This window comes from Empidonax traillii, unplaced genomic scaffold (assembly GCF_003031625.1).
Source record: "Empidonax traillii isolate 1590-97213 ecotype Southwest subspecies unplaced genomic scaffold, ASM303162v1 scaffold666:size787383, whole genome shotgun sequence".
Taxonomy (NCBI): Eukaryota; Metazoa; Chordata; class Aves; order Passeriformes; family Tyrannidae; genus Empidonax; species Empidonax traillii.
Window position 1 is genome coordinate 293,892 of NW_020955859.1, and position 135,701 is coordinate 429,592.

Consider the following 135,701-nt stretch of genomic DNA (forward strand, 5'->3'; position numbering starts at 1 on the left):
CCAAGGGCTGTGGGGCCACATGTTGGTTCACTTGGAGGTGGTACTGCAGAGCTCTCCCCTAGATGTTGTCCTTCCAAAGGCAACATTAGAGCCTCAGCAGACCCTCTCATATCACAGAAGAGAGGAGATTCCTGTAATGTGCCAGAAGAACTCTTCAGTCAATGATGCAAATTCTTCACAGATAAAAGCCTACTTTCCTTTCTAAAGACTACCTTGTTGCCTTTAGACATGTTAATAAGTTTACAAATTTTAGGAAGAGATAACTGGTAGGAAAGATAACAGCCTTTTCCAGCTTCAGGCATTTAGTGGGCAGGAAGTGCCAAAAAATACTGATTGTAGCAGAATGAAGGCCTCCCCAGCCCCCTCTTTTTCACAGCCCTTCAAAACTCATTTTAAAAAAATCAAGATCTACAGGTCAATCAAATGATTTTTGTAAACAAGTACTTTGTCACAGATTTTCAAAGATATTTGGGTCCTACATATGCAAAGAGACGCCTTACTCTTTTGTTAGTGTTATGGAAGTTATGAGTACACCCAGGTGCTCTAGCAAACACCAGATGAAGAGTTCACATGCATGCCCTGAGGTGCACAAGGTGAAGGGAGACTGGGTTTATGCTAGTACTCCTTTCCCTTACCTCACCCTCCCTCATGTGTGTGTTTCCACATGAAAAGACAGCAAGCCATGACAGGGGCATGGGGCTGAATCTACAGCTAAAGTTCCCAAATTCTGGAAAAGTCTGGTATTACAATATTTTTCGAGCATTTCCACTTGTCTGCTTCTGAAAGATGTAAAATATTTTGAGACAGGATTTTCCAATAATGGTCATGTAACATCATCCAGAAAAGGAGGTTAGTATTGCATAGAAATTAAAAAAAAAAAAAAAATCCCATTTTTCCAATGATTTGCAAATATCTGCACCTGCATTTATTTACCATCTTGTTGTTTACTGCTTAAGTAGGTACCTATTCAATTAATGCATCAAGTTTAAAGTTTTAGATACATTAATATATGTTGGTATTACATTGCTAGGACTAGCTTACCTAAAATCTCTATTGCTCTTTTCTTGCTGAATGTTTGAATTTGTTCTTCATTTATGTGGTAAGCTTGGAGGCAGGAATATGTATGCTCTGGCAACTATGGTGTCAATACATACTAGGTGCTACATAATTCAAGCAAACTAAGAAATAGTCCTTCTTCCTATTCTTTTGTCCCAGTGTACACTGGCTAAGTTTTTGTGCATTTCTGTATAAACAGATACTCTCTTACAGAGGGTATCAGTCCATTCATATGTGAAATATATAACTTCCCAGAATACTTGAGTATTCCCTCATGACTGAATTGGAATCGATTTATAAACAAAACACGATCAATTTACTAGTCACTCAAGCTGTCTGTGTTCCTATATGTGTTATATGAGTAATGTTACTTTTCCCACTTTTAGCTGTTTCCATGATTAACTCTCATGCACAAGTACACTCTCAACAGTGATTAATGTAACTATTGTAGAAATTGTCAAGCTTGAGAACTTTTACTGACTAAGAGATATGAGAACATGTCAAGATCCTCAGATCTGGACTAGCAAAATACCTGAGTGCAAAGTCTAGCTCCTACTACTTGCTGTCATGTAACCCAAAATCCAAAATTTCAGCAACAAGAAACAAGAGTTCATATCGAGCATATTCAGTTAAAATAATATTTTTATAAATGCATATAGTATGCTTATTAACACTGTACAAGACGTATATTGTTTAGTCCATATACAAACTTTTTACTTCATTCAGATTGGATATATTATACTATAGGTGAACTATTCCTAATTACTAGGGTGGAAGAGGTGGAGCTTGAGATGGAAGGAGGCATGGGGGGGAAGGTATTTTTAATATTTATTTTACTTCTCATTATCCTTCTCTGATTTTAATTGGTAATAAAGGCAAATTATTTCCCCAAGTCAAGTCTGTTTTGCCCATGACAATAATTGATGAGCAGTCTCTCCCTGTTCTTATCTCAATTCATGAGCCTTTTGGTATATTTCCTCTCCCCTGTCCTGTTGTAGATGAGAGTGATGGAGTGGCTTTGCCGGGTACCAGCAAAGGGCCTGGTATCCAGCCAGGGCCAATCCACCACACACCTCTACCTTTTCCTCTCTTCCTGAATATTACTTTATTGCTGGTATTGATGATTAACAGTGGTATTTTCTATTACTTTCAGCTTCACATTTAGAGTCAGAACTTTGCAACTCTCCAATAAGAAATCAGAAACTGAAAAGTTGGTGCTTTAGCCAGATAATCATCAGCCTTTTCAGCGGTTACTCAAGCAAGAAATTCCTCTGCCAGCCTGTATTTTACAGCTTTCCTTTGAATTTCTGCACTTATCCAGAGCTGTAACAAAAGTATGTGTGAAACATGGGAACATAGACCATGAGCATTTATGAGCTTTACTGACTAAAAAAAAAAAGTCAGGCCATAGCTCCTTTTCACAGTGTTCTGCCCAAATTTCCAAGCTAGCTGCAATATCAAGAATCAAGGCTTTCACATTTAACTACTTTTCACAGACTTCAAAAATCATCCATCCTGTCAAAGACAGCAACTTGTATTTTTTCACTGAATTTCATTACACTGAATATATAACTTGAAATAATGCCAATATTCTGCTCAAGTTTGGCTGCAATGCAATGCAATTATTCTTGTAAAGGAAGTACAGACTGAACTCCCTTCATGTTAGTACAAAGATGTGCACATGCTGTACACATGAGGGACAGTCTAATATGTTGGAGCAAATGTGGAAGAACTCATTCAATGTGAAGATGAGTATTAACTTTTTTGTCCCAGACCCTTTAGGATTTTTCCACAAAATGGAACAACTGTTCATGAAGAGAGTATCTTGCAAGAACCTTATTCTCTCATGCTGGTCATGCACATACTTTTTAACTGTCGACTGATACAATAGATGTCTATTTTTACTTATCTGTAAGGATAAAGAGATACTTTCTTGCCTTCTTTTAGCTGTAAAACTTAGACACACAATGCAGCTCTAAACTGCAAGTTTGCTATTGATGATAATTTTAGAATATTTATCCTCCAAGGATCATAAAACAATGCCATTTTTTGAAACCCATTCAACCTGTTCTCCAATATTGATTTTTTTTTTTTTTTAAGGAAAAAAAATTGAATCTGAATGGCAAGATTATAAGTAATGAGAGAAAGAGATTAATGGAGTTAGACAAAATATGAAGACTTTCTTAAAGCAGCAGGAGTACCTGACTATCATGCAGGGTAATGCCTGGGGTAAATTAACAGACTCAGAATGAAATTCAGCAACATAGGTCTCAAGCACATTGCTTTTAATCCTAATCAACATTTCTTCTGCAAACCTAAAATGCTTGTTATGTGAAATGACAAAAACCTGGATGTGTTGTTTGGCAGTGGATATGAAAGACCATTATGCATACACTGGAGCTTGAGTTAACATTCCCTGTGTGCCTCAGTTTCCTTATGAGCCTGAGCACAACAGTTTCTGGATGGCTGCATAGTCAGTGAGCTTGGCATATGATGGATGTGAGAACAAGCTTGTGAAACAGCAGAAATATGCAAGGACCTAACTCCTTAATATATCAAGATTAAAACACCTTTTTGGAGACTGATTGAGTTTTAATTAAAACACATATGCAAACTTAGAGGCATATACTAGATTGGTTCACTTAACTTTGAGAAACAAAAGCTGAGTGCTCTTTATAGATATAATATAATAATAAGCCTGATGTGTCTTATTAAAATTAAAAAAAAGCCAACGCTTGCTCTGCAGAACTTCAGGCTGGAAATCAGAAGGAAGTTTCTTACCATTACAGTAGTAAGGGTATGGAACAGTCCTCCAATAAGAGCTGTGCAAGGCAAAAAACCCCAAACCCTTAATTGGTTTCAAGACTCATAAACTGATCAGCTTCAGAGGAATTACAGAAGTGTGTTGCTTACAATATTGTGGTTCCAGCCTCCTTCTCTTGTTACAGCGCTGGGCTCCTTTGGGAGTGTTTTAGCAAGGATCAGAAGCATTAGAAGTGCCAGTGTGGTGCATGCAGCCAAACCTTCCCCTGGAGAATCAGAGAGGGCTGGCACATATCTCCTCATATCTGATTGTCCACCTCAGAAACCACAGAATAAAATGTGGAGCCTTGAGCCCAGTTCTGTTTGTTTTCAGTGTAATTATCGCTGTTGGCAACTCTGACAGGAGAAGGAATGACTCAGAGTGAATCAATATGTCCACAAGCAGAAGCAGAATGTTCACAGCCTAAACAGGACACAACCATAGTTGCATAAGCACAGCTTACTACAGTCCTAATAGAGAAGCCTTTCAAACATGATACAAATCAAAGATCGAATTTGCCTGCCATTAATATGCACAGTGAACATCAAGCCTGAAATTCTATCACATTAAGAAGTTTAACAAATAACTAGCTATTACTGTGTTTTGAGTGAATGTAGGCTGCAACTGATGTCAACACCAGTTTTGTATTGAGACAAATTAGGATTTGCAAATTTCAAGAATTAAAAAAACACCCCAGGACCCAAAATAAAGTTCATGTAACTGTGGCCATGAGTTGTGGTTATGATACAGCCCAGTCTAAATTATTGGCCCCTGTGCTTGGAGCGTTCCACATTAATCAACTGCTTAATGTAAAACAGCCATCATCTTAGGACTCTCTGATCCAGTGGAGTTTCCTCCACTGTGGCTCAGTTCGACCAAGGGAAAACAACATCTGCCTCAGAATAACATAGGCTATAGCTTGTGGGAATAGTATTCTAAAGTAAAGCGGAACATTTGAATTGGAACTCCTCCAGATTCAGGAAGATCTGACACTAGGTCAACTTTCTGGTCTAATCTCTTGGCTATGAAAAGGAGAGTTATCTTCTGCCACAAGATACATACAAGTAGTGGCTGGAGACAAGGCTAAAAACTGAAACACCTCTTGACTATTGGAGGCTGGCTGTATCTTCAAGGACCTTAATGTCAAAAGTAATGTGCAATGGACTTCAGGGACTGAGCAAGTTGTCTAAAAATTATAGTTAAAGATTTAAATAGACTTTCTGTTCCTAGTTCCACTTCAGATCAACTCTCCTATCTCTGTGTTTTATTACCTAAGTCTTACGAGCTCTATGGTACATATTAAAAATCTAAGATGCCTGGTCTGACCTAGATTTGCTTCAGATCTCTGTTAGGTGCTACTTTCCAGCATGCTCTTTGCCATCCTTGACAAGCTAAGTCTTAAACAAGACTGAGGTAGCAGAGCTATGTTTAAAATTACTGTTAAGGCTATTTAGCCTTATAGCCTGTAGGAAGCAAAGGAAATTTAAGGTAAGCTAGTCCCTCTGAGATGGCACATATCAAATATTTACCAAGCACAATCTTAATAAAAGGCCACTTTCAGAGCTACTGCTAAACATTTAACATGCAGCGGTGGGTGCATAAGATAATGCTACTTTTTTGTTGTTCTGTGGGTTTTTTGTTTTGTTTTGTTTTCATTTTGTTTTGTCAAAAAGATTCTAAGACACTATCTGGCTCCAAAAAAGGACAAAGTCACATGAAATGTGGAATTGATGGTAATCAGGTAGTTGCTCTAAAATATCTACCGATAAGAAAGCTCATATTGCATTACCAAGTGCTATAATTTTTTTTTCCCAAAACCACATATATTTGTAGTGATCCAACAATAAAACTCCCCTTCTATAGTGCTAATACCTGCCTGAAACCTTGTCACGCCACTTTTCACACAGACTCATTTTCTAGAGATGCTATGGAAGACTGGAGAGCAGTGCTGCCATCAAATCAATCCAAAGAATTTATAGCAAGTTCATAAAATAATATGAAGAATCCTTCATACTAAAAGTCAGCATAGGGTACTATCTCCAAGAGGTCATACCACAAACTCCTTCCTGATCCTTTTGAGTGAAGTTTGAGTTTACTGAAATTCTTGCTGGAACATGGAAGAACCGTTTTTACTAAATGCCTGAGACTTTCAAGTGTTAGGATTTTGGACTCAAACTGACAGCTTGTATGCACACCTTTTCCTCATTTACGTCTTTGCATAGGAGGCCAAGTGTACTGCCAGCAGGCTGTTTTGTTGAAATGATATACAAAATAGGTATCTGTAGAACATAAGTATGCTGGTTTTGGATGGATAGAGTTATTTTCTTCACAGTGGCTAGTATGGGGCTGTGTTTTGGATTTGTGCTGAACACAGGGTTGATAATATAGAGATGTTTTTGTTAGTGCTGAGCTGTGTTTACACAGAGCAAAGCCCTTTTCTGTTTTCCATATGGATATGCTGGCAAGGAAATTGGGGGTGCATAGGAGGATGGGAGGAGACACAGCCAGGACCCAAACTGATCAAATTCCATACCATATGACATCATGCTCAGTATATGAGGCATGGGGAAGAAGGAGGAAGGGGGGGACATTTGGAATGATGGCACTTGTCTTCCCAAGTAACCAATAGGCGTGATGGAGCCCTGCTTTCCTGGAGATGGCTGAACACCTGCCCACCCATGGGAAGCTGTGAATTAATTCCTTGGTTTGCTTTCCTTGTGTGTGCAGCTTTTACTTTCCCTATCAAACTATCTTTATCTCCACTCATGTATTCTCTAGCTTTCACCTGTCAGGTTCTCTCCCCAGTCCTGCTGGTGGGGGAGTGAGCAAGCGGCTGCGCAAGGTTTGGTTGATGGCCGGGGTTAAACCATGACAATAAGGAAAAGAGAATGTATATGCAGGCCACCTCAAAACTTCATTTGCTGACCAAAGGAACTGTGCTTAGTTCTTCTCTGGAAATGCTCTTCACGTGAAGAGATGACACTTTGTACCTTCCTCATCTCTGTTCTATGGCTTCATTGTTGTTACCACAAAAAAAATCTGAATGTTTCCAGTGTAGATTAAAACAAACAAGTTCTGAATTCAAGGACTGGACAAGTCCAGTTTCGCTATTTTCTATACAGGAGATTTGTCTCCAAGATGTGTTCTGCAAGACACTCACCATCTCTTTAGCCCTCGGTAATTTTGATTTATAGCTGAACCCTTACATAGAGGAGAATAGTTATTCCTGTTCAGGTTAATGGGGCAGAAACGTCTATTAATAAAGAATTTTTGGTAGAATTTAAGTAAAGTAGCTAATAATTTAAGTAATTTACTGATTTAAATAAATAACGGATAATTTAATTATTAGTGAATTTTGACAGTGGGGAAAATAGTTGTAGAATTAGCAAATGAAAGACATTTCATATATTTGCATTTTTTTACAACTCAGTTTTATTTCCTATAATAGCAGGAAGATGTTCCAGCAGATCACTGAGTCTATTTCTAGATGTCCAGAAAATTCAAATAATTTTTTCAAAATAAAGGTTTTTTGAAAAAAAAAAAAAAAAATGTATGCCAACTGGCCCTATTACAGCAAAAGATTAGCCCATACAAGCATAGCCCAAGTGTATTCCTGTAAGGTTTTGTGAATCCAGACATTAGCCACCAGCACCTGCAGACCCACTGCAGGACATATCCAGGAACAGAACTTCAGGTGCAACAAGAAATTTAGCATCAAAGAATTCAGGTCTCAGAATGTGCAGATTTCTCAGAGGCTTGGCAGCAGCTGAACACTCGACAACACAAACATGAAAAATGTTTTAGGTACTTAAGCCCCAGTACGATCACTAGGATCTCCAGCTGAGAAGGTTAGAGTTGTCTCAGTCTTTCTGTTTTATTTTTATTATTATTGTTATTTTTCATTTTGTTTGTGTGTTTGTTTTGTCTTGTTTTGCTTTGTTTGAGGACCCCTCAGCAATTCTATGTGCACCATAAAAGAAGTCTCAGTATTTAAATAAGAATATTCTTCCTCCTGTAATGAACAAGCACCAAACTGAATTACACAGCTTCATGCTTGGCCTCTAAAAATTCCTCAATGCATGCACGTGTGACCCTGCTACACTGCAAGAAGCTGCTATTTCAGATGTTAGAGGTGTACATTACCACACCACGGTGCCCAGAACAATTGATCCTGCTTCTCAGAGGACTACCCAGCCTAAGTGGCACATCCAACTGATTTAACTTTTTTCCTTCCAGGACTACTGGCTCAGCATCACATTCAGTAACACAGATGCAGCTTCCATACAGCAGGGCTTTGGCTTTATTTGACTGAATGTGGTAACAAAGACTCACTAAAAGGGGAAAAATAAAGCACCTGACCCCATTAAAGATGGGGTCACACCACTTAGTAAAATGTATCACTTAGTAAAAATGTAATTGCACACTGCTCTGCAGACAAGCTCTTCCTAAGTGTATTATTTATATCTGCTTTTTCAGTTCTTTGAAGCAGACCAGCATAATTGAATCACCACAACTCTGTGACAAAAAGTCCAGTTCCACGCAGCAGAAACACTCACAAACAGACAACCATAACTGGCAGCAACTGATCAAGAAAAACTGACCATGCCCATCCACCCCAGAATTCCACAAAGGCACCAGCGGAGGAGAGCCAGACTTCCTTCCAGCCTCTATCAAGTGAACTGACGCTTCTCCTCGGCAGTAATTTTCAAAAGTAAATCAGACAGGGTTATTTTGATCTACAATAGCCTGTTAACAATTCCTTGGCCAGTGTGGAGAATGTATTTCTCATCAGAGAATATTTTCTGCTTGAGGTTCATGCAGTTATTATAATGTTAGTGAATTTTGCTATGTGGTGGACAACCTACTCTGTAACTACAACGTCAATCTGTTACACAGTTGTAGCCTTCTCTGAACACCGACAGTGAATTGAAACCTAGTAAATTCAGACTAAAGGAAATTCTGTACATTTTTGAATCTACTTCCTATATCGGATGACTTCCCATCAAAACCAGTGAATGCTTTCTATTGTCTTTAATGGACTTTTATGAAGATCAGTGAACTGCCATCTTCTTGCTAGACTGTCTCTTTCTTCCCTGTAGAATATAACAGATTTTAAACTTCGAGTGATGTTAATTACTTCAGCCAAAAAAAAAAAAAAAAAAAAAAAAAAAAAAAAAAGGAAAGAATCCCAGCTCTTACTTGTAACTCTGGCAATCTGTCATCAAAATACAAATATGCACCTCTTTTCAGAAATGCAGCTTCCACAGTGACCATGCAATATCACCTTTTCTTTGTCATATGGTGGTGTAAAACACCCACTTTTTCTCTCTAATGTCAAAAACAATAAATGAAAACGGAGAAATCCTGGCATGCATTGCTACATATTCTCAAATACAGGTATGAATGTATATACCTCTCGCAATTTTGTTGAGTATGATGATTTGATCCTCTGACAGAGAAATATCAGATACATATATATAGCCTCAACATCAAAGCTATTTTATATGCCCTCTGTTATGAGCTTCAGTAAGGATGTTTGCGCCGTAATTCTGGCAGTGCCCAGGCGTGTTCCACCCCGTACCAAACAATCACTGATAAGCCCCATCTCCCCAAAGCTACCAAATGTATTTCATTAAGTTTCTTTGTATCTCTAACCTCAACTTCATTTCTGTAAATAAAAATCATATGTCTTGTGTGAGATAAAGGGAAATAAATGGTAGTATGGGATAAATCTGCTTAATTTGTTTCCACACAGGCTGGTAATATTTTATATTCTTAGCCATTCCAACTTAATACATGCCTCTCTCCTATCTCACTGAGAGCTTTTACTTATTGCTTGTATGCCTATGTGCGCATCAGCAACCTTTGCTGATTTGTGTTTTTTGAATTGACCTCCAGCCAGTATCATTAATTTATACATTACATTTATATGTTTATGTATATATACATCTGAATTTGCAGTCCCTGAATAACAGTTTTCCTAGACTGAAGATGTTACATTTTAACTAGCAAATACGCATTGGATTCAAATTTCCAGACATATTTGATTAATAACCGGAAGCATAAAGTAAGTCTCTCATATTTGATCCTTGTTCACAGGAAGCTTATTTACAGAGGAGCAGTCAGTGCCAGTTTTACACGACACAGTTGACAGCCCTTGCTTGGGGGCTGGATTTAGTCTCTACGATCTCTGACCCAGTGCCTTGTACTGTACTTCAAACAGTGCTCCAGGAATGAAGCAGTCTCACAAACTGCCTTTGAAGAGGTATACTGTTTGCTTTTGGATCTGACCATTATCTGCTGGGTTGGGGGGCAGTTAAGTCTAAAAATAACTGTGGGGAAATTAAAATGCTATGTTGCCCTGCCACTTACTTCTATTATTACATCTAATTATTGTGAAAACCTTTCCTCAGGTCTCACTGGTAATTTTTTCACTTAAATAACTTGTAATAATAGCTGCCACCAAAGGCCTTTTCTGATTCAACTACAGCTATTTTAAATTCCCTAAATCACCTTTGGAACTTTCTTGAGACAAGTTTTACAGTGGCATACAGTGACTGCACAACTCTGTCAGAGGCACAGCAAAACCTGACTCTGTGAGTCAATTTTTTTTTTTCTGAAACTGACTGTACTGACTTGCTTTATTCTATAGGTAGGGTAGGAAATTCAAGTTTTAGTGCTAGATTTAGATGTGAAATCAGCTGAGAAAGTGCACTTGTCTTAAAGAGTAAATATCTAATTGCTCTTAGTGTGTTTTCTTGCGTGTTAGCATCACTTACTTTATATACCAGCAGAGTTGTGGAGCTACTCAGCTAGTTATTATTTAGTTTTTTTGATTTCTACTGAGACACAGTAGCCCTAGGAAAGAGAACATTTTCTTGAAAAAATACAAGTTTCAGCAAGAATCAGGAGAAATTTTCAGAAAACTTTCCATCGGATATTCCATGAAGATTGTGAAGAGTTATTTAAATATCTAATATCCTCCAGTGTGACCACCAGGTTTCTCTGCTGATATGATATATCTGGATTTCCCTAAATAGCCCAACGAGTCAACTACATGGCTGGTACTTTTTTTTATCCTGAGCTCTTGCACATAGACTGATCACCCTCTAAAAATACAGTTTCCCAGGAATTTACTCAATAGAATTCAGTACAATTGAGTCTTGATGCTTTACTTGAGAGATGAATAGTCAAAAAGCATCAAAAGAAGTATGTTACAGATGACCTCTAGAAGAAGTTTTGAGCTTTTTTTACTTTAAAAATTGTCTATTTTTTCTTCTGAATGATTAAAATTAAATGTATCAGATTATTGTTTATATTAAAAAAAGATAAATCTGGGTAACAACATATTTTCTATGTTGCAGTACACTGTTCCTGCAGAAGAAAGATTGTCTCAGCTTTACAGTGCTTCCAGGACTGTCCCACTGAGTCCTTGTCTCTATGTCCTGGTCATAGATTCTTGATGTTTTAGTTAATCCTCAAGTTTTGGGATATAATTATCAATTAGCTACAAAACATGCAGACCAGTGATGATAGCTCTTCAGTAGAATTAATAAGATTTTATATTCCCATAGTTGTTTTCCTAGCATGTCTCAAAGAACTGCTTAAGTCTAATACTTCAGAAACAACCTAAAAAGCAGTTCCTGTATCATGCTTCTATGATCAGTTGCGTATTTTTATATTTTCTCACCTTATGGCACCAATAAGGCCTTATGCCCCTTCCTGGCTGTATATTACTACAAAACCTTGAGTGAATTCTTTCTTTGATATCTTGTACTACACAATATCTTAAGAAAGGTTCTGGATAGTCTCACTTGGTCTGTCAAAAGGACTAATAAAGTTTATGAAGCACTTTGTCAGATTATGATTATTTTTATGTGGGTTAAATGCTGCTCATGTTATATATAATCGTGTCATGTTTGAATAGCTGCAAGTGAAAAATCCAGTTGTACTCAAGAAACGTTTGCAAATCTTGAATAAACCATTTATACTATTTAAACAAAAATGGAAATCAGCCCTGGCATTTTAGTGCCTTGCATGGTGATTTTTCTTTATTAAAACAAATTGTACTTTCACAGCTTCTCATAATCCAGAGCATAAGTAGCACGTGAAATTCAAATTATTTTTTAAAAATTATTTTTAGTTTTCTTCCATTGCAGACATCAACAAAAGACCAGAATAATGACACTGGTTTTTAGAAGATGGCAGTGCATGTAGCCATGGCAACAGAGAACTCTTTGTGTACTCGCCTCCCAGGTATTTAGTGAATTTGTCAGGTGATGTCAACATGCAGCAAGTTATTTGGCGCCACAGACACATTTTGTCAGTACCAAAGGTGGCTAGGTTAGTACTGACTCAGCTACAGACCCCTGAGCAGCCAAAGTGTACTAAAAGTGTTCTCTTCTTCCAGGCTTCAGAGTCAGCTGTGCTGACTTTCCTGTGTAGTCTGATGCTTAGGCAGAAAGTAATCTACCTTAGATTTATTGAAAACAATAGCACAATCAGGAATGCCAGTATAGAGGAAAAAAATTAGACATTGCCTTCCATAAGTACTGTGGCACCGTTGCAGACCTCCCCCTCACCCCTAAAGTACTGAAGTGACACAAAGTTAAATATTTGGAGACAGTCAAATGAAATACAGTATACCAATTCAAGTCAAACAACCTGAAAAGAAATGCAGTGTTTTGATATTCCTGATGAAAAATGAAAAAAGACAGAAAAAGCAGTGTTTCTGAGCACAATTTCCATGGGTTTTCTTAAGAAGTATTACTTTTAACTGCTCACATTATTTTAAATTATTTTAAGTTGCACTGTTTATGTAATAGACTGAATAGAAATGTATGCAAACATGCTTAGGCAAATGTTTTTTGCATTTGACCCTTATGCACTTTAATTTGCATTTGTCCCTTATCAGAGAATCACAGAATGGTTGGCATTGGAAAGGATCTCCGGAGATCATCTAGTCCAACCCCCTGCTAAAGTACAGTCACCTGGAGCAGGTCGCACAGGATTGCATCCAGGTGGGTTCTGAGTATCTCCAGGGAAGGAGGCTCTAAAACCTCTCTGGGCAGCCTCTTCCAGTGCTCTGGAAGATGCAGGCAGATGGAACTTCCTGTGTTTTAGTTTGTGCCCATTGCCCCTTATCCAGTCACTGGGCACCATTGAAAAGAATCTGGCTGCATCCTCTGCACACCCACCCTTAAGGTATTTGTACACATCTTCAAATGTCTCTTCTCCAGCTAAACAGGCCCAACTCACTCAGTCGTTCCTTGTAACGGATGTGCTTCAGTCCCCTCATCATCTTTGTAAGATGGTAAAACTCCTCTCCCTTTCCAAGATATGTCTACTTACAACAGCCAAGAGAAGGGGCAGGGAAGAGAAGTGCTGCAAGTCAAGAGGATTGAATTTTTATGTTAATACTTAAAAACTTCCTGCGCTCAAGTAAAGTCTTACACACAAATTCTAAAAACTTGAAAAAAAGGAATGCTGTTTACCTGATACCAGGTGGGTTTCCAGGGGCACTGGGGAGGAGTCACTACAATAATAATGATCTCCGTATTTGAGGAAGATCTTATGGTCAGCCATGTCTGCCAATGAAAATAAAGATCAGTGAGTATTCTGACACAAGCCATATACTGATAGATAAATATGTGATGGAAACATAGAATACCAGGTTGGAAGACACTGAGAGGATCCTCTGGTCCAACATTTCTTGTCAAAGTAATAATAAGGCTTAAGTACTGCCCTTAACCTTGCAACCCTAAATAGATAGTAGCGGATGCAGAATTCCTTGCCCAGCCACATTCTCCTGTTCATAATTAGTATATAAGCAAATTACATTAATCATTGACATCCCATTTCTTACTGCTTATGCATGTTTTCCATTAGCAATATCACCAGAGGATCTGCCAATAATTTTTTTTTATTTTTCTACTACTGAAGCCTGCTATGCAATTAGTTGATGTAAATAAAAGCTGCAAATCAAAAGAAAAATGTTCTAAGTTTACGTAATTCAATATGTCACATTACCACTAATGTGCTACAGTGTTTCTCTAGAGGATTTTTAGCAATCTCAATAAAATTTTCTACTGATTTATTAAGTATGATAGCTTGTCTCAGACCCCTCAACTTGTGCATTCTAGCTAACCTGGGCAATACTTAAGTGACTTAAGGTGGGTTGTTTGTTTGTTTGTTTGTTTGTTTGTTTTTGTGGCTTTTTCTTTTATAATCCTATTATGGACAAGTTATTTATTTTAAACAGTGGCAAATATCCTAATCTGTAGCAGAACTGCCAAAGCTGAAAAAAAATATGGAAGTTTTCAGTTCACTGTTATTTTTAGATATTTGTCAAACAGTGAAGGATTTCAAAATTTGACCCTTTGTAGCCCCTTCCATCTATGCAAACTTGTAACCCAGTTTTTCAGTTCACAGAAAACATTTTTCGCTTCTGTTTTACTTGGCTTGAATTTCAATTGGAACTTCTCTTTCCCACAGTATACTCTGAAATGTCAGAGAGAGAGAGAGAGAGAGAGATCGAGAGATCAAGCATTTTCTAAATGGATGATGGAGTTAGCAGTAAAGGTCTGTGACTTGTTAATTTTCAGTCAGCAACCTCTTCTGTAATGTGTTTGCTAATTCATCACTATGCTTTTCAAATTTGAAAAGGCATTTATAATGTACCCTCAGGAAGTGTGCCTTGGTCAATCTGCCACCCATGTATTAAAGAACGAGTATGCACAGCAACCCTGACCCTTACTGTAGGACATCCAGCCTGCCCTTGAAGGATAGGACAGAAAGGCAACCTGTACTGCAGCAACTCACAATTTCAAAACATACCAATAAAATGTTCTAAATCTTTTCACTGCCAGTTAGAAAAACACCTGATAAAAAAGCAGGCTTTGCTTTTTCATGTCATTGTACATGAAGATTGGGTTGGTTTATAAATAAACTGATGAAAAATAATGTTGTGGTTCATGTTTAAAGCTTGCAATAAGAGCAGCAAGTAATAAGGCAGAGTGAAAGACCTCATGTTGCTTTAGCTTAAAAGTCATGCAAAGTCATGCATCTCCAAAATAAAAAGCAAAACTGAGGAAAGAGAACTTGTAGCTCTGGAAAAGCTCCAAAAATATGCCCTGCATATATACCCCAGAAAAGAGGGATGTGACTGCATCTTCACTGAACAGCAGTCTTCACTCCAACTGAGAGAGAGAATTCAACCACACAGTTTCTAATTTCAAGCATTGCTTTGGATATTATGTACTTCTAGCACCGTAGCTGAAGCACTATTAAAATCAAACTTTGTCTTTCTCATTGTAACTGTAAATGGGCTGGGAGTATCGGCTAGCTGTTAATGTACAGGAAATGCCCTCTGACTGGATCAGAGCTGTATGAATCTACGATACAAACAATTGATTATGCCTGCACATCAGTATCAATTGTGGCTAAGACATTTTTAATTTACTTAGCAAACAGTAATATAAATTCTTGACTGGTATTATAACTCATATTTCCCAAGCTGCTGTCAGCCATTCTGATAAGAGTAAAAGTAGAGTAGCTGACAAGTTGATGCTCATGCATAAGCACATAAGATAGAAAGCGAATCCCGTGGAAAAATATGTGTGTTACTCAGAGAAACATTTTGTTGTGTGTTTTTCTTTGAATACAAGTGCAACCTCATTATTTTTTTGAGCTGACTCAGATGTTTAATATCAAGTGTATGTTGCCCAAGTTGGCAGAACTGAAATCATGAAATACTATGGACTTTGCAAGTCTGAGCCCAAGGGGCCTTTCATCTCAAAAAACAGTGATCACTGATCATACTGCAAGGTCAGCCAGTCATTATTGTTACACTTTCAGTATCAGTCAGCTGCACAAAATGTATCAAAAAGCATTTAGAATAAAGCTTCACATTGACATTATTTAATAGTTTGGTGAAAAATACTAGGCAGAAGTATTAAAAGGTTTGAACCAATTGTAACATTATAAGTTTGCCTACAGCTTTCAATGACTTCATATCTGCTGACTCCAGCGTAGCAACTTGCTTCCCTCTGAAAGCAGAATTTAGTTAGCTCTATGACAACTTAAAAACAAAAAGAAGCTTTTCAGACCAGTTGGTGGACAAATACTTTGTAACAAAGACCTTTTATTTTAACAAAAATGAATCACACCACTTTTTGTTTGGGCAATACCTTTTCGAATCACATCAGCCTTAGGAAAAACACAAAATCACATATTTGTGTTAAAATACTATTTTATTTAAAAATGAGAATAATTCTAAATATCCATGACCTAGATAGTTATTTTAAGCTATTAGTGATATTCACAGGGCACTTTACTAATTCATCTTTACATTATGATAGCAGAAACTCAGTTACTGGAATTGAGACACTATAGCAACTGCTCAGATGGTTTATATATAAAACATATACAGATGGGATGAACTCAGATGATAACTTCTTAGTATAAACTACATTATTTACCCTCACTAGCATGATTATACACAAGCTAATAACTAAAGAGGGAAATCAGACTACAGGGTTAACCAATTGCTGATCCAGTTAACCTCTTCCCAAATAGTTCAGTTGACAGCATGAGCCAGGAACTGGTTCAGTTATCAGTGTGCATGTGATCACCTTCTGAGGGTAAGAGAGTTTAGATGCATGAATATGTATGCATCGGGGGCAGGGGAAATTCCATAGTTCATTAAAAATCACAGAAACACAGAATAATTTCCATTTGAATGGACTCCTGGTGGTTATCTGGTCCAGCCCCTTACTCACAGTAGAGCTAACTCCAATATATGATTGCTGAAGCCCCTGTTCACTTGAGTTTTCAACATCTCCAAAGATGGAGACTCTGCAGCATCTCTGAATCACCTGCTGCAGTGTTTGGCCTCCCTCACTGTGAAGACTTTTTTCCTTTCACTAGTCAGCATTTCCCTTGATGGTATGGTATACCTGTCTGGTATCATGTCACTTTTTTGCAGTGTGCACTGTGAATGTTTTGGCTCTATCCTCTCTATAGACTTTCATGATATAGTCAAGACACCAGTGAGACCCTCCTGAGCCTCCACTTCTCCAGACTGAAAAAAACTAGGTTTGTCAGCTTCTCATACTCTGTGCTCCAGCCTGCCAAACACTGTGGTGTTTGGCATTCCACTTCAGTTTGTTGTTACCTTTGGAAGCACAAAAGTGGACAGGTATGCTCCAGCTTAGTGCCATTTTATAATTTCCTGAGTGTGCTTTCCAGACTTTTTTGTGAGCAGCGATGGTTCCCAAGAGATAGTGCCTTGGCAATTCCTCTGCAACATCCTCAGTCTGTGACAAGCATCAGACTTCTTGAGATTACTGGTGTATAGGTAAATTAACTCATATAAATGGAGTAGCATATACTCAAGATAATGATTTATATTAATTTTGCCTACAAAATCTGGTTCACAATATCCCAGCAGTGTTGCATAGAGTCATGCTGGCACTACACTGGATATTGGAAGCACTACAGCAACATTTCCACTGAAGCTAATCCAATTGGCATTTTAATGAACAAACCCTATAATGAAAAGCAGTATGCATTTATCCAAGCAGAAATCTTCACTAATGTGGTTTTATTCCTCCCAATATTCAAGTTCTTCCTTTTATACATGACTTTGGCAATTCTACGTTGTACTGCGATGTGCAGTTTTCAACAGAGCCTACTGTATTCACTGTGAGGAGAGCCTAAAAACCTTCCTTGTCCTACCAGATGGCATGGTTTTGACTCCTGACACAGAAATTAACTTATAGCTAGTCTTTATATGAAAAAAAAAAAAAAGAAAAAAGAAAAAAGAGAAAAAGTTACTTCTATTTTGAAATCTGTTTGTTATCTGTTTTTTCAGTGTAGATAGTACTTCTGACAGCCCACTTTATAATTAATCCTGACATCTTTGATGGTCTGTTTCAATATGAAGCAATGGTATTTTCTTGCTATACTGACATTTCACATCCCACTGAGTTCAGAACAAAGGTGGTTTTGCTGTGTTGCTTGAATGTTAAGTTTAGAGAAAGAGTTGACAATTCAAGACATGATTGATACACAAAATCTGCATCAGATTCTTAAAAAAAAAAGTCCTATCCTGTTAAAATCCACAGTATTTCCTAGAGTGGTTCATTAAAAGGATAAATATATACTGTTGCTAGTAGGTTAACATTATGTCTAGATTACACTAGTGTTAGCTCTGTTTTAAGAATTTCAAGACTGGTTCTTAGAATTTTCTACCTCTCCCACATCTGAAGCATGTAATTTTTTTGCAAATGGACAAAAATTCAATCTCTGGACCTCTACCACAGGATAGGAGGGAAATACGTGGAACTTGGAAGCTTTTATTTGTGCTCTCTTCTAACTTCACATGCCCTCTACATGATGATGTCAGAAGAGTGTAGGATATGGCTACCTGTACTTTCTTGGGATAAAGGACAAAGAAAGCTGCAAAACCTATTTTCTTGGCTTTATTCCAGCCAAGGGTACTTCAACACTAGCTGAACTGTTAGTTAGGAGCTTTAAAGCTTCTGTGCTCTACTATGTAATACAAAAGAAATATTACATTTTCTGCCTTACAACATATCTCACTGAGCTATTTTATAATCCTTTTTCCCACAGCTTTGCTGGAGTAGTCATAGGGATTTGGTAGGTTTAATTTTATTCCTTTGAAGCTATGCTTATTTGTTGATTTTGTACTGTAATCAGCTAAGGCAGGTGTTAGGATTCAGCTTTAACCACAATTATGGTTCATTTAAACCATACTGAAGCACAACTTATCATCATGTAGCGAATAGGATCAATTTTATTACAGAAACCTAGTGTCTTTACAAAAGTTAGGAAATCTAATAGCTTATGTGAAATGTATAATGTTCCTAAATAGTATTAAAGATCATTCCCAATAGATTTTATATTTTTTTGTGCAAAATTTACACATGTAAATAATGTGTATCTCAACAATAACTGATATCAGTGCATCAGCCTTGAAACTATAATTAAGCTTTTTCATCTATTTAATTACTATTGTGTCACAACATAAACACCAAGTTCATCTATAAATTGCAAATGCAAACAGGACAATCCTAAGTTCAAGCATCTTAAAAAAAATCCTACATATTCTCATTATTACCGTCCTGTCTCTTCCCACTGGGATATATCAGCATATAGTACTTTAAGCAGATCTGCTGAAAGGAACTATAAACAAACAAGACTGGGTATATCTACCCTCACCGTGTTGTACAAATACAGTTTTTATATGGGATTTTTTTTTTTTTAGGTTTTTCAAGGTATTTTCTCATACCAAAGATTTACACCAACAGACTGAAAGAGCTATATAAAGACAAAGATTCCATAAAAATACATGGCTGCAAACATTTTTGTAACCTTCCAAGTGGTATGTCTCATATTGGTGGCCCAAAAATAAATGGCAAGACTACACCACCCACACTTCAGCACTTCTCATGCAGCAGGGTGTGGAATAAGAGAAGAATTATCCTCTAGTCATTCTGCCCATTTTGAGCAATTGATATTTGTGCAGTTGTAAAGAGAGAGAGGTTTCCTCTACTATGGGGTACTGGATTCTTTAATTTGTTGCAGCAGGGTTAATTTATAACCTGGGATAAATGGGCTAGGTAATTTTCTATACATAAACAAATATGCACATATTGTAAACTCTATACGTAAATACAAAAACTTTTTAAGCTTCTTTGTGTCTTCCTTGGTTTGCAAGACAAAAGAATTCATGAAGCAACTGTGAAAATATTGATCCTACAGCGCTCCAAAACACAAGGGAAACAATTCCTGAACTTGTATAATTATTTTGATTTACTGCTGAAAAGTAAAGATGTGAAAAATTTTGCTTGCCTTCTGTTCTCTCAGAAATTGCTGTTAGTTGCCATACAAAAGTAAAGTCTGATTTTGGAAGTACCTTAGGAAAACACATGCCAAATGGATTTGTGTACATAGACTGAGTCATACTATGGATGATCAGTAGTAAAGCTCTTTGTGTCACTGCAACAGATCCTTCCAGTGATATTTACTGAATAATGATTTGAATGCACTGCAGCATAAAAAGGAACACTATATGTGTTCTCCTGCTGCATCAAAGAAGGGATACCAAGGCCCAGCTTTAATATGGTGAAGACAGGAAGCTATGATGGAGTGATTTTCCATCCTCATTACAATAATTGTCATTCATACACTGCCATTTTCCATTCCTGTCAGAACCTTTGCTGGAAAGAAGAGATTTTCTGTTTAAAACCAAGATGTCCAGAGCTCTCCACTCTCTCTAATGTTTGTGTGAGAGATACTTAGCATTTCAGAGAGCCTAGCCCAAAGCTTCCTATAGTCTCTAGAAGACTGCAGAAGGGTGAAGCAAAATGTTCTTTCTGTTCTTCAGCTTTGCTCAGTTGTCTTATCCTGCTTTCTCTTAAGGGCTGAAAAAACTTTCTGACAGGCACATAAAAATCTAGTAATTCAAAATTAGGTTCTTTAAAAAAGTATATATAAAGTATATATATAGATATATGCACCTACTATAATGATATACTGTTTCTGAACACTTGAAAAAAAATTGGTAACTGAATTACATATGTATTTCTAGAGTGTGAAAATCTAAAAAACGTAAGTTATATCTAGCACCATGATGGAAAAAAATTACATATATTATATTCACAAAGCTTTTGATCATTTTGTGCTTTGATAGTAACCCAGACATGACTTATCTTCCAGATGATTTCTGAAATTAGTAAATGAAAAGATTTTGAAGTGCTCAAAGAGGGCTAAAGCAACTGCAGACCACTAAAGAGAGGAAAGGAAAGAAAAGCTCAAAAAGGTACCAAGAGAAATTGAGACTCTGAGAGAAAGATAGAACAGGCTCAAGTCCAGCTAGCAATACACTAATTCCATACACCAGTGGTAGGAAATACTGAGAAATAAGAGTTTAAATGCTCAGTAAACAGTAGATAAAAGCCTTATTCTGATATAACACAACGCAGAAATTTACCCTAATCTCTCTCTTACATTGGAAAATCTCCCCTCTTAAATGAATTACAGTGTACTTTTTGCAAGAAATTTGCGTGCTTAAATTTTAAATGACATGGAGTTTTATTTTCTAAAGCGGATATTTCTTGAGTGGAGACTCCATAGTATTTGCTGATATTTCATGGACTTTTTTTCTCTAGCTTGGTGAAATCTGGTGGAAGTCAGAAGGCCAAAAATAGAATTTTTTAGTAAATCCTTCTATTTCAGTTTTGATCATGGGTTTACTGGTATGCAATTTCTAGCCTTTCTTCCATTGCGTAGCCTAATTCAACAAGGCTTTACTTGTACATATATTATACTTTGTTACAATAATTGCTTCCTATAATTATGGCAAATTACTTCTGCACCATCTTCTGAATCTGTATTAAGTTGCTGAACTTTTGTGTGTTAATCCATAGCAAGAAAGCATGAACATTTTTGACAGGTTTTCAAACTGAAGCAAACATTATCAAAATAAGCAAAACACAATGTGTTCACAATTAATTAGTTTAACTAGGGCACCTTAATTTCTCATGAAAAGAAATTTGAATGAATACAAAGAAAAAATAATTTAATTATAAATATAATGGCAATTGAGGATAATGGTGCCATCAATTTTTTAGCAGACTCCACATTACAGTCCATGGGGGATCTGTTAAAATATTGATAGCAGGATATGGCCCATTATGAGGACACAAAATGTGTTCTATTTTAAACAGAGAATTAATAAACATTTGTTTCAGGAGGATGTAAGAAGGATAAACACTAAGGTTTACTTCAGTATGTCACTGGAGCATGGAAGCAAATCTGAATTATTGCCTTCCACTCCTTACTTTGCCTTGCAGCATGCATGTTATTCATGGGGGGAAAAAAAGAACAGCATGAACTAAAATATTTCTATTATGTTATATATAAATATATTTTTCCTCTCTTCTACATAATAAAAACCTAGAGTCCCCAGATGGATCTGAATACTCAAGGCAGTGGATTTCTTTTCTTTGTTCTCTGCTTTTATCTCATCCAGATTTTTCCATTGTTCTGAAGAAAGGAAATAAAAGCCTCCGTTTTTAACTCAACCTCCTTGAAGCCTTACAGAATGCATAACAGACATAGATACTAATACAGTATTTCATATCTTTTGTCCTTTTCCTTCTTTCTTAGAAATAATTGAGGTACCTTTTATAAGTGCTCTCCAGCTAATACTTTCCAACGCTCAGAAGAGGAGGAGAGTGTAACAGTGGTGGCAACTTAGTCTTTGGAATTTTTATGTGATACTCTATTCTTATTTTTCATTATGTTCCCACATAAGACATTCACTCCTCCCCCTAATTTATTTCCTCTACTGGGGAAAGAGAGAGAAACACAATCTAATGAGGAAGTGGGTAGTAATACAGACTATCCAGCCAACCTAGTTCTTAGGACACAACAGTTCAGACTGACAATCTCCTGTTTGCTGTACACTGGGTTCATCTGCTATTTTTGGGCATCCAAAACTGCCTATTTGGGACACAAGGGCAATTTATCACTTTCTAGATAGTGATCGTGAAAACTCATGAACAAATACTTTATCTTCAGGCTTCATAGCTTAAGTGGAAGCTTATGTAACATACTGTTACGAATTTTAGCTAGCACAGCAATATATGAAGATAAACTATGTGAAGACAGCTAGCTGACAATGACAAGATTTTGGCTGAAGCAAGTGTTCAGCCTTCCCTGTTGGCAGGGCTGGGATATCTCTCAGAGCAGCAATTAGGGGCTCATAGCTTGCCTCGCCCCCCAGAAAAGAGAAATTTGGTGTGTATGTCCCAGCTGCCAAGACTGATTTGAAGCTGGAAACAATTTATGTCAGGTCCAGTATACAAGGGCAATTAGAATTGATAGGTCTTGGAAACACATGTGGCACCTGCACAGATGCCAAATCAGCTCATTAAAATGGTGACATTATGCTGAATAATGATTAAACTAAACTGATTTGACCGAGCTATCACATAAAGGGAGAATAAGTTTCCTGCTTTCTTTTTCTCCATCTTTTACCTTTGTTGTCCAAGTCTATCTAGTATACAGTGGTTTGATCCTGGTCTCACTAACATCAGTTTCAGCTGAGCTGGGGTTAAAACCTTGAACCTATTCAAACATGGCAAATGACTAAGCTCCATCTGACTGCAACTTTGTACAGAACTGAAACCAGCAATCTCAGTGTCATCCAGTAACAGAGTTAAATTTACACCTGGTGCTGGCAGATGTCCCCTCCTGTTACAGAACAGGTCAAGAAGTCAAATAGGAGATCCTGAAGGTTTTTCCCTGGCAGTTGCATCATAGGATGTCTGTGCTTCTGTGGCTTTTTTTTTTTTTTTTTTTTTTAATGCAAACCATAATATAATTATTTAATCCTTGTTTGTATGGCAAGATAATTATTTGGAAGATCTAGAGCTCTGCATCAGTACTGTGAAGACAGTTTTGCACCTCAGTTTCTTACAGTAGTTTCTTTTGGATACAGTGATAATGATAGCTGAGTGTGGAACTACTCCATAAGCAACAGCCTTTTTTAGGTACCAGAAGTTTTGTTTTTTTCTGAAAAGCCAGATGGGAGTAACAAGTGATCTGTTACATACACTGTACTTCATGTGCTTGCAATGCCCAGAACAGCTATCTGAGAGAGGTTAACACAAAGGAATGGTGTCAAACAGTCTTTGTTACTTCCAGTATGTAGTGTAATTACCTGAGCTGAGGCCAGAAAAACGGATGCAAAGTTCATAAGATGTGAAACTATAGAAAAGGAACAACTATTTCTGTTGTGTTGGGTCTGTTTCTTAACAAAAACGCATGAGAAAAACATTGGAAAAAGAAAGTTTAATTCAGACCAAAGCAGTATATCACAAGACAAACTAAATAAATGTCTTTCTTTCTTAAGAGTATCTGGCTTTCAGAGTATGAGGCAGTGATTACAGATGAGACCTATGAGACAATTATGGCAATACAGTTTATGCTGACTGACGAATAGTGCTCAGATGTCCTGCCTGTGAAGAGAAGTGGTGGGAAAGCAGGTGAACAAATCTGAATTGGAGCTGTATAATCTTCCATGATCTAGGACTGACCAGCCAAGGTTAGCATTGTGACATGACTCATCCTGTGCTATAGCTGTAAATATCCACTCCTACACATCACACCAGGAATATTATCATAGCACTTCATGTATACAATCCATTTAACAAAATACTGAGCAATATGAGAATACGTACTTCAAATTTGTTTCAAGTAATTACCGCTTCACATGACAAATTCAGGGGTTTATGTACATTAAGGGCTGCAGAAGTAAAAATATTTCCTTTGCGATAACAAATAAATTAATTGTTCTGATATCATCTAGGGACAGGAAAGTTAAATTGCTTTAGTCAGTGCCTGTCAGCCCCTTTTATAAATTAAGCTACATTAAATCCTGTGAAATATGCATTTACATAGCAAAAAGTCATTACAATGTGCATATTCATTCTCTCATGCATAAAAGAAATGTAAACATTGCTCCAAGTCTGTGCATATGAGAGTAGGACACAGTGAATCACCTTTTGCAAAACAGAATTCATATGAAAATAATTGTTTTACTTGGAACCTGATATACAATATTTTGTATGATGTTGCAATACAATAAAGCGTTGGCATGTTGTATCCTACTTCTTTAGAGGAAACAATGGAGAAGAGCAATAGTCTTTTACCCAAATAAAACAACTAAGTGATCATAGCAAGAAATGTTCTTGGCAGGGCTACTCAGTGTCTAGAGTTTACAGTTTGCACAATCTTCAGCAAGGATTCCTCTAATCGTCACAGTAAGGCATACCCTGTCCCAAACCAAAGGCAGACTCCTAATTGAATGCAAAACTGAAAACAAATATTGCCAAAATATGCAGGCAGAACACAAGGCAGATCATGATTTCACAAACTATAGTCTAGGAACCACTGGGGCTTTACAGGGTGCTTTCTGGTGGCTTGCAGAAATTCAGCTACCTTAATGATGTCGCCCACTTCTATTTTGTAGCAGCTGAGTTGCGTTACAAGATGTCTGAAAATACAGAGAATGCTTTCCTAATGCTGGTCTGCTATGGAAACAACTGCCTGTCTTACAAGAACCTGAAGCAGCTGCAGATGAGAAGAAAGATGTCTGTGCAGATGTGGATTGGAAGAGAAGAATATGCAATTTACTGAGCAAGGTCTGATTTAAACAACTCATCCATGTGACAGGCCAGTTTAGAAGTACCTCTGGTGACTTTTCCTCCTATGCATAGAAGCCTTGAGTTGTCCAAGGCAAGGGAGGGCAGGAGAGGAAGAGAGCAACCAGGAATGAAGCAGTCACTGTCAGATGACCAAACCAATCTGCTGCATTGTAAAAAACTAGGATGTACCCCAGATACACAACTGCATTTCCTAAACTTTTATGACAGAACTGAGCGTATTTCCCTAATCATGTTTTAAAAGTAGTTTTCCTATGTGCTATTCCCTCAGGAGGTTAGAGATGGATCTTCTTTAATAAGCAAGTTCAGTGACCCCTTTTATTTGAAAAATAAGCAGTTATTTTTCAAAAACATTTCAAAATATGTCTATCTATGTGTTTAACTACAGCAGGAAGTAAATAATATGGTAAGTCTGTTTGCTTTCTTCTTTCTGTGAAATTCTATACATAACTTTTCTGCTGGTGATATTTGACAGAGTCAATAGAGGAGATCAAAGAGCAAAACTAAAAATATTCAGAATTATTTTTTCTCCTCCCTGCTGTTCACACTTCCCATTTTCTGTCAGTTATGTTTAATTTCTGCTTGTAGTAAATCTATGTCCTTCTAAATTCAACCAAAGCTTTGACAATTGTACTTTATTTGTTCTGGTATACCGTTGCTAATAAAGATTCCACTGGATAAAAATTTCTATTACTTAACAAAAACATAAGCTATTACTCACATACTTGGTAATTAGTAATTTACATTAAACTTAATATTCTCTCATAGGTAAGAAGTAAAGTTTTTACATTTCAGAGATTAGTAGGCATGTGCCCTCTAACATTTATTGTTAAATTTTCACAGTGTTTCATTATTTGATTGTTTTTCTTTTAGCCAGCAATATGGACAAAATGAATTGCCTGCAAAGAAGGCAATACAAATAATTTCAGAACATTTAACATGGCATCTAAAATAATTTTCTTGTTGAGCTAATATAATAATTATTTGAAACTCAAAGCTCTTGTACTAACCAATGAGATGCTAAAAGATAACAGATTTGATGTTATAACAATTAGCTCTTCTAATTCTACAGAATCTTCAATGAAGAGCTTAAATTTTAACTTTGCATCAATCTGTCTTGGTGAAAAAGACTTATGTTGATCTCCTTTCACTGGCAAACGCTTGAAATACTACATTAAACTCCATGTCTGTGAATAGACCTGGAGGAACCCTTGATAAGTTTTTTAAGCATTGTCTCCTGACTGTCAAGCCATTTTATTACTTCTGCCTCTAAGCATGAATAAGTCAGTGTCATGTTTGGACCCAGAAGAGGATTAGATGCTTTGAGATTCCTCCTGAGGTCAATGAGTCATTTCAGCTCTTGCTTTACAGCTCAAAGACAGGCTGGTACAAAACTGCACACCACAATCTAGTCTAGTAATCTAGAGTTCCTCACATATTTCTGTAGGACACCAACACCTGTTATTCTAGAACAGTTAGATATTAAAAAGAGGTTGTTTTACATCACAAATGACAAAATCACCTGCAGGACAGCAGCAATTTATGCATTGAAGTGATTCATAAACTGATATAGAATTAAAGCAGATGGAGGAAAGTTGATCCCTGCTTAGAATTTCATATGAGCTGTTTAACCTTAAGATCTTTGTGTTATTGTGAGCTCTTTGCTAACATTAGGATTAAAAGAAAAGAAGCAATGCAATAACATCTCAGTTTTGGAAATTCTAAAACTGTGGTTGTTAGGAAAAAAGGATGATTGCAGTAAATTTTCAAATTTTCAGCTCATTCACAAACAGAGCAAGTAGATAATTTTTTTACCCATGACCATTTACAAGCAGTTACAAATAATACACTAACTATGGACTTGGTCAGAAACTGTATTGTTTAACTCTACGGGTGAATAAAGGAAAAAAACCGTGGCTACTGGAAGTGTGCACTATATGAAGAGGAAGAGCAGATTTTGTCAGGTTTTTTCCTGAGTGTAGAAAAGTACTATCAAAATGATGATCCACTTGTAGACATGTTTCCATTACACACAAGCAGGCTGACTTGTAAGATTGCCTAGTTCAATCTGATGGTGACTAGAAAACTCATAGAGTTACAAAGAACATCATAAAAATTAAACCAAATTATACAAATCAAGCACAGAATACCTGGGGGAAAAAAGAGGCAGACAGAAATTCTTGAACCACTCTAGAACATTTTTGGTTTCAGCTATTTCAGTACACAATCTAAACCCATCAATGCAAAAATCTTTTTTTTCAACCGCACCAGCTCCAAACAGTTCAGATCTGAGCATAAGGTTTGGCCATTCTGTATACCAATACAGGCAAATTTTTTGCTCAAAGTCAGTACAGACCAACTGAAAAAATAATTTCAATCTGGCAACTCTGAAACTTCCACTAAATCATGATTCCTATAATTTTTTAATAGGGTGGTTAATATTGAGTATTACCTAAAGCAGCCTGTAGGCTCTACATGTTGACTTTCAGGAACTGACAGTGCTTTGTACTTTGTAAGTTACTATTGCTCTGTGATATAGGAATTTTTATTCATCAAGAAATTACTTGCTTGTGGCTGAGGAGGTATCAGGAGGGGTGAAGAACAGTAGATTTGTAAAGCTGCTGGCTTCCCACTTGAAAAGGTTAGCATCCAGTTTGTTGTATGCTGCCTGCCCATGTCTCTCCGTATATGCTTTCAGCAGCCCACTCTTTATCAAAAGTACAACTTTTAGAAAGTGCAGATTTTTCTTTCTTTTTTTAGAGAAATGGCATTCAAGACATATGCATTCGTAGATTTTAATAAAATGCAACTTATACAGTTTAACTCCATTTGAAGTGACATTACATATTGAGAACTGAACAATTAAAAATCAAATCACTGACAAGGTCATGTTTCTCTTCCTATCTGAAGCTATTCAAACAGATGTACCACCACCTCCAGAACCTCTGAAGTGATTCTTCATTCTAAAGCTTACTAATATTAAGCATTTTTTAGAAAGGATGGCAGGTAAGCAATCTTCTTCATTCTTTTCTTCCTGGTCCTGAAACATTTTCCCTTATTTGGATACAAGTTGGAAAGGTCTATTAACAAAGTCTATTTTAGCCTTTGGACTAAAAAATGAAACTGAAGGAGACCAAGACTATAAAACTGTCTTTACCTTTTTGTCAGTTTGTTTGATTGTTTTTGTTCGTTTGTGTTTTTATTGCTGTTGGTGTCTGGGGGGGAGGGGGGGAGTTGGCTTTGGATTGTTTGTTTTTTGAGGGTATTTGTGCTTTTCCTAATCAGGAAAAATAATGAAATACACTTCTGAGGTTTGGAAAGATTTTATACAGAGACAAGATTTTAACATACCACCTACAAATGATACTAATTAAGCTACAATGATATTTCTAACTGAAAAATCCATAGCTTTGTAAATAAGTTATTCTATAGTGATGCTGCCTGTGATGGCTATGCAGTGGCCTCATTTCCACAGAGGGAACATCAGCTGACTTCCCAGCCTTCTTTACCTATTCAGACACCTAAACCAGCTAGAAACAGAACAAACCCTTCCTGAATACCCAACAGAAGGCCTTTCCATTGTCCACATGTTCAGGTAAAAAACACATTTTAAAGTAAAGATTTTTTTGTTTCTTTTTTTGATTCAGATTTGTGGTAAAGGAGCTGTGGTTCTGTACAAGAAATGTCACAGGTGATCCTGCAGGCAGCATTTGAGTGTGTAGGAGGAAAGTGAACATTGGTGCATGTGTCTGCAAAGCCATGTATGTGCTCAGTAATTTTCTGGTTGTTAATGTAGACTACATAATTTGAAAATCTTAAAGACATATTAAATGTACCCTGCCTTCTTAATAGTTTTCACCTAAGAAGCTACCTCAAGAAAATCGTGGTAAACCTATTGATCCTAAATAAGTACTAGGGGTAGTGATGAGACTAACAACAGGTGCATATGATCTTTAGTATTTGAGGAAGAAAGCTCAGAAGTCTGCTGGCTGAAGGACTTATTTACTTCAGTTTTAAGGATGCATGATCCCATTTTGCAAAACTCCTCTGACACAGTGCTCTAACTTTCAGGACCTTTCTCATAAACTAGTTATTGCAGGACTGGCAATAGCAAAACACACTTTAGAAGCTTTATAATTTCTCCCCATTAACTTTGTGAGTAGTAGTTTCGACTGTACAAGCCTAGGCAGTGCAGGACATATTTACAAATTACTGTCTTGCAGCAAGTGCAGTGGCACTTGGTGTCATTTAGGAAGTGGAAATTTTCATAAAACAGCTAATATGTATGGAATTGGAAATTCAGGAGCAAAAGGATAAAATCCTCAGTGGTGCTGCTCTTTTGTTAGAGCTCACATTTTTTTTTTTTATTCTTACCCATATTTACATTTTTTTTATTCTTACCTTTATTTTTGTATTTTACCAATTTCCTTTTTTGCTGGCTTTTCAGAACTGGCTTCTTTTCTCTTTTTCTTATTCTAGTTCTAGTCATTGTATTAAGTCAATCTCAGATTTCATTCTTTTGTTGTCTTATTATCATATTTAGTTATTCAAAACTGAGAGTGTGGCACTTTGTTCTGAATTTATACAAAGAATCTGCTCATAGACTTATCCATGGAAAGGTCTACAGAACAAAAGGAATGTCAGGCTCATTATAGGACAATATGCTTTGCAAGGAATTAATTCTTTTTGATTAATGCAAGTATGAGGTGAAGGGATAATGACAAATGTTCATGCCTAACATAAAAGAGAATGTTTCTGCCAAGATGCAAGAGATATTAAAAATGACTTTAGGAAGTCAAGAATGAGAGAAAGACATACATACATGGGGAGGGGGTGGGGCGGGGGAAGGAAGTAGGGAGAAATCGACATTTTATTTTGTAGGAAATCAAAGCTTAATGTGCTTGATATGTCAAATTCAGGTGACAATACATTTTTACCTATAGTCAGTCTTGACTTAATCAATTTGTGGTTGTTCTTACTCCATCAGTGCTCATCTGACTCAATGTGTTGGGCTTCAGAAAGATTATTGGAATACCTTTTTTCTGGTGTTACATCACGGGAAATTCTTTGCCTCTCCTGCAGAGATAGGCAGGAGACAGTTCCCTTGTCAGTTGTCTGTAAGCCATTCCTATCTCACCACGATAAATTTGTTATTCCTTACCAGAAAAGTTAAATGGAAATTAAGAAGCAATGAAAGGAGAAGAAAATTACCTGACAGTAGCCTGTGCTATTACTGTGAAGTACAAGAAAAAAAAAAAAAAGGAATGGATGAATTGCAGGGGGGCGAGGAGCAGGGAAGTAAAAAGTGGGGGGAAAAAGAAAGATCTGACAGGCAGTAGGAAGAAAACTATAGGAAACTCCTTGAGAGTGTAGTTTCCATTTGTTTGAGTGCTCCCAGAAAAGAAAATAGGACTGCCTGCATGTGTGTAGTCCACACAGGAAGTCCTGTGAAATAGAGGCTCATTCTTTGGCTTTTTTTTTTTTTTTTCGCAGAAAGAATAACCTGAAAAAGACTGAATTATATTTTTTTCTCCATATGAACTTTGAGCTAGGTTTCCATTATTTAGCCATGATTTCTCTGACTACATGAATTGAGGTTATTGAGGTCACTGTAGTTCAATATTTATTTCCATTTACTAAAATTAAACAACACAGTTTAATGGGGCAGGGTGTGTGTGTGGGGGGGAGTTGCAGGCTTTTTTTTACGATGAATTAGAAAGCCAACTCCAATCAGTTCTTTGCAGTATGATGAGCCTATTCAAAATTTCCAGAATTCAGTAATAGCAGCTGATTCTGCTGATGATTATACCTTTGCTCTGTAAGTAGCGCATTTATTTTAACTCTGTGTGAACTGTGCTAAGAGGTTTCAAACTAAAATGATCTGGTACTGAACACTGAAAAGAAGAAACCTTACCTTGTCTACAGTATAGTCAGTAAGCATTTGCCATTGTAGGTAAGTAGAATAAAAGAGAAATATTTATCTATACAAATCAACATTTGCAAAACTGAGGTCAAACTAATTTTATTTGCAAATTATATTCTTCCTTTCTCAGTGATGATGATTCAGTACTGTGTTCCATTTTCTTCTGATGCAAAAGGATTTCTGGAATAATGTCCCTCTAACTGCTCATGATAGTTTCCTGCAAAATCAAGGGTGGATCCAGATGTTTGCAAAACAGTATCTAAATAGAATCTTCATGAATTTTCTCAAGAATATCTTCATGAGCAATGATTTTCTAGAGAAAATGGAGAGAGAATGACTATAGGAAGTTGGATCTTAGCATATATTTTATTCTCATAGCATCCAAACGTAAAAAAATGACTGGAAAGCATCATACTTGACACAACGCAGACAGAATCTTCTTAAAAAAAAGCAAAGGAGCAATTTTTATAATTATGTAATTATGAAACTTTATCTAATTTAGAAGACCAGAGATTGAAATATTGAATGAGAACTACTTTTATGCACAAGATTAATACCTGATCTTGTTTTCAATATTGCTAAGACAGTAGATAATTTGAACATCTCATTGTGATTGCCATCCTGTGCACAGGTTTTTTTCTTCTTACATCATTTTAACAGCTGAATTAAGCTGATATTCAGAAACTGTGGAGAAAGGGTAACATTACAGCAGTGGACCGCAACATATAAATCAAAACCTTTTCTAAACTCAGCCATTTAGAAATACATATTTTCTTCTGTATAATAACTGACAGTATCAGCAAAAGGCTGATAAATAGGAGGGAAATCAGTTTGGAATGGCTACATTTCCTCAGCACAAGTTTTCCACCACTGTGTCTTTCCAAAGCTGTGTCTTTCCTAGCTGTAAGAAATTAATTTAATAGATGAATAATCTTGTTATGTAAAAAGTTGCTTATCTATCAAGAAATACCAAAACTTTTACTTGACTTGAATTCCTGTGCTGACGGGAATCAATTCACTAATCTGATTATAAAATGTGAAAAAGGCTAAAACTTATGGCAGCATATGTGCAGTTTGTGATGTCTGTTCCCTGCACTCCTAATTCCCTGAGCTCCCTTCTGAAGCACTCTGCAGCTTCTTTCCTGCAGCCAGCCAGCCTGCCTGCCTAGGCTCCCTTTAATGGAAATCAAGGCACAATGGGAAAGAATGCATTTGCAGAGCTCATCCATGACAAAGTCAGGGTGTTGTCAGAGAACACACCTGCAGCAGGGAGCCGAAAATTTATTCCAGATCGCACATCATAGGCATGGCCAATGTTTAGTACAGCACAGGACAAAGATTTCATAACAACTCACCCAGGACAGGAAGGATTCCATAACAATTTAAATTAGAGGAGGATGCAAAGAGTTTTGAACTACCCAAGCTGGAATTTGTATTTAAAGTTGAGAGTTTCCTCAATATGAATATGAATAAATGAAATAAATTTAACCTCTGGCCAAGTATCACTGCTTCCTTGTCTAAGAAGAGGTATTAATAGTTGATCAGTAGAAACAAGCATTACACCCGTCTTTCAACTGTTGAAATGTTGGGCAAGAAACCAAATCCAACTGTCAGGAAGATGTTTCCACAGGAAGTCTGACTGTCTGTGTCTTCCAGCAAAGATGAAAGCTGAGAATCTTATTTATCTGTCACCGTTGTTAGAACTTCTCTAACATTTCTGTGACTCTCCATGGTAATTCACCATGAGATCTTCACAAAATTGTATTTCTCTACAAGATGCAGACATACTGTCAGAGCACACGTAGTAAATCTAGTCTGCCCTCCAGGAAACAGCAGTTTAACAAGAAAACTTGCAAAAGCAACAAAAATCCTTTTGATCCTTTGAAAGCTTGTGTTCCAGGACAGCTTGCTTCAGGGGTGTAAGAGGTGTATGAAAGAATAGGGAACATGTGCTTTTTATTCATTCATTGAAACAAAACCCTTCTTTAAGGCAGACTTGAAACTCTGCACAAAACTTTCTTTGATAAAGTAGACATTACTCCTGATAAATACTCAGATTTGACTGACCATGGCTGAGTAACAGTGAGAATAGGACTCCTTTTGAAAAGGAGTCTTTCAGTGGAAAAGAGTGAAGGTAAAACATTTAGTATTGGTACCCTTTTGAAATGTGACATATTTCCAAACAGCATAAGACATGTTCCTGAGGAAGGTATTTGTAAGACCTAAGGATAAGTGATTTCTAGCTGAGATAATTTAACATTATCCAGAAAGAGACAAATTGAGCTAGATATGAATAAATCACTGAAACCTCTTCTGAATTTGATGTAATTTAGTAGGAAGTCCTTTAGATGCCTTTAGACACATCAGTGATAGTATATTTTCCAGTGTTTTCAACATCCTATTGCAAGAACAAGTGAATCAATAAAAGAATACTAACCACTTGGCAGAGATATTCAAAAGTCACAGTTAATCTCAGTTCAGATATATTTTAGATAGTGCAAAATTAAATTAACTCTTCAGTTGGCATCACACCTTTTGGCACTTAGATTAGTCTCTTAAAAAGATGCATTGTATGAAACAATTTATCCTTAGGTTTTCAAATTTTCGTTTGCATCCAGGAATTACTGTCATTTCTTGTGTAAAACCCAACTTTATTACTAGTGCCATGGGTCAGATGACTGTCACCTTTCTGTGTCTGCACTAGGAGATGCACTAAGATGGAAAGATAATGTGCTTCTCATGCAAGACTCCAACAAAAGTCATTGCACCACAATACTGAAAATATTACTCTATGGAGTAGAGTAGAAACTACAATTACAAACAAGAAATATGGTAAAAAAAAGGAAGAAAGAAACAAACAAAGAAAGAAAGATACAAAGCCAAGTATTATAGTTAAGGCAACAATTAAGTTTTCCCATGCCTTGAAAATAGATGCACAGCATAGCCACATCACTCCTGGGTTCAATAATCTACCAGTTAGAGGTGAACTGAGCCAGGGAATCCATGAGGACTCTGGTTGACCAGACTAATTCAGAAGCGAAAACGCAGCACTACAGCCAAATGGACTAACCAGAGCACTGCACAGTTCAGAAATGCTTTTTCTAGTGTCAGTGACAAATGTAAATATTATCATTTAGGCTACAATAAACATTGTATAGCCTGCGTTAGGAACAGCACAACCAGCAGACAGAGGGAGGTGATGCTTCCTTTTTACTCAGCACTGGTGAAGAACGCCTGAAGTTCTAGAGCCAAGTCTGGGCTCCTCAGTACAAGAGACATGCAGAAAGTTCAGCAAAGGGCTGCTAAAATGATTAAGGGACAGAAGCATCTGACATATAAAGAGAGGTGGACACAGCTGTAACTGTTAAGCCTGAAGAAGAGAAGGCTCCAGAAGGTCTTAAGCCCATGTAAAAATACCTGATGGGAGAGAAAAGATTAGCAAGCTGGACTCTTTTTGGTGGCATCCTGTGAAAAGACAGGAGGATGTATATTACACAAACTGAAATACAGGAAATTCCATTTAAACACTGGAAAAAAAGAACATATTTCTTTTTCTATGAGGGTTGTTAAACACTGCAACATGATGTTTAGAGATATTGTGGAGTCTTCACCCTTCAAGATCCCGGAAACCTGACTGGACATCATTCTGAACAATGTGCTTTTACCTTGCTTTGAGCAGCAGGGTTGAACTAGCTCAAGTCCAGTCATGCCTTTCAACCCCAGTCTTTCTGTCATTCTGTTATCTTCTAGCATCTCCAGTCCCACAGTGCTGATGCCTGAAGCAATCCAGGCTGAGCAATCCACTGCTCAGCACCACAGCTCTGGGCTGCAGGTTTCTGTATTTTCAGAAATTTCAGTTGTCACGGGGGAGATGATAAATTTGAGAGGTTCTTCTTTGAAGACATCTGATTTGAGAACTTGAATTAAATACAGCAGATGCCAGTAAATGGCAGTTTAGGAGTGTTAATTATGCTCTGATTTATGATGCCTTTATATTTGATTACACATATGTCTTAGCATCATTACATATAACATAAACTTTCCATCTTATTTGTCAAAAAACCCCTTTACTTTAAAGAAGAAACTGAAGAAAATGTAGTCTTTTTCAAATGTGACATAAGTGTTTCTCGATGAAAACACGGTATCTTTTTTTGGTATTTGTAGGATCTTATGGAAGAAATTTATCTAATTTTGTCTGGAGAACTAACTTTTCAATGACTAAGTAAAATGAATACTGCCTTATATTAATACTTCAATTAATATAACTTCAAATACTATTTTCTTCTTCCAAATACTGCAAAGATCTTATTCATAAGCACGTTCTTTGTTTTATTGGGTGGAAGTTTGCAAGTCATTACTAGGACACACATAATGATTGATGTGATGAGAGATTAACAGTGGCTTTCTAAGAAGTCCAGGAGACCTTTGGGTGCTGATGATCCAGTTCCTCATCAAATGTTCAAACTCACAGTTCTTGTCCAGCATTCATTTGTCACACTGGGCACAGCAGGTTTTCACTGCAGTGATCACTATATCTAAATTTGCTCAGTGTATCCTGGAATAGGCACTCTCTGTGCAACAGAAGCTCTTACTCCTTTTGGTACAGAAACTTGATAATGGAATTCACTTATATCAGTTGCTCAGATGCCATTTCTAACTTCTTTTTTTTTTTTCTTTTTTTTTTTTTTTTTTTTTCCCCAAGAAATGTCTGGTTCCCTGAGGCAAGAAAAGTGAGAAGGACAAGCAAGAGTTAGGGTAGTTTGCAGATGAGGGCAAACATTAGGAAGACCACAACTTGCCTTGAAACTAATCTTTGTTTTTGCACGTATACATTATCTATTAATACAGTAATTTTATGAGCTATACAATGTCCTGAGCTATTTATCGCTCATTAAGCTCAATATTGCTTGTCAGAAATGGCAACAAAATAGGCTCTCGCAGTTTATTTTCAGCTGACTAACCAATGGTTGAAGGAATTAATCAGCTCTTCAGCTGACAGATTTCTTTTAACACAGCAGGGAGGGAAGCATGGTGTGAAGCAGATACATCTTTCATTTCTGACAGTCAAGGAGGCAACAAAACATTCACACCTTGAGTCTGATACCCTCTCTTCTCTAAAGCTAGTCTGTTCAAAACCATTTGAAAATGTGCTACTTTTGTTTTGGTTGATTTTGACTCTCACTTCTACACAAGCTTGTTCAGGTACAACAGTGAGTGAGGCACAAGAAATGATACCCCTTCTTCTCTTCCTGTGTAGGTGCAGTGTTTCTCCCTCAGTTTACAGCAGCTGCTTGTCCTGGTGAAATATTCCGTTTGCTTCCATGTGACTTGGTAAGACAGCTCAGTCACTGTTAATTGTCCAAGTCTAACAATATTATTTCTGATCCTGGGTTTCCAAAAACCATTCATCGTTTTCACAGTAAAAATACCATAAATTGCTTTGGCAATGATTGTGGAGTTATCGTGCTGCTTCAGTCGTGTCACTCAAGAATTAAGAGTATGATTTCAGACCTGGGCAACTCTATAAAAAGTGTTTTATGAATTCGTATTCTAAATTGAGCTTGACTACCTGACACGCCGAAGTTGTTTAAATGATTCTTGTTTTCTGTGCTTATGTGGAAAGGTGCCGTTTCCCTTCTGTCACTGTTTAGCCACTGGTTTTAACAGTTGCACCCCAAGACTACAGTAAAAATGTATATATCAGCGATTGCACAGAATATCATTGGCGATAAGTAAATCGAAGCCCTGGTACAGAGTGCAAATAAAACAAATATGGCAGCACACGGTCCTCAGATTGAAGAGTGTGTGGAGTGGAAAAGACATCAGCAAGCACAGCGCCTTGCCACCCTGGCGACACTGGTTCCTACTCGTGCGGAAGCCGCTGACTTAAAGCTCCCGACTCTGCACAAAATGACATTTCTCGACATCCAAACCCGCGCGGTGCCGCACGACGGCGGGGCGCTCCCGGGACACCCGCCGGGGGTGTCGGTGCCGTGCCCGCAGCCCCGAGGGAGACCCGCACCCCTGGCCAGCGCTGCGGCGGCGCTCGGCGGGGCGGGCGCGGCTCTGCCCGGCACTGCCCGACCCGGCCCGGCCCGGCCCGGCCCGAGGCCATCGCACCGCCCCCCGGCCGCCGCCCCCGCCCCGCCGCCGCCCTGATTGGGCCCGCGGGGAGGCCCCTCCCGCCGGGCCCCTCCGCGCCGCGCCCGCTCCCCAAATACACCTTGGCGGCGCCGGGGAGCGGCAGCGGCGCCTGCACAGAGCCCTTCGGCGGGGCTGCGCGGCCGCGGCACCCCCGCGACATGGTGAGTGAGGGAGTGAGGGAGGGAGGGAGGGAGCGAGCGAGGGAGCGAGCGAGGGAGCCTCGCCCGGGGCGCGGAGCGCGGCGGAGCGGGGCGGCGGGGACCCTGGACAGCGCTGGGACGGGGCGCCCCCCGTGCCCGCGGGGCGCTCGGGGCCGGCTCTGGATCCGGCTCTGGATCTGAGTCTGCCTCTGAGTCTGGGTCTGAGTCTCTCCCCTGGCCGTGGTCGGGTCTGAGCCCCAGGATCGGGCGGGGAGGGTGGCGGCGGGAAGCCCCCCTGCCCTCTGCATCCCGAGCCCCGCTTGCACCGTGCCCCGAGCCAAATATGGCTGTAGGCGAAATCTGCGTGGATTAGGGGCTGGAAGCGCCCGGGGAGCTCGCTGAGGGCGCCGGCCACGCGGGGTACCCCGGCGGCCTTTGTGCATTGTGAGGCTTTCTAAGAATTCGCAAACTACTGATGCCCGTCAAGCTAATTGAAGCCATTTGGGCTGGTGTTACTGCGTTATGCTTAGGTAAGGTTTCTTTGGTTTTCAGAGTAATTCATCTCATTGGAACTCACGAATTAGACACAAACCTGGTGTTTCATCATATACCTGATGTTCTAACAATAACTTCATTTTTGCGTTTGCTATTCCAATTTTTTTTTTCCCTAGGAAAAATAAAGGATCCTCCAAACTGTATTGCATTCATTATGATTAGCAGTTCTTCACTCAATTCTCTTAGCTCCACTATTATTTCTGTTTTTCAAAATATTAGGCTTGTAATTCTTTTTTCTGAGTGAATAGGACTGTTTCTGTGGCTAAAGTTCAGCGACCATTACTAGCCTAGGCCTCGTAGTCCCTTTATAAAATCATCACTATCTGTAATCATTAGGCACTTGAAAAGTTTTTTCTCTCATGTGTAAAGGAGTGTTTTTATACATCTTATGCCCTCTCTCAAGCTTGGTCTAATGCTGCTTCTAAAATGGCTCTGTTTTCAGAGCTGGCCACTTATTCTGTGAATGTAGTAAGATGGCTTTCTAAATTTGAAGGATGAATTAACAGGGAAAAGTCCTAAGCAAGGATGCAGCATATCTGTAATGCTGCATTTGGGCTACTCACTTTCACTGGACTACAGGTTACACTGTGCTGCATGTGGGTTGACCTGAAAAGAAATGGCAAAACATTTGCTAGTTGGAATACTGGTAGGAAAAAGGAAATTTTATTCACTCAGATTTTCCATTGTGAATACAGAGCTAGAGAAAAATGTAACAGAGGAATTTTTCATAACAAGTGTAAGAGTTTAATTATATTTTTATGAATAGAACAAAGTGTTCTTATTTGGAAATGGTCTAATCTTATGGGTTTTTCTAAGACAAAACTCCCAGTGGTGCCACTCCCTTTTCTTATAGTTAGGATTAAGATGATTTGTTTCCAAGCTACAGAAAGTAGTCACAAGGAATCATACACTTTAAATCATGTAAATGGGTCTACTGTTTTTCTAGGGTCAGGAAGAAAAGGTGCTGACAGCCTGTGCTGGGAAGAGATTCCAGTGACAGACTATTTTGCATAATTAATCAGAGAAAATAAGCAAGTTAAACAACCAGAGAATGTGTGTGAATGTGTTACAAATATTCTCTTAATTGTAGAGAAGTTTCTTGCTTGGACTGTGTTGCTCTGGGGTGCTACATATGGCCATACATTCTGCAGCTCTGGTGACTGTTCTCTTTGCTTTGCCAGTAGCAAGAACCTTAAATGAATTAGATGATTTTAAGGAAGCATGAGGAATACTGTAGCTGTGATATAAAAACTTTATGCTCCCCATTCTCAAAAGAGAAATGCGTTTGCTGAAATCATGCTGCTCTAAGGCAGGCAGGAAAAGTGTGGAGGGAGAAAGAAGGGAAGCGCATAGAGATTTCTTGATTGCATTTTTTTTTTCCCATGGAGTTATGTAGCGTGCAGCTATTTTGAGTCATGACAGTGCAAGATCATGAGGCAAACATTAGAGGAGAAGGTAAGGAACTTAGTTTTACAGTGGGGTTTTTTTACCCTTTTTTGACATCAGTGTCTTACCATCCCTTCTCCCACTGGTTCACTTGCTGAGTACTCACTTAAATTATTCAAGTTTTTAATGAGCCATTAAAAATGAGAAATCAGTGTCCATAAAAGTAAGTACTAAAGTTGTATATATTTCTTTTATTCTGATTAATGCTTTCTTTAAAAAATCTGTCTTTAGCCTTCTATGACAGTCTGTTTCAAAACAGATCCCATAGTGAAATCAAAGCATAAGTAAGAATCGATAATAAAATTTAATATGCCAAATATCAGTAGCAGTCAAAACCTCATTAAGTCATGCCATAAAAGATAAAATATCACAGCTACTATGAATATGAATGCCATCTGTTTGAAATTCTCAAAAGTAAATAGCAAGACTCTAAATAAGCAATCCAAGAAGCCAAGGTAGAGTTTTTAGCAAATTCAGTTATTTTCCCTTTAACTGAAATGAGTTGTTCAACAAAAGATGTTATAAATTGTATCTTACTTAAAAATCCCAGAAACTCAAAATCAAGCACCTCAGTTAAGTAAGGAAGCAGATGCAACATTATAAATTATCAACAAGGAAATGTGTATTAGAAGGTACTGGCTGTGTTTTGTATATACTTTGTAGACAAGCAAGAAGTTTCATTACTCGTTTAAGAAAAGTTCAGTATAGGCAAAAAGAAATTTTTAAAAATATTTATTGGAAACTATAAGACATGCTTTAAGGAATTTTATTGTAATGTTGTTTAGAAATCATTACGTCTCAGTTTGCACATCTTATTAGTATATGAAATTTGAACCATTGGAGAGCTGCCATTAGGGTTTCTTTGTTGGAATTCCTTGCACAATTTTACCATTTGCTTACTGAAGATCTTTACTGTCTATGTGTTTATTAAACTTTACTGCATTTATGTAGATGTTTAGCATTGCAATTAAAATTTTTAGCATTTGAAATTTAAATTAGGCCAAATCTCACATTTGACATTACTTTCAATATTCTTTTTAGCATGTTTTCAGTATCTGAGATATGGTTGTGATATACATGATGTATATTCAGCATGTCTTGCCTGAATATTTGTGCGAGGAGTAGAGATTCAAGTTTATCACTAAACAGCTGGGGTTTTTTTACGTCAGTTCAGGGCATAGGTCTTTTTTCAAGAACGCGCTACTGTTCAGGGCAGAATGTTAGTGTCTATTTAATATTAAAATTACAATAGGATTTAAGCACATGCTTCAATTGACTAAGGCTTCTAGCTATGGTGTAAACAACAAATATACCTTTTGTAATAAAGGCAGCAAAATTTGCTAGAAACAGAAAATTTTTTAAGGTATTTGCTTATAGACTCACCTGCTATAATACAATTGAAAAGACCATATAAATGTCTCTAATGAAGCCTTTTGTAACATAGTTATTAATTGGTGCTCCTTTGGTAATATGCTCTTCTTCCACTATTTTAGTTGTCCTATTGAGGTGATACCAGTCGTAGGTCAGTGCTAGTGTTTCCATGTGATTTTGGCTCCTCATTTATAGCTTGTAGCTCACCACACAGGATAATTACTTATTCTGGGAGATGTGGAGTCTGGAGCAAGCTGACATCTACTCCCTTTTCATAGGAATGCAGGTTTTCTCTGCTCTCCGTTGTTCTGCTGCTTCATGACCTAGGTCAGAGCAAACATGTTCTCTAGGGATTAATTCTGCGTCACCATAGAGAGCCCTCATCATGTCCTGTTCATTGATTCAGAGCTTTAGGGCTTTTCATTGATATGAGCTTTAGGGCTTCCACAGGCCTTCAGTGTTATAGCAAATCTCACCCTACCAGAGCACAGTATTTTGGGATATTAACTTCCACTTATTTTTCATTCATATTTCCTAATACATGATAGTTTTGTTAAGTGGAACCATGCCCTTGCTAAGAGTATTACTGCTTTCAGGTTTAATTGTGATGTATTTTATCTGGCATTCTCATTTGGTTTAAATGCCCACTTCCACGGTTCAGACCCTCACTGCTACTTGAACTTGGCAGTGTTGTGGTAGCCATTATTCTTGATTTTACTGCTCTGACTCTTTAAATTAGTTCCTTTGTATTACTTAAAGTCAATTTGTGAATTGATTTTCTTCTTGCATATTCACACTAGAAGCAGCTGTTGCAAGAGAATGGTGCCCTGCTAGTAGCAGTACTCAAACGAGCCACCTCCTCATGCAAGTCAGCAGCAGTAGGCTAATTTCTTACAGGCAGCACACTAAACCTAGATGATAACCAAGCTGTGAACTTATGTGTAATTTTGAGAGGGTATTTCTTTCATGAGACCCCTTGTCTCTACCTCCTATGTATATTTATCTGCCTGAATGTGAACAGAATGCTGTGCTGTCCCTGCTTGAGTGACAAGGCGGCTTTTTCCCTGCCCTAAGGAAAGGGGAAAAATGCCTGGAGACTTGCACAGAGCTGTCTAAAGCCCTCCCTTGGGACGGTTTGGCTATGCCTTACACTTTATGCATGGCTATGCCCATTGATTGTTTCAGCTGAGTCCATATAGAAAATAGGTCAGCCATGCAGTGGCTCAGGAAGAGAGCTTTAATTGTGTGGTTGCAATCTAGAAACAGGATGGTGTGCATCATCGTGGAGGAGAACTGGAACCTCTTCCAAAAATGTTATCAAGCATTGTGGAATCTAGCCCTTAGAAAGCTATTTGTGTTAGAGAGTTGCAGGGAATATCCCATGCAAGTTATCCAATTGCTTCACTGTGAATAAAGTAAAAATTTCTTGCTAGAAGGCAGTATGCTGAAATTCTTTGATCATTTTCCTCTCCACAAATGGAAATTGAAAGAAACATGAAAGAAACATACATTTATGAAGTGAATCTTTTCCTTAGCCCCATTCTAAGGTATTCAGAACAAAAATTGTTTCATGCTTTTGGGGCAAATATATTCTGTGAGGATCCTCCTGGTGTAATTCTAGAATGTTATTGATTCCAGAGAGTGTAGTAACGCTTACGGTTTCTGTGATGCCACATACAGTAGTTGCTGCTAAACACTCCACTTTTAATTAATTATAGCACAGCTATTTTTGAAACCCCAGAGAAAGGTTTCTTTAAAGTATATTTTTGTGCAGTGATGATTGGCTTTATAATGCTGACCAAGGTAAACGTGTGTTTAATTTAATTTTAACCTTGCATTTCACTTGGCACTTGATACAGATGGAGACTGACAAAAGTTTTTCAGGGAAAGCCAATTTCCCTCCTCGGCAAATACAGAAACTCTTCACACATGAAAGAGCACTAGTGAAAACCTGAATACAACAGAGGAACACCTCAGCAAGATTTCTAGTTTGTTACTTGGAAAAAATAGGATTTTGCGTTCACTCATAATTATTTCTATTTTGAAAACATGAGACAATATACTCAGGTGGTGTAGCTACATAGTGTCCCTCCCTAGCCCTGACTACAGGCACCCTGGAGCCTAAAATACTCATTGCAGTTCCTGTTTTAAATAGAACTGCTAAAAATGGCAAAATTTCCATGGCTTTGGAGAAAGCATGCATCCATCTGACTTTAAATTTAATTTTTTTTTTCTTTTTGCCAAAATTATCTTCATACTTGTCTCTTTGCACTGGCAAGCTGAGAGTGCAAAACCACTTGCCTTTATGATGAGAAAAATATTTGGTGGACTGATAAACTGTTGAAATTTTGGTGAAAATAGAGCCATTATCCCATAGGAATCACAAGATAGAATTTCTACATGGGAGGAATGGTATGAAGGGAAGGATAGTCTTGAGGCTTAAGTAACTTAGCAAGTCTTTTGGACAATGGGTAACTGATTTTTTTCCCAAAAACTTCTTAAAATCTTGCCAGAAATAATTACAATTACTTTTAGATGGAATTACATGCTTATTTTGATGCAGTGAAAGGTTCCCAAACAGGTGGCATATATAATTAATATTAATAAAACCAGCCAAGGGGAAATGCCTTTGCTTTATACTACTATGAATCCTTCAGAAATGAGAGAATGACATTAAACCTGCTGTGTGTTAGCCACGAAGATTTAGGGTGAGGACACCTTCCTTGTTCTGCTTTTATATATGTAACACCCGCACCCTTTTATGAATTCTATCTGCAAAATCTATTTGAATTTTACTTGTGTACAAGTGTTTCGATCCCATCTTTAGTCTTAAAATTTGGCTGCAAATTTTTATAAGGCTTCACCTGATTTTTGTAAATCACTCAGATCTAACCGGCCAAAAAAATTGTGCAGTCTCTTAACTTGTTTTATGAGGTCTGGATGCACTTCTGAGCTCAGCTGCAGTTTTTCTTTTGTGATCTTCAGATGCCTTATTTCCCCACCTATAAAAGAGACATCATTATGCCTCCTTTCTTATCTTGTTTTTTTTGTCTTATCCAGTCAGAGGGCAAACCCTTAAGGTCAGACATCATCTTTTGGTGTATATTCCGGTACGGCCCTGATCTTAATTGGAGCCTTCTGGGTTAAAATAAGCAAGTAACAGACCTAGCAACAGCAATAGACAAAGAGCAGAATGAAAGGTAACAGTGGCACAATTTCTCTGCTGAGCAACCTGCCCAGGGATGAACTCACCAGACAGAAGGTTAAATACCAGTATTTGAGTGTAAGCAATGCCTCTGTAGGAATTTTCACTTGTTGACCAAGTATTGATCCCACTGTCTGAATGGTGACCTTCACGAATGTTAAAAGGTAATGGGATATTTCCTTCTGCAGACAAAAACATTTGGTTGTGTGGTGTCCATGAAATAGCGTAGAGGAAACCAGCCTTCCAATACCGAGTTAGGCATGGCGTGCAAAACATTTTGATAGGCTCACAACATTTGTAGTGTGACACTGAAAATCCACAGCTGATCTGAAAACTAGTATCAGCTTCGATCAGCTCCACACTTATTCTGCATGTCACATGCTCCAGATCTGTGGGAGATGCAGCATGATAGTCAGCTATAATCTGTGGAAAAAGTAATTGACAGTAGTAAATTTTAGAAGCAACAGAGGCATGGCCACTCAAAAGTTCAAAGTGTGCAGCTATACCATGCATGAGATGGAGGTGGACATCATGACAGTGATGTCATGATTAGATCATTAGATCAGAGAGGTGCACTACCCAATATCAGTAAAAAGTGTTTATAACAGTTGCTTAATAAAGAAAGTGGCATTTCATTATATTTTCCTTCGAGTTTCTCTTTGAAAATTATTTGCAGTTCTAAGTACTACTAAGTTCTAAGCAAAAATGGGTTTAAATGATAGAGGGGAATTAAAAGGTAAAAGTATCTTTTCAAATAGGCTTTGAAGAGGTGAAGAACAAGGAATACTGATGGAATATGGAATTATGATTTAGCCATAGCAAAAGCAAAACAGAACATCTATTCCTGCCCATGTTGTGGGCAGAATTTTGTTAACACTAAATTTGAATAGGAAAAAAATAAGATAAGGAACTGCAGTGAGAGTAGTACTGGCAGAAAAGCATCTAATGAGGATGATGTATTTAAAAAAATTGTTAGATTTTATTGCCATTGCTGTAATTTACTGTATAGTAAATGGCTGATCTATCTAATGCTGGAATAAATATGCCAAAAAAGGCAGTTATATGTTTTATATAAAAAAAATGCACCGTTTTCTTTCCCAACTGTTACACTACAATAATGGAAAACACTAATAATCTTTATTAAAATATTAATAAATGCATTCATATCTTTAACACTAAACTTAGGTTTGATACTCTGTCTTTTAGCAAAGAAGCTGCATTACTTAGGAATGCAATCCTAATGTCAGTGTAATAAAGTGTGGGCAGCGTGGGATTTAGATGCCCGTTATAAGCAGAACTGAAAACCCAGAGCAAAGGTTTACAACATGAATATGCTGCAAAGATACTTGTGATGCTGGGATAACCTAATTTCTCCATTGTCATAAGACACTTGTAAAGTTAGTGCTTGTGTCTTGTTACAACTTGCCAGGTACAAGTACTTAAAACAAATGTTTTGTATTTTCCACAGCACCCAGACTCTAAGCAGAAACGTCAAATGTTTCTGACCCCATGTAAAGGAAGACATACACTGTGCAGCAGACTTTTTCCTCTGTTTTTACCTGCTGAGTGCACACTCTGCAAGATTCATGGTGCTTATGAATGCTCTAGAATGCCAAAATGCTTAAAAATATTGTCTTCATCTTGGCAGGAAATTCTTCATGAAGGAGATACTGCATTTTGTTATCCTTAAACTTAGGTATCTGGTTCATATCCTCTAAGAACTCATGCATCTCATTCCTTCCCTCTGCCCCAGCTATGCACTTGGTTTCTCATCTTTTACCCCCTAAAAAAGGGGGGAACTTGCTATGTAGATCCTCTTTCTGTGCACATAAACAAGAACAGATGTGGAACCTATTATTTGTCACATGATTTCCTTTTTCAAGGGCCCAAACAAAAAAAAAAAATCTTTCCAGTCAAAGGAGCATATCTTTTCAGGGTAATATTCAAAACCTATTTGAAGTACTCCCTGAGTATAGATGAACTTGCTAGGGCCAGAATTTGATTTTGGTTCATTTTCAGGTTTTCTGTCACAGTTCCCTGTCCAGTTGCTCTGAAACAGCTGAGCTGTTTTCTTTGCTGTCTTGGAGCTACTATTCAAGCACCAGTATGCAACACAGAAAGTTGGAAACATCCTGATATCTGCTCCATTTTTGAAATGAATGTGGTTTCTCAATATAATGAAAAGAACCAGGCATTCAGTGATGGATTTCCATTTTACAGATTTAGAAAACAGCACATTCAGAGTGGTTGTTCTTTGACTTTGGTGGGAAATATCACTCGAAGGACCTTTGGTTAGGCACAACCTCTACACTAAAAGTGAGTGTTACAGTATGTGGGTGGCTGAAGTGTTGAGACAAAGAAGTTTATCAAATACATTTGATTTTAGTTTGGATTCTCAACAAAGTAAATGACCCCAGATGATCCCATTGCTACTTCTGTTTAACTGTCATTCCCATTTGGAGCTCTGTCCTCCAGAGCGAGAATCTCAAGCTGTATTCGGTGCTCATTTTGCCTGGGGATTGAAGCCCAAAGCCTCCCAGCACTGATGCATAAATTGCCACACCTTGAACTAAGAATTGTGTGCCCTTACAGTTCCTTATGTCTGTGGTGGCACAGTGGGAGGCAGGTCTGGCTTGTGGTTAAGGGTGATTGCTGACACTAGTGCCCTTCCACGATGCCTCACTGGAATGCAGGTCACGGCCTTCAAGGAAGACTAGTAACTAGTTCTTCCATCCAGGCATCTCAGATACATGTGCAGCACTGACTGATGTTTCAGATGGAAACTGATGGAAACTGATGGAGAGAGAAGAGACTTTTCTTATAGACATATTGTAAAAAAAAAAGGTGAAATATTTTAAAAAAAAAAAATTTAAAACTTTGAAATCTTAAATCAGGAGCAATGGGCACCTGGCCTTTAAGTTACAAATTGATGCCGCTTAAAACAAAATACTAGAAAACAACATAGGAAATGTTCACATTTAGGAAGTTTTTACTTCTTTGTTAACACAATGAAACAAAACAAGGGATGTCATTCCCAGCCTCCCAATAGATGCTAGTGAGGCAAACCACTGAAACTACAAATTGGATCTTGACAGCCAAATCAGGGTGATAAACATGTATCCTTTTTTAAATGTGCCAGCCTAAAATCTCCTAAAATCTAACATAATGCTGGAAAGCTCCTTGAAATTATCATTTAAGCATGTTCTATAGGCTATAATGACAATTACAGAAAAGTTATTTGCATAAGCACCTACCAATCTTCAGTGGAATTGTAGCAGAGGAAAAGGAATTTATCAGTAAGAAACAGTCCATTACAAATAGTTTTTTCTATTGCCCATTATTTCCTTATTTCTTATGTATTTTTTAATCCTCGTGACCTTCTATAGGCTTCCATCTCTACTTTCTTGTTTTTTCCTCCTTACTCCTTTATCTGTCTATATCTCCCTTCTCTCCTTTTTATCTCCCGCGTAATAAAGAACAAGAGATATTGCAAAATAAATTAGAAAAAAATAGAAAATCTATGTCATCTGAGAAATGGAGAAAAGCTTTGATCTTTCAGACTTTGGTAAGAATCCTGTGATAATATCGTTGCAGCCAATGCAGTTATACAGGTTTTAAGATGAAGAATCGTGGATAATTCTAGGTACCCTGCCTAGAATAACTCCAAGAAGATAACCCCATGGTTCAAACCATGCAGAAGTTCATGTTCAGTAGCACAAAAGCATGTTAGTTCAAATCACAAGCATGTTTTTTTGTAAGAGTTTTTAATATGATTTTAATCTTTTGAAAAAACCAAGTCTTCTGGTGAAATCTTCTAACTTATTTTATGGAAAAATTAGCCAGTGAGAAAAAGACCCAAGGACCTTGTGCAAAAAGTCACAAAAGTAAATTTGTGAGAAGAGCAGCAGAAGAATCCTTATAGTTAAAATTAACACAATATTTAAACCCTGAATTTGTACCTCAGATTAGAGCCTGGTGATTAGTATATTTTATCAGTTTCTGCACCATTCTTTGTTAACCTCTACTTGGATTTCCCTTCCTCCATATCTCTTAATCTGTTTAATCTCTGTTTCTCTGAAACACCTACCACAGAAATCAGTGAATTTCAGTGGAATTTCCAAGAATTTCAAGCCAAGCATCTGTTTCTGTGGCAGTCTATACCTGGCACAAAAATATCCAGAACTGAAGCAGACACTCGAGTTTCAAAGAAGCTGGATGACATTATTTTTATTTTTGTGGGATTTGAATATTCAACTTTGATATTGGTACAAGAATCTGCATTCAACAGCTAATACACTTGAGTCAGTATAATGTATGATTTGAAACATCCTAAATCTTTCCAAATGCATCTAAATGGGGGAGCAGCACTGAACAAGGCTTCGACTATTTGATATTTTTTAGCTATAAGGATGTATCTTTTCTTTGCTGTTTAGCACTATTGAAGGTTTGGAAAAGTAGCATTATCTGTCATTTATTTTCCTTTGTGTCATGATCGATACCTCAGTGATCCTCTGATTTTCACTGCTTATGTTATTAAAGCAAGAAGCTACATTTCAATAATGACTTAAGAAGTTTCTTTATAAAGGATCTCACATTTCTAGATCTGAATAACCTACAGTCTGTCCAATACATTCCTTTTGGTTTTAAATAGATATGTCAAAGCTGGATCTCTCATAAATATTTTAAGGTTGCTTTTCCACAGGGCCACATTTTCACCTCACTCTTTATATCAAAGTGCCACCAAAGCTAAGGGGAAGTTATTACAGTGTAAGTGGTGAACATGGCAGTTACCTCTGGTTAATTTTGCATTCCTTCGCCCTCCTGCTGTCATTTGCATGTGCTGACTTTTTCCTCTGGAAAAGTAATCTGAAAAACACTCTGCAATTTGATTTCTTTCAAATGCTTAAGAGAAGAGCAGAATAAATGGAACGGAAGGATTTGAAAGATCAGTAGCTGTGATAACTTCGTCAATTGCACGGGAGACAATAACAAGCATCACAGACTGAACGTTCGACAGGAAGCCAAAATCTGCCCCTTGATTTATTGAATTTTTAGTTTTGTTACACAAATGGTATACACTAACAGCAGGCTAATGTTAGTCATTGAGTGCGTATTTGTTGTGATTAATTAACAAGATTAATTTCTCTTAATACCGCATGTGTAAGCTCAGTATTTCATAAAATCTCTCATCTTTGCTTCATCATTTTAGTGCAAAAAGAAGCCTGCGTTTTTAAAGTAAATGTAAATTCACGTGTTCACCTATCCTTCTCTGTTTTAAATGCTTATCTGCTGTATTTTCCAGAAGAGAATTAGGAGGCAACTAAACAATATACTCGAATTGGTATTGTAATGTATTTCTAGAGCATCATCAATCTCACAGAATGTGCTGATAACCTTTGAAAATGTGCTTTTCAAAAGTAAGATCCAGTGCTTTTGTGCACTCAAATCTTTTTCAAAAGAGCAGATTTTTAAAGAGGTGGGCTATGAATAACTGTATCTGCCTGTACCATTGTGTGGAAAATGACAGGCCAATCAGTAAAATAAAAAAGGAAGGTATTAATTTACAGTGCACATGGCTAAATCAGCAATTTCAATTAATTTTAAACCTGTTTTGTAGCAGAAACCATCTGTAGGCATTTAATCAAAAAGGAAGGCACCTTCTGGTCCTGCCCTGCAAATATGATGGAAGAGAACAACTGGGAAAGTAGCTAATTTCTCTGCTTCTTCAGAACGTTTTTTTTTTGTTTGTTTGTTTTGTTTTTTGTTTTTTGTTTTTTGTTTTTTGTTTTTTGTTTTCCATGGGATCTACCTAAAGCAGAATCAGTAGCTGCATGATGTCTGTGAAAACACCCCTTTCAGCCATCTATTCTGGTTGAATACAGATCTTCAATCAATATATTTTTTCAGAAAACTTACGAGGGCATGAACTTGCTGCTGCAGGATAACCATTTTCACTAATTACAAGTTCTTGTTATTACCTTCCCATGTATGGATTTTAACCTTTCTAGACTCTCAAATGACCTCAGTTCTGTGATCGCCATCATATCTGCATACCTAGCTGCAAAAACTCAAAATTAAAAAAGCCAAGGTCATATTTTGGTTCAAAAATAAGAAAACATGCAAACCAGTATTTCAGTGACAGCAGTCACAGACCTGTTAGGTTTTAATCCTATTCCTGCTATATCCAGAAACCTGCTGTTGACTTCAATGGGAGTTGGCATGAGTGCCTATGAATAAATATGAAAGGTAGTTGTCAGTGATTTTCCGTGTGAAAATGATTTTTTAGACATTGTAAACAGAAGTGACAGGTGGCAAATACCCAGGCAGAAAACTCTGCAATTGAAATTTGCTAATGAAACACTTTACTTTCTACAGACCTAGTTTTCAGACAGTTCTTTAAGATCTATAGAGTTCAAGGAAACTTTTAGTACTTTTATATATAATACTACTAGTACTGTTATTTATAAAACTCGCTGTTCATTATAATTTAAAGCCGTGAACACAAAGGGAATATTTAACCACATGCACTGTCATTAGACACTACAATCAATGTTTTAGATTGCTCTACAATGCTCCAATATATTTGGGAAAATAATAACAATAATGGTGTTTATGCAAACCTATGTGCTAGTTGTGTAAACAGTCACCCACATCAACGTCAGTTAGATCAGTATGTGCATAAGCGTCTTTGAAGAAATAGGAGAGTTTTTCTATCATCTCTAAATATGCTTTGCAGTTAATCCAGACCGTGGCTCTCAAGTGAGCAGCTACTTCATGCATTAGAAATTTGGAATTTTTAAGCAGTTTATTGTTTAATTTATTACAGAAGATGCAGCAATCCTGGCTAAGCCCTGAATGCTAGCTAAAGATTTCACTAATTATATGAGATAAAAAGTTATCTTTTTGCAGCACTTGCAGGAGCTCAGTTTACTTTGAACACAAAATAATTACAATTATTTTGTGTTTAATTTGCTCCCAAAAAGCATTTTTTGATCTATGAAATAAATAAAAATCAGATTTTGCAGACATTTGAAGGTAAAGGTCCAGTTAAATGAGTAAAATTCTATACATTTTTAAATTTGAAATCGAGCGAGTAGGTACTTGGAAGGAATCAGTAAGCACAACTACTAACCATTACTTCACATTCTAGACCCACAGTGCTTCTTCCCCTTTTGTAGATTCTAATTTAGATCCCATTGGCTATCGGCAAGACTTTGATCTTTACATTTAACTGCTGCTGCCTGTCAAGAACACTGCATGTCCTCAGGACAAGTTTTAATTCTTGGAAAGAAAAAGTTCTGAAGACATAAACTTAATTTTCTTAGGCTTTTCTATTATAAATTTTGTGAAAGTATTTTAATTTCAGGGACTGCAAATGCAGATTAATCCTATATTTAGAAATATATTCTTTTAAAGTATGAGAGTGATTTCCAGATGCTTTAGATTGGTTTTGGTTTTGCTTGTCCTCGCTGCAGCACTTCCTCTATTTCAATTACCTTCCTTTTTTTCCCTTACCTGGGCACCTGGGTCACTCGAGGTCCCATCAGTTATGTCAGTTCAATATCAGGATTTCTCAAAAAAAAATCCCCAAACCAAACACAAAAATCAAATAGTGCTTTGTGTTTGTTTCTAGTGTTTGTGAGGTATCTTTAGCTCTGCCTCAAGAAAAATGACCATGAGCAGTCAGGCTCAAGAGCTCCTGCAGCATAAGGAGTCTGGGGTTTTCAGGGGTAGTATCTCCATCTAAGGAAGTTGCTTAGCTTATGGTACAAGCCATGCTTTGGACAAAGGGTGAGGGTGCACAGATGTGCCACAGCCAAGGGCTGCTACTTCTGCCTGAGAGCGTGACAGAGGAAGCAGAGGATCAGGTGCTGTGAGGCTCCTGCTGGGCTCGCTATGGAGTGTTTTCACAGATAGGTTTTGACTCACAGGAAGAGAATATTTTTCCCACGCTGTCTTCTCAGCATGCCTCCCTGTTATTTGGTCCCAGCATAGGAAAATATTTACCCTACCAAAGTACTTAATGTGATACTTAAAATGGCAAATATGTATTTTATCAGCAACATTTGGGAATCAGTCCTTCCTTTAGCTACATGCCAAAACATGGGTGTAGTAATTAAGGTTCCTCCTGTGCCTTTAATTGAAACCAGAGATGTGGCTGCAATATAACTTTCACATCTGGAGTCTGGGCTTCTCCCAGGGGTGTAGTTGGATCTAAGGATTTGCTTCAGACCATTACAGGGAAATGAGTCAGTCGCAAAATCAGTATAAGAAATTCAGTGATACTTTAAAACTAGTGTTTTGCCCTGTCTTCAAGAACACTGGTTTCAATATTAAGGTATAGGGTTCTGTGTTATTACACAAACGCTAATATTTTAAAGCAGCAGAAACGTGTGTCTCACAATGACCTTAATAGGCAGTTTTCTATTAGGTATGACTCACTACCACTTAAAAATTTGTAAGAAGATTTACCTACCTCCTTCAGTTACTTACATCTTGTGCTCTCCAAAGGAGCAATACCCAAACAAAGTAATGCTTTGAAGGTGTGCGCACCCTGAACATGATCAAGTTAACAACAAAGGAAGCAGCCAGGATTTAATAAAACTATTAAATACTAACTTTGACTTCTTAAAATATTAACTTATATACTGATGCAGATTTGAGAAATTTTCTCTGAGTATTTTAGAAGCCTCCTTTAAGTCCTTTGAAACAGACCAATCACCAGGGCTTTGATTCTGTTGCTACACACAACACTTCAGATTAATAAGACAAAATTATAAGATTTAGATATTTTTCCTGTGTTTGCTGATAGGCACAACAGCTGAAGCTGCAACGATCTGCTGCTGATAAGGTGGGTAATGAGTTCTAACCTGTCTTGCTCTTTGCGGAGGCACACTGACTGGCAAGGGTCAAAAAGCAGTGATTTCTGAATCTCTGATTCAGAAATTAGAGCTGGTTCAGAGATCAGAGCTGAAAGGGAATAGCAAGCCTCTGCCTTATGTAAAGGAAAGACAAGTTAACAGCTGCTTCTGTGGCAGCAATGGCTTCCACACCTCAGTGAGCTTCTGCAAGTGCTGCAATCACTCTCGCACTGGAGAAAGTTAGATTCAGTCAACTATGTCTTCTGAGTGGTGCAAAACAAACTAATTTTTTTTTAATTGCTCAACATGTAGCAGTTCACCTGATATATGATTGAAAATAAAAAAGTGACATTATATCATTATACCATACTCTGCTTGTTGTACGAGAAAAGTATTTAATGTCGCTTCTAATTTTTGTGCCGTGTCCATAAACTAAGAGTATAAACCACTTTTAGCTACTGTTGAAAAGTGGTATTGCTTAATTATGATAAATGGTTGTGTTACTATTTAGGGTGTTTTACTGTATGATTGATTCATTGAACTGTATTTTGTGACACTCTCAAGGAAGGTTTTAACAGAGGAAATATTCAGAAGCAACTAGTACAAATAAACATGCAGGAAGGCATTTTGACTGTAAGACAAGTATAGATGTAAATATACGATGAAATGTTTGCACAAAGCATTTTGAGCACTGTTAAGTTATTCTGCAGCTATGACTATGCTATGTGAAGTCATCTTCATTTTTCTGAGTGGCACAGTGCCATGTTGTATTCAGTCAGACACTGAATAAATTTGTTGCTTGTAGTTTGATCTCATAGCAGATTATTTAATTTTAATTTTCAATTTGTTTCCCAAGGTAACTGACATCAATTAATATGGCAGAGATGGAGAATTCACATTAAACACTGCTGCTCCCCTGGGATGAGCTCTCTCAAAGCATGTTTGAAGAAGAATTAAAATCAGAAAATTTTCTCATGTGTTTTTTTTTGGATTTTTTTTTTCCTTTGGTTATGGTCAGAATATGCCTTTAAACATTGGGAAAAACGTGAGAGCTTGTGTTCCTCATTCCTGTAACACATCTCTAGATGTTTGACTTAGCCTGTGATGGCACTATCATCTTTCTCATACCTTTTTATGGTCCATTATACTGAAATTCCTTCTATAACCTCTACACTGGGGATTCATTATCTTCTCCTATTAAACCTTTAACACCACTTTCTAATTACCATCTGAGTGAGACCAATTTTCATGTAGCACAACAGACTTTTTTGCCGAATATTAGTTACATTAAGTGCAAGATGCACTTAGGATACCAGATGCAAGCTTGATGTTTTAATAAAGACCTAGACTATGCATAGAGTTTTTTCAGTGTTTTAATCCTCTGAAGTGTCATGGAATTATGCTTTCCACTTCGTTTATTTAAAGATGTGATTCAGGGGATTTTGTCGTTCAGAGATCAGGAGGAGTTTTGAATTGATCACTGCTTGAAAATTGTTATACTATTAAATTGATAATGGTTTTGAACTGGAATCTCTATTATCAAAGACTTAAAATGTTTTAGCAGTTATGTTATAAATTCAAGATTTATCTAGAAATTTACGGCCCAAATCCAGCAAAACATGTCCATCAAAGCCATAAGTTTTTTTAGCCTTTGACAATGGTTCATGTATATGTTTATGTTGATTTCAATACACAGATCAGTCCAACCACAGAAAAAAATAGTTCTTCTTTGCTTTTCTTTCATAGTATAGTAATATGTGTATATAGTGCCTTCTGAATAAAAATACTCTTACAGATATATATATAACAATGCTTATAGTATAAAGTATTATGGATAGTTATGTATTAGGAGTCTGGTTCTTGCTTTAAATTTTTCACTGCCTTTTTTGCTACACAGTAGTATTCAGCAATAAAAATGAAGCATTACTGATGTCCATGCAGCAGAAACAAATGAGTTTCTAAGTAAAAACTGAAATCAGAAATATAGAACGTTATATAAACATTCTTCAGCCTCTTGTTCTTAGCATTGTGTTTACTGATTCTTAAAATAATACTTTAATTTTGATAGATGTCCCCTAGAAGCTGGCCTGACAACATTGGTATTATAGCATATTTTAAAAGGGCTTTTTCTGCCAAATTTTTTTTTTTTCCAGCAGATTCAATGAAAGTAGTTTCTGCCTGTTTCTCCTTTTATCCACAACACTTGTGCTGGGTCTGCAGCACTCCACTGCTGTGCCATTCATTCCAGCTGTTCTGCTGATAACCTGTATCAGAGAATTAGTTATTTTTAACCCTGATACAGTTGCTGTGTGACCCTAAAAGCCCTTTGGGTGTCTTGGGGCAGAAACAAGCGGTTTGGTGCACATGCTTATTAAAGCCATAGTGCCTTTGAAAGACATAGTTATTGTCCTGTATCTCCAGAGAGAAAAATGTAATACTTAGCTGCTTCCACAGTCACCAAAACCTCTTGAGGATTATCTCTATAGAGTATTATTATACGAGGATGAAAGGATCTGATTCAATGAGATACAGTCAATAGAAAATGAATGAAAGAACATTTTTCAGATTGTCTAACAGAAATAAATCGTAGTATTGTTTAGGTTGGAAAGACCTCTAAAATCATTGACTCTAACCATTAATCCAGTACTTCCATCTTTATCATTAAAGCATGTCTCGTAGCACCACACCGACACATCTTTTAAATACCTCCAAGTATTTCCATTTCCCTGGGCAGCCTATTCTGAACACTCTTTCTGTGAAGAAATGTTTCTTAATATCCAGTCTAAACCTCCCCAGGCAAAAATTGAGACCAGTTCTTGTCCTATCACTTGGTAACCCTCACCTCACTACACCTCCTTTCAGGTCATTGTAGAGAAACAGTAAGGTCACCTCTGAGCCTCCTTTTCTCCAGGCTAAACACCCCCAGCTCTTTCAAGCTGTCCCTAATAAGACTTGTGCTCCAGACCCTTCACCAGCCTCATTGCCCTTCTCTGGACACACTCCATCACCTCAATGTCTTTCTTGAACTGAAGGGCCCGAAATTGGACACAGGACTTGAGCTGAGTACAGGGGAACAATCACTGCCCTGGTCCTGCTGGCCACACTATTACTGATAAAGGCCAGGACCCATTGGTGGCTCATGTTCAGCTGCTGTCGACCAGCAGCTCCAGGTCTTTTTCCACTGTGCAATTTTCCAGCAACTCTGCCCCTAGCCTGTAGCACTGCATGGGGTTGCTATGACCCAAGGGCAAGACCCAGCACTTGGCCTTGTTGAAACTCATATACCACTGCCCTCATCACATAGATACATCCTGTTCAGATCCCCCTGCAGAGCCTTCCTGCCCTTCAGCAGATCAATGCTCCTGCCCAACTTGATGCTGCCTACAAACTGACTGAGGGTGTGCTCCATCTCCTCATCCAGGACATTGATAAAGACATTAAAAGGACTGTCCTCAATTCTGAGCCCTGGACATTGATAAAGACATTAAAAGGACTGTCCTCAATTCTGAGCCCTGGGGAACCCCACTACTGACCTGCCAACTGGCTTTAACTCTATGTACTATCACTCTGGGCCCAGACATCCAGCCAGTTCTTTGCCTGGGAAAGAGTGTGCTTGTTCAAGCCATGAGCAACCAGTTTCTCCAGGAGAATGTTGTGGGAAATGGTGTCAAAGTCTTTATTTGAGTAGGGTAGGCTTCATCCTTTCCCTCATCTACCAAGTGGGTCACCTTGTCATAGAAGGAGATCAGGTTTTTCAGACAGGTCTTTCCTTTCATTAACCCATGCTGGCTGGGCATGATCCCCTGGTTTTCCTGCATGTACTGTGTAATGGCATTCAGGATGACCTGCTCCATGACCTTCCCTGGCACTGAGGTCAGGCTGACAGGCTGCATCCTCATTCTGACTCTTCTTGTGGATGGACATTACTTTAGCTAATGTCTCGTTAACTGGGACCTCCCCAATTAGCCAGGGCTGCTGGTAAATTATGGAAAATGGCTTGGTGAGCTCTTCTGCCAGTTCTCTTAGACACACACAAGTCCATGGGGCCTGATGGGATCCACCCAAGGGTACTAAATCATGTAGCAGGTCACTGATCTTTTTCTCCTGGATCATGGGTGCATCATTCTTCTCTCTGTCTTCCAGCACAGGGCCTTAGTACCCTGAGGACAACTGCTCTTGTTATTAAAGACTGAGGCAAAGAAAGCAAAGTACCTCAGCCTTTTTCTCATCCTTTGTCACTATGTTTTCTCCTGCCTCCAATAAAAGATGGAGGTTCTCCTTAGCCCTCCTTTTGTTACTGAAATATTTGTAAAAATATTTTTGTTGTCTTTTACAGCAGTAGCCAGATTAAGTTCTAGTTGGCCTTTGGCCCCGTAACAAACAGGGAACCATTATTAAAATGAAAAGTGTGGCCTTTTTTTTAATATGCTGTTCAAAAGTTATCACCTTTAAAAACATAAAAAACCTTTGAAGTTTCTGAGCAACTTCTGTTATGTGGTCAAATTCCCATGGTGTTAGTTGTCACTAGTCAGTTGTTTTTACAAGAGATGCTAACCTTTGACTCTGGATGGTTTACTGTTGAAGTGCACATACTAACTTTAGTCATGTTTCTCTATTACAAAAAGGATATCTTAGGCATCAAGTAAATTTAGGTTTAAGTATCCATAACAAATGAGTTTCATTGCACTGTATCAGGTAGTTTTTAATAGCTGCTTATGAAGAATTAAAAAGGTTTTCTCATTAGAATTCTGCTCTTTCAGAAACTTCATCCATCTATGTGACCAAAAATATATCAGATCAAACAAGTCCTCTGCCTTAATCACTCCAGTCCCCATTCATCCAAGAACTTAACTGTGCATGCAACTTTAGTTACCTGAAGCACTAAAGTCAGTAGGGGTTACATGCTTGAAAGGGCGCATGAGATTAAGTGCTTTGCTGAACAAGGTCCTCAAAAAGCCATTATTTTAATGTACTTATGATAAAACTGGCATGTCATGGGAATTTAAAAGGGAAAATAAATGGTTTTAATTTTTTTTCTTTTTTTTTTTTTTTTTGTTTTGTAGGGGCACACATTTTTTCCTGTGATGATTTATAGCTACCAATAACCTTCCACAGTGGTTACTTTATCAACTTACTGTTCTGGCATCCTCTGGTCTTGCTAGTAAACAAAAGAGAACTATTAAACACAAAGCCAAGTACTCTTAATCTCAAGAGAGAGACTTCGTACAGTATGTTCTGTACAAAACTGAAAGACTTGAAGATCACAGGGGAATGTCCTTTCTCCTTACTGAATCAAGGTCACATTACTGAGGAACATGACAAGGATTGCACAGAAAACAGTTCTAGAGCAGCACTGCCCATCTGCAAAGAAGTCCATGAAAAAGATGGTCAAGGAAACCTTCCACAAAGGAAAACAAGCCGAAGTAGAGTGTACCTGCACACACTAACTGAAAGCATCTGCAAACTAATCTTTCCTGAGGTAAATAGATACTGCATAATAATAAAACTTTAATAGCATTTAATTATAGATGTTAAAAAAGCATTCTATGCCTGCCTTTAGATGTAAGCCTACAGAAAGTTGTTTTGATTTCAAAGTTTGTGTTCTTATGTAGTTCTCCATAGTTTAGATCCTCACTTCCATTCCTTTTGGATATAATTTTTCCACAATCTCTTTCGTGCATACCATTCCTTCCACTGTATTTCTCTATATTTTTGCCGTGTATTTGCAATCTTCCACTAATCTTTGTAATTGTTCCTTTTAAATCTATCTGTATCTGTAGCACTTTTTTAACATAGAGATACAATTATAGAAACTCTGTCTTGTTACCTAATTATGTAAATTATAGGGTCATGTCATCAATTCACCTAACTGAATCCATACTGCTAAGTGTATTAGTCATTATCACAAAAAAATTAAAATAGCTGTTTCCATCTGCTATGATGCTAACCTCCTGTCATTCTATTTTTAAAAACATTATCATTTGTGTTTACCACAAAGATATTCTTATGTCTCTGCTCAACTTAAATGAAAACAGGTACAGTGCAGTCTTGCCTGAGTGGAGATGAATACCATGGTTTGTCTCTGTAAAAAGAACATGAAAAATGCAACTCCACAACATTCAACACTTGGCCTTGGCTAAAATTCTGTGGAAAGTTTGAAGGAACTGACTGATGTATACTGGGACTACAAATGGCAAATGGACAGTTTTGTACACTCATTTAATTACAATTCATTACTTGGACATTCAGTGTACCTTACTTAAAGTGCTGGAGTTTTGTTAAGTCTATTTGCAGATCTGGTTATGTAGCTCTTTATCTATTACCCATTCACTAAACCTCTAGATAATCCATTTTTGATAAACCAGTTTTTACCTCTGCTGTATTTACGTAGACAAAATCCATCCCTTTAAACCTTTCAGCTGATCTTTAAATTTATAGAGGAGAATACTTTTAATCCAAAAATGAATGAACTGGCAAAGCACCATTTCTGTGGTGTCGTGATTGCTGTTTTGCTTTTCCAGTATATAGTTGGTAGGATTTTTAACGAAGTAACTGATATTTTTGCTCTTTAAAAAGTGGTGTACATGTATGCAGCTGCCTATTATATAATCATGATAGGCTAGTTTATCATCTGCGACCAAAGCTTGGCAAAGTCAAAGATATTATGATCAAATCATATTCATTGGAACTTTGTCCAAGTACAGTAGTCTGTTCTCATGCTGATCAGGGGTCAAGACCTAAGCATCTTCCTGGCCTCGGGTTTCCATAAATGGTTTTTGCTTGTTTTCTACATTTTGAATCCATGGTGCTGTGGGGTTTTACAAGGGGGTGTGTAATATTAGAAAATTGTGTTTATAGTTATTTCTTAGCAGCACTCTTTATTGCCACCTGAAATCTGGAGGTAAAGGATATCGCTGTATTTAAATACACAACCACTGCGGCATATGAGCTTAGAGGCCTAATTACAGTGGTACTGGAGCTTAAGACATCAACATAAAGGAAATCCCAAACACAGAAATGATATGCTGTTTCTAACAGCAGTAGCATCTTAAATAAAGATGTTAATCCCAAGGACAGCAAAGTAATTCCTTTCTGTATAAAAATGTTATTTTTATGATTAAATTTTCAGCAATGACATTTTAATCAACATACATATTTTTTCCCCCAGTTTGAAAGGCTAAATCTTGCACTTCAGAGAACACTTGCAAAACACAGAATAAAAGACACCAGGTATGTATGTGTGATGAGCTTGTAACTAACTTCACTGCAAAAACATTTTTCAAACAGTTCATAAGGACTGGCATGGTGACTGGGAATCAGGACTTCTGGAATCTGTTTTCAATTATCTTGTCAAATTGGTGTGTAACATTTCATGTAATGTAACTTAGTAATGATGTAGTTTATTTTAAAATATTCACAAATATTTATATCATTCAGAAAGTTGACTTAATGGGCAAATTTAGCCATTTGTACAGGGAAACAGGCAAGGACTTTGTTTAAAATGAGCAAGTGTTTTGGAGGAATTCAGAGACTGCTTGGGCAGAGATGGAAAGATAGATATGGTTGTGTATGGATCTAGCCCAGTGTTTCTAAGATCCCAAGGAAAGAGTTTAAAATACAAACAATTAGTATTATACAAAAGAATTTGGCTTCTGATACAGTGAAAAATCATATGCTCCAGATACTGACATACGTTTTCCTAAGCTCACTTGGCTTCTGGTTTCTGTTTCTGAGGAACTCAGTTTGATTTTAAGCACTCCTTAGTACTAATCCAATATTAATCATTTGAGCCTTGTAGGGAATGAGAATTTATTAGCATCTCATGATACACTGAGGATTCAATTTATTGAATGCATGTGAAAAAATAAGCCTCTCAAGTTAAATCTCCTTTTCAAGTGAACAAAAATAATGAAGTTGGAAACTACACTGTTGATCACCATGATAAGAATAGATAATTGCAATGTATCTTTTTTTAAATTATACTTGATATTTTTAAAGCACTTTACATACATTGACTGAACCAAAGATGTACATTGCAATTGCTGACTGGCTTATTGCTATGAATGTTTTCCCTATCTTTAATTATGTGTTTCTTCCTGGAGTATTAGTTTAAAATAAGAAATTACTATAATATTCTGAATGAAGTAATAATGCAAATGTAAAACAAATCTAAAGGTCTGTATTGCTTTTGCATATCTATTGTATTTCAAGTGAAGAAATTCAGAAAGCATGCATCAGCAATTTATTGTTATATGGAAGTTAATTTAAGCTACATGTCCTTCTCATAATTTTTAGTCAAACATTCAACAAACAGGTTGGCATTTATTGTCCTCAGAGAACTCAGAGGGCTGCAGTTTTGTGTCAAAAATCTGGATTACTATCAGTTAAAAAAAAATAATTTTGAAATTCATAGTTGTTATTGGCATTTGCTCTCAAAGCAGAAATTCATCTCACCTCTTTTGAATTTAATGCAATGTAATTCCAAGAAATGCTTGAATATAAATTCCAATTGTATTATACAACATGTTATGGAATATAGTTATGGCTTCAAGAAAAAAACACAAACCAAATAAAAAACAGGACCATTGCAATGACAGGCAAGAGAATGTGGCCTCAATCCATAATTTGAGCTCAGACCACCAAAACTTTAATTTACCAGAAATGCGAAGTATAATCTAAGATCCTACCAAGACCCCATTTTTAATTAGTTAAAAACTTCCTATTGGATCAGCAAAACTTGGTCTGTACACATTAAACACAAGGTAGGTAACTTCTGTACTTACTATTTTTACCATGCTTATCTTAAATTTTTTAGGGATTTTATTTGCCTTTTTATGATCTTTACAGAATAACTGGGGATAGTGAAGATTTTGAAAAAATAATCAGTGATCATGCTAATGCAGCAGGTAATGTAAACTTGTTTAATAGTAGATAAATAGATTATGTATGCTATATATATAAAATAATATATTCGATATAAGTTAGTCTTGCTACTAAGAAATAACTCTTTCCATGTAAGTGTTGTGGTAATGCTGCCAAAACAGAGGCAGCATCTGTGATCTCTGTGAAACTTTGATCTCTGCAACTAATATCAAAATTTGGGCTAAAAAGACAAGTTTCTTGAGACTGAGCTGTCATAGAATCATCCACCCCTAAGATTCAACATCTGGAAAGAATTATGCATTCAGTAATAAGTTACAGTTTTATGCTAATGAAAAACTGTTTGATCCTTTTCATTTTCTGAAAGACTGTAGTGTGTCAGAACAGAACTGCTGTAATTTTTAATACATAACTCTGGCTACATCTGTAATAGTAAATTAACATTTCTAGGAACTGAAATATGGTCTTTTGTACACAGCTGGTCTGTGACAGACAGCACTTTTCCAAATGATTCCCAGTAACAGTTGGGAAATTGAAACGTTCCCAACAGTCACTTTGCATGCAGTTATCCTGTTAAAACCAACTTACTAGCAAAGATATGAGCCATTCTGTGCCAATTTGCCTTAGTGCTCTGGAATATTCCTTGAGTCATTTAATGCATTGTATCAGGCACAGTACTTATATCTCCATATCCTATTTTGTTCTTGTGTTAATTTTTAAAATTCTCCTTTTACTCCTTTTTATCAATCTAAGGGAGTTGAGTTAAATCTTCTACCAAAGCGTGTATTCATTTTGTCAACACCTCTTCAAAGGACGCCTGATCCTGGATTTTTGTAACCTACAACCAATTGTCTCCCTGTTTCCAGGACTCCTAAATGAGAATGCCCTCAGGTGTCAATGATGGATGAGGGAAGGCTATTCCTTATTTGGTTTGGCCTAGGATAAAGAAAGTGTGGAGGTTAGCCTGTGATTCAGAATGATAAATGCATTTCTGACTAAAATGTGATTCCATGCAGGTGTTCCCGTGGAGTCTTTACGGGAATCTCTTGGTGAAGAGCTATTTAAAATATGCTATGAAGAGGATGAGCACATATTAGGGGTTATTGGAGGAACCCTTAAGGACTTTTTGAACAGTTTCACTACCCTACTGAAGCAGAGTGGCCACAGCCAAGAAGCAGGAAAAAAGGACAGACTTGAAGATGCCTCCATATTATGCCTGGAGAAAGATCAGGACTTCTTAAATGTGTATTATTTCTTTCCTAAGAAAATCACAAGTCTTATTCTATCTGGTATCATTAAAGCAGCAGCTCATATTTTGTATGAAACTGAGGTGGAAGTGATGCTCATGCCTCCTTGTTTCCATAATGACTGCACTGAATTTGCTAATCAGCCTTATTTGCTGTACTCCATACAAGTCAAAAGTGCAAAGCCTTCCTTATCTCCATGTAAACCACAGTCTTCCCTTGTGATTCCTGCCTCTATGTTCTGTAAGACTTTCCCATTTCATTTTATGTTTGACAAGGATATGTCAGTTCTTCAAGTTGGAAATGGGATAAGAAGACTTTTGACCAGGAGAGAATTTCAAGCTAAGCCAAATTTTGAAGAATATTTTGAAATTCTTACCCCCAAAGTAAGCTGCACTTTTAGTGGAATAATGACAATGCTGAATATGCAGTTTACTGTACGAGTTAGAAGATGGGACAATACTGATATGAAACCATCCATGGTAAGAACTTTTTACTGCTCTTACTTCTGTGAGGAATTTGTATTCTTCAGATGCAGTTAAAATATCCAAAAAACATGGTGGAATTTTCTACCTCTGAATATCTAATATAACTGCATAGTAATGATTTAACTAGGGTACGAAATGTTATTCAGATTCTGAAGCCAATTTCTGTCAAAATTATGCTTAAGGACTTTTACCAAGTAAAATCTTAATGTTAAGTTGATTTTTTTAAATAATTTGGAATATTGAGATAAAGCCAGTGATATGCCATGCTGCTGAGAAAAAGGGCATCTCCAATACAAAGACAGTGTCAGGGAAAGCTTTAACCAAGTGTACCTGAATCATTTGGAAACAACAACTCTGGGATTTGGGGAAAAGAAGTAGATGTTTCCTGTCATCATCCAGTCTTTGGTGTCTTTGGTATTTTGATATTTTTTATTTTCTGATGTTTTCATCAGATGCAAGCACCAAAGGTTCCACTTAGCTTCAGCTGATGGGATTACTTACTATCTTTGCTGAAGCTGGGTCTGTTACAAATGACCTGGGACAGTAAAAAAACGTTGAGTATTCAATGACTATTTTTATTCATTCCTGGTCCCAGCTGAATTCCAGCTTATATACACCTGAGGCAGTCCAGGATGAGTTACCAGTTCAGGCTCAACATTCCAAGAATTTAAGTGAAGGATAGAAAGAAGTTTCACTCATTTATTAATATAGATACTTGTTACTTTTAAAAAATGTAGCTACTTCATCTCAGATCCATTTCTGCACTAGAAAATTTCAAGGGGTAGTAGACATGGCTTGGCTTTTGCATGTAATTGCATATGCAAATGACTATTAGCAAGGAAGAGGTGTTATTAGAAGAATGGTCTTTCCAAGCAATGTTCAGCTAAGCTCTGCAGCACCTTGCACATTACACAACTGACTAGAGAAGGGACATAAAAACACTTCATACAAAATATTTTTCTTTTTTAGATCGTTAAAATGGGACATTTCTTCCTCTTCTTATTTTAATTTTAAATTGCACTGAGTACTGAATATCATATGATAAAACTGAAGCAAATTTTCTCACTTTATCTTACAGAGGAAGTGATGCATGAACTAGAGTTATTAGTAGAAATTTGTAGGCCACTCTAATCAGTAACATTTTAAGAAAAGATGAAAATGCACAAAATTATTATTTTTGTTTTTCTTTTTCTCCTAAGCTACAACTGATACTGATACTCAAACATAATTAGGTGTTTATCCTTAAGTTGGGGTCTAACTTTTGTACCAGAAGACTCAATAAGAGTGAACTTATTTGATGGCTCTCTGATTCAGCACCCTGTGTTCTCTCTTAAGCAACTGCATGAAAATGTAAGGACTAGGGACCAGTCTTGACTTTCTTACATTTCAGCAAAATGTATTTCCTCTTGTTTCTAGACCATTGCCATGCATATTTTTCATGAATTCTTGTTTCTTTAACTGTTTCAGGTAATGGATCTTAAAGGCCAAATGATCTATATTTTTGAATCCAGTGCCATTCTATTCTTGGGGTCTCCTTGTGTGGATAGACTAGAAGATTTTACAGGACGTGGATTGTACCTCTCAGATATTCCCATTCACAATGCACTGAGAGATGTTGTTCTGATAGGAGAGCAGGCCAGAGCCCAGGATGGACTGAAGAAGAGGTTAGGAAAGCTAAAAGCAACCCTTGAGCAGGCCCATCAAGCACTTGAAGAAGAGAAGAAGAAGACTGTAGATCTTCTGTTTTCAATTTTTCCGGGAGAGGTTGCTCAGCAGCTGTGGCAGGGACAAGTTGTACAAGCCAAGAAATTTAATAATGTCACAATGCTTTTTTCTGACATTGTTGGATTCACTGCCATCTGTTCCCAATGCTCACCTATGCAGGTTATTACCATGCTCAATGAGCTTTATACTCGCTTTGATTACCAATGTGGAGAGCTAGATGTCTACAAGGTACGGAATTGTTGCTTTTCTGTGGGGGTCTGGGGCAGGAAAGGAAGTTAAGACTAAGTAGGACAGAGGATAATAGAGATCTAATAATTATTTTGCCATAAACCTTTTTTAAAGGAAAGACATATTAAGATAAATCACAAAACAAACAACAACAATAAACCAAAATAAACAGCTGTTCATGCAGCCAAGAGAGAAACTCATCAAAACTTGAGAGTTAATTTTAAAATTTAATTTCAGTGACAATGCTGTGAATCTGTAGTAAACAGATGTTTAATATAGCTATGGGTACCTGACAGTAGACGAACAAGGAAAAATATTTTAGAATTATGCCCAGCAATAAATATAAGTTGTGCGATTTTTCCTTTTGCATGACACTGAAGGATTTGTCCAGGACTTATTTAATTTTGCAGGAAAGATATGACTTGGTCAATATGTAGCTACAATTCTTACTGAAATGAGACTATTCTTTTATATATATCAAACAGTCTAACAGTAAGGTACAAATATGCCTGTTCTAGGTTGAGACTATTGGAGATGCCTACTGTGTTGCTGGAGGCTTACACAAAGAAAGTGAAACACATGCTGTTCAAATAGCACTGATGGCCCTGAAGATGATGGAACTGTCAGACGAGGTGGTGTCTCCCCATGGAGAGCCTATCAAGGTCATATATTTTGGTGTACTTCATATGGTTAAACTGGGCATTTTTGTTTGTTTAGTTGCTTTTTGGGGATTTGACTCAAGGAAATTTCATCGTCATTGCATCAAGTCAGACAATTTAGGGAATCAAATGACTTTTTTACTTCTATGAATGTGAGTTTTGTGTTGAGGTGAAGGTGAAATGGAGATCTGAAAATCAACCCAAAAGACTTCAATGCAGTGAAGCCAGTATGCACAATCTGACATGCCTCAGTTTTTGTCTCAGTAGCAAGAAATTTGTCAGTGGCACAGAATATTCTGTTTTCTAAAGAAATGACTAATCCTCTCTCAAAATTAGACATCTATGTCTTTTGACGTAGCATCTATGAATATGAATGACTAAAGACATGCTCTGATTGTAGTAGTCCAGACATCTTTAAATGATTCCATTGCTGTTCTTGTTTTATACTCAGATACTGAACCACTACCAGAAGATAATGGTGTTACTGAACCACTACCATAAGATAATGGTGTTAATGCTGTCAAAGTAACTATTAGATTCAATGGTAGTTATATTTATGGCTTCCTTTCAATGAGGAATTCAGCCATCTTTGCTCTGTGGGTGGATTTTGCTTTTGTTTCAGGTTTTTCTGCTTTAACACTCAAAATTAGAAATTGCAACTTCATAACGGTGTGATATTCTCTTGATATGAAAACAGTAGCACATATAGTAGACATGCAAGCTTCTTGACATCATGCCATTATTGTGTCAGGATGCCATTCTGAAGAAAACATGTCTACATATGTATAATGCGCATGAGAAAAAGAGCACACCTCCAAAAAAACCCACCAGCAGTGTGCCCAGGTGGCCAAGAAGGCCAATGCCATCCTGACCTGTATCAGCAATAGTGTAGCCAGCAGGACCAGGGCAGGGATTGCCCCCTCCACTCGGCACTGGTTAGGCTGCACCTTGAATCCTGTGTTCAATTTAGGGCCCCTCACTACAGGAAAGACATTGAGGTGATGGAGTGTGTCCAGAGAAGGGCAATAGAGCTGGTGAAGGGCCTGGAGCACAAGGCTTATGAGGAGCAGCTGAGGAAGCTAGGAGTGTTTAGCCTGGAGAAAAGGAGGCTCAGGGGTGACCTTATTGTTCTCCACAGCTACCTGAAACAAGGATGGAATGAGTTGCGAGTTAGTCTCTTCTCCCAGCTAACAAGCAACAGAACCATAGGAAATGGCCTGAAGTTTTGCCAGAGACGGTTTTAATTGGATATTAGGAAAAAATTCTTAATGCAAAGGGTTGCATTGAAACAGACTGCCCAGAGAAGTGGTGGAGTCTTCATCCTTGGAGTCACTATCTACACATTTAAAGGATATGTAGATGTGGTCCTTAGAGATATGGTTTAGTGGACTTGGCAGTGCTCAGTTACTAGTTGTACTTTATGATATTTGAGGTATTTTCTAACCTAAATGGATCTATAATTAAATCATGAAAGTTCAGTACTCTGGGACTGGGATTTAGTGTATGTATGACCTTGTCAACAGAGTTCATGTGGAACTGCAGCCTATTCTGTCTTTGCTATTCCCTAAGTCTTGTCTTCTGACAAGCAAAGCAAGTACTATTTATGAACTGTCAGCAGTCTAACACTATGTCTTGTAATTCCTCCCAAAAAGTATCCAAGTGCCATAGTAACTCCTGCTGATGCTGCTAGATCAATTTACTGCCGCAGAGACCAGCATTTCACAAGCATATTTTGATATGGAAGGATCACTTACTAAAAATGCAATGCAAGATAAACTTCAGCTAGTTCCCTCTCCATGAGCAGTGATGACCAGAATACAGATATTTTAAGGAGACTGTGCTAAATCAATGTATATTAGTAGCTCATTATATTGTTTTTTTAATAGAGGAAGAATTTATAAAACTGAACTTACCCATCCTGTTTTCCTAATAATGTTGTTTTCTGTCTTTTACTTAAAGATGCGTATTGGCCTTCATTCTGGATCTGTCTTTGCTGGAGTTGTTGGCGTAAAAATGCCTCGCTACTGCCTTTTTGGAAATAATGTAACCCTTGCCAATAAGTTTGAGTCTTGCAGTATACCTAGAAAAATAAATGTCAGCCCAACAACTTACAGGTATAGTGCTTGATACATGTAAAATGTCCACCTAGTCGCTGTAATAGTCCATTATCTTCTTTTTTATTTCCCTGAAGCACTGCTATTTATTTTCCATTTTTTCTTTTTATCTGACTGCTCATGAACACACGGTGGTTATTAGTAGGCAGAATTCAACCAGCAGTAGCAAGAAAAACGGTGAAACAGAACAGCTGATACTTATTTTTCAGATGTTACATTTAAAATAAATGGACTGTCTGGACGAATTTTGCTTTTTACCCTGCAGCTGTATATGTGTTGCTTTTTTTTTTCCTTCTTCTCTCATACAGTTTGCTCTTCTTTGAGCTTTCACTGTGAACTGGATGCCAAACTGGCTGCAGATGCCCTTGAAAGTAACAACCTCACTGAAGAATTGTTAAACATCACTCTACACATTGTCATTCTCTTATGGTTAAGAAAGATGAATTATTAGGTTGCCATGAGTCAACCATGCCTCTATTTAGTTTATACAGGTCTTGATCACCCATTGAGTTTAATGCTTTTAGTATGTAACTTGGGCTGTACTACTTATCCACTCAGATATTTTTAGTAATGTGTACTCTGTGGTTATGCAGACAGCTAGCAGACTCTCCCATGGGAAATACAGCATCTTTCCTTTAAACCTAATACTCTCTTTGTATTATCTGTTTAATTGTACTTAAAAATCACCTTGCAACATGTTCATGGCCAAGTAATAATGTCTTATATGTGCCAGGCAAGACAATAGGAAACTGTTTTGAATGTGATGGTAACAAGAGTTGACATCTGAACTCCAGATCCAGATCTGAATTTTATGCCACTGCTCTGACAGAGATTATTGTTTCTTCCAGAGTGGCCAAAAGTTTTATAAGAATGTATTGTAGAGAGTGAATCTACTAACACAAAGTGATATGGCTGGCTGGGTAAAATAACCAGAAATATTATAAATTATTTTTTACATTTTAAGGAAGCTCAGCTACCCTCAGTGTAGCCTGGGCTGTAGTCTGTTGTTTCTACACAGCTTGTGCTCACTGCGATGTATCTGCTAATGCCTTGTGGCAAGATTCTGTGTCCAACATCAGACAGAGAATTTGGCACAGGATCCTGACATCCCCTGCAGCATGTGCTGCGTGACATACAGGGTGCCAAGCTTTAGATTATCTTGTATAGGAGGTTTAGAAAAAGTAACACAGGTATTAGAGCACACAGAAAGTAACCTTTTCAATTATGCACTCTAAAACACAGAGATAGCATTAGTATTGCCAGTGCTTATGTATGTCAGAAGAACAGTGCTGGCCCACGGTGATTGTTTTTCCATATCATGTAAAATCATTTTGAATAATACTGACTACGGTCTTTTCTTAAAACCATTTGGCATTTTGTCCACACAAGACTTGCCTATATCTGATGGCATAAGTAGGTTTTCTGCATGGCTGTGTATTCACCTCCAGAGAATATTTGAAATTAGTATACTGTTGAAAAAAATATAAATCTCTGAGTGCCTAGAAAGTAGGCAATTTGATTAACAGGTAAACTATTGTTATTATTGTTGTGTTTCTTTTTTTTTTTTTCCTGAGTAATGAAGATGTGTTAACCTTCTTTTTATTTGGTGTTTTTTTCCTTTTGATTCATTCACCAATAATAAACGTTGATAAATATTGATAACATTATGGCATCTTGAACAACTCCTGTATATTGCAGTAATTGTTTAAAAGCTTAGACACCAGTTATCAATATTTATTAGCAATCTCTGCCTCAACCTGTGAAAAAGAAAAACTATTAGAATTGGTAGAAGGATCTGAATAGTTTAATTAATAAGTTTTACAGTATTTCATTCTTTGAAACATTAATTATGGTGCGTTTGATGTGCAGATGTGAGATAGCTTTCAGCACTAAACCATCTTTGAAAATATTTACAACAAACCTAGCATCTACATGCAAAACATTGACAAGACAAAAAAAGAGGTGATACTTCTATTTGCACTGATGCACAAGTTAATAGGTTACCAAATAAACAGTATATTTTTATATTTTCAGTAAATAACATATAAAGATTAATTTGGATTCTGCCATGCCATACATAAAAAATTATCTAATGTCTACACTTAATAGTGACTGATTCATTTTTAATCAAAATGATTTATTTTTGTTCTAGGTTGTTAAAGGAATATCCAGGATTTGTGTTCACACCTCGGTCCAGAGAAGAGCTTCCACCAAATTTTCCCAGTGATATCCCTGGAATTTGCTATTTTCTGGATGCTTATATTCAAGGAACAAACTCACAGACTTGGTTTCAAAAGAGAGATTTGGGAGATGGCAATGCCAATTTTTTGGGTGAGGAAACAGGAATAGACTAAATTGCGCATTCAGAAATGTATAGAATAAATTTATAAATATTTGGATTTTTCTTTTTTTTTTTTTTTTTTATAAATTGAAAATTTTTAAAACTGTATGAAACATGCAAGCACTTTATTTAGATTGTTAACACCTGAAAGCCAGTATTAAAATTTCAGGAAGTATGTCACTGACTACTTTTTTTTTTTTCTTTGCATAAGGAACATAGTCAAGTAATGTTGCAACTTCACAGTTGGAAATGCTACTATAAACTGTATTTTCCCTGTGGTAATTTGTTAGTGCTACGTAATAACTCAGTTCTCTCTGTACTGAGAATTCTAGATGTATTGTATATGCAGTTTGTCAGGAAATGTAATGTGCAAGTGATGCAGCCACATGCAGTGTTGTGAGCTGGTGCTTATCAATGACTATTAAAATGTATTTTCTTAGAGATTCCGTAAGAAAATGTCCATTAAAATATTGTCATTGCTATCACATACTCCTCCCAGTGCATCATTTGGGCCCCATCCTAGAAGCTGCTGACCATCTTCTCACACTGACTGGAGTCAAATTCCGAGGGTGCTCAGCATTTTCTGGATCAGGCTGCTAATTGTAGCTAATACACATGCCTAGCAGAGTTGCCGCTTACTGTTTCATGAACTTTATTTTGTGTATAAAATTGATATACTTAAGATTAAAACACTGTATAATCACATGCTAAAGTCTGTAATCATCAAACTATTTTAGTTCTTAGGGTTTTTAAACTATTTAAAAATAAAAATAACCACTTGTTATTATGTATTACAGCAATAAATGTTTTCTTCTTGTTGTCATTTAAATTTGAAATGTTTTAACAGAAGTGTAATAAAACATGATTTGGAATGTTTGCTTAGAAAGGAAATTCCAGTTAGACTGTATAAAATGGAACAGAAGCAAACCAGCTTAAAGCTATGATCCTTATTCAAGGATGCAATGTGGGGTATGGCATGTTATGGAAAGGCCTATCATATGCGCACTTCAAACTTGCCAGGGGAATCTTCAGGTGAGCAGAAATGCTTTAAAACATATGAACATATATACAAAGATAATTATTACTACAGTGCAAGCTTTTTTGTTGTGGATGATGGAACATGAGTGGAGAACTCTAAAGGGTCCTCCTCTGGTACTGGCAGAATAGAGTTAGTTAAGAGTTGTGCATTTAGGATTCTGCCTCTCTAAGTAGCAGATCCATCTGCCCAGAAATTCCTCTCTGCTGTACAGTTTGATCCCAACTGCGGGCTAGAGAATTGCATGGCTTACACATACCACTGTTGCCAGTAGTATCAAGTATTATTAGTTATTAAATATTTATTAGTTATTAGTTTAAATATTTATTACTTTATTATTAGTTATTAAATATTATTCTAACCTCTTAAACTCTTGGCATTTGGCATATCAAGCCATAAAGTCTTTCTTCAAGCTACTTGCCACTAAATCAGATTTTGCTCTCTGAATATTTACAGGGAGCGATGACATTAGACTAAGGTGCCATTTTGTTCACTTTCTGATCTTGACTGGTACATTCTGAAGCTCAGTATGGCATTTTATCCTGCTCTTTTGTGGTAGAAACTCATACAGAACATGTAGCATCAGAGCCTTGAGAAAAGTCCATATAAGAATCTAGCACTAAGAACATTTTAAAACTGTATTTCAATTCAGATTTCCTGTAAGCAGCATTTGAACAAAACTTGAAATATTGAATCCTTCTATTGCTTGAGATCTACTATATCCATACAAGATGCTTAGAAATAATTCTGTGACACAAAAATGGAACCCGAAAGTCTGTGTATCACACATAAATACATCTCTCTCTTACACACACACACACAAGAATATGTATTTGTAACTTTTTTGACAGTAGTATTTCAAGGAAACAAGAACTATGCAAATCTTGATCTTTACAATATTATATTGGTCTGAAAATTCTATTTAATTGACAAAAATAGCCAGAGGTTACTAGAAGTCCCATGTCGGTGCTCCTGGATATAAATAATGACTGAGGTCAGTATGAATCTGTCCATCACTGTCATTTATTGAATGTTAAAAAAAATTGGTTTTTAAATAAAAAGGATTTCTTTCTCCAGATCTACTGAATAAGAGGGATGCTTAGGAGGAAATTTTCTTTTGTCCCTAGAAAAGAACTATTGCTGGACTAGATGATGGCCATGCTCAACGCCAAATTTCTAATAAATTTGACATTAAATAGGATGTTCATCATGGCAGTTCCTGACACCTTCCTAAGTGGTGCCAACCTTCAGAAAAGAATTCTGATAAGGTGATTAAGGGTACAGAGAAAGCAATGTTCTTGAATCTCAGTGAAGTAAATAGGATTTAGGCACATATTTAAGACAGTAATTCATGAAAGTGCTTTAAAACATACTTGTATTCAGACCAGTTCTGCAAAAAAGCCACAAGTCTGTTTAGCTTTAAGCATAATTTAAGAATTTGGATCTCACTGAAGCTGTTCTTCTGTTTAATTTTTTTTCTGAATAAATATATATTTAATAAGGGGCAATTATTTTAACTGATCTTTTCACTTAGATCTAAAATATTCCTTTAACTTTTTAACTAAACCAAATTTAACCCATGTAATACTGGGATATTTTGCAAGAAAATAAGAGTCATTTTTAGGTTGATATCTTTTATTAGAGTATTATATTGTGGAAATCTTCAGAGACTATGCAATGTTATTTGTATAAAATAGAAGTACCATAGTATTATGTCCAGAAACAATTTTTTTATATTTGAAATTTTATTTTATTAGCTCATGAAGATTCTGTGGGGCTGATTCCTGTTCACATTTACAATGTGATGGAAGATACATTTTTATTACACTGCAATTTCTTTGCCTAAGAGGTGTAAATGGCCCTTGAAATAAATAAAAAGTGGGTCCTTTGAATCTTAACAGTGGTATAGCTAAAGAGAAAGCTACAGCAAAAGAATTCAACTAATTTTATTTCATTCAGGCATGACCTGATAAGATTCCAGGGAGATGTTGGAAATAAATTCACATTGCTGATATCAGAGGAAGTACAATTAGCGTGGAGCTGATGTTTTCTTTCTCGCTGAACTACTCTGCAAAACCAAAGCAAATGAACTCACAGAAACTAACAAAACAGTGAAGTGCACAGATAATTGATCCCCTGGGACAAATCTACTTTTTTCTAGGAAATCTTATGAAAGAAGCATTCAGACCTCCCCCAAACCCAGTTTATTTCTCCCATAATTTTATTTCACAGTCTTTTCAGAAACAGCTGCAACAAATAATACAGGAGGCAAAATCAGTATTTCCAACTGAAAGCCATCATAATTAAGGGGAATTGCTCTTGAATCTTGGCTAGCAGACCCTTTTTCAAACCCCACCCATCCTACAACCTACCAGGCTACTCTAGCTGGTACCTTTTTTTTAAATGCCTGCTCATTGTTCTGCAAAGGCAGTGGGAGATTCGTTTCCTGCAAAAGCAGTAACTTTTGTGGCTATTTGCCATATGGTGTACAAGGTACTGAGTTGCTTTCAAAACCCTGCCCCAGTTATCATAAGCCAGCTTGGCAGGGGCCAAATTTAACTGAGGCTACTTCCGAAATGAGAGCTAGAGCTTTCTTTTCTACCTCTAAAATCTGCAAGATGTGCTCCATTGAAGTCTGTAGAGACCTCTAGAACCACTCTGATGGTATGGCTGCTCACAACTTGCATAGGAAGGAAATAATCAGATATAAGTTTTTTTTTTTTAACTTCCCCATCCACTTGCATGAGTTCACTGGCAGCCCTTTTCTTCAGAGCACAGAGGGAGAGTAAAAGTCACTGTCTTATATTACTCAGCATTGCTCTGGTACTGAAGCACAAATAAAAGATGGAAAATAATCAATGGTTCTGGAACTTTCGCTACATCCAGATGCAACAGTTTAAACATACATACTCTCCTGAGCAAAAGGAGAAGGATCTGAATGTTAAATATGCAGTTAGGCTGGAACGTGAAGCCAGTCAAAGAAATAATAAACTGTGAAAGAATCTGAAACAAAGTAAACAGCCTTATAAAGTTGTGTGTCTCATCTGCTTCAGCAGATTTTTGATGCTGAAAGCAAAGTCGAAGCAGCGGTTTCCTAATATAAATGTAAATGAGCACATTGCTGTGCAGCCCCATTATAAGGCATCCTTTGAAGATCTGTGCTAAAATTGTTTCTCATCTTTCGAGCAGTACAAAGTAACAAATTTTTGTGCTACTACAGCAAACAAACACCATGTTTACATGCATATCCTGCACACACAGCACGTAATGGGAAGTAACTGAGAGAATATATGCAGCAACATCCCAAGGAGATGAAAAGAGGTAGATTAAGTCACAGATACATTTCCTCTCTTATGATTTTTCAGCCCAAACAAAACCTGCCAAAGAAATCTCAAGGACAAAGGCGTTCCCAGGGGCTTTGGAATACAAGCATGTGGAAATGAACAGGAGTCTTTCCACATTGCAGATGATGTTAGGGAAGATTTGGGTATATTGTTAGTTTGCTGCACATGGCTAAGATTACATTCCTCTTAAAGGAGGATGCACCAGAGTGCTCAGTTTCTCAAATGTACATGTTACTGCATTACAGAACAGCATGGACATATTGGGGGCTGTTTCATTCATAGCTTGTCAATACCAGTATTGAAAAATAAATGTAATGGTGTAGTAAATCAGTATATAGTGGTACATTAAAAATAATCTTGCTGAAGTGATCTTAAGAGCATATTTCTGCATCTGGTAAGTAGTAGCATGACAATTCCAAATGTCAAGTCTCAGAACATTATGATTTGAAATTTAATTAGAAAATACCCATAATTCAATCCAATGTAAACAAAGTAACTCCATCTTCAGTAAGTGGAATCCAGCAATACCATATAAGGCAGCGGTTTTGTTATGGGTTACAGTAACAAAATGAACTGTAAAAGCAAAGTCCAAAGTAAAAAATGCAACTTATTAAAATGCTTCCTTTGTTTTATAGTGCTTATGTATTAACACAAACCATATTAAGCTGAATATAGATGTTCTTAGCCAGCTAGTGGTTTCCCAAAGTTTTTTGTCTCAGCAACTGCCCTTTCACACAGCATAGAGGATCCTATGTTACTTCTTGCTTTCATGGATCTCATCAAGAATTGCCAGATCAAGTCAGCATCTCAAATCAGGAAGAAATATGTTAAAATAAAACACCACTTAAAATGTATAGCAGTTGTTTTTCAGCTGTAATCACTGACTGCTACTTTTGGCTTTCTGATGGCCAGTGCAGGAGGCTCTTCCTGAGAAATATGTTCAGGGGAACACAAAGTGGCAAATTTGTCTGGTAGGATTTCCGTTACTAAAAACACTGCCTAAACGGCTCCTTTCTCATCAGCATTCCATCCCATGCATGTCCCAGTTGTAGCTTGTGCCAAAGCTACTCTCCCACTCCTGAATACCAAAAAGCAGCTAGGCAGTAGGTCATGAGCAGTATCTAGAGCATGAGGGTCCCCAGATGGGAATATGATTGTGTGCTATAGTGGAATAAGCTGCAGGCTTTATGGAAGTGCATCAGATACAGTCCAAATGGTTGTGTGATGTGCATAATGCATGTGGCCTAACAGTCCTGGTGCTGACAGGGTTGGGCCTTGAAAACACAGCTCAGTACTAACAGCTTAATCTGACATATTTAAGTCTTACAGACTTAAAGCCTTTCCTTTAGTTGAAACCAAATCTTGCCTAAGACCCACCAGGTAGTCTTGATTCAGCAGGCATCGGGAATGGAAGCTTGTCCCTCTCAGCAAATCACTTTGTTGAATTCTTTAATTCAGCATCTTCAAAACTTTTAAAAGGGCATCCCTGTTTTAGAAAACTAAATCAATCACTGTCTACTTTAACTCCTCTCATGCTGTTGTCACTTCACATTTTACAGATCTCACCTTGACTAGATCTTCTATTTGTATTACAATGGGTTAATCACAAGCACAGCCTGCAAATGCAACCTACCAAACCTGAACCAACTCTGAAGAAGAAAGGCAATTTCATACTTGTCTAAGGCAATTTTGACCTTTGCAGCACTTTTGAAAAAAATGTCACTCTGGTACACAAAATTGCCAGGATAATCTACTTTTTGAAAACCATATCTAAAAAGAATTTCATTTAATCTAATATTTTATAAGCATGAGGGCTCACCCCATAAACAGACCGAGCAAATGGATTCCCTTGAGACCTGTGAAGAATGGGGATGGTTTTTACACCAATTCTCAATAAAGAACTCCAACTTTGTATTGTAGGGCATGTTTTCCTATTTTCCCAAAATTTACTTTCTACCAAATAGAAAAAGTAGATAGTGACCTGATGTACTCAAATCTTAGTTAATTCTTAGTTAAATCTTAGTTAATAGCTGACCACTCCTCAGCTATAGGAAAACATAGCCTTCGGTCTGGTTTCAGTACCATGATTTATGACATTATCTCTGTTGCCAGTTTCTTGGAAATTGAAGAGATTTTTAGAGATTTGCAACTATTCAGTTTTTGTTTTGTTTTCTACACAGGTATATTTAACCAGTATTTTGGTTAATATATCTAAATATTTCCTTTCCTCCCTTCAAAATAAGCTTATTACTTTTATGATTTTTAACTGATGATACAGGAGCTTTTGTTCTTGATCATTCTTCTAAAAAATCTTAAATTGGTTCTCCCAGTAGATTTGGAATGTGTTGAGCTAAGTAGAAATTCCTTATTGTGCCTGTGTGATCTAACAGCAGGGTTTCCCTCTGCTGTTCTTGCAATGTCAACTGAGATGACTTTGCCAAATTTCTAATGTGTATCTCACCTACAAGAATTTTTAACACAGATTCAAAAGTTTACCAGGCAATAGATGAATTTTCAAAAGATTTTACATGGTGTCATTTTTTAACTTACTTACACGGAATTTCCAACATACAGACTCTTTTTTTTTTTTTTTTTTTTTTTTTTTTTTTAAAAAGTATGTGAACAGTTCAAAATTTAAACGTACTTTATCTTACTAAGGTCTGAACTTCTGTCATTTTACTTACACCTGGAATCCATTTGGATTGGTTGGTGTCTGTGGCCTAGTGCCTTCATGTAGCAAGGGCTCTGCCCAAGAGCTGCTACAGCAGTAGCCCACCAGGTACTCATCCTACAATCCTCCTAGATATACTAACTATCTCTTTAATATATTTTGATTCTTTTAAGTAAACCAAGAAAAATAAAAATCAGTAGTCTCCTTAGAATTATTATTTCATACACTGAGGGCAGGTCTTTTGATGGTACAAAGGGCTTTAAACTATATGGGTTTTTCAAGTACTATCTTTTTTTGTTCCATGTATAGGGTAACATACGATAACAGTATGTTATTTCTGAACTGTCCTTGGCATATTGTCAGTAATCCTCTACTCAAAAAAATTCTGTTGCAAGGATCATACCCTACCTAGAGAACCCTTTAGGAATCCATCTGCAGCAGATTACTGACACAATGCAGTGTCTATTCACAGTGGCTACTGACAGGGACTCAGTAATACGTAAGAAAACCCCCATTACAAAGACCACTCATTATTATGCTTTTAACTTCACCAGCTTCTGAAAAACGAAATTCTGCCCAGGACAAAAATATCTGCAATCATTTTGTCCATCGGATTCTCCACTTTTAGGAGGCATTTATCTTCCTAAAAGCTGAGCGGTTGCATCGGTACACGAAACAACTGAGGAAGCGTTTCCGTTCCTGCGAGGGCAGCCATTGCAAAGAGCAGTGACACCAGAGCGAGCACACCTTGGGTAGGTACCCAACCACCAGGAAAGTGCCAGGCACCGGGAGTACCGGGATGCCCACCCAGCCCCGCTTGGGTAGCGGGCAGCGCTGAGCTCTCCGCACCGGGAGGCGCCGGCCGGCGGCACCCACCGAACCCGCCCCCGCCACCTCCCGAAGGCCCGCCCCCACCTCTGATTGGCAGAGAGTGCGGCGGCCGCGCCTGTCATTGGCTCCTAGAACGGAGGCCGCGCTCGCCATTGGCTGCCGGCGGTGCCACTCGGGGCGGCGGGGCCGGGGGCGGTGGCGAGGCGGCGGGGCCGAGCCTTGGCTGCGCGGCGGCGGCGGCGGTAGCGCCACTGGCAGCGGCACCGGCACCATGGTGAGCTCCGCCCGGCCGCGCTCCCGGCCCGGGATACCGGGGCTGCCGGGGGGCGTCCGCCCTACCCGGGCCTGGGCCCATGGTGGGAGGGAAGAGGCTGAATCCACTTGGGAAGCGGGAAGCCGGGCCCCATCCCTTTGTTTCGGGGTGGGGGGGATGGGGGTGATGTTTCCCGTGGTGGGGTCGCTTCCCACCGGAGTGGTGGGAAGGGTGGGAAGGGTGGGGTGGGATGCTGCGAGGCGCTGCGGGGCGCGGGAAGGGGCTCCGCTGCCGCCCGGTGCCTGACCGCGCCGCCGCCTCGCCCTGCCCGCAGTACGGCTTCGTCAATCACGCCCTGGAGCTGCTCGTCATCCGCAACTACGGCCCCGCCGTCTGGGAGGACATCAAGTAAGTGTGTCTGTGTGTCTAAGTGTGTGTCTGTCTGCGTGTGTGTCCGCGGGTCCGGGCAGGGCAGCGGGCCGGTTGTCCCGATGACAGGACCGGAGCGGCTCCCGCCGCGCCTCGTCCTCTCGCGGCCTCTCCCAGCGCCGCCGAGCCTCGCCTGGTCCCACCTTTCCCGGTCCTCAGGAGCCGCGGCGGGGATGGCGTTGATCCCTGCGGTTCCCTCAGTTGTAGGGACTGAGTGGCAGAAATGATGTGCAGGCAAAATGCCCTGAAACCGTGGATATGCCCGTCCTTGCATCAGGCCACCAGGTGAACAGCGCAACAGTTGCATCCCTTCGCCTCCCCGAGGGAGCTGAAATACTGCGTTTAGCTAATAAAACACCGTCTAAAAACATTGTGAAATTTTTTGATAATGTCCTCGCTTGAAATTAAAAAAAAAAAGTCACTGATTATATAGGGAAATATGTATAAGAATGTAAATATAAGTTATGGGTTTTGGCTTTCATCTCTTGAACCTGATTTCTTATGCCCAACCCTTGCTTTTCTGGCAGCATAATGTTTTTCTAGGGAGCTGACTGCTTTGACTGAGCTTTGTTGAATTGTGAGATTGCACAAAAAGTTTGAAATAAGTAATGCAAACAAAATTCTATTTACCATAAATATGGTAGTATTGATAATTGGGCAAAACTACAGATATTTTTAAAAAGACCTAACAGCGTTGTAAGCTTACTTCATAAGGCTTTAGGTAACTGTGTAGTCAGAAGAAAGGGTTTAATACGGTCTCTTGATATTGTATCTTTAAGGGAAAAGTCGATTATCCAACTTGGAGAAAGTGATTTTCTTTCAACTGGATGTCACCTTCTATATCCCTCTTTCCCATTTATTTTGGACCAATTTTAATATGTCAGTGTTGATGTCCATGTCGTAATATGTTGCTGTTGTCTTAATACAATTTTCAGAGGTAAAGGACAACTTTTAACTGTGAGATTTGTATTACCATGACACATTTTTTTCATAAAACCATTCGTTAGGAATGTGGTAATCTTACACACTACCATGAAATCAGAAAATTATGGAAATGCTCTTTGGAAGGCATCTCTGGAGGTCATCTAGTCAAGTTTCTGTTCCAGCCTGCACGGTTACTGGCACTAGGTTGGATCTCAGCCATGACTTTTGTCTAGCTGAGTCTTTAAAATCACCAAAGGTGAGTCCACAGTTGTGGTTCAGCAGATGTTCACTGTTCTAGTGATCTCTGACAGTCTATAAATTACTGTTTGCAAATGCAGTTCTGTGGATAACATACATAAGTGTTCAATGAATGCCACACAGTTTTGTGCTGCGAGGTATTTATTTTTCTTACATACCTTATCTAAACACACATTTAAAACATCTAAACACACATGATCTATTTGGAGTTCTTATAATTTGATGTTTTTAATGACTTGTGTAAGTTATGGGACAATAAAATAAAATAGTGACACATGCAAATTATAATGTGTATAAAATATAATAATAAATGTTCTCTCTTTCTTGGCATGCCATCCCTTACCAAGATCTCTATAAGTTACTTTTTTTCCAGATTACCCACTGCTGAGAATTTGTATTTAAGATCAATCCATCAGAGAAGGTACAAAGTTCCATCTTCTAGTGTAAGATCCTACCAAACTGTCAGAACCCAGCCATAATTCCTGATGCATCCTATCTCTTAAGATTTTACAAAGAGCTTAAAGAATACTGAGGATAACTAAAGCCCATGAGGAGTGTTACTCATTTAATGGTTTGGAGAAATTTACTAGAAAGATACAAAATACTTTTCTAAGGTCAGCTGTGAAAATTCCGGAAGCTGGTACCTCCTGTTTCTGCTCTTCATCTGAGAAACGCTTGTGTCTTGTAGCAGCCCAGCAGGTAGGCTCTGGTATTAGCTCGCAGAGAAGATGGGAAACTGTAGCACGACACCACCCAAACAGACGAATGGAAAATGAGCTGCAAGAAAGAGCTGATGTAATACAACAGCTGCCATAGCTGCTTATTCAAAAGGCATTCAGCAGGATATACATTAAAAAGTAATGTATCCTTGAGTTCAGAAACCAGTAAACTTACCCCTATATATTTCACTGTGACAGATTATAGTTGGTGCTGACTTAGGGAATGGTACAGGGTCAGCTGATGGCCACTAAATTTTTAGATACTTTTAGTTCCTGTGGTGCACTTATAGAGGTGTTGTGGAAGAGTTTGGATGTTTAATCTTTTATAGGTAAATACAAACTCCTTGCAAATGCTTTGTTAGAATTGTCAATCATTTAGAAAACAACAGGAAGATACAGACCAGTGTTGTGGCATGCTGAGTTGAATCAGTTGAATCACTGATGACTGCAGAAGTAATTGTTGAAGTCAACAGTCTTTGGCTGTTTAAAAAATTGAGAGGAACTTTGCACTATTAGTGTGGTTGAATCATTTCTGTGAAGCAGAAAGGCCTCTGAGTAGTTCAGTACAAAATTTCTTATCTAAGCTTTTTTTTGATCTGATCACATACTGCTATTTTGTTCTCTCTGAAGTCACTGCAGAAGATGTGAATCAGCAGAGTGGTGGGTTGTGATCGCTGAGTGATTTTCAAATGCCAGTGGGTGAATTTGTACTTAATATTGATAGAAGGTAAAAGAAAACATGGAATTGAATAAACTGGAGTAATCAAAACAGGTCATTCTTCAAAAAAAGTACATTCAAAAAAATTAAATACTGAATTGAAAGGGTATGCTCCATCTGAAGCATGAAAACACTTCTGTAACTTCTTCAGTCAAAAGTGACATTGGATGAAGTTCTTACATATAGAATTTGGGAATCCAAAAGGTTGAGTTTGATGCTCTTAGGAGTGGTGTTTTCATTGCCATCAGTTAGTGTTATCTGAGTCAGAATGATGATTTCAAGTCTCTGTTTCTGTTTTTTCATTAATTTTTCCACATTCTTAGGAAACCACAATCTGTCGGAAAAAGATACATACTGATTTTGTTTTTAAATTCCCAAGAGGGGAATTCTTGGGAAAGTTAGACTCCATGGTTTTTTTCATCCACTTTAAAAACAAAGCATAACTAAACAACCTACTTTTTTTACACATGCAGCCTTTACGATGAAGCTCAGGGCAAAAACTGCATTATGTACTTTGATATATGGCTTGGTTTTACTAAAGAACTAGAAATAAAATGATTGAAACACAGAATGATTCAAAGCCCCTTTTTTTGAACACACTTTCTGGATCCCAAGTAGGCTGAATTCAAAATAACATGAAGAAAGCTGGCATATAAGCAATGAAAGTTAATCTTGATTTGTGGAGCCTTTGCTCAGTTTCTCAACAGAAAAGTCTCAAAACTGTTTTTCTCTGGCTACCACTCATAGAATTGAGAACTTGAACTTGTAGACAGTTTTTTGGTGATGAAGCCCTAGAAGCATTAGAGGGATTTAGCAAAGCTGGATGAGCAAGAGGGAGCAAGGGGAAAGTCTTGCAGTTGCTGAACTCTGCAGTAGCAGATTTTTCCTTGTGGGAAGTAAAGGTGATTCAGCATAGTAATTGCTTGTGCTTACTGGCAGTTGTAAGCTGCCCATACATTGCTCATTGTTATTCACTCCTTCAGTCCTTGGAAGGGGAGACTTAGGACACAGAATACATGGAAACAGACTTCTTTGATCAACACTCCACTAGCTCTGCAAGGAGTTATTAGTAGATGAACTTTTCCTTAGAGCTGTTAGCCACATTTTTGCTGAGAAGACAATTCTCATTTGTTCCTTCCCTGCTTAAGAGAAAATCTTTTTCAAATCCCTTATTTTGTCACTGTTACATCCAGAGGGCTATTTCAGATTGTGTGGCCACGATTGCAATGGCTTGAAAGGGTGGTTCTCAAGATTCCTTTGGCATTAGATATCTTCAAGTCCTCTGCAGCCAACATAAATGCTAGATAACATAAACTGGAAGTTGTCAGGCCTGACCATTCCCACATATGTGCAATTCTGTGCTCATGTCTGTTTAAGGCCAAATTTGTACTGCTGAGTGATAAGAGTAGCGTGTGAACTTGGTCCTAATTAGTGTTTGTGGAATTACTGTCTGTGTACCTGTCCAAAACAACACAGAGAGTTTACTCACATTTTAAAAATCAATAAAAGTTTCCAAGGCTTAAGAAGTTGTCTTCACTAGTGTGTTTTTGTGTTGGGCATATTTTTATGGTATGTGGTAATACATTTTTAAAAGGGGCCTCTATCATGATAAAATCTGAACTGTTCTGCAACAGGTATCACATATGGCTGAGCTGAGCAGCCTTACATGTGAAATTCTGAGCACTCCATTCAGTGGGTCTAAAGGTTTAATTGTGTGCCAAGCATTAACAGGGATGGCTTCTTTGAAACAGCCCCAGGTCAATATGTGGGAGCTAGGGCATTGTTGTCAGCAGGGAATACATACACAGTCATCTATCCTGTGTTTCCCAACAGTATCCCCCTGTGTCTGATTAAATGAATACAGGATTTTCCCACGGGCTCCTAAATTTGAATTGAGGCCAGGTTAGATGCTCAAACTGTGACACTTTCAAACATATTGCCAAGAAAATGAATGGGAACTCAAATATCTTATTAAGAAATGCATTAAAATGCTTCATCACAAGCCTGTAGAGTAAATTAATATTCCCACACAGGTACATGAAATGTCTGGATTTGGGAAATGAAATGGCATAACCTGTCAGCTGCAGTCTTCATCTTTCTTCCGTTTTTATGGTACAAATCCCCACAAAAAGATGTATATGCTGATGAGCATGGAAAAACTAGAATAGAAGGTGAAAACTCTGTGTTTGCAAAAAGAAACTACCTAGATGTGAACCTCTTTGTATTTGATTCTAGAGAAGTGTTCAAACTTGCACAGTGGAAAAATGGGCATTTTGTGCCCCAAGAGCCATGTACCCTTTGCTGGCTGCACCTTAGCATGGGATACGTAAACCGAATAATAGTCTCATTTCTTGGGTGCTCAGTGCTTAAGGTAGAGTTGAGGCATCATCCTGCCTTTGCCCTGTTTTGTCCTCCTTTTAAAGGCTAGGCTGGCATGTGGTGTCTACACATGCCAAGACTCTAGGTCTGGAGAAGCTGCTCGGTAACACAAACTTTACATGGACCCAGTGGTCTTGAAGCACACACAGAGGAAGAGAAAAAAGTCAATTAATTGTCCTGTGAGGAAGGAAATTTTTGTTCTCCCCCAAGTTTCGCAGATTACAACCTACCAAGACTCCAGTCTAGTTGACTCTTCTAAGATTTTTCGTTTTTTCTTGTAAGTCTCCTGTTAAGGTGGTTAAAATGGTGAAACACTGAGGGTCGAGAATTTATCCTGCTGAAATGTGGAAAAATAAAGTGAAAAGCTTCTCTGCTCAGTTTTAAATTGGGTTCAACTGAAGTGGTAGAAAACTCTACAATCTGGAGGAGTAAGATAAACTGCAGGGCTGTCATTTGCCTTTAGAAAACTAAACATACACAGAAACTTCTGCATCCTATTGGTCAAGATTAGCATAGACTTTAGTGACTCAGTGTGGTTTTCACAGTAAAATGTAGGTGATTTAAGAATACGTGTATATTTGGTACATTTTCAAATGCATTCCTAGCAGTTAGGTATATATTTTGCAGGTTGGCTACTTAAGTCAGGAGAAGGAGATGCTTTTATGAATTTATTCATTTAAAAAATGTCCTCCACTGACTTTTGCTAGCATTAGAAACTCGTTGACAGGATGTGATATTCCGATTAATTATATTTGTAGTTATATTCCAAAACAGTAAATAATATAAATAAACAATATTAAATAAATATAGAACACCTTTAAGAATATATTTTATGTTTTTTTTATAGTGGGCAGACTTGGGTTTTTTTAAAACACATTGTTTCCTTGGAATTTCTGACATTGCAAAAACTGTCCATTTTTATGCTCTTGAAAGCAAATAATAAAAAAAGCTTTTTTAACTGCAGAATAAAGGCATTAGGTTGATTTATTGTGTTTGAATACTGTGTTCAGAATGTCTCCTTGTCAGTAATGTTTTTTTCTTTTTACTAATTTATCAAAACACGATTTATATTTGTTGACAAATGTAAAAATCAAGATTTTGGCCTATTATTGTTGGTTAGCACAACTTTTAGATGTAGTAACAATTCATAAGATAGTATAGTTTGCCTTTTCAGAAACATGGGAAAATATGTTCAAAAGCTCTAATGAGAGACTGTTACAGGTTGCAACAGTAAGCTCTTAAGAAGTGTTGGAATTTAGGTGACTTGTAGGTCTGATGCTGGTGGCCTGTAAAGTCCATGAAAACTGTGTTTTGAGTATAAAAAGTCTCAGTACTTCAAAAAAACCAGGACCACCTGTCCCATACTGGACACCCAAAAGTAATGAAACCTTTTTGTCCATGTTGTTCTTGCCTATTTAAAATGGAAATGGTATAATTGGCCTCACAAGATTGTTTGAAAGTCAGTTAATGCTTGTGCACACAAATAGTGTAGGCATCAATTCCATGGGAAGACTTGTTAGAAAGGAATAATTCTGTCTTCAGAGCTGGATTTGAAAACTGCTGTAAATCACGCCTATAGTTGTTTATTGGTGAATGAGATAAAATAAAATACAGAATAGTTGTGCTTTAACCTCAGTATTGAAAGAACTAGTAGCCTGGAGGAAAAGGAACAGGTTCTTTGGGCTCATGGATGTGACTGGTAGATTGTGTCATAGAGGCTCAGGGAAAGGCAGAGAAATGTGGCTTGGAGCAAACTGGAACTAATGTTGCTCTGAGTGGACCTGAGTCCATTTTTCCTGCTTTCAGTAAACCAAAGAAGGCTCATCAGATGCTTATGGCTCTTTATGAGACATGTTTTATTTCTTCATAATTGTTCTGGAAAGTGTTTCCTAAGTTTGCAGCTGACTGTACTTCTGTATATAGGGCAGCCCTTTAAAAAGCTTATAAAACAGTACTATAGTCTAAACCAGTCGGTCTGCAGTGTTAACATCATCACTTCTACTAGCAGAGAGGATGGATAATCATCAGCTTAGAATATAAAATTTTTGGAGAAACAGTATTTGTATGTGTAGCTGCATAAGCATATAAATGCTGATGTGTATGTGTATGTGTGCATGCATACTATGTCTGCTTAACCACAGTATGGCCTGGGCAATAAACATGCAAACTAAACAGGACATACGAGTCAAATAACTCGAAAAACGTGAGATGTGTCACTTCAATAGTAATCATGTGAAGCTGAAGTGAGTGAAAAGCCTTCCAGTTATTTTTGGTATTTCTCATCAAGGGCTGATTTGCAAGAGAATCTTGGTGCCAAACTCCTTTTAAATATCTAAGTGTAGGTTCATGTGTTTAGGATTTAAATTTTACTTTATCCCATTAATGCCTTTGGGATTTCTCCCATCAAAGTTCTGGCTTTGCTATTCCTTTCCTGTGTACTTCTCCTCCAAGGAGCTGTAGAAGAAGTCCACGTGGTAAACAGGTTGGTTATGGATTTTGCCATGTAGACATGTATACCTGTATATTGCAGTGGTGTTGGTCAGTCCTGTGTGGTTTCTATCCTGCTTTGTTGAACTGCTCCGAGCTTGATCAGTGTTTCCCTTTCCCATTCCACAGCTAATTTTTTATAAAGAATGCTTGCTTTACAGTTTACCTAAATTACTGATTCTTTCATGCTTGGTAATATTGCAGACATACTGTGTTAATTATTTTAATTTTCCCCTCACAACAAGCACTTATGAAAAAAATAGACTATCCACTAGAGTTTTAGATTGCATGTCCATTCTTATTCTGGGTCGTGTACAACTCAGTTGTAATTAATTTCAGTTATCTGTGAAAAAAACATGAAAATTGAGTTTTTGCTGCCTCCTTAGTACCATGAGAGTTTACCCATTGCTGAAGACAGTGTTCTGGTCAATCAGTCTTATGACAATTTTGAAAAAAATACAGGTTACTTATAAATAGATGTCAGAAAGAGACTTTGGAAAAGCATTAGTGGTGAAAGGACAATAGATTTTTTTTTTTTAATTCATACACCTTTAATATTAATGAGTTTTTGTCCAGAAAGTGGTGTTAAGTTGGAACATTTCTTGTTCATGTTTCTAAGTCCTTATTTCATACTCTTCCAAAGTTCTAAGCAATATTTTATGTCTGTTTTTCTTTTTTTAAAACTGATGCTGAAGAAATGATTCTTCATGGGTCTGGAGGTTAATATTTACAAGATTTTTAGGGTCAGGACACTATACTTCCTGCTCCTTCAGTTCCTCACAGCGGAAAGACCTGCTTGGAGGTCAGGAGTTTAAACTGAGTGGTTGCCAAATTCTTTAATTTGTCTGGGAAAAAGTTGGCTAAAAGGACATAGTGGCATGTTATGAAACATTGTGTGAGTGTTCTTGCGGTATCTTGCAGGTACTTTTCTGTTTTTCTAGAATTAAGTGCTTTTAGACCTGTCAGGATAACAGGTGTTATAAACATATTGCTCACTCTTACAAATTAAATACTTGAAAGAGTATTTTGTAAATACCATTCCTTTTAGTGCACTTACGTAAAAGGAAGGAAAATAATACTAGCTCTATATTTTTAATAATATTTTTAATATTTGTAGTAGTAGCAACAAAGAACTTGTACTTTTCTTAACTGTATCTTCTAGGATTATCTTGTTTTGAAATCCTACATTAAACACTCTCATATCCAGCCTGTAAAACTGGGAAATAGCTCAGAACTCTGAATTCTATAAATACACCTATTTACTTTACCCAGAACGTCATTTTCCTGGACAGATTCCCATTTTTATTTAATCTTGTAACTTAATATAATTTATGTTTTTCCCAGCTGGGTGTTTTAAAATATATCAGAACCATCCAAAACATGTACAAGTCTATTTTCTTTTTTTTCCCTTTTGGGACGAGTGGTTCAATATTTTTAATAATTTTAAGTAAAGAATCTTTGTGAAATACATGAATAAAAAGATGAGAAGCATTTTGGAAACACCAGCCATCTGTGAAGTAATATAGTGAGCAGTGAGTTTGCCATTTTAATGTAAACGAGATGCAAAAACTATGATTCTGGTTTCACAGATACCATCTTTAGTTGTGACACATGTAATCTCATTTAATAATGCTGCTCTTGGAATGGAATTAAACTTGACTTGGCCTATCAGTACGATCAGAACCATGCTGTGTTTCTAAGTGCAGTAGTGTTATTTTGTCATTGTTTTGACCGATCTCTTCAATTTAACGAGCACTTTTTCCATCCTTGGTACAACAGGAATAGTGAAGCACAATGGTGGCAAAAATCCCAACAGAAACAATACCTATCATGGAAGAAGTCCTAGAGGTGGGCTTGGAACTAGGTTCTGTTATGGTGTGTTCAAGGTGACACACCCAGTGCCTGCACTTTGGACTGGAGTTTTGATAGGAAGAGATCCAGTTGGGCCTTTGGGATGTTGGATGATCTGTTAAAGGGACAGCAACAGCTTCTAAATAGTCATTTTCTTGTATCACAGAGAAGCTTGTGCATCTTCGGAATGCAAATTGTAATTGTTCCATGTAGTCTTTTAGTGTATTTTTTTCCTCTATATTTACTGCATGCGAATGGGAAGGGTTCTTTTTCTGTAAGAATTTTTTAGAATTAGAGCTTTTTGACTGACTTCAGGGGTAGGACAGCAAGTGCTACTTCACAGGAATAAAAAAGTTTCAACAGCAGCAATGTTCTTTATTATGATTTGTTCAGATTCCCTTTAAATGCTACAATCTGACTGCAAAACTACATTAAAATTGACCTTGTGCAGAACGGGCTATAAAAGTAAGACCAACCTGACATGACATCTTGTCGAGCTGTGTTGCCTATAAAATCTCGAAAGATGGAAAAGGAAATCCTGACTACATCAAAATAGAGAAAATATTTCCTCTATGAGAAATAAAAATGTGTGCAATCTGTGGTTTAAAAATTCTGAAGTGAAGAATCTGTTGTGATTTTAAGAATAGTTTTTGTTGGAATGCTTGTCCACCCATAACATTTCATCCATTTCTGTGAATTATTAACATTACCTTTAACTTTAGCAGTGTGTTTACAAATACTAAACTAGTTGCACAATGGGAAAGATTTTCAAAGAGACCATTGTGCACACGTTGTACCACCTGTAACACTGTCCTGTGCTGGTAGATCAGCAGCAGTTTGGGGGGTTGTTAGCATGACTGATAGAGGAAAGACTGCTTTAAGTCTTGATCCTTCTTTGATCTACTCAATAGGAATTTCTCCAGTGATGTCAAGGTCAAATCTGTATGTGAAAAATGGCCTCTGTATAGCTGTGTTATTTTCCGTGGTGCAGTGATTAAGGTTCTTTTCTTTCCCAAGTAAAATGCCTCACATTAACCTGGATAATACAAACATTCTGGAGGAAAACAAAAGCATTTTAGAAAAGTCTGGGCTGGAATCTTTGTTTCCCACAATACAAGTAGCTCTGTGTAATCATTCAAAATTAGTCCAGAGTAAATAAAAAGGGCTGCCAGACCATAGCATTTAGCACAGGAATGTCATAGGTTGTAAGTTTTGAACCATGAAATATCACATCTCATGTGACAGGAGTCAACTTGGGCAAGAGCATTAGAATCCTGGGGTTTTTGAAAGTTTTGAACAGAAACTTACAGGGGAGCAAACCCCACGCTTCTTTTGTCTCTAGAAGTGTAAATGAGAAATTAATTCTAAATCCTGTTCTATTTGACTTGGAAGTTGTTTGTAAAGAAAGACCACACAAAAGTTAAAAGTTTGCTACTGTAATGCTGCTACTTCACTAAAGAATTAACCAGGGCTTGGGAATTTGCCAGATCTTGTTGCTTTTGGCTCATTTCCAGTCAAGTCCTTAAGAAACCAACAACTTGTTATTGCTGTTAATGTCTTTGTGATCAAACACTGCAGTCTGCAGAAAACAGCAGAACTATGTTAATTCAACCCATAATTTTATCTCGTCAAAAACTGTGATTAAAGACTGCAACAAAACATTTCCAGAGAAATGCCACGGTTTTTTTGTAATGCCATGGATTATGAAGTTGCCTGTGAAATGTGGTCAGCCAAATGTAAATTTTTTTTGCGTCTAAGGATGCCTTTTTATATTGCAGTTCTAATCCTGGCTCATGATCTATCTGTCAGCCAGGAGAGGGAAGCTGTTCAGATGGGAACAGTTGCAGCCTTCTGGTCTTCTGAAGTTGTCATACTTGGGTTTGTAGCAAGACCTCGTTCCACACAGGCAGTTTTGTTTTCATATGTGGTACTCATAGGTTATGGAGTTAAATACAGCTATGTAACATTGTAGGAATTACTGTTAATGGACAGCCAACCACAGCAGCTCCACAAAGGTGACAAAGCAACCGCACTTTCAGTATTACTTACAGCAGTTTTCACAACACTGTCATGTATTTCTTCATATCACCCTTGTTGTAGAACAGTCCCTTACTATTAATGCAGGACACTTTGATAAATCAGGTAGGGGTTTTTGCCTGCGTCATTTTGAGGAGTATAATCTCCTGCAGGAATAAATATTTCTGTTGACAAATTTTGTAGAAAATTTTCTTTACCTTCATCAGAAAAGGGAAATACATCATTAGGGTTATAGAGAAGATGGCTGCTGAGTGATCCAACAGATCTTGAGTAAACTGGAGAAAAACAAAATAGTTAAAATAATTAAATGGAATAGGCATTGAAATTGCAAGTGGTAATTTTAAAAACTGGTGGCTCAGGGAAATTGCAGACACTGAAGAAAAACTTGGACAAAGAAAATAAGAAAAAAAACATGGCTTGGCACAGAGAGGCAAACAGGAAAAGTTCCAGTCAATATAATTGGAAAGAAATGTAAGTAGTTTTGAAATGAGATAACAGCATCATCAATCTGGGTCAATTTTTCATAGAGAGAATTCTCACACACAAAATCTCTGTCTACTGAATTGTTCAAGTATGCAGTATTTTTGAGGATGCTCATTGCTTTTCCAGATGTGCATGTTACCCTTTGTGGTTTGGCTGAGATCAGAGAGACTAGACGAAAGCACAGCATGTATCAGGGATGTGGGAAAGTTTGTTCACCCTTTGCAAACTTCCCTCCAAATTGTAGCTGACTTGCAGTTACACACCATGTTAAGAGAATCAAAGAATCAAGATGGTTTTCTTTTCTTATATTCATTTCGGTTCTGTTCTTAGGAAATGTAAACTCTTCTTGTCCCTGACTACCTCATTTGTTTCAAGACATCATTTCCCACTAACAACTGCAGCTCTCCTTCTGCTTATAAAAGGAAGGAATATGTGACATGGGATTTGTTTGTTTTCAGGAATCTGTGAGACTTGATATCCTACAGGCTGATCTGAAGTTTTCAGAGAATGGTGGGGGAAGGGACCAGTAGTACTATTTTGGAATATGACAATATTTTGGAGTATGAAAATAAAGACACCCTCATTGAGTTTATTATAATATTTTTTGTGTCATTGGATGGAGAATGATGTTCCTTTTATGTAGAATTGTGTAGGATATTTATTGCTCTCTAGACCAGTCATAATCCTTTAGGAAAATTGCATAGCTTATTTTTAGATCATCATTCTTAGAGTATAAAAATGTTTATTTCAAGTAACAGTTACAGTGCTTAATTAATAAAAAATTAAATATATTTTTAAAATATAAAAACAATGTATAATTTTTGATCAGTGGGAAGAATGTGATGGGCAAGATTAAAGGAAGATAAAGAGGAAAAAGAAAAGGATGGGTTCCAGATATCCATCGATAAATGAACAGATTATCAAAGATTGATGATTACTAACTGAAGAGTTAAATGATGAGTCATTTCATTTAGGTCAATAGAATACTGCCATATGAGATTGGAATCAGGCCTTCTCAGCAGTACCATTTGCCATCTAGCAGTTTTAAGATGAACAAGAGTACTTAATTCTCAGACCTCTCCCTGAATATCACAGAAAATATTTCTGTTTGTATGGATGGATAATTCCATTACATTTTTTAACTGAATTGTTTTACAGGCGTTATTAGTTTGTATTATTTGATTTTTAAAATAAATTATGCCCTCTTTAGAAAATTGAAATCTGAGTTTCTGTTGAAGTCTTTGATTTTAATTAATGGTTGATCGTGTTATGATGATGGAGAGAAAGAGTTTGATGTAAAATGGGATGCAGAGTTTTACAGACTAGATTTAGAATCTACTTTTTGTATGCTTATAATTTCTCTGATGACCAAGAGAAATTCAGAGCAGTTAGAAATATTGACTCTTAAACTGGAGGTTTGAGCATTATCTCAGGAAGTGTTTCTGTCCTACTTTGGTAAGAGCCCTTCATTACCTTGAGTAAATAATTGTTTACTCATAGTTCTCTTTCATTTGTACATTAGAAAAATGCTTATTCTAGTACCAAGTTGATGAGTGTCTCGATTTGCATCCCATGTGCTTAGTTTTTTATAAAACCTACCTCATAATTTACCTTTGTTGTAGTTTTTCTAATTCTAAAGTTTTTTCTGAAGAACAACTTCCTGTACTAATTTTTTTGGGTGTGATATAAGAAGGTGTGACTCAGTAACTTCACTTGTAGGCTTTCCTGTCTCTTTGCCTTTTTTGACTTCAGAAGTGTTCTGCAGCATAGAGATGCATTTAGATTAAGGGTATAATTTCTTTTTAATGAGGTAGCTGTGACCCTCCACCTGCAGATATACTAGTGATGCCATCCATGATCATATTAGTTTTACTAATTCATTCTAGTACATAAATTACAGCGTGAGTACCTACAGATGGCTTCTCTTTTGTTACTATTTCTGCAAAGCACAATGTCTCTATCGAGAGCCATTGTAGACAAAACCACAGAAGACGAACACTTATTTAAAAAGATATACTGAAAAAGGAGGCTGTGCTCATTTGCCAGATGTCGACTTCAACAAACAGGGCATAACTTCATCAGAGACCAGACCGTGCCCTCCTGCACATCCACCTCTCTTTGCTGAAGGACTTGACTTGAAGCTGGGCAGAGTCAGGGCCATGTCTGTAGGCATGCCCTATGCATGGTGGGAACAACCGTATGGGGCAGCTGGTTCTTCAGGGTCCTGGGGTCTGCCTGCCCAGGAAGGTGCTCCCTGTCCTCCTCCCAAGAGCTGGGACTCAGCCGCTGCTGCAGCAGCAGTGGCCTGGCTCTTGTGCTAAACAGGTGGGGTAAAACAGGGAGAAAGGCACTTGTGAGCCCTCCCTAGAAACTCCCTTGTGTCAAATGCAAGGGTTAGAAGGCACAACTGTTCGTTGCCTAGGGGGATCAACTTGTTTTCCTCAGGAAAAAAAAAATAGCCTACAGAGCTGTACTGCCTTTTGGACAAGCTGCTGACTCCATGTTCAAGCTGAAGAGAGTACCGTGTGATCCTGAAAAACTAAGAAGTCATTTTATTTTCATTTTTAACATAGTATCAATAGTAACTGTGCACAAGACATGAGTCTTGTCTTAAATCTGGGATTGGGGCTTGTTTCCTTTGGTGAAGAAGTGTGTATTTTTATTGTGATTTAGCAAAGTGGTGATACTTTACTCATGAAAATTGATGTGCATTGTGAGAACAAGGCCTTGCAAAATCTTAGCATCTTTTTTTTCCTATCCAGTGGGCACGGGCAGAATTCTGAAGAAAGATAATTGATTTGCTACCTACATAAGTGTTATAAATTCTTCTCTGAAAATATGTGCAAATGGTCCTTAAAACCATCCCATGCCTACTGTAAATAAAGTGTGATTAAAATCGGATGGAACGAAAAAGCTTAAGAAGGGTTTGAAGAGCCCATCTTGGGCTGCATTATTGGATATTCCCCTCTTTTAAAACGCAAATTGTGTCTTTATGAGTTCAGCAACTTCTTTCTGAGGCTCTGTACCGAAAAATTGTGTTTATTTTATTATAGCTAATTATTATTTTCAGAACAGTTGTGGTCTGAGATATTTGTATTGTACACTAATGACTAAGATATGGAATAAATTTATTTCTAATTTCCTATCTTAAGTAACCCTAAAAACTTATTTTATTTAAAAGACCTTTTTCAATATGGTGCTTCTCCCCCAGCTGAAAAGATTTTATTCTGTTTTCTTCAGGAAGGAGGCACAGCTGGATGAAGAAGGACAGTTTCTGGTCAGAATAATTTATGATGATTCCAAAACCTATGACCTGGTTGCAGCTGCAAGCAAGGTCCTCAGTAAGTAATACAGATATCTTCTTGCCTCCTCATCATAAAAAAGGTAATACCTCTCCTCCTCGCCAAATCTGTGTTCTAGAGAAAGAGAGGAAGTGAAAACAGAGTATTGGTCAAAGAGATTTTTTTTTAGCATCTAAGAAGGAAGGATTGTGTTTCTTTTATTTCTCTTAAGATATTTTTATTCCTTTTATTCATTGAAATTATTTTTATTACTTCCAAAGCATTCCATCTTAAAGTGAAGTAATATAGCTCATCCACAGAGCATGGGCAGAGTTACAAGCAGTCATGAAGTAACAACATACTGCTGCAAGTATTTTGCCAATACACCCAGGTTTCAACCACTACTGCAAGACCAGTGAGTGAATGAATGAATGAATCAGTCCTTGATCTCTGCTGAACACACATGCTGAGTTACAGAAGCGTTTGTGGTGTGGGCACGTTTCATTTCATATCAGCCACTGATTTGGGTTGCATTCATTTTCAATCACTGGAGCTCTGGTCTAGAATTTGAAAGGTAGAATTTTGCCCATCAGCATTATTTTGTCTGCAGACCCAAGTGTGGTATGAAATTGGTCTGCATCACTAATTAGCCAAGAACCCATAAGACTGTGATGACTGCAGTAATGTTGAATTGGAGCAGCTGATGTGGTTTCATGCTATTGTAACTCAGAATTAACTCTGCTGAGATGAGTGCTACTAACAACTGAGTTCCTTTATTTTCCAGTAGTGATTATTATCTGTATTGAAATCTAAAATACTATACATGCATGAAATGCACAATGTGGTGAAGTAATAATGATAATTGGTAAATCCTAACAAAATTCCTGTACTGAATGCTTGTTATTTGCCATATGAATCCTGAATCTTGCTTTTTTTTTACTGGAGACCTGCTGGATCTGGGTAGAATTTAGGTACTGTCTTTCTTGTTTATGAATATGAGGGTAAAGTAATAAGCAAAGTGTGTGAAATACGATGTTTGGACTGAACCATATTTTCCTGTTTTAACTAGATCTAAATGCTGGAGAAATTCTTCAAATGTTTGGGAAGATGTTTTTTGTGTTTTGTCAAGAATCTGGTTATGATACAATTCTACGTGTCTTGGGCTCAAATGTCAGAGAATTTTTGCAGGTAAGAATTTTGTGCCAAATGATTTCAGTTAACAGAAGAACAGGAGTTTTCATGTGCAACAAATTGAGGAGGGGGAGATTGTTAAGTGAGAAGGCTTACCTTGTTTATACTAACAGCAAATATGGTCTTCAGATTTGTAGGGTATTTCTTTTAAGTTATCTCTGACTAATTATAGATGCAGGTTATTTCTAATTGTATGTCATATACAAAACTAGGGCTCATAGATGGCTTATCTTTAAGACGTTATCTTTCATTCATGAACTAAGGGTGGGATAAAGCAGTAGTGTTTAAGTCAATTTTTGTGCTTCTCTAACTGCAGAACAGTGTGATACTGCACTATAAACCAAAACAAAATGAAAATGATTTTTCAGTAGCATGAAAGAAATGTAGGGACTTCTCTAAAGTGTTATTTTAAGTGTAGAAAAAATGACCTTCCCTTTTTTGTCACCTGAAAATTGTTCAATTTAAAAAAGCACTTTGGATTTAAGATTTGTCATCTATATCACTCTTGGAGAGAACTTGGTAATGAGTTTAAAAGCACTGAACTGGAGAATGCCCAAAAGCTGAGTGTGAAATCTCTATGGGTTTTCACTGAAAATTTAGCAGCCTCTTGTCATCTGTACCTTTAAAATCTCCCCAGCAATAGGTGAATAAGTAGAATGCATGGTTTTCTGGATTACTAAAATATTCTGTGCCTAACTGCCTGCCCAAAACCTGCATCATTCCGGACCATCCTGGATGGAGTCAACCCAGACTTCTTGTACAAATCCCATGAACTGTAGTTGCTGGGCAGACAGGACGTGTATGTTCCAACATGTCTATATCATGTGTGATCTCTAAACCACTGTCTCTCTATGGGATGTGACGTCCTTCATATTTCGTAGCTTCATTCACATGCTGACCTTAAAGCGAGCCTTCAGATAAACGTAATTTTTAAACATAACTTATGTAGTGAAGTTGCAGTTAGGGTTGAGCAAAAATAGGGGAGGAGGAAAAAGGAAGTGTAACTGGCCCATTGCTCCATCTCTTTGGTTTCTTATTAATGGGCCGGTCCTTCCCTATTCCTTTCACTTATGCCCTTTTCCGTAGAGTATATTTCTCTTTTCATTCCTTACCATGTGATGATGAAAAGATTGGACCCATTTGTTATGCCCACCAAACATCTATAAAAGTAGGAACAGCTTACATTTATATTCTTCTAATGACAGTATTTTAAGCTAATTTGTTTGAATATCAGTATTAACAGAGGACATTGGCTGTTATATACTTCTGTAAATACTAAGAGGACTAATGTACTAGTAGCTGTGCCAAAAGTGTACTTCTTAGCTTTTTGTTATGAAAGAAAATCAGTGTCATCTGTGATTTATTATTTTTGCATATTTCAGCAGTCAGATTAGATCAGGAAACTACTTTATGTACCTGTTACAAAAATAAGTGCAGATTTGGTTTAATGTCGTGAACTTTTGTCAGATTCTTAAAATACATAATAGAGTTCCAAAAGGCTCTTCTTGAAATCTGTCAGGATATATGAAATAATGTAGGACTGCAGCTTTTTTAAGTATGTCAAAAAAAATCTCATATTTGTATTTGTTTCCTTTGACATCTCAAGAAAATTTAGTTTGTTCATAATTGAAACACAAATACTTAAAGCTTCATGAAAGTTGAAAATAAAAAGGGCAATTAAATTGAATATTTATACTTTTTATGAAAAACTTGGGCGTGGAAAATTTGAAAATCATACTGAAGGGCACTGTGCCAAAGAGAAGCAGTGGTAAAAACAGGTACCTCCTGAGAAACCCAAAGTGGGCTTTTGTGTTAAGTTCAATAGCTTTCTACTGAGTGAAAATCAAACACTGGAGTAGACCTTAGTTCCCTCATGTAAAGAATCATTTACATGGCTACTTAGTTGTTCTTGATTGTAGTGTAACAAAATTCAGGGGACTAATTCCTCTTTTAGATAAGTTTCCAGATGCTCTGTACCACATAGCACCGAACAGCATATTTTTGTAATTCAGGTGCCAGTCACAACTCCCATTTTTAGATGGGCCAGGATCTTGTCTGATTTAGTATCACTGGTTGTTCTTGCATGGAAATCCCCTTGTGTTTCACCATGGAGCTGATCACTGTTCCACAAAGCTCTAGAATTAGTGTCTCTGTTGCAGCACAAGCTCTGGCTTACATCTGGGCAGTCTAGGAGACAAGAATTCAGTGAGAGAGCTTAACCTATTGTATCTGCACCTTTGGCTCACAGCAGGTGAACATACTAGGAAAAAATACACATTTGTTTTTTCAGAAGTTGCAATATCAATTTAGAATGGATCAAACACAACAAAATATAGGAGTGGGAGTAGCAATGACAATGTCTAATTGTGAGCGATTTCAGCTCCCTGATTTGGAAGATGTCTACTGCTTCTTGACTATGTGTTGGAGCGAGGTTTTGAATACAATAAGCTACAAGCCTCCCACTCTGGATGATTAGGGAGCAAAACTGAAAGGCATATCACATGGACTCACCTGTGACACTGCTTGGACAAAGTCATCAGTAGAGGGGTAGAAGAGTGGCAAAGTAGTTTTGCAGAATGGGGCTATTGCTAGTTGTTGGCCACACTTGTGCCAGATTTGTGTTAAAAATTAAAAAAAAATCTTATAAAAATTCTGTATTTGACATTGACCATTTCCCATAACAAACTCCTTTTGAATTTCTTTTGGTGTTGATGACTGTGTAACTGGAAGATTATTGTCTTTTCCCATGTGTTTCCTTTAGAGCTTTTTTCCAAAAAAGTCAGTGTATCCCGGCTGTGCCTGAGGCACATGTACTGGAACTGCAATTCTGCACCATTAAGGAGATCATGGGGCAATCTTTCAGAGCCAGTCATCTTTCTCTTTTCTCATTCACACTCTTTCAAAGCAGTGTCTTCCAATTTAATTGTCCTGAACCCTGCAAAGATCTTACAGAATTTGCCTTTAAGCATTATGTTTTTTGCTGTTGAATACCCACTAACAGCTGGAATGAATGATTCCTGGATTGTTGCCTCTCAAAGTTTTAATTTGGAGATGTTGATATAGCAACAAACCCATGAATTTGAAACATGCTAAAACACTGAGGGAGGAAGTTTCAGGCTGAGTGCATCCCACGGAATTCATTCCTAGGAGTCTCATTTCCTCTAGAGGCCTCCAGAAGAGGCAGCTGTTTGAGCACTTCACAGCTCACATGAAATTAAGTTCAGCGTGCTTCCACAAATTTGATGACTGACAGATGCTTGTGAAAGGTGGAGAATGGCCCAGACACCACAGTGCAAAATATTTTCACCTCACTTCCTGTGCTGTCAGAAAACAATATGCAAAGCCCTGTGGTAGCAGTTACTTGTAGGGTGGTGAGAGAACAACATTTAAAATGTGCAGTAATGTTCAGGACTTAAGCTATAAAGAAGTTGCATAAATTTTACAACATAATAAAGAATTATGTGGGTTGCAACACTATCCCACAAACTAGCTTGTTCTTTCTGTTAAATATACAGTAAACAGCAAAATGGAGTCTTGATAATTACTTCACAATCAAAGTTGGAGCCCTGTAAAGTTTTAAGTGTGATTTTGATCTCATTGTTCTCTTTGATGCTCTTAATTAGGTATGTCTATCAATTTATACTTTAGTTTTTTTCTCTCCAGATCACAATTTGTCTGGTCAAGACTTAAAGTTAAATACATAAGATGTCAAGGACATTATCTGGAAAAATAGATCTTTTCCCTTTCCTGAACAACATTTTCTGAAACGTTATTACAACAGCTGTGATATGTTCAGTTTATTCTGGGAATTTTTTCAATTATTCTCAAAGAAAATATATATTTGAGATTCTTCTTTCAAGCATTTAAATCTTTAAAGTTTGAAACTTAGTAAGGCCCTGTAAACTTGGACTGACTGTTATGATGTCAGAACTAGGCTTTTTCAGGTATAATAAGGAGAAGTATTTATGTATATTCACACATGCTTACTTATTTGTATTTGACTCCTAAATTAATATCTGAAAAGGAGATTATAGAGACTAGAATTGGAAGGGGTGAAAATGGATGAGGTACTGGATTGAGAATCAGTCACACACAAGGTCTTTAGTTTTTAGAGTGTTTCAAAATAGAGCATGATCAAGCATGAATTCTTACTATCTGGAGTAATTAATAATAGTTCTAATTTTTATGCCATTCATTGTCCAAATATTGCCATGGTAGATAGAAAGAACACTGTGGCCTACCTGAGAAGTCTGCTATGATGGCACTTTTCCAAATAATAAGGCAAATGCCCAGGAAGGATGAGCAGTAAGAGAAAGGGGATGTTCAGATGAGACAAAATATGTACTTACTTTCTTCAGAAATAATAAGTGAATGCCTTATAATCTTGTTTTTAATTTCTTCTTCTAGAATCTGGATGCTCTCCATGATCACCTCGCTACTATTTACCCGGGTATGCGAGCACCTTCCTTTAGGTGCACTGATGCAGAGAAGGGGAAGGGACTCATTCTGCATTACTACTCAGAAAGGGAAGGTCTTCAGGATATTGTCATTGGAATCATTAAAACAGTAGCTCAACAGATCCACGGTACAGAAATAGACATGAAGGTAATGTCTGAAGTGATGGAAATATGGAAAATTTATGTCATTAGGACAAAATCAAGAAATTCAAAAGTAAAGTGGTGGCAAACAGTAATATGCATTGTTTCTGTTTTCTGTGAAACAGTGCCATCAGTACTGACTCAGGAAGAGACATTGTAACTTGTGTTGCTTTAAAGACACATCAACCATGTGCTGAGAAAGCCAGCATTGATTTGCAGGCAGACCCAATCGAGAGCAGTTCAGCACAATATGCTCTTATTCAAAGAAGGAGATGACCATGTGTGGCTTATTTGGCATATATTTCTTACTGTCTACTGTGTCCTGTGGGAGCATGGACATGTCTTCTGTGTGCAAATTGTGAGGCTGATGTGCATTGGTGAGGCCTGGCTGGCAAGCAGTGTTTTCCTCACAGACTGCACGTCAGGTCCTTCCCAGAAACAAGATGTGTTTGGAGGTTTCACACTGTCGTGTGGGAGTGTGACTGGATATGCACCTACAGCCCCCGAAGTGAAAAAATGTTCCTCAGTCACAGAGTTGACATAATGTCATGTGTGCTAAAGTCACTTGTGAAATGGAAAAGAGGCTTCTGTTTTATGTCCATGCAGAGCAACGGAAAGATTTAATTGATCGGGCCTTGCATATGGAATGGTATAAAATCAGAGCTTGATCCAAGGTGCAGATATATGGCGGGGGGGAACTTTTTGCAGTTAGAAATATTGTAACTGATATAAAACACTTTTCATCAAGTAAAAAAGCATCTAAGCAGGTACAGGAAGCATTCTTTTTAACTATTACCTAGTCATATTACATTTCTAGCAGAGTTTTCACTGTATGCTTGCTCAGAAAATCCTTTCCAGTTTTGTGAGTTTATTGCAGAAACATGATCTAGCTCAGATAAGAGATTTACAAGCAATCCAATGACAAAGATATTTGTACTGCTATATTTGCCTTTCCTGTTTCAAGCTAGCACAGGTTTATAGTGAATGTCTAGTTGTGTATAGAGAGGTGATATACTTGAGTTCATGTTAAGATCCTGTTTTGTAAGAAAACGTATTTCATACTTTTGCAGCAGGTGTTAGTAATCAGATACAGAAGGATGCAACAGAATCAAAACAATCCTCTTCTTAGATACCTGTTTATTTGAAGTGTTGAGAAAGACAAGGAGGACCATGATGGAAAGTTGGCTGCAAAAGTGCTCAAGCTGTTGCTTGACAAGCATTTCTTTTTGGTAGCACAGGCACCTTTCTCTTAGTGCCTAAGCTTGTCCTACAGCAGATTCTTCAGCCGTGTCTCTCCAGCTGGTGTCAAGTTATAAAATAAACTAGACTGAGGAAATGAACTGGGTTATTTTTACCTACATCTGTTCCTTTATGTGGTTCAGTGTTCTTTCAGACTTCTGCCAGTGTAGTTCAGAGGTCCTGCAAAGACAAAAGTGATCCATGGGGCAGAGGAGAAATCTGGGTTGTCCAAAGCAGCTTCCAGAACAAAGTTTTGACAACTGTGTCCTCAGTCTGAACGTTACTTTGCTGAGAAGATTGTATTGATATCTATCTTCTCACAAGCAATATATTCCAACAAGGTTTAAATGTTTATTACATGTTTACTTCTTAATTTCATTTGACTTTTTTAGGCTTTTCTGGAAATTTTATTTTGTACTGTAAGTAAATAGAAATTTAATACTATTGGTCAAACCTATTGTAAGTGAACACAAAATTTAATTTAAATCCACGCTGTTCTTCCAGACTGTCTGAGCCAAAAGCACATAGTGCCTAAAAATAGTATTTCCTCTAAACTGAAGAAAGTGCATATTGTCTGTGTTTTATTTTGTATATTACCCTGTTTTTAACCTTTTCCGTATTAGAAAGTCACACGCTCTCCACCCTGAAAATTTTATTGTCTCAGCTGGTTAATAACGTCTAGCTTTTGCCACCTCTTAAGACATTAAATAGCACTGTACTCCATGAATACTCAGAAACATCAGTGGTAGATAAGCAGAGACTAATCAGCCACTTGATTTTGTAAGGTGAGAGTGCCAAAATTTGCAGCTTAGGCACTCAGACAATGAAAGTCTACCACCATTTCTTCACAGGTCAGCTATTGATCAGTAATGGTATGGAGTGAAGGTTTTACACTCCAGTGTGAGAACTGGGTAGTTTTATTGTTCAAAAAAATGAAAACGGGAGAAGAAAATTGACAGACTTATTTCATCTCTATGCTTTGCCTCATAGTTTAGTAAATTATTGCTGTCATGTTTTAGTCTGTTAGTAACCCATTGCTTGAAATAGCACAGCACAGGAAAACAGTGGAGTTGCTTTTCATCCCCTCAGTTTTTGTGGACCAATCAATGCCTCTTCTGTAAAATTTTTGTGATGGACTTAAATTAGAATTTTGCCTAAGGAATATTTTTTTTTTTAACTGATAAAAACCTCACTGCCTAACCCGAAGTTTCTGATATAATTATGGGAGTCATCTTCTGACTCGTAAGTCCTGAGTTGTCCTTCCAAATCTCTTTATCCAAAGCATTTACATCAACACAGTAAATTCTGCAGTTCTCTTTATACTAGCGTGAAGTTGATATCTGCAATTTGATAGTTAATGCTTTATTATCCACTTTCTTCTCCATCTGTTTTGAACAAGTGCTTACATAAATCTCCTTGAGAGAATACATGGTTTAAGTCTATATTTAGATACGTCTATATCTATGCCGGGTCCTGCACTTTGGCCACAACAACCCCCTGCAGCGCTACAGGCTGGGCACAGAGTGACTGGAGAGCAGCCAGGTGGAAAGGGATCTGGGGGTGCTGATTGACAGGAAGCTGAACATGAGCCAGCAGTGTGCCCAGGTGGCCAAGAAGGCCAATGGCATCCTGGCCTGGATCAAGAACAGTGTGACCAGCAGGAGCAGGGAAGTGATTCTTCCCCTGTACTCAGCGCTGGTGAGGCCTCACCTTGAGTATTGTGTTCAGCTCTGGGCCCCTCAGTTCAAGAAGGATATTGAGGTGCTGGAGCAGGTCCAGAGAAGAGCAACGAGGCTGGTGAAGGGACTTGATCACAAATCCTGTGAGGAGAGGCTGAGGGAGCTGGGGTTGTTTAACCTGGAGAAGAGGAGGCTCAGGGGTGACCTCATCACTCTCTTCAACTCCCTGAAAGGAGGTTGTAGCCAGGTGGGGATTGGTCTCTTCTCCCAGGTAATCAGCAATAGGACAAGAGGACATGGGATTAAGCTCTGCCCGGAGAGGTTTAGGTTGGATATTAGAAAGAAGTTCTTTACAGAGAGGGTAATCAGGCATTGGAATGGGCTGCCCAGAGAGGTAGTGGATTCACCATCCCTGGAGGTTTTTAAGATGAGGCTGGATGTGGCACTGAGTGCCATGATCTAGTAATCATAGTAGGGTTGGATCAGGGGTTGGACTTGATGATCTTGGAGGTCTCTTCCAACCCAGTTAGTTCTATGATTTTATGATTCTATATTTTCATGAAATTTTGTTTGATTTTGTCTAATATATTACAAGGCTCTGTGAAGGTGGTAGAAGATCTTAATTGTTTCATTAAGTGGTTAGATTTTCTTTTGTGGGTTAGACAGAATCACAGACTGGCTGAGGTTGGAAGGGACCTCTGGAGGTCATGTTGTTCAGTTCCGTCTGCTCAAGTGTTGCTGCCTAGAGCCATTTGTTCTGGACAATGTTCAGACAGCTTTCAGCTGTCTCTAGGGATGGAGACTCTGCAAAGTCTTTGGACAACAAGTGCCAGTGCTCAGTCCATCTCACAGTAGAAGTGTATTTCCTGGTGTTCAAACTACACCTCTTCTGTTTCAGTTTGGGCCCATTGCCTCTTGTCCTGGCACTGGGCACCACTGAAGAGAGCCTGGCTCCATCCTCTGTGCACCCTCCCTTCAGGTGTTGGTGCACATGGATGAGCACCTTCCAAGCCTTTTCTTCTCCAGCCTGGACAGTGCCAGCTCTTCAGTTCTTCCTCTTCTGAGAGATGCTTCAGTGCCTTGATCATCTTAGTGGCCCTTGCTGGAGGGAGTGGACTCCCTCTAGTAGCTTCATTTCTCTTTTGTACTGAGGAGCCCACAATTGCACACAGCACTCCAGGTGTGGCCTCTCCAGTGCTAAGGAGAGGAGAAGGATCACCTTCCTCAACCTGCAGTGAAAACTTAAGGAATCTTAATGGTCACAAGAGGGAAAATAAATATGGAGAAAAATGTATTGTTTTTGTTTTGGCCCAGATTGGTTTTTTAGGTGGAGAAATAGCTAAACAGAAAATTTATCACCTTTCTTCAGTTTCACACAGAACAATTTTGTATGTACACAAGTATATATACATATATACACACACACACACACTCACACATGTGTTCTTCTGAAATACATTAGGGCTTTCTTTTACCAGGAAATGTGCCTTTTAACACTGTGGGTATGTGTGTGCTGAAGGCAAAGAAAAAAAAAAGTGTCAGTTTTTCTCTGTTAAACTTCGTTAGCAGGGAAAAGAAGGCAATTTGTTTTGAACTTGCATACAAAATTGCAGTTGAATAGTTCAGAAAAGCCTAAATTGATATTAATTGATTATTTAATTTAAATCCAATTTGCCTTGTCTTCCCTGATATAGTAATCCATTTTTAGACAAATAGAGGTAAGACTATATAATTTTTGTAGCAGGTATTGTCTCAAGAATTGTTGCTGATTTTGAGAACACAGTAAGAATATTCACGTTCTGCTAGTCTTAGTATAACTAAAAAATCATCATGATACTGGTGACAAACTTTGTCATGAGATCCCTGTTGACAGCCTACTGTTTTGCCTTCTCTTGTTTGACTTGTCAGAGGTTGTTTGTATATAAATGAGGGTGACCTGAAAAGGTGAAGTTAGAACAGGGATTCCCTCAAAGCTACTAATAGTATGGATTAGCAAAGAATGTTGTACATAATCCAACAAGGTCCAAAAATCTCTTGGGAGAACAGACTTCTGCAGTTCTGTTATTATCTGAAAGCAGACTATTAAAATCTTTCTTTTACATGGGGAAGATGTTTTACAATATAAAATGAGAAAAGATCAGGGGAAGTCTTGACAAGATGGAAATTTCAGACTGTCTTATTACTAATGGCAGTATAAGAAACAAAGCCAAGATGTGACCAGCTGGAGTGTTGTTGACCTAACAACTACTTGGGTACTTGTCATGGAGGAGAGGCAGTACTGATCCACATTAAAATGCTAGCTGTGTATGAAGATAACTTCACTATCTCCAGGCTTGGGGGTTTGGTGCAGTGAGGCAGTGTGCATGTGAAGACATCCCCAGTTTTAACTTTGGATGTGCAAAACTAAGAGTGGTGCCATTTTCACAGTGAACTGCTTTGCCTCAGGGTCGTTCTGAAACAACTGCAGTGAAATTTGTCAAGTAGCATTGCACAGTCAATTTTGATCAGAAGAGTTCAAGAATTTTATCCTGTATTGACCTTTAAATGGCAAAACCTCTCTGATTTTGTATTAATCTTCACAATTTCATGTAAAAAGGTCCCTGTCCAAGGACATTCTGTTCTTCCATGCTGAGATACGTGTGTGTCCTGGGGACATACTCAGATCCACGGAACTGAGTCTTGTCTGGTAGACCCAGTTTAACAGATAGCGTGTGTTCATTATACATGCTGCATCACAGTAATACTGCAGATTTGATATCTTGTTTGTAGCTCACCAAATACATTAAATGACAGTAACTTTAAAATAACTTTTCTCTGTATTGCCCTTCCCTGAAATATCAGTGCGAGTTTTCTTTAACTTGCTTAACCAAGGACAAACTCTGAAGATTCATCTTCTGGAAAGCACAGGCAGGTTAGCAGTTTGATGTTATATATTCTGTTTGAAACCAGGAGAGTGATTTCTCCCTTCAGTTTTAACTGCAGTTACTATGGTGATTGAGCTTTTAGATGTGGTGAACTGATGTCACTCCACCAGCTAAGTCTGCGGGGGAGGAAGAATTAGTCTTGATTGCTGTCTTTGTTGCTTCTGTCACTGAACTTTTATTTGTCAAGCATTTATCAAAGGCTTCTTCAACAATATTTAAATGATACTGAAATTTTGTGACTTGCAAACTTTGCTTGCAGAATGGAACAATAGGTAAGTTCTATTCTAGTTAAGCTTAGCAGAGTATCTAGTGCAGGTCTTTATGCCAGATAAATATCTGGCCAGTTAGGTTGGGTCTATAGGTACAGGGGTGAAGAGACAGAATTTAACATATTATGTTAATGGCCAGAAGTGCTTATTTTAAATTTGCTGACAAGGTGGATGAAATCACGAGATAGCAGATTAGATAGTTCATAAAGCAACACTTTGAAGTAAGATCCAAGACTGGAAGTTACCTGGAAGCATAAATCAGTTCTAGAGATAATTCTACACAATTTCAAAAAGGTTTCTATGTATAATCTCTGGCTACAATAACAGTAGTATTAAAATAAAACCTGTGGGAGTGTGTATGAGTGACAGGAAGTAAAAACTAAGATTCTTAACTGCGTTCTGTTAATCCTCAGCGTGGCCACTGTCTCTCACAATTTCAGGGATAATGATTTAAAGGAAGAGAAAGACATGGAAAACCATGCCATAACCAGAGAATAGCAAAGCACTGAAAACACCTATCTACAAACGGGATAAAAAAAGAAGTAATAAAGAAAGCAGACATCTTCACAATCACCAACCATATAAAGTTCAACAAGGGAAAGTGCTGGATTCTGCAGCTGGAATGGGGCAACCCTGGATGTTTGTACAGACATTTCCATTGCCAGGGAAAGGGACCTGGGGGTCCTGATCCCTTTGACAAGTTGAATATGAGTCATTGTGCCCTGGCAGCCAGGAGGGCCAGCTGTGTCCTGGGGGGCATCAGGCAAAGCATCACCAGCTGGTTGAGGGAGGGGATTGTCCCGCTCTGCTCTGCACTGGTGTGGCCTTGCCTTGAATATTGTGTGCAGTTTTGGGCACCACAATGTAAAAAAGATATTAAACTCTTAGAGAGTGTCTAAAGGAGGGCAACAAAGGTGGTGAGGGGCCTTGAGGGGAAGCCATATGAGGAGCAGCAGAGGTCACTTGGCATGTTCAGCCTGGAGAAGAGGAGACTTAAGGGGAGACCTCATTGCAGTTACAACTTCCTCATGAGGCAGAAGAGGACAGGCAGGCACTGATCTCTTCTCTGTGGTGACCAGTGACAGGACCCAAGGAATGGCCTGAAATTGTATCTGGGGAGGTTTAGGCTGGATATTAGAAAAAGGTTCTTCACCCAGAGGGTGGTTGGGCGCTGGAATAGGCTCCCCAGGACAGTGGTCACAGCACCAAGCCTAACAGAGTTCAAGAAACATTTGTATGATAATCTCAGGTACATGGTGTGGCTCTTGGGGATGGTCCTGTGCAGGGCTAAGGATTGGACTCGATGATCCTTATGGGTCCCTTCCAACTTGGCATATTCTTGGATTGTGTGATTCTGTGATTAGCTGGAAAATTTAGTAGCTGATCTTTCTCTAAGTTACTTACATAATAGAATGAGAAGACTAATGCAGCACATGGCTATAGAGCACCTAAATCAGACTTCTGCTCCAAACTGCCCTCTGTTTTTGCATATCCATTCTGTTTTCATATTGTAACTGTTAATCTTTTTGCTTAAGACTACATTTAAAGGGGAGAATCAGGATACATCAGAGATTTTGAGGAAAATTTTTCTTGCCTCAGTGGCTTTAGATCAGACTCTACATGAAAGTAGAATCAAGTGCAACATGTTCCAGAAAGTTGCTGCTAAACAATACTGTTTAAACAGAATTGTTCTGTTCCAGTCATTAAATCTAATTAAACATGAAAAGAAGTGAATTTGGCTTCTCAATGTAAATTATGTTATTCTATTAGTTATTAGCTTTAATTATACTGCAATACATGACTCTCACTGCAAACAGAATAATCCCTATTAATTTCATATTTTTTACAACTTGAGTAAAATTACTGAAGTGTGAAATGCTGTATTGAAGACATCTTTTTGAGATTCCACCAAAGTAGATGACTCTAGTTTTGCTATGATTTCATTTAATATGGAATAAAGCCCAGAGAAGATTGTACTTGCTTTTAGTTTTGTGTGTTAGCTTTGATCTTGCAATCGCTGGAATACGTAAGGACTGTATATTCAAACAGCTGTTCTATCCACCTTTCTTCTTGCTGTTAGTGAAATGTCCATCCTCTGGTCAGCACTGTTTGTTGTTGTGTTACAAACCTTGCAAACAGCTTTGATCAAAATAAGGATTCAAGTGATCTGTGTAATTCAAGACTCACCACAGGGTTAAGGGGAGGGGAGCATCCTGTTTTCTGGCAAGTGCCAAGAGCAAGCAATAACTTGAGCTTTACCCCCTGATTTCAGAATGTGCATTTCATTCAGGCTTAATATATTGTATTTGGGTGATCTTCAATATCTTGTTCTTGCAGAGAGCACCTGTGGCTAAGCAAAGACTACAATCAGAAACTTTTATTAGAATACAGTATTTTTCAAGATGCAAATATAATTCTTGGATTCATCTTTCTGCTGTAAATACATTCCTTTCTTCATTTCCAGTTACTAATGAGTAGTAGTTTTAAGTTTTTCATTATTCCTTCATTTTTCCAGGTTATTCAACAGAGAAATGAGGAGTGTGACCACATTCAATTTTTAATTGAAGAGAAAGAGTCTAAAGAAGAGGACTACTATGAAGATCTTGACAGATTTGAAGAAAATGGTACCCAAGAGTCTCGCATCAGTCCCTATACTTTCTGCAAGGCCTTTCCTTTCCACATAATATTTGATAGAGATCTGGTGGTCACGCAGTGTGGCAATGCTATATACAGAGTCCTTCCACAGGTTAGACGATTCTCATGCATGGATAGTCGTAGAGATTTCTAATGCTGGATACTTCACAGGTTAATTATAAAGATGAATAAAATAGATTTAGAATTCTCTGTCTGAACAGAGTTCCCATGTAAGTGTATAGTATTTACTACACTGTGCTTCTCTTCTTTTAAAAAGGACCGTGAAAATAGCCCTGATTCTACAACAGCTCTGTTCTTTATGATTATGTCCATATGCAGTAAGGGAATAAGCTTGAGCAGAGAAAATCTGGCCATCCCCACAGTTCAACTGGTAGCTTGATACCCTGTTCATTCTCTTAGCTCACTCTGAGCTATATATGCTATGAAAGTGGCAGATAGCTCTTTAGAGTGGATATGAGATGGTGTAACTTGGCCAGAGGTTCAGGATAGTGGTCTTGCCCATACTGCTGTATAGTTAAGCAGCAGATACATATTCTATATATGTTACTTGACAGTAATGCCTTCAAATACATAAGCTGTCAGATACACAATAACTGAAGAGCAGAATAACAGAAGTTGTGTCATACTTTCTTAGCTTGTACATCAAAAGCATCAGTACTAAGCATCAGTAAGATGAACCAAACAAACAAAGTTTGTGATATATGTTCATTCAGTGTGTTCTGAACTGAATGCAGCTGCTGCAATATCCTCTGGTTATTTACAGTAAAAGGGTACTCAGAGGTGCCTTTAATATTTTATATTCTGTATATGTGTGGATACCTCAGTTCTGGCCTCTGAGAGCTGACAGTGCTTCTAAAAATAAGCAACAGGTAAAAGCAGTAATAGGAGAAAAGCAAAAGGTAAGATAACAAAACTATCAGATGTTCTTTACAATTATGTAAAGACTAATGTGGCATATACCATGTTGTTTCTGAATCATTGATGTAGTTTTTAAATGCATTTTTGTGTTAGCTTTTTCCTGAGTCTGTTTTTGGTGATTTCTCTCAGAATTTTCCAGAAAGATTTGACAAAAAAGAGCCTTGTAAGTAGCTCTGCCAGATTTTTCCCAAGGGCTGAACAGCTATACCTATTCAGACTACCGAGGATGGCAATTAGAATCCTTATTATCGGAGCTGATGCTTTCTATATCGTGGCTCACTGAAAAGGGAGTATGAAGGGGGTCACTTAGTATGAAAACATTGGAAAGTGTTTTTACTGTAGAATGGGAAAAGTTTAACAGATAACAAATGTAATAGTTTAACGCAATATTATAAAGTTGTTTTGCAGACTGAAATTGCACCTTGAAGTTAGGATATTTCCAATGTAAAATTCATAACTTAGGCACCTTGTGATTTAATGGAGAAATGCATAAACTATGTATTCTCTTCCATTCAGTTTTGTTGTCTAAGCAAAATTAGTGTAATTACTCCCTGTATATTTTTATTATAAAACATAACAATCCTTTTTTTATTTTTCTTTTATTTTTTTTTTTTTTTTAAATCTAGTTGCAGCCAGGAAATTGCAGTTTGTTGTCAGTTTTCTCCTTGGTCCGGCCTCATATTGATATTAGTTTCCATGGGATCCTCTCACATATCAATACAGTCTTTGTACTGAGGACTAAGGTAACTAGAGAATATTTTCCTGGCTTTTCTTTCAGTAAGTATGCTTTGGAGAGATAAGAAGAAGTGCCAAATGCTCAGAAATCTTCAGAAAAAATTCTCTCTGCTCAGATGCTTTTGAGTCTTGAGCCAAGAGAAAGTCACAGGTATGAATTTGTGTGTAGTTGTTAAGTAGAATGCATTATAGGAATGGTGAAGTAAATATACCCTGATCCTTTCTTTGCAAGGGGCCAATCCATTATATGCCATTGTACCAAAGAAAATGTAGAAAGCTAATTACATTTACTTTTGCTTCATAATAATGTGAGAGGCAAATATGAAATGTGTTCTTGCTTTGGCCCCTACGTTCATACACAAGTTTTTGTCCTTTTCTCTAGAGAGGGCAGGAGACAAGGCAGGTGAAATGAAAAAACGCATCATGTAGAGTAGCACTCACTACATCAAGGAGCCTGTTTATTTATAGAAAACTGTGCCTGAGAGAAACCAACGAGATTTCTTGGAGATGTTCCCAGGCACAGATAGAACTTCATAGAATAGGCAATATTTTCGCCAAACTATTGTTAAGAAACGACGCAGAAGCAAACAAGGAATTATCAACGTGAATGTAAAGAAAGATACCATGTTTTGTGACTCTGAGGTAACAAATCACGGTATTAAAGTATGGATAGTATGTGGTGTTGCAGTGAGAAATTAAATGGCTTTTAATGCAGGCTTAGAGTCTATTCCAAACATTCTGACTCCCTTCTTAGTGAATGCACTTACATGCTTGGCCTGGTGCATAACACACTATTGCCCTTACACAATTGTGACTTTCATCACCAGGAGGGGCTGTTGGATGTGGAAAAGCTGGAGTGTGAAGATGAACTGACTGGCACAGAAATCAGCTGCTTACGCCTGAAAGGGCAAATGATCTACTTGCCTGAAGCAGACAGCATTCTCTTTCTTTGTTCGCCAAGGTACTTTAAACCTAAAGAATTCTATAGTACTGATTTTCAATTTACAATGGCTCATTTGAAGAATACTTATGAGAGTATACTACAGAAATTAATTGGTTCAAGTATTGATTTAATTGGCTTTGATGTGTTTACTGTAGAAGAGGGAGGAGCATTTAAGCATTAAAACTTGTCTGATTATTAAATAACTCAATATAAATATTTACCCATTTTGTACAAATGGTAATTCCTCATGATTTCATTTCTTGCAAGCTTTATCCTTTGTTTCTTAGTCAGAGAGTGCTAAGAAATATTATAAGGATTTGGTTTCCTGTGTGGATTCGTATACTTTTGCAGTAGTTTTAATGTCGTAGAACAGTGATAAAGAAGTGGTTGGAATGGGGGATTGAATGGAGGGATTCTTTAGCTAAGAGCATGTTAAAATATCACATTGGATTACACAGTTATGATACATTAATCTGTATAAAAGGAGAATGGATGATAACAAAGGGAAGAGGTTACCTTAACATAATCTCACTTTTATCTGTGTAGTGAAGTATGTACATTTGATATGTTCATGGAACTCATCAATGAAAATTCTGTATTTAAATGCAAAAATCAAGAGCCATGGGTTGACATGAATGATCACGAATAAGGTATTCCGTAGAAAGGATGTGTTGTACAGCTCATCACAAGTTCAGAACTGTAGTCTTTTTTCTGTTATTCAGCAGCCTCTGCTTTCATTTTAGTTTTAAATGCTCCTTTGGCAAGTTTAATTTTACCCTTATTATTATGTATTTCTCCCCATTGCAGTGTGATGAACTTGGATGATTTAACCAGAAGAGGTTTATATCTGAGTGATATTCCATTGCATGATGCTACCCGTGATCTGGTTCTTTTGGGAGAGCAGTTCAGAGAGGAATATAAACTGACTCAAGAGCTTGAGATCCTCACTGACAGATTGCAGCACACACTGCGTGCGCTGGAAGATGAAAAGAAAAAGACAGACACGTAAGAACCAAATCCCAATTTTGAGCTGAAACACTCAAAACAATATATTATTCATTGCTACCTTCTTCAAAAAATAACAGAACCTTGGGAGCAATATAAGAGAGAATCAGGGCTGGTAATTTTGAAGTCAAGAAAGAATATTTTATGGGGTGTTTCTTTATTTAGATTGCCAGATGTCACCTGCAGTCTAGGCACAGGTGTTTTGATGGCACCCTCTCTGAAAGTTACAAGAAGTGAACTGACAATTCTTCTTGATTTGTGAATTGCCTAAAATAGTTTTGGAAACTTTCCTATATGCAGTCCTTGTAGCCAAGGATGCTACATTTGATGAATGTAGCCCAAATGCTGCTATTTGACAGAGTTCTGTAAACGAACTTTGTCTTTGTGGACTGCCATGCTCACAGGTGAGTAGAACAGAGAAATGTATCTAATAAACCTCTGTGTAAAGCTGAAGTTTTGCAATAGGCTAATGCTATGAATTTGATTTTATAGTTTCCTGTAGAAATGGATTTGGGGATATCTAGATATAAGTACATAACAATAATACACTATATGCATTATATTTGCATGTATAAATACAGTATATGCCCAAATCCATTTCTACAGGTAACTGTAAAGTCAAATTCGCAGCATTAGTCTGTGACATCTCAGCTCAATGATGACTTGCAGATAAACAAAAGCTTATGTGACAAATAGTGTGGCACTGATGATTGACTCTTGTTTATAAAACAGTCCCCATCTCTGTATGAATTCTACTGGCAGATACGTTTTTTTTCTGTAGTGAGTAATGGAAATTATTTTAAAAATATGGGATGGACAGAAGAATCAGAGATAAAAGAAGCCTAAAAAGTATTTTTTCTGTTCATTGCTTTTGGCTTGCTTTAAAAAGTATTATTATCTTCAGGAATTCTAGCTTTCTTGGCAGCTGCTGGAACAGACAGTGTCAATTACTATATCATTGCCCAAAGTATTCACTAATTATAACTCATGCAGTAGTGAACTTGCCAAAAATGCAACTCATGAGGGTTTGTGCAGGAGGCTGTGTGCAAAATGATGTTCAAGATTTGTGTAACAGTCAGAGATCTTCAGCTTGTCCACTTAGCTGTGTCAGGAAGGAAATAGACCTTAAGATGGTAGATAAAAAGTTGAAGGAATACACATGAGAATAGGGTGAAGCTCTGTGTGTGTGATTTGGATTTTATTTGCATAATTTATAATATGAACAAGTGTTGATATGTCATATAGACTATTAATTAAAAAGCATACTATAAGTCCTAAAACCAGCATGCTCAACAGAAGAGGAAGCATTTAGAAATTGATTAATTGGTCAGAGATAGAAAACTGTTTGATCTCTACATGGTCTTTTTTGCAGTTTTTATGGTTCTGTGGGAAAAATCTGAGGAAATGGCAGAAATAAGTAAAAAATGATCCAAGACACTATTAAGAGATCATGTCAGAAGAATTAGTAATGTGTGTCTCATTTTGTTGTTAATTTAGGCACATTAATGTGTGTTTGAAATGTCATGGCTTTAGGTATGCTGATGTAGATCCGTTCCTGTTTCTGAAATAACATATTCTTCAATAAACACGTTTTCTATTGCTTGTTGATGATGGGACTATAACATAAACCCTATGGGATGTACAAAGTTAATATTTAAAGAGTGCTGCTGTAAAGACCTTTCTCCACATTCTTTCTGTTTTGCCTGTGCCTTTCTTTTCTTATGTGTTTAGATTGCTGTACTCTGTTCTACCACCATCAGTGGCAAATGAGCTGAGACACAAGCGTCCTGTTCCAGCGAAGCGGTACGACAATGTGACCATTCTTTTCAGTGGCATTGTTGGATTCAATGCCTTTTGCAGTAAACATGCCTCTGGAGAGGGAGCCATGAAGATTGTCAATCTTTTAAATGATCTGTACACGAGATTTGATATTCTGACTGATTCACGAAGGAATCCATTTGTTTATAAGGTAACCATAAGATTTTTATAAGTATCTAATCTGTTACTTTTCAATAATTAACTATCATGTCAGTATTTTCTATCCTTTGGATTTTAGGCTTTTTAAAAAAGTATTTATTTTCTCACTCTTTGAACTGTGTTACCTGATATTAGATAGCTAAAGAAGATTATGTTGGTAATCTCTAAATGTGTGAAGGAACATAGGCTTAGTTCTCAGTAGGATTTCTTCAGTCACCCATTAGGTGCATATATAAATCTACTTCCACATTTAGCAAATGTGAATTTACAGAAGCCATTTGTGGTTCTTCTGATGCTGTGCTTTAAGTTTTTCAGTCATATACCTGGGTCTTCTAAATTATAACCTTTTATTCAGTTATTCAATGTGAATTGTACTCCTTCATTAGGAATGAGGTGTAGCTGCAAGTGTGGCTGGTAACAGGTAGGTATATATATATGTATAAATATATATATATATATATATATATATATATATATGCATCTCCAATATATTTGTGCATGGGTATGCTTGTGTGTTTATGGTTATAAAGTTCATTCCTATCTTTTAGTAGAAATTGATTTTGTGTCCTGTACCATGTGAATCAAGGGTATGAGTCAAAATGTAGAGCCATTCTACGTTTCATTCAGAAGATGCCAGAAGAGAGACTCAGGTTTACACAGTCACCACGTCATTGTAATTTATTACATTGTGAGTTTACAATAAATTCTCTTCAATAACAAGCAGAGATGACAGGAATTAAGGTGATTTGAATGAAAGGGAAGGGAAATTATTTGAAAAGGCAAGCAGTCTTGAAGGAAAAAGTACATCCATTCTAGTATTCTAAGGGCCATGATAATAAAGTAATTGAAAAATGTCTGTCTTGATAGGTGGAAACAGTTGGGGACAAGTATATGACAGTGAGTGGTCTACCAGAGCCTTGCATGCATCATGCACGATCTATCTGCCACCTGGCTTTGGATATGATGGAAATAGCTGGCCAAGTTCAAGTAGATGGTGAGCCTGTACAGGTTAGTGAACATGTGGGCTTGAATGAAAAACCCATTCTTTGATAGGATGATAATGCTTTGAAATATGATAATGCTCTAGTCCTAGTCCATGCAAGCTTTGTTATTGTTAGATTTTTGAGACTGATATATACAAATAATATGAAAAGTCACATGTAGATGTGACATGTGCAGTTCCCAGATCTAAAAATCTAGTAATTTTGCTTTACTTTTTAAAGGACCAAGTTGAGTCCACATCGTTTATGTCTGTTTTCTGATCATTTCAATCTAAAAAAAAAATTCATGTTGTGCATCCAGTACAATCTGTTGAGTCTTCTTCTTCAACTCAATGAACAGAACAATAATATTCCCTAACAGATATTTTTGGTCATGCCTCAGATCCTCATGTCAGCATGAGAAAGTATTGCATTAAAAAGAGAAGTACAGTTCCATAGACAGTTACAGCAATGATTACTGACACCAGTGTATATTAGTGGAAGCTCAGCCGTTGTAGGACTTGATGAAGATGTTGTGGCATTGATACAGAACTGGTCAGGCTACGTTGACTTGTCCTCATCAGGAGGCTATGAGAGCAAAATGATTAATGAGCGTGATGCATATTTCTATTTGCATCAATGTTATTGTTCTGACATCTAGCTTAGAGCTGTGTACTTCACTTTGTCACTGGGCAAAGCAGTGAGAAGGTTTGATTTGGGACTTTAAGATAACTGTAACATGCTATAAGAATGAGCTTATCCAAACCCCTGTCCCATCTCACGAGCTTTTAAGCACAAAATATCATGATGTTTCCTCTGAGAAACATCTTTTTTTCTTGACCTATACTGTCCGTTTCTGTGCCTTCTAAGCACTCAATAAACACAGACCTGCGGAGTATGCCTCTCGTCCCACCTTTTTTTTTAATTTTGCAGAACATAATAACAGCATGGTGCATGCTGGAAAAATATGGAGTTTGATTTTTCATGTGGAAGGCAGAGGAGGCATGACACTTTACCAAAGTAAAAAAAAAAAAAAAAAAAAAAAAAAAAAAAAAAAAAAAAAAAAAAAAAAAAAAAAAAAAAAAAAAAAAAAAAAAAAAAAAAAAAAAAAAAAAAAAAAAAAAAAAAAAAAAAAAAAAAAAAAAAGGTGACAAAAATCCACAAAATGCAAGGCTTGGAAGAAGGAGGAGTGACACATTAGAAAAATAAACTCTAGTAGAAATAAATGGCATATTACCTGCATTTAGTCAGAAACATCAGATTAGTTATGTTAATTTTGAATATTCAAACTTTTTTTTTTCTCTCTAAAGATAACAATAGGAATCCATACTGGTGAGGTAGTCACAGGTGTCATAGGTCAAAGGATGCCACGGTACTGTCTCTTTGGAAATACTGTCAATCTAACAAGCAGAACAGAAACTACTGGAGAAAAGGGAAAGATCAATGTCTCCGAATATACTTACAGGTGAGTGATGTATTACTTTTATGGGTATTGACCTCTTAAAAGAAATCACTTTTTCAGCATAACATCAAAGTGTTTTGGGAGTTGAAAGTGACAGGACTCTGCAACCATTATTTAAGTATGTGAGTTCTCATGAAACTATATGGCAGACTGCACTATGATACACAGTTATCAGTATGCAAATATAATAATGAGCTAGAGATAGATTTGAATCTTTTGATATTTTGCTCACATATCTGTAGTATTTCTAATATTTTAGATACTGTGTGGTGTGCATGCATATATTTAGTGCATATATTTACATGTTTTCTCTTTCAATTTCAGGTGTCTTATGACACCAGAAAATTCAGATCCTCAGTTCCACCTGGAGTACAGGGGTCCGGTTTCTATGAAGGGCAAAAAAGAACCAATGCAGGTTTGGTTTTTGTCCAGAAAGAGTACAGAGACAGAGGTATGAGTAACTAGAATGTAATTATTTTTTTCAAACAAGGCATAAACATTACAAATTTAATCTAAATCACTGAGATCCATTTGCATTTGCAAAACTAAATGTTCCCTAGAAAAAATGAAGAGTTTTGTACAACACTGTTTACTTTCTTGACAACACTTGAAAGTCCTTTATTATTTGTCTTTGCAGTTTGTGCAGTTTCTGAAAGAGTACTTTTGGTTTCAAAAAGTCCTTGAGGGAATGCCAAGTGTTTAAATATTTATATCTCCCTCTTACAGATTTCTCCACTGTACTAGATTTTGCAATATAATGTCCGTTTCTGTTTAGCTGACATGTCTGGTTATCAGCACTTCAAAATTCACTATTTGCTTTCTTGCAGTAAGTGAATAAATATGCCTTCAAATATTTAGGCAACAGTCCAGCAACTACTTGCAAGCAGGTTCACAGCTGATGTGTATGGTGGTCTGTTCACCCCTGATGGAATCTGCTTGTTTAGAGACTGTTGCATGGTAGAGGTCTTGCTTTAGAAACATACAGAGTGAAAACTATTTATTTTAATGACACATGAGCCTAAGTCCTCTTCTCAAAATGGTGTAGGGTAAAGCTCTTCAAGCACTGAGTGGGCTTTTAGCTAATGCCTCAGTTTCAGAATTCTGGGTGTGTGTTATCCAAAATCTCAGTAAAAGCCAGAGAAATCTAGACTCATAAGTGTGCTACAAACTTATAAAATGAGTTACGGTGTGCCAGCTGCTTGGCCGTAGCTGAGCAAGTGCATACATTCCACCCATTGTCAACAGGGAGAAAAAAAAGGGTAAAAGTAATTTACATAGCTTGAATTTTGCCCTAAAGTAATGCAAAAAGAGTGAGTTTTAAGCTAATGTATTTAATCCTAAAAATACACTTGAAGAAAATAATGAAAGTCAGCAATTACCTTGGCTGAAATAGTTCTTGTAAGTCACAGGAAATTATTTATGTGTCTGAATACTCATGTACTTCTGAAAATGAAATTTTGGCTGTTAAACTGTTAAGGCTCTTTAGGAGATCTAATCCAGATTTATTACCACTGGTACCCAAGTATATGAATAATGACTTTTTATTGGTAACTCCCAATATTAACCCCTGGTATTAAACTTCAGGGGAGAACCTGTACTTTAACTCTGCATTTTAACTCTGTATTTTAGTATATATTACTTAATTATATTCTGGGTGCCACTTTTGAGAATACTTTTCTATTCTTATTCTACAACAAGATTAACTATAATGTCACATGGCTATCATTATTTCAGATCAATAGTTGTATTTAAAATATACTTTAATTAAACACCTGTCACTTTTTTTTTCTGCATTATAAATGTCCTATCCATTTGTAGCAGGGCACATTGTAATTTTAAATGTAAATTTCAGAGAGGTACTGAGTCAGGTGGGTATTTTCCTTGTTTCAGCCTCACACCTGTTTAATATGAATATAAGGTTTGGATAGTTTAGGATTTTAAATGTTGCTATTTCTTTTCAGAGATCTTGTACAGCATTTGGTTTTGTTAATCCTCACAGCAATCCTGAGAGATACTTGCTAATACTATTACCTAGTAATCAAGCTTCTTAGAGGGAGACACGGGGGCAGGAATAAACCTGGCAGAAACATACTGTGAGCCTGATTTTTAGGAGCACTTAAGACTCACAGTTTAAGTACACTCAAAAAATCTTTCTAATTTTAATAGTTTTTGTTAATTCTGAAATTCAGATATAGATGTAATTCTTATGGTAGGAAATACTTCTCCCACCATAGGTATCTCTTCTAAATTGTACTAAGTTTCAGACAATAGGAGATTAGAAAGATACCTTGATGTGGTGATGTGAACTGATAATCATTTTTTCAGAGGTGATTTTGAAAAGTGAAAGAATATAATCCTCTAATCTTTTAATTCTTTTTCACTCCCTGCACAATTTCATCTGTCCATACACAAAAAGATATACTGAGTTTTACTTCCTGAAAGGTAGTTTCTGTACAGAAAGGTCCAAAATATTTTGCAAGAAGTGGCTTATAGAAGTAAACATGAAAATAGTTCTTGAATCATCCAGAAGATCTTTCTGATGATTAGGCTTTTACTTTGAAGTTTTCTACCTTCAATATCTTTAATCTAGGATAGATGCACATTAGTGATGTATTTTCCTTTTCATTATATCCATTAGAGAGTTATTAGCTCAGCACTTGCAGATCTATCAGCATAATATTTTACCCTGAAGACCACTAATAAATATATGGGGAGGAAACAGGACAAAATACTTACAATTGCTGAAGAGATGTGAAACCAAGTCTTAAAATATGCTCTTGCTCTGCTAGACCTGTAGAAAATGATAGAGTTGAAGCAGTTCAGCATGCCCCAGACTTGGTTCCTAAGTTGACATCTCTAATATCAGTCACCATGAGAAGCGGTTACTTCTGAGGAAGACCTAATTTACAAGAAAAACTGTTGGTTTGGAGTGCTACTCCTTTACTTTTTTTCCTCTTAAGATATCTCTTCCATGATACCAATACAGCAAAAAGTAGAATTGCATCAGGAATACACATAGAACAAAAGCAACTGTGACCAATTACTCATTTTGCATCCACTTGTTTGCATGTTATAAGATTAATTATTACCATCTTTATTATTTTAACAGTAGTTCAGCTGAAGCTTCTTTCTTGGGAAACAGATTTGTTGTAAAAAATAAATCTTGCAGAGAGCCTCAGATGTCTGACTGCAACTTTCCTCCCTCCCTCATTTTGAAATTTCTTTCTCTTCTGCCCTGTTCCCACATTACTGATGGGAACAAATTAAAGTATCTCAGATCTGGTAGTTCATCAGGGAATGTAAGAATTGTTACATTCCTACATACAATACATATGAAAGAAATACATGCACTATCTATGCTTTGTTTTATTTCTTTTAATTTACTGATGTTGATTGCAAGTTGTAAAATGTATTTTGTCACTTCATTAACCCACCATGTTGTTTCTTCAAAAAAAATCCCTTACTTCTTGAATTCTACTTGCATGCACTCAAGGAAACAAAGCAAGACACTTCCTGAACTGAGGGAAGAGGAAGAGGACGCTGGATAGGGTGCAATACTGTCTCCAAATAGGGTGCCTGGCAGTAAGGTTGAGTTATGGATGTTATTTCACGTTGTATCTCTCATTGCCACATGCAGTACCATTGTCTTTTACCCTCCTCCTGAAATCATACTCACCATTTTCTTTCAGGCTTGCGTGCTAATTTTTTTTGTCCTTATTGTTTGGTATTGTTATATCTCTGCTATGAGCATGTATTTCAAGCTTTCCTTTTTTTGATATGCATTTTTGCATGTCAGTCATTCATTCCTACCACTGGATAATATTGAATGAAACTGTGTAGAATGCACGGCACTACTAACCACTTCAATCTGACACTTCACATCTTCATCTTCATCTCTGAAGTACAGTGGTTATGTGAATTGATGACATTTCTGGAAAGATAGGTGTTTCAGTGGATGGGCAGAACAATTGAACCTAAAGAACTATTTTAAAAAACAATACCTAAAGTAGCATTATGAAAATTACTGTATAAATGTTGTTATCAGATTTAGTTCTGCTATTACCATGCTTCCCATTCATTTTGTGAATAACATTTGATGCACTGTAAATTTCTGGTTAGAAGAAGTTTTCTCTTTTGATATCATCCTGCATTTTCCCTTTGTAGATGCTCGGTAAACATCTTCTGTATTGAAAGGGGGCAGTTGTTTTTTCTGATACTGCCATTTGAAGCATGTGCCAATGTACTTCTACTGAAATGCTGTTCACTTGCAATGTATTTCTCATTGATTTGTATTTAGTAAATTAAATTGTCATATTAATTATAGATTGCTGGACAATTTTAGACCACTTGTAGTGCATTGATTCTTGTCTCATGGAGCCCCTGGAATTGAAAGGCTTGCTCTCGGGACATGGTTGCCATGGTTGCCTTTTGATTTGGTCTCTCAAATTTTCAGAAATGATCTTACTTTATTTCTTGGGAGGACCTGGTAATATTCTAGGCATCATGGCATAATTAAGGGATGTAAAGCTTGGAAAGGATCATAGTGTCTTTTATCAGCTGATACAGTTAGTAAAAGTGGACAATGTATTGGATGCATAGATCTTCCATAACTTCAGTATACAGTGCATTTTTATGTGAATAATATCTGTTCTTATTGGACTGATAATTTCTGAATATTTGCATTATAAAATAGGATAGTGCAATTACTTTGTGTATAAAAATTGTCTATATCTAGTATACCTTATTAGCACAGAATATATATGTATAAATGTTTCATGTTAATGTGCAAAGGGAATTGCAATAAATTATTTTTTCCACTGACCTATAGAAATCTTGTGATTTTCTTCTGGTAGAAAACTGTATTTCATTGTTTGATGCAAAACAAGGATTTTCTCCATTAAATAATTTGCAGTCCAAATTCAAATAGGTTGTTGAGTCACTGTTCCAATGTTTGCAAAGAGTCTCAAACATTCAGGTTAATGGATCACATCCTCAGATTAAAGTAGTGTTCAAAATGGATTAATCCTTCAAAAATAATAGACAAGGTTGCAAAAATGCATACTTTCCTTTGAAACTGTTGGACAATATTTAAAAATCAAAAATTATTAGCCATCCACTTTGAGCAGGATGTACATTACAAACCAAAGCTTTAGGAATGGAAATGAAGAAAGGAAGCCACACACTTTCTTCTCCATCATCTCACTGTTGGACAGCAACACATCCCAACACACCATCAGAGGTTTCCCTCACTTGAATAGATACACAGCAGCAATTTGGACTTGAAGGTGATCAAGCTTTCCAAAACTTTACTGGTGACTCCTAAAGACACAGGATTTCTGACAGCTGTGGTTGTGTATTGATATAATTCATGCAAATGGTTCTGAAGAAAGTGAAGTTCTGTATCACACTTCAAGCTGATGGGAGATGGAGTGCCAGAAAACTTAAATAACGTTCTGAGTTTATATTCTACCTTCTTAATAACTTGAAAATATTAAAGCTCCTGTTAAGCTGCTCTGTAACATAACCAGTTTGTTAAAGCATTAGAATGATAGCTCATATATTGTATTAGTATATGAACTTTTTATCTCAGTATGATTTAGGCAGGCACTAAACCACTTCTGTTACTGAAACTGATCTTCACTTAAATGCTGCATTCAGCTACTAAAATTATACTTTGGTTAAATATTGTTCTCAGATAAGAGTTAAACACCTCTGCAGGTATTTAATTCTTTTATGTGTGCTCTACTGCCTCTTTTATTGCCCTGCAGTGATTTACTTTTTCAATAGAAGCTCTCTAGCTGAAACATGAGGCAGAGTAATTACCAAAGTCTGTTTCAGAGGTCTTTTACAAATGCACATATTTTATTTTAGAATTTTTTGTTAAAAAAAAAAAAAAAAAAAAATTGAAGCAAGGAGAAGGGGAAAGCAGCCATGAAATTGCAAATTATGAAACGCTAGACTGTTTGTAATCTTCTGGATCATATGCTTTCTTTTGAATTCAGATAGGCAGGAGAAACTAGGTTTCGATGGTGTTTGTGCTGTGGTCATGGAGGGTACTCTGGGACTCTAGTGCTAATTTAATGTTGGCACTGCAGTCGACTTCCATAACGCTGATTTGGTACTTGGTAGAAACAACCTTTGGAAACATAACTTCAGGTTTGATTCTTTTTTTTTTTTTTAACAGAACAATAAACAATGGATGAGATGCTAATTTGAATATATACTTACGCAATTATCACAAAAATGTCTTCACTGAAAGGGTATTCAGGCATAGGAACAGACTGCTCAGGGGAGTGGTGGAATCCCCATCCCTGGAAGTGTTTAAAAGGCATGTAGATGTGGCACTTGGGAATATGGTTTAGCAGTGAACACAGCAGTACTAAGTTAATGGTTGGACTCAGTGGTCGTAGAGATCTTTTCCAACCTCAGTGATTCTATGATTCTTTATACAGGGCATCCTCCAGGAAGGACAGGTGAAGACAAAGCCAATAAGGTTATGTGAGATTTTTTTTTATGAGCTGGTTATGTTGTTTATTGTAGGTGTTAGTACAAATCATATGTGACTAGTTCCAAGCCCACGTTTGAAAGGCAATCATATAGACAAGAATGAAGTGGAATATGCTAGCGTTTGATGTGAATAAAAACTGGGTGGAGCTGGATGCCCCAGAACCTTTTCTTTGAATAAAACTTTCGTAAAATCCAAAGCTAAGAAACATCTGAGTGTGCTGCAGTCAAGCTGAGCACTGTAACGCACACTCTTGTACTCTGAAATTCTGATAGCCTGGTCAATAACATCTTTTTCCATGGAGGCAGAGCAAGGCCTGAGGCATCAATATCCTAAAGTGTGTTTTTCATTCACCATGTAGACAGGTCAACACTTACATATATTGTCACAAACTGTAAAATGGTTTATGTATTTCCAGAGCCATCATATATTAAAAGGGAGAGAAAAATGGGTCATCATATTCTATCAGTATGAAAACTTGACGAGAATTTGTCGTTCATGTTCTCCAGTCATCAGGCAGTCAGCATAGTAGTACAGATGGGAGTTTATGGGCAATTGTAAATTAATTCTGTCAGTCATGATGTGGGCTTATTGTCTTCAAATAAAGGGAAGTTAGGGGACTTACAGTCCTGTTTTATTTTAACAAGATTTCATTTTTTGTTATTACAAGATTCTTTCTTTCCTAAGGGAGAGGGTTTGAAACTGGTGGCATTTTATACAGCTACCTGACCATGAGGGAGGAGCAAGTAATAAGCCAGTAAACAGAACTGTGTTAGTGTAACTGAAAAAAAAAAAAAAAAAAAAAAAAGGAAGAGACGTCATTGCCCAATCCATAGCTGCACATACTAGGCACTATTTTTTTTATTACTGTTCTTCAGACTTCTGGCTGACAGTTGTGGAAAAACTGCAACAATACATGCTGTCTCCACTAATTAATTTTTTGTTATTTGCAGATAAAGGCTAATGTTCTTTCTTATCATAATCAACGGATCTTTTTGCCAATGCAGCTGTTTTGGAGATAATGACTACTATGGAATGTAAGAATAATTTTGTGATTATTATTTTGGAGTGAAGTTGTGAGATCTCCTTTATAAAGGTTTTGTTCCAGACTATTCCCCATATCCAGCAGTCAGATGGGCACTGCCTTTACTACTTTTTTTTTCAGAGATGATCATGAACCTAGTACAGATTCAGTGCTACAGAACAACTGTACTTTCAAGGGAAGCAATTTTGTGTGATGAGGATCTATCTGTTCATATGTTCAATGTGTCTGACAAAAAATCTGTGTGGTTTTTTATATTACAGGTTCTCAGGGTCATTCTAGCCTTTCAGAATTGATTTTACATTTTGGTAAGTGTAGTGTCTTGTCTAGTGCTCAAACAACTGACTTGTGTCTAAAATGACAGAACTTTCAGATGAGAAATAAAACTCTGAGTTCAGTATTGCTACCTTCAGCCCCTATGTCAATATGAGTTTAGTGCTGTAATGAATTGTGTGAAAAAGAAACCATCTTCATAAATCACACTGAAGTATGCAATGTACTAAGTGTGAAGAAATGCACATCTATTTCTCGCAAGTTCTTAACACTCTTTGTAAGGTTCCTGGAAAGAAAAGACAGCCAGTTATGTGCTGTTATTTTTGGATATTTTGTGAAAGTCAACTTAATAAGTGTCAGTTTACCTATTCAGTCTTCAGATACAATCTGATTTCCAAAAAAAACTGTATAATGAGGTTGAAGAGTAAGTATCCTTTTTCCACAGAGGGCATGGTTAATCATTCAGAGCTTCAACTGCCTGTACAAGAAACGAAAGCCTTGCTTTCTGTCACATTGTAGGTGTGCCATAGTCTATCAGAAAGAGCCAAAGTGAACCCAGCACTGATGGCTTTTCTCATTACTCTTTTTTCATTTCTGGCCTCAATAACTGGTTCAAAATGAACCTGCAAAATTAAGAGCTCCTGCAAAATGAGACATCATGCAATAGCCAGACAATAAATCTGAGTAGCCCTTCACTGGCACAGCTGCCAGTCCACTGTTTTTGTGTTCCTTCTTGTCTAATGGAAGAGGCTAGCCTGTTCTGTGTCAGATGATGTTATGTTTTCTAATTAAATGCTGTGTGTTCCTGTGTCCTAATATTTCCCCCCCTCTTGCTACAGTAATGGCAGACAATCTATACAGAACATTGCAACAGAAAACAGAAAGGTGTTGAGGGATACATTCAGTGAAGGCAGCTCAGTGTGCCGCTGCAGTGAGAGCTGCAGGTTGAGCCCTGGGTTGTAAGAGCCCCTGGCAAGACACTGTGACCTGGTGCCAACCCTTTGCACAACATAGAGCAGGAGGACCTGTGGCCCAGCCAGATGACCAAACACCCAGAGACGTGTCAGGAGCCAGTGACCCCCAGACTCTGGTGTGCTCAGACTGGGAGGGTATAAAAGCCCAGGGTTTCTTTTGGTTGGGGTCCCTCCTCAGAGGCATCAGCTCAAGCTGTTATTTTGTTATTTAGTTATGGCACCAGGATTAAATTATTTGAAGGATCTGGATGTCTGAGGCTCTGCTGTGGGAAGCCTGTGGCCAAGCCAGTAGGAAACCTGGTCTGACTGTGTGAGTGTGGGGTGTGAAGCTGTGAAGGGGCCTCAGTCCCAGCTCAGGGATGACCAGAGTGGCTGCTGGATGGTTGGACAGGGAAGTTTCCTTAACAAAGGATTCGACTATTGTGTTAGGCATTGAAAGCTCTGCAAGGCTGACAGGATAAAGCCATAGTGGTTGCTTGGTGTATGATCCTGCCTGTAGCTCACTAACTTAGACCTGAGTTTGAGTGCCATCCTGAGGAAAAGATAGTGAAATCGTCAGAGGTGCTCTGCTAGAGCATTTCAGTGCAAGAGTTTGAACTTTCCTTGTTTGTGTCCTCCAGTGTGACAGCAAAAACTTACTTCTCTGCCTTCCATAATTAATAGCACTTTTTTTGCATATAACAAAACAGTGACCTGCAAAAAGAAAAAAAACAAACCCTTCATGTCCCACTGCAATTCCACCTGGGTTAAATACTCTACACCTAAAAAAAACCGGATTTTAATCACTTTGTAAAATCATAACAGGATGGAGGAACACTCTTTAGAAAAGGAAATCCTGCCTTTTCTAATTTAAATGTAAAGGGAGGCAATAGGATGGGTTACTGAACTCGTGGTAGTCTTGCAAAAGGTATGTGGCTTGTGGTCCTAAGGCTGGGACTGCAGCTGCTCTGGACCTGTGGTGGCTCTGCTGGATGCACCTCAGCCTGGCACCACTGGAGCACCACAGCATTGTCAGAAACACACTGATAAGACATTTGCTTAACTAGATATGGCTTCTCTTTTGTTGTTCATTAGTTTATAGCAGGAAGAGTAATTTTTCTTGAGCAGCAGCAGCAGCTCAAAACTGGTTTAAGTATCCCAGGCTATAAAAATTGGCAAAAAGTCAGAGTAGGGCCTTGTTTTGTCCTGACCCCAATGAAAAAGACATTCGTAGAATCCAACAGGTCACCCAGGGGCGGAACAGGAGCTGCCTGAAGAAGGAATGTGTTTGTTTTGTCTGGTATTTTTAAATTGAAGTCTGTAGGACAGGGTACTGTGAACTGGATAGTTTTACCTTACCGTGTTTTAATGTTTATTATCTGTTTATATACAAGATAAAACTTTTCCTGGAGAAAAGAAACTTGTTTGGCTGGCACTGAGTAACTTTATGTTTGTTAGGCTGCGACATGGACACAGACACTTTGCATGGTGTTCCTGCAGGGTGAAAGTTGTATTTCTGTGCCCTTCTGGCTGATTTGCTGTTCACTGAGCTGTCACCTTTGCTGAGCAGAGACTGCAATCCCATCAGCCGTGTTATTGCAGGGTAAAGAGTTTGCCACTAATACCCAGGCAAAACTCATTAGAGGGAGACAGTAAATTTTGGATTAAACAACTGCAGATGTTTTGCAGGAATGAGGAGGAATCATAGAGTCAGAGTTCAAGGAGCATTTAGAGGAGTGTTTGGACAATGCTCTCAGGCACAGGGTGGGATTCTTGGGGCTGTGCCAGGCCAGCAGTTGGACTTCAGTGATCCTTGTGGCTCCCTTCCAACGCTGGATATTCTATGCTAAGTCTGGTGTGCAATCCCAAAGCAGAGTCTGCTGCCAGATAGGGAATGGGCAGAGACGTTGCTGTGGTTGTAGGACTGTGCTCCTCCAGAGTCTTGTCAGCTACCCCTGATGTCACCATCCTGGCAAAAGGGTAGAGAGAAGCACCTGGCCATCAGCCTGGAGGCAAATGGGCTTACCTTTAGAGCTGGAGGCTTGCTCTTGGTTGAAGGCATCAGGATCTTGCACATATTTGCAAGGGAAGAAACACGGGTCACCTTGCTAGTTGTTGCTGGCTTTCTCCTGACTAGCAGGCAGTTAGCTCTCTGCTGTGCCTGCAGTAGTCCTGTTTAAAAGATGAGAAATTAATCTCTGACCAAACAGGCACCTTGAACTGTGCACATGTTTGTGTACTGCACACTCTTGCATAGAGTAGCAAGAGTGGCATAGAGACCACAAAATCTAAAGTCAGCAGCTGTTGGAAGAACTTGCTTTCCTGAGGTACTCTATTCTCCTCCTAAGGAAGACCAAACTGCTTTGTTTTGGTCACTGGAATAAAAGAAAGGTCAATTTTATTTATACAGGTAAGTGTTTAGTTTTGAAAGCAATTGTTTACTTCCACTGTTCATTTTATAAGACTGAAAAGAGGTGCTATCTGGACAAAAGTACTGGTTTAATGATCAGATCTCTATCTCTGTGAGAGGCTCAATCTCAATTTTCACATGAACCTTATTTTATAAGCCATGCTGCATACAATGTTGAGAGACGTTGTCCATCCTTTCGGTTCACTGGTTTTGTTTTTACTAAGTGCTGAATTCTCACCTTGCCCTTGACTGCCCCGGGCACCCTGAAGGAAATCACAAGCCTTTCCCTTCCTGACTTCTTCTAACTCTGCTTTGGACTTCAGACATCAGCGTAATGTGTCTGGTTGTTTTCGCTAATACTGGTGTTATTGATGTCATCTAAAACCCATGCATTATAGGGTTCACTACATTTTAATTCAGGAATACACAAAACAGGTGTTTTGCCTCTGATGAATGTGTCAGTACTTTGTAGTGTAACAGCTGTTGTGTAAACGGATGTAACATAAGCTACCATTTTAAATGAAGATCAAACATTCCAAAACCTACATAAGAAATTGATACAATGCCATGGATCTTTGGTACCATTTTGGTAAGGGTCACGTATCAATTGTGTTGTTAATTCAATTCAAGGTAATGAGTTAAACCTTGCCCGAGCAGCACACAATATTCCTGTAGCTACCTTTAGAGGAAGCTCTTGCAAGAAAAGGATTTTAGAACTAACCAAAATTTGTTACAGTGTAAATCCTATTTTAAGTAGCAATAGTTTTAATAATTTAAGAATTACAAGCCACATCTTTCTAAACATTTAAATTCATAATTCATGAGTAGTTTCTCATACAAGGATTTTTGGGTCATTTCAACTTGCATAGCAGCCAATTTTATTGCCCCCACGAACCTGGAGACTTGCAGCAACTGTAACACTGCTGCAAGACAATGTTATATTAGGGCATTACCATGAGGCATTTATCTAGTCTGTTAGTGGAAATAGTTGTTTGAAAGAGATCTCAGCACTTCAGGAGTGGCTTCCGTTGTAGAATGCTCACTTCTCTGCTAGGAACTCCAGTTTCTACCAATCAACAGTATCACACCCAAATGCAGTGTAGTCCATTTTACACATCTATTTCTGTACCTTATGTTCATTTCTAATATAGCCCTCTGATAAATATACCAAGACAAAAGTTCTAGTAATATAAATGTTACTGAAAGTGGCTCTGAATTGAAGACTGGAATGAAAAATTCTTGCAAAAAAGAAAAAAAAAACCTTATATTTTTTTCCGTACTGTTTTCAGATTGCTCATGCCTCCTGTATGCCTAAAGTCCCTGGATCTGATGCTTCTGTTCTGTTCTGCAGTTCTACAGTCTTCAAGCTACTGCACAATTTGTAATTGTGAGGATGTGGATGAACTGAAGGGACTGATGTTAAAGAGTCCTTGCTTCTTCCATCATTTATTTCTGTAAAAATTCCATTTCCCTTCTGTGCATCTCAGTGATGGATTTGCACTTTGGGTTGTATTTATCAGAACCATTTTACTTGCTCACTGTGCTTGGAAATATCCATAGGTCATTGGAGTTACTAACCGCAGTCAGTAGGTCAGGTTGGAACATCTCCTCCTAAACAAATAACATATGTTGGAAAGCTCCCTGAGCATTGAAAAACAAAAGCAGCTTTCTTCTGGCTGATACGCAAGTGGGTGAATTCTATCAGTGCACAGCTTGGTGCAAAAAAAATGTAGTAGCAATCAGGAGAATAGAATTCTGAGCAGGAAATTAGGCTATGAAAGGAATAGTCCCCACTCACCAGCACACAGTTCAGTCAGGCAATACCTTTAAGCACTGCTGTGGCTTTTTCAATGATGCCTGTTTCCTCCCTGCAGGGGCAGGTGGAACAGATAATCAGGAGGCTGCAGAAACAAGATTTGTTCCTTCTTGAGCACCAGGCCTCATTTGGACTTCTCTCATTGTTTGGACACTTGCACAAGCAGCAGCATTTGGGACACACCTGTCTTGCCCTGTAGCAGAGGGAGTGTGGCTCTGTGGTTTCAGGGGGCCTGGGCAAGGGAGACTGGCTTGCAAGGTGCTGGAGGCTCTGGTCCCTGCTGAGGACTTCCTTCCGTCAGCACTCAGAGAAACAGTACACAGCAATGTTGCTGCTTTTTCACTTTTAGCAGGAAAAAGAGGGACAGAAGTTGGGCACTAACAACTCTATAAGCATGGCCAAAGGAGTTGTTTTGGCTTATGGATCTGAGAGATGCCTGGCATCTGTTTTCTGTTTTGCTGTCCTTCACCTCCTTAGGGCAAATATTAATCTACTGATGCATGTGAACTATGCATTTATTTTAATTATCAAATCCTGTATATGCTTTATTTAATTAATCTGTTCTTAGTAATACATAGCCAAATGCATGCATTCAGAATACATTATATAAATCCACTTAAAGCTTTCTCAGCAGGACAGCCATTCTGTTCAGCTGATTGCTAAACAATCTTGAAAACTAACCCTCAACTTCTTTCAGCTGGTTATTTGAAGGTAGAAAGTGTTTGGGTAATGTAGTATTTATAAATCAAGAAAGTGAGACTGAAAAAAAAAAAAAATCAAATTTTGTCCTTGATGTAACTCTCCAGGATTTTTCTAGCTTTAACCACATAGGATTTTTTTGTTAATGACATTTATATTGATAAGTAGCTGTTGCATATTTTCCTTGCAGGGCATCCTAGGCCTGGTCTTGAAATCACGTAAATTACTTATCAGTTTGTGGATGTGTTTATATTCTTTATTAAGGGAAAAATGTCAGAATTATAGAGTTGAATTCTGAACTATAATTGTTGACTTCACGTTGTGAGAATGTAATGAGTGTTTCGTGTAAGTTAATTAATGGAGTTGAATTCCATTGCTGAATTCAAATTCAGTAGGAGTTTCTGCCTTTAGAATAAGTTTGGTGTTATAAAAGACACAGAAGCAAAGAAGAAGAAAGAAGAAAGCACAAGTCTAGTGTTTCCCTGTTTGGAACTGTTTAGATTCTCAGTCCTTCTGATTTTCCCCAGAGGTATGAACTGTACCATCATGAGAAATATTCTCTTCTTCATTTGGAAACTACCCCTTCCTCTTCCACCAAGAGGTTGTTTCCCCTCTTGGATGTATCTTCAGAATTGAATAATACTAATTTGCTTATGGTGTTCTTGATTTCCAGACAGAGTTTTCTGCCAGAAGTTTCTTATTGGTTTATTGTACTGAAAGCCTCCCATGGTATCTGCAGAATCTGGCAGTGCTAACTAGTGAGAATTCAGTTGTGTATCAGCAATAAAGAATGAATAGATTGTTTCCAAATTTAGATGTAAATGTCATAGTGCAGTATTTGCTAGTGTCACCAGCAGAGCTTATGTGGGCGAATATTTGCTGGAGCAGACTCAAAGATGTCATTGAAGCAACTGGGTGGCAGAAATCTTGGCTGTTCAACCTAATTTGAAACCATTGCTGCCCATCTCTTCTTCAGGTGCATAACATTTCCCTTCACAAGGGAGACTCAGGAAGGGTCATGTCCATTGCTATGACAATGTTGTTGCTGTTTTCTGCTCCCTATTTAGGCCATCTGTTTTATATTAAGACATCTACTGTTTCTGAGCAAGCAGTAAGAATGAGAGAAAATAGCCATTGCCTACCTAACCACACTTTCTTATCTGACGAAGTAAAACATCATCCCAAACAATAAGGTGCTTTGAATTGAGGAAGGAGACAGATGCCTAAAGCTGAAATACCTTTGGAACAGGGTCTGTGTTTTGTGTTCTCCTCACAGGTGAGTCCTTATCTGAACTGGGATAATAGAAAATAAAGAGCAGCTAGCAAATTACTCTTCAGGACAAATGAATTCTCTAAAATATGGTGCCATGCTGCACGATGTGACTTCATTTCCCTGAGGAAATGTAAACCTCTTAGTAACAGTATTACCTTTTTTCTTTTTTTTTCCTCCTTCTTACTACTGTTTGTTTGATTTTCATGTTTTAACAGTGAACAACTTCTTACAATTTGTCTTAAAACAGACGTTTTGTGATGTTTCTCGAGTCAAATATTTTTTTCTCATATCTGGTTTGTTTCATATGGGGCATTGTTTGCCATTTTTATTCATACATTTCTCAGATGTTTGGACTGAAACAACCCCAGAAAATTCCATTTATTCAGACTGCAGGAAAAGATGATGTGATAAAACACCTCCAGACTAGAGTATGTACAATCTATAAGTGAACTGTATATTTACATGGGCATGGTCTGAAGGTGTTTGGCATTTTTAGGTTGGAAAATTTAAACAAAAACTCTGGATCAAGTCTGTAACAAGTAATACTAGTCATATAGAGGGAGGCTAGAAACATGAAGGTGTCTTTCAGGGTTACAAACGTAGAAGGCTAGTTGACCAACAGGAAAATATTCCTGGGCTAATCCTGTTAGTCAGGATTCATAATAGGCCTTGTAAATATGTTTTATTTGCATCTACTGCACAGAAAGACCTGTCAGTTGCCCCAGGGAAAAGGAGCAACCAAAAAATTCTTAGCAATTAAAATGCTTGGCTGAAGATACTAGGAATGTCAGTTATGGAAACTGCACTAAGAATCTAGTCATTGTTGTGGGAGGTATATGGGTTGAGTTGATTAACACCAAAAGCAAATTTTTATTTTTGATGAACAGTTTTTGCATGTTCTATGGCATGTGTGCAGCCCTGACAAACCCACACTTTTTACAGGTTTGCACAAAAGCATTCCTTTTTGTAACCGTTCCCATTCTTGTCTTCAGCTGATTCACAGTATATGAAGGACACATCAGCAATTGTCAGGTATGTAAACATCGATCCTGCCTTGCATACCTATTTTCCAAGTCTTAGATAGGTAGTAGATAAGTATATAATGCTTTGCTCAGATTGAGACCCGCAAGGGACACAGCCTGTGTTTACTTTGGTGTTCATCTCTTTAACTCAAAATGACTGGCTAGGTTGAGAGTGGCTTTGAAAGTGTCACCACATAGGCAGAAATACTAACAATTATAGTGTGGACTTAAAACCTTCTTTTTGTTAAGGACCCTGAAGTGTACTGGAAGCGTACTAAGTTTTCTAGAGCTCAGGGTCATTTCTTTGAAAGCAACCCCCCCAGTTAGCAAGGAAAACTAGATATGCACTTCACCAGGCTGCCTGTTGCAAAATGACACACATTTGTAGAGATATAAATCTTTTAGTATTTCACTCTGGAAAGAATAGCTACTTGTGTGGACCTCTCTCTCCTTCCTACAGTTTTGTAAAGGCAGTTCGTATCCCAAAAGGTGTTAAAATAAAAACAAACCAAATGAAACAAACAAACAAAGAAACAATCAAACAAAAACAACCGACCAACCAAACAAAAAACACCAAAAAAACACAAACCACCAAAATGCACCACCTTGAGGCACGAGATAGGGATCCCCTTTTTGGACATCAATTGTGTGCACAGTGGGAGGGACACTTGGTAGTTTTTCTATTCTAAAGAAGCTTTCCTTCTTCTTGTGATGACTGCTTCTAGTGAGGAGTCAGCAGAGGTGAGCATCTGCTGGTGGATAAAGGGACTTCACAGTGCAAGAGGGTTAAGAGTGCAGGAGAGTCAAAAGCAACATGAACAAGTTGTGGTGCTAACCCTGGATCTACAGCAGTATCCTATCAATACAGAATTTATAATTTATAACCCAGTCATGTTTCAACATTGCACTAAGTAATTAATATCATATGAGCTTGGAGATATTTCCTGTATCCTGAGTTTAATAAGCAAATCAGCTGTCAACACAAAAATATGTTTAACTCTGGATACAGTTAGAGTGTAATAAGCATCATAAGGGATTTACACTTCTGAAACACTGTGTACTTTGAGAGGCAGTACAAATGAACCATTATGGTTTATCTTGGTCAGGGAGCTTTTAGAATTGCATGATGATGCTTGGTTTTCCAAAATACAGAGCAACCACAAGTCTTTAACCATTTAGCTGGAAAGGAGCTGTAAGAAACTAAGGGGCTGTCTCATGCTGCCATGGCGTACCACTCAGGTGAGGAAGATTTCTTTTGTGAGATTTTGCCAGCACCAGACTCACACACAGTGTATTTGGGCTGGGGGTAGGCATAGCTAACAACCTTCAAGCTTGAGTGATTTTATAGGGAAATACTTTTTTTTTCCTGTTTAGTTTCAGCTTCAAGAATTGCTGAGGATTAAGGAAATACTTATTTTACGTTAACCAACACTTTTAAGTAACATTAGATCAGCTGGCTTGTATAAGCTCCCTAGGAGATGCTTTGATCAGCTTATTTTGTTGCAGAATGTTGTTTGTTTGCCTCAGAAATCAATCTAAACATTGTGCTGCAGAGATGATGTCACTTGTTTCAGGCTAAGTAACATCAGGTTTGCCAGCGGTTCCTTTGAAATATTTTCCTCAGCTCATACATCATTAACCAGAGGGAGATAATCTTCAGCTATAGCGAGTAATTCCATAAAAGAGTATGAGATATCAACTCTATGCACAAAAAGACTTCAGAACAGCTGCCTAAGGCAAGTGGGGCATCTACTGGTGAGATGCTGCAACGAATTAATCTACTGCATGACAATCAGATCCAAATCCCATGTATATTTTGCTTTACCAAATAAGTAAGTGCCAGGCCTGGTTTCTGAGCTCTTTGGGAAGAAATGCTCCTTGAATAAATCCCTAATTTCTGACACTCTTTAGAGGTATGTGCGCATTGCAATACTAGCCTTGTGAAATATCCCAGTTAGAAGAAGAAAGGAAATGAGCTAAAGAAACTTGTCAGAAGGTGTGATGCATGTCTTTAACTATCTGCAACCTTTCCCTGCTGCAATCTCTCATGACAAGTTTTCTAACGGTTTAAAAGGCTGTCTTCCTTGTACCAAGAGCTATTTTATTCTCTGATCTATGCATTGAATACAATGCATAAGGGAACACAACAATACTCTATGGTCAGAAAATCCAGAGCTACCAAACACAGGTCATTATCCACATAAATTAATTGCCACCCTCCATTCTTCAGAAAATGTATGCAACAGCATGAGATTCTCTACAGTGTTGAATAAAGTTCAATGACTTCTGCAGAATGCATTTAATTTCACCCCCCCCACCACCAAATTCTTGTTGCCTCTCTTTGTGCACATCAGGCAAGAACCTGGGAGAAGCCCTTGGGCTTTCCCAATCACGTCACTAATTTAACTGTTAGGATTAACATTTTGGAATCAAACAGTTACCATGGGAAAAGCGTGCCAGTATGTTTACTTGGAGCATGGATGTGCACTTGTGAAAAGGAAAAGTGGCAAAGTAAGGCTAAACTGGGATGTGATCTGGTCAAACTGTTGAAATATGTCTCTTCTGCTCTCCTTATAGATGTGACATCATCACCTACTCAGTAAAGCTAAACACTTTCTTAAGACTTTTTAAAATTCTGTTGCCATAATAGAGGAGAAGTCATACATCAAAATAACAAAAGCACCCTTCTGCTCTGCTGCACAGCACACTTGCTAAATTTAGCTGTGCTGGGGAATCAATTGCTTTATATAATCTTATCACAAGCCATTGCTGAAAAAAAAAACACAAGTCTGTCACTTGACCTTGGGCAAAACAAGTCTTTGTGCTTTCTTCAGAGCTCCTTCTGCCACGTATGTTAGAAGAATCTGTAACCAAGCAGTGATTTCCGCTGCCCTTGTCCAAAGTCAGTGGAGTAAGCAAAAGTCATTTTAGTCTTGTTAAACTAAGCAAAGATGCAAGTACCTTCCTTGTCTGAGAACTCTTTTTTTTTTTT

The 135,701-nt window shown here is 37.6% G+C and overlaps 2 protein-coding genes across 2 annotated transcripts; both read left to right on the plus strand.

The window, feature by feature from the left end:
- The first annotated feature begins 37,248 nt into the window (after positions 1-37,248).
- Positions 37,249-71,322, plus strand: GUCY1A1 (guanylate cyclase 1 soluble subunit alpha 1). The gene is made up of 9 exons (XM_027899420.1): positions 37,249-37,344; positions 57,825-58,240; positions 59,930-59,991; positions 61,609-61,667; positions 62,658-63,367; positions 64,841-65,326; positions 65,845-65,988; positions 67,945-68,099; positions 70,252-71,322. Exons 2-9 carry the CDS (start codon positions 57,992-57,994, stop codon positions 70,451-70,453), a joined length of 2,067 nt encoding a protein of 688 aa, XP_027755221.1. The 5' UTR covers positions 37,249-37,344; positions 57,825-57,991; the 3' UTR covers positions 70,454-71,322.
- A 7,198-nt stretch (positions 71,323-78,520) lies between these two features.
- Positions 78,521-121,537, plus strand: GUCY1B1 (guanylate cyclase 1 soluble subunit beta 1). The gene is made up of 14 exons (XM_027899421.1): positions 78,521-78,596; positions 78,910-78,983; positions 94,101-94,201; positions 95,211-95,329; positions 99,740-99,937; positions 108,557-108,787; positions 110,241-110,357; positions 111,177-111,310; positions 112,100-112,297; positions 114,029-114,266; positions 115,142-115,282; positions 116,565-116,719; positions 117,041-117,167; positions 120,210-121,537. The coding sequence occupies exons 1-14, from the start codon at positions 78,594-78,596 to the stop codon at positions 120,231-120,233; spliced, it is 1,860 nt and encodes a 619-aa protein (XP_027755222.1). The 5' UTR covers positions 78,521-78,593; the 3' UTR covers positions 120,234-121,537.
- The last annotated feature ends 14,164 nt before the right edge of the window (positions 121,538-135,701 follow it).

What these genes read in the sequence shown, in the direction of transcription:
- GUCY1A1 (XM_027899420.1), top strand. Translation starts at nt 57,992, where the DNA reads ATGTTCTGTACAAAACTGAAAGACTTGAAGATCACAGGGGAATGTCCT. An exon ending in GCAAACTAATCTTTCCTGAG is followed by an intron (nt 58,241 to 59,929) that starts GTAAATAGATAC and finishes TTTTTCCCCCAG; the next exon opens with TTTGAAAGGCTAAATCTTGC. An exon ending in CTGATATGAAACCATCCATG is followed by an intron (nt 63,368 to 64,840) that starts GTAAGAACTTTT and finishes TAACTGTTTCAG; the next exon opens with GTAATGGATCTTAAAGGCCA.
- GUCY1B1 (XM_027899421.1), top strand. An exon ending in ATGTCAGAGAATTTTTGCAG is followed by an intron (nt 95,330 to 99,739) that starts GTAAGAATTTTG and finishes TTCTTCTTCTAG; the next exon opens with AATCTGGATGCTCTCCATGA. An exon ending in CTCTTTCTTTGTTCGCCAAG is followed by an intron (nt 111,311 to 112,099) that starts GTACTTTAAACC and finishes TCCCCATTGCAG; the next exon opens with TGTGATGAACTTGGATGATT.